This window comes from Lithobates pipiens, unplaced genomic scaffold (assembly GCF_037356315.1).
Source record: "Lithobates pipiens isolate NorthernLeopardFrog02 unplaced genomic scaffold, aLitPip1_a1.2 Scaffold_8, whole genome shotgun sequence".
In the NCBI taxonomy this organism is placed as follows: domain Eukaryota; kingdom Metazoa; phylum Chordata; class Amphibia; order Anura; family Ranidae; genus Lithobates; species Lithobates pipiens.
The window spans coordinates 642,200,549-642,344,727 of record NW_027507903.1 but is presented as its reverse complement, the minus strand read 5'-3'; the positions used below and the strand labels follow the sequence as shown (position 1 = coordinate 642,344,727).

At 45.5% G+C, this 144,179-nt stretch overlaps 1 protein-coding gene across 1 annotated transcript; it reads left to right on the top strand.

Moving 5' to 3' along the window:
- Nucleotides 1-29,979: 29,979 nt before the first annotated feature.
- Nucleotides 29,980-118,917, top strand: LOC143961617 (chloride channel protein ClC-Kb-like). The gene is given in 23 exon segments (XM_077470938.1): nucleotides 29,980-30,024; nucleotides 30,027-30,357; nucleotides 39,607-39,735; nucleotides 46,812-46,940; nucleotides 48,237-48,376; nucleotides 52,933-53,010; nucleotides 53,144-53,222; nucleotides 68,341-68,466; nucleotides 70,073-70,157; nucleotides 83,681-83,782; nucleotides 87,937-88,024; nucleotides 89,723-89,905; nucleotides 90,293-90,362; nucleotides 93,292-93,402; nucleotides 93,906-94,119; nucleotides 96,622-96,755; nucleotides 100,141-100,277; nucleotides 106,602-106,647; nucleotides 107,018-107,079; nucleotides 109,129-109,197; nucleotides 111,393-111,497; nucleotides 112,492-112,578; nucleotides 114,229-118,917. Coding segments are annotated over 23 exon segments (2,718 nt in total). The 3' UTR covers nucleotides 114,397-118,917.
- Nucleotides 118,918-144,179: the final 25,262 nt, after the last annotated feature.

Here is a 144,179-nt window from a genome sequence, read left to right as displayed (position 1 = left end):
GAATTTGCTCCTAGGTATTCCTGCACCATGTAAATCAGACGCTGGCGATGGTTGCTGGAACCAATCAGACCTTGGAGCTGCGGACTAAAAAATTGTCTGAATGCATCGGTCAGGCGACTACCTTCTCCACCGCTCCATCTGTGACTGACCGAAACCTCAGCAACACATTGTCCAGGAGGACCAGGAAATTGTGACCTCCCAGGCTCTGGAAACACATTGCACAAACCTTTCTGCAAGGCCTCCCGAAGATGTTTCATCCTCTGCTCCCTCTGCGAAGGCTGGATAAGTTCTGCAACCTTGCCCTTGTAACGTGGATCAAGAAGGGTTGCCAGCCAGTAATGATCCCTCGTCTTGATACCACGAATCCAAGGGTCTTTTTGCAGGCTTTACAGAATCAGTGAGGCCATGCAGCGAAGGTTTGCTGAGGCATTCGATCCAGAGTCCTCTGGGTCACTAAGGATGACATGCTCCACAGCCACCTCCTCCCAGCCACGTACAAGTCCATGGGTTTCTGGGGACTGAAAACAATCCCTTGAAGACTGCTGCTGATGCTGAGTGCTAGGCTCCACCTCCATGCTGACACAATCCTCATCCTCTTCCTGTGTGATAGGCAGGCCCGCAGGAATACTGTCTGGATAAAGGGGGCCTTGAGAGGTAAGGAAGTCCTCTTCTTCCTCTCTCTGTTCTGCCTCAAGTGCCCTGTCCATTATTCCACAAAGCGTGTGCTCCAACAGGAAGACAAGAGGGACAGTATCACTGATACATGCACTGTCACTGCTTACCATCCTTGTGGCCTCCTCAAATAGTGACAGGACAGTGCATGCTCCTCTGACCTTGTCCTGGTGCCATACTCACACAAGTACTCATTGATGGCACTCTGCTGCATGTGCAGCCACTGCAGCACTGCCAACATTGATTTCCATCTAGTGGGCACAAATGAGGCGGTTCTTGGGCAGGTTGCATTCCTTTTGAAGGTCAGCCAGTCGAGCACTGGCATTATATGACCGGCGGAAATGCCCACAGACTTTCCTGGCCTGCCTCAGGTTGATCCTGTAAGCCTTGGTACTTGCACAAGAACCGCTGCACCACTAATTAAGGACGTGAGCCAAACAGGGAACATGGGTCAAGTGTCCCTGTCGGAGGGCAGAGAGGAGGTTGGTGCCATTGTTGTAAACCACCATTCCTGGCTGAAGCTGGCATGGTGTCAACCACCTCTGAGTCTGCCCCTGCAGAGCTGACAGAATCTTTGCCACAGTGTGGCTCCTGTCCCCTAAGCAGACCAATTCAAGCACCGTATGGCATCTTTTTGCCTGAGTGCTTGCGTAGCCCCTTGAAAGCCTACGGTGCACCGCTGGTTCAGAGGAGAAATCTGCAGAGGAAGAGGCCATAGAGGAAGAAGAGGAGGGGGTGGAGGAGAGAGGTGTGGCAGAATCACCACTACTAGCATTTTGGAGGTGTGGTGGCGGAACAAGCTCCAATAATACTGCACCCTTTCCTGCATCCTTCCCAGCTGCCAGCAGAGTTACCCAGTGTGCCGTGAAAGAAAGGTAACATCCCTGTCCATGCCTGCTGGACCATGAGTCAGTGGTAATATGCACCTTACCACTGACCGCCCTGTCCAACGAGGCCAAGACATTGCCTTCCACGTGCCGGTAGAGAGCCGGAATGGCCTTCCATGAAAAAGAATGGCGTTTGGGAACCTGCCACCGAGGTACCACACATTCCACGAATTCACGAAAGGGGCAGAGTCTACCAGTTGAAAAGGCAGCAGTTGGAGTGCTAGCAATTTAGCCAAGCTAGCATTCAGTCGCTGAGCATGTGGATGGCTGGGACTGAATTTCTTTTGATGGTTTAGCAACTGGGGTAGGGAAATTTGTCTGCTACAATCGGATGTTGGTGTAGCAATAGCAGATTGCCCGCAAGTACTCGACACACCTAATTCTACACCTTCATTCCTCTCAGTGCAGGTTTCTGAGAGGACTGAAGGTATAATGGGGTTGGAGATCCCAGCTGATGAGGAGCAAGGAGAGGTCCACCTTGTTCTTTGGTGTGGGTCTTTTAAGTACTGTTGCCAACGGACTGCATGGGAGGTCGACATATGTCTGGTCAAGCACGTGGTGCCCAAGCGACTGCTGTTTTGGCCACGTTTGATACGCTTCAGACATATGTTGCAAACAGCACCGGTGCGATCTGCTGCACATGTATCAAAAAAGGCCCACACTAAAGAACTTTTCAAAATAAAACGGGGAGTCAGCAGCGCCCTGCACATACAGAGCTCTGCGGTGTGATGCAGTCGGGTGGCTGCCCTTAAGCTGTCCCCTGGGGGGCATCCTGCCTTGTTGGAGATGTGCCCCCTCCTCCTCCTCCTCTCTTCTATCAGGCACCCATGTAGAGTCCGTGACCTCATCATCCCCTCCCTCCACATCACTGGAGAAAACCTGGCAGTATGCTGCAGCTGGGGGAACATGACTGCCAGTTTCTTTTCCTTCTTGGGCACCGACTATCTCCGGGCAAACATTACTACCTTCCTCAACCTGGGTACCATCATCGGAGCCTTCAAAACGATGTGCATCCTCCTGCAGCATGTACCCGACACTGTGGTTGAACAATTCAGGGGGCTCCTCCGTGCGTGATGGTGGGGCTAGGGAAGGAGTAACATTGAGCCGATGGAATAGGCCGATTTGGTAGCTGCGTTGGCATGCTAACTACTCTGAGCCTGGGTGACAGAGGATGAGGTGGATCAGGACGGCTTAGTTATCTACTCTACCAACTCTTCTGCATGTTGTGGATCAACATGGCCAGCTGCTGAAAAAAAGGACAAGCGTGCCCCACGGCCACGTGCTGAGGATGCACCATGTCCACGACCAGCACTGTTGGCTGAAGACACAGAGCCTGCTTGCCCTCTTTTAGTGGCCTGTGAGCGTCTGCCTCTCCTTGGTGGCCTTCCAGAAATGCTGTAAAATTTTATTAGCAAAACACTGCCTGAAGTTTACTTGAAAAAGTACACCAGGAATGGCCTGTAGTCAGATATAGTTACATAGTTAATCAGGTTGAAAAAAGACATCCATCCAGTTCAACCTTCAAAACAATAAATAAATAAAATAAAAAATATCGTACAATCCAATATACCCAATTATATACCCAAACTAACGTTTGTGCAAACCAATCAATATATGCTTATTGTGATTTTGTTTGTTTGTTTTTAACAAAAATATGTAGCTGATTACATATTGGCCTAAATTGAAATTTTACTTTTAACTTTTTTTTATTGGATGTTTTATAGCAGAAAGTAAAAAAAAATGTTATTTTTTTCAAAAGGTGCTAAAATACCACCAAAAAAAGCTCTATTTGTGGGGAAAAAAAAGGACATCAATTCTATTTGGGTACAGTGTCGCACACCTGCACAACTGTCAGTTAAAATAATACAGTGCTGTATCGCAAAATATTGCCTGGTCATTAAGGGGGTGAAACCTTCCGGGCTGAAGAGGTTAAAGTGTTAAATGACTTGGTTCTTTCTTTGATGGCCACTCAGCATCCAAACCAGGGACAAAGAAATAGGAATAAAGTTGTAGTTGCTTTCCATGTCAACCAATCAGAATTTCTTTTTAATTTTCCTAAAATAAAAGCTGAAACTTGGTTGGCACACATAGCACCTAAATTTAGTTTTTGCCCCCTTTCTTTTGTAATCAAGGGACCAGTGATTGTTTGTCCCGGTCTGTTCAGAATTTCATAGGCTGAGAGCTTGATTGCTTCCCACTGCCTCTGGAAGAATCTTCCAGAGCTTAGGGTGGGAGATTCAAATAGCCAGTTTGAATATTTATCATGCTCCAGCCCATACCTGGAGGGGAGTGTCCAGTAGGGGCCTGGAAAGGTGATAAATAGTCTGAAGCACTGGCGAGCTGGGTTTCTTCTCCCCAGGAGAGCTCCAGATCCTGCTTCCCTTAGGCAGCCTATGGACTGTGTAGCTGTTCTGGAGGCCTCAGAGGCTGAGGGCCTGGATTTGATCTTCTGAGAAACTGATCATAGACCCTCACCACAAGGGATCTGGTCTGGAAAAGGACTGTCTCACTAACCGAACCATGTCCAGAGGAAGCTGGAAGGTGGCAGCTCTCCTGGGACTTGTGAGAAAAGTTCCTAAATTGATTCCCGTGACTGTGCAGTGTTCTGGAAATCGCATTGGCTACCAGTAGTTGTGCAGTGGCACAATGTAGTCAGATGCCAAAGAGATTTGCCTCATAATCCCCAGCTGTAAGGCCTTCAATATTCATAGTATCTTAAGGAGCAGACTGTCCTCTCGTTGATGTTGCTGAGCATTTTGGAGTATGCCATACCCCAACCCCTGTCCTGTTCAAAGTTTTTTCAAGCAATAAATCTTAAAAATATATCCCACAGACTGTGTTATTGAAGCCAATGTGAATGGGGTGGTGCTTGTGGTGGTGGGCAACCTCTGCTACCCTAGGGGGGTAGCGCTACACACAAGTGACATGCCACTTTTTTTTGCCCTTGTTTAGGTGAACCGGATCCGTACCCCGTATTCTAATTCAGCCTGTGCAGGCTGTGTTTGTTATCGTAATTTGGTTAGATTGGGGTCAAACTGTTATATTTGTCCACATTATGTAGATAATGTGCAGATAAGGTTAGGTCAGTCTTTCTCAACTGGTTTTCCATAGAGAAACCCATTAAATAATTTTCAGGTCTCAGGGATCCTGTGTTAAAAATGATTCTACCTCCAGCTCATGGTACATTTGCGTGATCAGTACTTTGTAAAAAGTTTAAATTCGAGAATAAAGAATATGATTTGCCTAGAAGCAGGGTTTCTCAATCAGGTTTCCTCCAAAGGTTGCTGGGGGTTTCTTGAGCAATGAAGAGTTTCTAATTCCCAGTAACCACTGATATCAAAGGAGGGCGGTTTTCCCACTGGGAGTGTCTTCCCACTGACCATTAATATAAGCCCTTGTACACACGGTAGGACATTCCGATGGACAATGTCTGATAGGACCGTGTTGTTGGATAATCCGACAGTGTGTGGGCTCCATCGGACTGTTTCCGTCGAAGTATCCAACGGACCAAGTTTTCCAGCTGGGCAAAATCCGTTGGACAAAATCCCACGGATTTGGTTATTGGAATGTCCGACTGTGTGTACAAGGGCTAAGGGGTCCTTCTCCCATTGGCTTTCAATGCATGGGACCACTACAACGAGTACCAATATAAGAAATCCCACTGAACACCGATGTAAAGGGCACTACTATTTTCACCATTGGTGTTTCTTGACCAACCATTTATTATTATTATTATTATTATTTGTTCCATTTGACAATTGTTACTGAAACAATATTTGTTTTAGTAACAAAGTGTTGAAAATCGATCTGCTCCAGGGAGCACAGGGAAGTTCATTCACTATTGGGCTTTATTCAAGAACCCCCCCCCCCCCCCCCCGCCAGCAAACTCAAGACGGACCTGGTTGAGTAAAAGCTGGGCTTGATAATGGCTGTTAAAAATACCAAAGTTAATTACATTCCTCCCACGATTTTTTATAACTTAGGATTTTATTGACTCAAATGTGCAATTACGTGAGGCTTTACAACAGTATAACTGCAAAATGTAGCAACTTATGATCCTTATGAAGTACTATAAACTTTAGTTCTGGGAACACGGTCACAAATAAAATATAACACCTTTAATAACAATGCGAGAGAAAAAAAACGAACAAAAAAAAAAAAAAAAGGCATACAATAAAAAGCTCTGAAGCCACACGGATATATTAATTATTAGCAAAATAACAAATAACAATATATAATAAAAAGTTATTTGTATTACACTACATGGCACATAGGACATTTAAGATGAGACGTACTATACTACGAAAGCATAAGATCTTGTTAAACGAAGATAGTCCATCATGCCTGAGCTGGCACACTGGGCATTTGACTGTGTCTTCTTTCTCGGCTCTCTCGCCCTGCCAACTATGTCATCTTATCAGCAGGGCAGGGAGCGGGAGGAGCTGGAGATTTGCACAGAGAGCGCAGAGTCGTTTCCAGATCTGCAGCTCCTGCCGCCCCCTGCCCTGCTGATAGGAGGACATCGTCCTGATAGGATGACATCCAGACCCTGGAGAGGACACACAAGCTGAATCCTTCCTCTGCCCTGCTGACTGTGCAGGGGAGGCAGAAAGTAAAAGGGGGGCATTGTGATTTTCAAGAAAAGGCGGGGCATGACTACAAGGGGCACTGTGATGGGGGGGTGATTGCTAGGGGGCACTGTAATGTAAAGGGGCACTGTGATATAAAGGGGACTGCAGTGTACAGGGGCATTGTAATCATTACAGGGCCCCTTTACAGTGCAGTCCCCTTTATGTCACAGTGCCCCTTTACATTACAGTGCGGAGGACTGACTCCGCAAAAATATACCATCACCAACCGCCCCCGTGAATGCCCGATCCCCCCCCCCCCCCCCCCCGGTCCCTTGTCTATCAGTCTAAAATGCTCGGCCCAATTTTTTTTGCAGTCCATGAACCAAAACCACTTTTTTCTTTTTTGAAGCTCTGTGGTGCGTCCATCATAAACAAAAGCCTTATCAACAAAAAAGTGATTTCTTGAAATGACAGCACAAGAGTGCTTTGGTCTTTCTCCAAAAAGAAAGGGCCTCCATGTTGACAGACAAAGGCACTTTGGTCCACCTAGCAGAAGCCAAAAAGACTCCGATCCTTGGAGATCAGTCCACCAAGATGGTTCACCAAGTACCTGGTAAGTTATGGAGACTTAAAGTGGTTGTAAACCCTTACAAACCACTTTGACCTACAGGTAAGCCTAGATTAAGGCTTACCTGTAGGTCCAAGAAATATCTCCTCAACCTATATGGTTTAGGAGATATTTGCCCGAAAACAGGCACCGCTGTCTATGGCGCATGCGCCGTAGACAGCGGCGCGCAGGCGCACTGAGCGCGGCATTCTCAACGACGGAGCTGCCGCGCGTGACGGCTCCCATGCGCATGCGCGGGAGTGACGTCATCGCGGCTTCGCTGAATGACAGTGGCGGAGCTGCGAGACCCCACCAAGAAGATGGATGCGGAGGACTACAGGGGACAGCGGTGACTTCGCTGGCTCCTGTGTCAGGTAAGTGACACATAATGGACTACTATGCCTTTGCAGGGAATGAAAGAGGAAGTAAACTCATCAGGGTTTACTTCCTCTTTAAGAACACAGATCCTAACCCAGGATATCAGGGCAAGCCCCCCCCCCCCCAAAAAAAACTTGCACCCTCCTGTCATCTGTGGAGTGAAAAATTAAAACGGTGCAGTGCCAGTATAAAAGGTGCTCCAGGTCAGCCAGGAGGTCTGCCTTGGAAGTACGTAGTTGTTTGGTTGTTTCTTTGGGATTTCCCCACCAAGGGGGCACATAAAATGGAGCTCCTTGTATTCCCAACCCCTGAGTCGCATCCCCTGGCATCTCTACAGTGGTGGCCCATGCATTGTGGGTGCATGGGTGCCGCCCCCCCAACACCTCCACCGTCCTTCCTATCCATGAGCTTGGCCCCTTTTAGGACGTCGGGGGAATGAATTACTATGGTGGGGATAGGCAGGGGGAGGTGTATCTTGAAGCACCTGATGCTCTAATAGGCTTCCAAATAGGGGGGGTCCCGGGCGCAGAGCACTGTGTCCCGATCCCACCCTGTTGTGTGACCATAGAAAATACATTTTTACTATGCTCATACTACAGTACAGTTCATATTACAGTTTGCCAATCAGGAGGCAGATATATATAAATTAGTGCTGCGCTTAAAGGCACCTATTTAAATGGGTGAAAAAAAAATTGTGCATAACTAACGAACAAACAAGTGAATGGAAAGTCCATGAAATATTTAAGAACAGTCCCAAAATTAATCACTCTGGTGCATCTAGAGCTTGGTTAAAAGTCCACAGATGGCATTCAAGGTAAATTATCTTGCCACGTTCTCAGACCTCAAAAACTCTTGAAAATGGGTTATAGGCAAGTAGAGAAAGTAGATACCCTTACCAGATGGGTTGGACACATCCACCATATAGTAGTGTGTCTTGCAAGCTTATGGGGGGGCTCCAGCCACTCACCCCAGTACACCGACCAGATGTTGTTTTCCTCTCAGGGTTCCTTACGGTATCCGGATGGGGAAGGTGAGTAGGGTTTCCATACCATAAACTGCTGTAGGGCTTGGTGCCAGAAGTCTCGTAAGGGTTCACCATAAAAGGAACAAAGCATAAAAAACGCCTCGCATGGTGAAATACAACCAATGATGGTTTATTGAAAAGCAATTCTGATAGACAGAACTAAAATTATAAAATCACGTGATACATAAAAACAATAGCAATGTGGGGAGCAAACAACTGCTGTCCCTACGCGTTTCGACCTAAAAGTCTTCAACAGGGGCAGATAGGTAGGTATCTATCTAATAGGTAAGACCTATTTCCCAATTAGCAAAAGCACCAGGCGATCCTATTGGATGCCTAGTGCTTTGCAAGAGGAGACACGCTGGAGCCAGAGCCGGCGCTGACACCACACCACAGCAGCCCACACTGAACCGAGGAGAAGGAGAGCACACTGCCACTGCCAGTAAGTGCCGGGCCTCCCGCGGGAGGGAGGGGGGTAAGTGCTGTGAGCCCCGTGCCGAGGGTGGGGGGGTAGTTGTCATGAGACTCACGCTGGGGGGTGTTGTCAGCGCTGCGAGCCCATCAGCAGGGGGGTGCTCTATATACCCTATCTGTGATTCTGGGCTGTATACCCTATCTGAGATGCTGACCTATATACCCTATCTGTGATGCTGGGCTGTATACACTGATCTGTGATGCTGACCTATATGCCCCCCAGGTTCGGGAGAGAAAGAAACCTAAGGGCCACACATCCTCCTCCTAGACTTAAGGGCAAGCCCCAGGACTCACACCCTCAACCAGTGAGAAAAACACACACACACACACACACACACACACAAGTGAAAGGTGACAAACGTGAAGGAGAAAATAAATAAAATAAATAAGTGGCTGTGCAATGTGCACTGGCTATGCCCTGAGGCCTGGTAACCAAAATTGCCCCGAACTTAGCCAAAATGACTAGCCCTAAAAGGCTCAGCAGAGACAAAGTTTTTAGTGCTGTCACCGTGTGGCTTTTCACACCATGGGGTACCACACCCAAGTGTCACTAAGAGCACCCCTAGAACGACCACTCCCAGGGGGCACAGACACCACAGACTCCTTGCCTTCCCAGCTCATGGCCAGACAAGGTAGATTCATTCAAACCAGGAGGAACTGGGCCCATCCAGTTTTCCTGGGAGTATTACCCCCATGCCCCAACTGCCTGTGGGCACCCCGGTTTCTGTTCCAGCTGATACTAGCCTTCAGAGCCCCCATCATACCAGCAGAGATACTATATAGCTAGCCATTTCAGCCATGGGTCAGGCCAGAACTACAACACAGCACCCCTATTGGACCCTATTGGACACTGATAAGAACAGATACTACACTTGATCTTAGATAAATTGTAGCATTGTAGGGTCTTCAAAGTAACCCCATTGAAGACCCTGCAACTACATCTTTTATTGGCTCTTGACTATCTGCCTCTCCTTGTTGGCCTTCCTAGTAATGGCCTGAAGGGAGATGGGAAAACCAACAATTGGGTAGTGTATATTGTGCTGGAGGCACACAACACCAACTAACTCCTGCAGAGTGCAGATGCCTGTATGAGAGAACACCAGCAATAAAGGGTAGATACAAGTGTATACCGTGCTGTGCTGGAGGCACATAACAACCACTAACCCACATCCCGTTTATATAAGAGGAAAAGGAAAAAAGGGGCAGGCGGGACTTTTTAGGTACCAAGGAAAACAAACAATTTGAAAAAATATAAATTTTATTTAAAAGAATTCTTTAAAATTCTTTAAACATTTACAAGAATTACGTAATATTTCTTAGGACATATACCACCACTTCTTACTCTACATGTTTCGCTCACAAGAGCTTCTTCAGGAGTTTTTTTGAGAAGTGACGCATAAAGCATTATATACTATAAGAAAAACAACAATTGTAAATGAATATGCTTAAAGTTGCCATGGATAAAATCACATTGCATGTCAAATAAGACATACCTATATATATATATATATATATATATATATATATATATTTATATATATTTTTAGAGAGCTTTTATAGAGAAAATATTCATGTATTTTATAAAGTAAATTTTGTACAAAATAGCGATGAACTAAAAAGGAATGCCTACCGGATGCTTGAATTCATAAAACATTGATTTAGGATGCAAAAATTGAAGCCAGGATTTACAAAGATGGATAGGTCTTTTGTAGCCAAAGAGAGAGGATAAAATAAAACTTACTCATATAATTTAATATAAAATTTTGAATTGAACAATCCTATAGAATGTGTAATAGTAAATAAGGCAAAGCATTTACCTCAATTCTCAATAAAGAGTATATATTAGTAGAACCAATACAATCATTCATCCCAAAAAAGGGGGGAGAGAGATGGTCTAATAGACCTGGACAAACCACAGAAGGGCTGAAGAATGGAAAATGCCAACCCTTGCTTTTACCCTTTGCTAATATCTCTATAGGAGGACTATATATATATTTTCAAGCTTTCTTCTAGTTGGTTACCAGGTTTGCACACATCTCAGGAAGGATTTTGGTCCTCTCTTCTTTACAGATCTTCTCTAAATCCTTAAAGTTTCTTAGCTGTCGCTTATCAACTCAAAGTTTCAGCTCCCTCTATAATTTTTTTTTTTTATATAGGATTAAGGTCTGGAGTAGGTCACTGCATAAGCTTAATGTGCTTCCTCCTTGCCTTGGTGGTATGTTTTGGGTCATTGTCATGCTGGAAGACCCTTCTACCACCCATCTTCAGTGTTCTAGCTGAGGCAAGAAGGTTCTCATCCAAGCTTTTACAATGCATGGCCCCGTCCTTTGGCCCCTCAATGCGGCAAAGTCGGCCTGTACCTTCAGCAGAGAAACAGCCTCAAAGCATCGTGTTTCCACCTCCGTGCTTGCTTGTAGTGATGGTGTTCTTAGGATCATAGTCAGCATTTGTCTTCCTCCAAACATGGTGAGTCAAGTTATTGCCAAATAGCTAAATTTTGGTCCTATCTGACCACAGCACTTTCTCCCAATCCTTGTCTGAATCATTTAGATGTTCATTCGCAAACTTCAAATGGGCCTCTACATGTGCCTTCTTGAGGAAGGAACCTTACGGGTGGTGCAGGATTTCAATCCATGGTGGCGTATTGTGCTACCAATGGTTTGTTTGGTTGACTGTGGTCCCAACTGCCTTGAGATCATTTAAAAGCTCCTCCCGTGTAGTTCTGGGCTGATCCTCTCACATTTCTCATGATCACCCTTGCCCCATGAGGTGAAATCATGCATGGAGCTCCAGACCGAGGGCAATTGATGGTTATTTTGTATTTCTTCCAGTTGGGAATAATCGCTTCAACTGTTGTCTCCTTCTCACCAAGCTTCTTGCTGATGGTCTAGTAGCCCATTCCAGCATCGGGAAGGTCTACAATTTTGTCCCTGACGTTCTTTTGACAGATCTTTGGTCTTGCCCATGATGGTGAGGTTTGAACGGAAGGAAGAGATTCTGTGGACAGGTGTCTTTTATACACGTAATGAGTTGTCGTTAGGAGGACCTTCTTACATTGACAGGACTAATCTGTGTACCACATGAGCGCCTACTGTAGCCAGTCTGTGGGGGGGCAGAATTGTAGTTGGTTGGTAGGGGATCCAAATATTTTACTCACTAACCTGCAACTCAACTTTTAACATTTGTATCGTGTGTTTTTTCTGGATTTTTGGTTGATATTCTGTCTCTATCATTTAAAATACACCTATGATACAAATCATAGACCCTTCATTTCTTTGTAAGTGGGCAAAACTTACACAATCTGCAGGGGATCAAACCATTATTTTCCCCCACTGTATACCTCGCCCTATGAAAGCTGAGAGATATTGAGATACAGTGAGTTTTGGTTTCGGACGTTCTGTAGGTTCCTATGGTCTGTACAGTTAACCGGTACTGGAAAAATACTGGTTGGGTGTGCTCGTGCGAGCCTATGCTGTTTTTTTTTTTGTAGTGTTTATGCTCACATCTGTTGTGTATTGTTATGCTGAAACTGCCTGCTCTAAGTGCATAATGTTTAACCACATGCCTACAGGGCACTTACACCCCCCTTCCTGCCCAGGCCATTTTTCAGCTTTCGGCGCTGTCGCACTTTGAATGAATTGCGTGGTCGTGCTACACTGTACCCAGATTACATTTTTATAATTTTCTTCACAAAAACAGAGCTTTCTTTTGGTGGTATTTAATCACTTCTAGGTTTTTTATTTTTTACAAAAAAAAAAAAAAAAAGACCCAAAAATTTGAAAAAAACATTTTTTTACTTAGTTTCTGTGAGTACATTTTGTAATTAGGTAATTTTTCTCCTTCACAGATGTGAGCTGATGAGGCGGCACTGATTGGCACTGATAGGCAGAACTGGTGGGCATGGATGAGGTGGCACTTATGGGCACTGATTAGGTGGCACTGATGAGGAGGCACTAATATGCCGCACTTATGGGCACTGATAGGTGGCAATGATGAGCACTGATAGATGGCACTGATGGGCACTAATAGGTGGCACTGATTGTCACTGATAGGCGGCACTGGTGGGCACTGATAGGCGGCACGGATAGGCGGTACTAATGGGCATTGATTGGCATAGATGGGTGGCACTGATGGGCGACACTGTTGGGCACTGATGGACAGCAGTGATGGGCAACACTGATAGGCGTGACTGATAGCCAGCATGGACTGGCATCACTAATGGGCACTGATTGGTGCCACTTATGGGCTGTGGTGGGCACTGATTGCTGGCACTGGTGGGCACTCATCGCTAGCACTGATTTGTGGCACCGGTGTCGTTATTGAAATTAGTACACTGATTACATCTATAGATGTCTCCTGTGAGGAGATGCCGCTGATCGGCTCTCCTCGCCACACACTCTGTCGGTGTGAGGCGAGGAGCGCCAATTAGCGGCATCTCCGTGTTTACATGTGACCGGCTGTGATTGGGCACAGCCTATCACATGGTTAAAGAGCCGCAGCTCTTTACAGAGATCGGCGTTGCACCGTGTCCTAGCAACATGGCATGGCCGCGATCGTCGCGCTGCGTGCCTCCGCGGGCGTTCTGGGACGCCGTCATATGACATCATCCCAGAAGGAGAGCCGCACCGCCTCCGCCGTCATTTGACGGGGGGCGGGCAGCAACTACTTAAATAAAGAATTAGAAAAAAATATATAAAAATGTCATAGTTGAGGTGTGTTGTGTTAAAGGACAAGTGTACAGTTTTTCTTTACTAGGTCCCTTCCCCCAACCCCCCTGAATGTTACCCTCTGGGGTCAATTTACTAAAGGCATGTACAATGTGTGTAGGCATGTGCAGTCTACTACAGATCCTGGTGTTTTGAATACTTTTAAGTGCAGAGGAAGGATTAGGGGTCTTATAGACCCCAGATCTCTCCGTAAGGAGTACCTGTCACATCCCTATTGCTGTCACAAGGATGTTTGCGCTCCTTCTGACGGCAATAAAAGTGATTTTTTTTAAAAATTGCCTAGGGCAACACAAAACCAAAGTATGCCACTGCTCATCAGTGCAGCCTCATCAGTGCCCATTAATGCAGCTTCATCAGTGCCCATCAGTGCAGCCTCATCAGCACCTATCAGTGCCCATCAATGCAGCTTTATTAGTGCCCATCAGCGCAGGCTCATAGGTGTACATCAGTGCAGCCTCATCAGCATCCGTAAGGGCAGGTGCAGCCTCATTAGTGCCAATCAGTGCAGCTTTATCAGTGCCCATATCAGTGCAGCCTCATCAGTGCCCATCAGTGCAGCTTCATCTGTGCTCGCACTGGATCACGTGGTACAGAAGTACCATGCGATCCAGTTGCAGTGAGTTTTCAAAAGTAAAACCTGCACAACTGCATGTGAATCGCACATGAATGCAAAGCCCGTGTAAACTGTCTCTAAAGACCTCAGCGCCATGCTCGCCACCCTGGCAAAGAAACCAGCAACATGGCAGGAGACTGTCCTCGTGGCCAGCTTCAAATTTGGGTTCCTGACGGAAGCAGGGAGGCCGGCATGTCTCCTGTCCTATGAGCCCTGGGACACCAAGGGGTCCTAATACATGAAGCAATCATGGCGCGATGGCAGTGCAGGAAGATTTCCCCATATTAGAGCACTACTCAGGGAAAACTAAAAATCCTCCCTTGCAGTGGGGCGCTTCCGGTACTGCAAGGGTTAACTGCTCCTTTTCTGTCTAGGCCAGGGGTCTCAAGATCTTCTAAACAAAGGGCCAGCTTAATGTCCTTCAGAATTTAAGGGTGCCGGACTGTGGTCATTGGAAGTAGAAATTGTCCTGGTGTCAGTGGGAGAAATAGTTCCCCATCATTGGTGTTAGTGGGAGGAATAGTGCCCCATCATTGGTATCAGTGGGAGGAATAGTTCCCCATCATTGGTGTCAGTGGGAGGAATAGTGCCCCATCATTGGTATCAGTGGGAGGAATAGTTCCCCATCATTGGTGTCAGTGGGAGGAATAGTTCCCCATCATTGGTGTCAGTGGGAGGAATAGTGTCCCCATCATTGGTGTCAGTGGGAGGAATAGTGCCCCATCATTGGTGTCAGTGGGAGGAATAGTGGCCCATCATTGGTATCGGTGGGAGGAATAGTGCCCCATCATTGGTGTCAGTGGGAAGAATAGTGCCCCATCATTGGTATCAGTGGGAGGAATAGTACCCCATCATTGGTGTCAGTGGGAAGAATAGTGCCCCATCATTGGTATCAGTGGGAGGAATAGTGCCCCATCATTGGTGTCAGTGGGAGCCTGGGAGGAATAGTGCCCCATCATTGGTATCAGTGGGAGGAATATTGCCCCATCACTAGTATCAGTGGGAGGAATAGTGCCCCATCACTGTATCAGTGGGAGGAATAGTGCCCCATCATTGGTATCAGTGGGAGGAATAGTGCCCCATCATTGGTATCAGTGGGAGGAATAGTGTCCCATTATTGATGTCAGTGGGAGCCTGGGAGGAATAGTGCCCCATCATTGGTGTCAGTGGGAGGAATAGTGCCCCATCACCAGTATCAGTGGGAGGGATAGTGCCCCATCACTGTATCAGTGGGGGGAATAGTGCCCCATCATTGGTATCAGTGGGAGGAATAGTGCCCCATCATTGGTATCAGTGGGAGGAATAGTGCCCCATCATTGGTATCAGTGGGAGGAATAGTGCCCCATTATTGGTGTCAGCGGGAGGAATGGTGCCCCATCATTGGTGTCAGTGGGAGGAATAGTGCCCCATCATTGGTATCAGTGGGAGGAATAGTGCCCCATCATTGGTGTCTGTGGGAAGAATAGTGCCCCATCATTGGTGTCAGTGGGAATAATAGTGCCCCATCTTTCAGTGGGGGGAATAGTGCCCCATCTTTGGAATCGGGGGGGAATAGTGTCCCATCATTGATGTCAGTGGGAGGAAAAGTGCCCCATCATTGGTATCAGTGGGAGGAATAGTGCCCCATCATTGGTATCAGTGGGAGGAATAGTGCCCCATCATTGGTATCAGTGGGAGGAATAGTGCCCCATCATTGGTGTCTGTGGGAAGAATAGTGCCCCATCATTGGTGTCAGTGGGAATAATAGTGCCCCATCTTTCAGTGGGGGAAATCGTGCCCCATCTTTGGAATCGGGGGGGGGGGGATAGTGCCCCATCATTGATGTCAGTGGGAGGAAAAGTGCCCCATCATTGGTATCAGTGGGAGGAATAGTGCCCATCGTTGGTATCAGTGGGAGAAATAGTGCCCCATCATTGGTGTCTGTGGGAAGAATAGTGCCCCATCATTGGTGTCAGTGGGAATAATAGTGCCCCATCTTTCAGTGGGGGAAATCGTGCCCCATCTTTGGAATCGGGGGGGGGGGGATAGTGCCCCATCATTGATGTCAGTGGGAGGAAAAGTGCCCCATCATTGGTATCAGTGGGAGGAATAGTGCCCATCGTTGGTATCAGTGGGAGGAATAGTGCCCCATCATTGGTGTCAGTGGGAGGAAAAGTGCCCCATGATTAGTGGCAGTGGGCAGAATAGTACACCGTTCAGTAGCAGGAATTATGCACCATTGTAGGTGTCAGTGGGAGGGATAGGGTCCCATCAGTTGGTGTCATGAAACATAAAATGAAAAATGTATTTCCCCCTATAGGGTGCTTATGCTGCCTTTTAGAGACCCCTGGAACCCAAGCATAGCCACCCTTGCCGTCCCGTTCTCGGCCCGACCTACATTCCTATGCCGCTCTATGTGTTGATACAAACAGGCATCTCAGAGCTCAGAAGGGGACGGGACATGCATAGGGTTTGTGAGCAAGGTGCAAGGCATGATGGGACATGTAGTTCCGATGTGCAAGGACATGTGACTTTTTATTACCTTATGGGAAGTTTGGGGCGGAGCCACTGAGAGATATGAAGCCATGGGCTACATACACATGGAAGTAATTGGAGAATGGAATTGTGGAACTGTCTTTGTCCAAAAATGTCTTGGTATGCTCCCTTCACTGGAACTAAGGGGCCAAGCCCAACCCCTGAAAAACAACCCCACACCATGATCCCCCTCCACCAGATGATTTGGACCAGTGCACAAAGCAAGGTCCATAAAGACTCGAGTCCCTCAGAACTAAGTGGCTTGTGGACTTCCCTGAATTAGACGAGGAAACTTGGAAGGAGATGTGGGAATGCTGTTTTTCACATTTAGTGTCCACCAGGGATAGACTCATCCAGTTTAAGATCCTGCATAGAATCTACCTTAACCCCCCATGGGTCCGCATAGGATATACCCGTCTGTCCCCACCAACTCCTGGAAGTGTGGGTCAGCCTCAGCGGATTTCATCCATGTGTCTTCCGGCAGTGTCCCCAAATCCAGATCTTCTGGACGGTGGTGACTTCATTCTCTTGGTCATCACCATTCAAGTGCCCCTTAAGATTGAGGTGTCTCTGCAGAGACTTGTAGACCATCTAGCTCCTCGTAGGGCCTCCAGAACTCTTTTTTTAGGTTTATTACTTGTTTATGCCCCTAAAGCTATCCCACAAGCCCGGGTATGCCCAATAGTCTCTGATTTAAACTTTTCAAACTTACAATAAAAAGTCTGAAGTCTAAAAGCAATAATATTTGAAAGCAGGGGCCATTATCATATGATAAAGAGTAGATACATTTATGTAATCCTACAGATACAACCGGCCCTTAGAGGGGATCCATGATTCTGATGCGTTTAGTTGAAGATATGTTAAAGGCGCCTTGTTTTACGAGCTGGAGAGACATGATACTACAAAAGCCAACCATGCTGAAAATGTGTTACAGATTAATGGACTAAGTGCCATGATAAGATCAGCTCAGAACCACCCATTGTCTATGTTTGCAGCCTCCCATTGTACGGAACACAATACCCCGAGAGGGATCATTCCTCCTTACAACCCATTCTTCATCTGGAAACTCAAACACCCATCCTGTCCACGTCTTGAGAGGGTCATAGAAAGTGTCATTAACACGGAAAAAGCCCATGTCATACAACCTGGGAATGGAGGACCAATCCACCAACAACAAATAGAACAGCGAAAGTGCCATGAATGGGAACGTAAAAGGTTATTGATGGAGCTGTCGTATCAAGGACTTTACAAGAGAACCTCCCTGATCAGTCATCCGATAGAGGCAGACAAACATATCCTCAAAGTGACACCTCTTACTGGACAGCTTCTAATAGGAAATTCATGACAATAAAAATATCACCTTTATACCAACGAATCCCAAAACTGACCCCCAGGATGGTCAATTGTGGGGATAATAGAGTGTAATGATTCAGTGTTCTCTGTACAGCACTGCGGTATATGTCACAGCTATCTAAATGTATAATAATAGTGTGTGACTGTGGGGGGGGGGGGCATTAGAGTGTAAGCTCCTCTGGTACAGAGACTGATGTGTGAGTGTAAGCTCCTCAATGCCTACCCAACATGAAATATATGAACCCCCAACAGTTCTATTTAAGAGGCATTGCCTCCCCAACATGAAACGAGTGCACCCCCCTGACAATTCTACTTTAAGAAGCATTGCTCCCCAACATTAAATATGTGAACCCCCGGAAGTTCTACTTTAAGAGGCATTGCCTCCCCAACATGAAATATGTCCACCCCCCCACGACAGTTCAACTTTAAGAGACATTGCCCCTCCAACATAAAATATGTGCACCTCCCCTAACAGTGCTACCTTAAAATGCATTGTTCCCCCCCCCCCCCAAACATGAAATATGTGTACCCCCGACAAATCTACTTTAAAAGGCATAGTCCCCCAATATTAAATATGTGCATCCCCCCAAAATTTCTACTTTCAGAGGCACTGTCCCCACAACATGAAACATGTACACCCCCTAAAAGTTCTACTTTAAGAGGCATGTCCCCCCCAACATGAAATATGTGCACGCCCAATCACAGTTCTACTTCAACAGGCATTGCTCCCTAACATGAAATGTGTGCACCCCAAGAGGTCTATTCAAGAGGCAACGCCTCCCCAACATGAAATAAATCCCCCCCCCCGACAGTTTTACTTTAAGAGGCAAAGACTCACCAACATGAAACATGTGCACCCCCCTAACAGTTCTACTTTAAGAGGCATGTCCCCCCAACATGAAATATGTGCACGCCCCATCAGAGTTCTACTTCAAGAGGCATTGCTCCCTAACATGAAATGTGTGCACCCCAAGAGGTCTATTTAAGAGGCAACGTCTCCCCAACATGAAATAAAACCCCACCCCACACCTCCCTCCCCCGACAGTTTTACTTTATAGGAGGCAAAGACTCACCAACATGAAACATGTGCACCCCCCTAACAGTTCTACTTTAAGAGGCATGTCCCCTCAACATGAAATATGTGCACGCCCCATCAGAGTTCTACTTCAAGGGGCATTGCTCCCTAACATGAAATGTGTGCACCCGAAGAGGTCTATTTAAGAGGCAACGCCTCCCCAACATGAAATAAGACCCCACCCCACACCTCCCTCCCCCGACAGTTTTACTTTATAGGAGGCAAAGACTCACCAACATGAAACATTTGCATCACCAACAGCTCTACTTTAGGAGACATTGCCCCCAACATCAAAGTTCTACTTTAGGAGGCAATGCCACCTCAACAAAAAATATGTGCCCCTCCCAACAGTTCTTTTTAAGAGGTAATGCCTCCACAACATGTAAGCTGGAAGTTTGACGTCTTCCCCCCCCCCCCCTGACATTTTTATTTTAAGAGGCAAAGTCTCCCCAACATGAAACATGTGCATCCACCAACAGTTCTTCTTTAGGAGGCTTCGCCCCCCCCCCCCCCAACGTGAAATATGTGCACCTCCTACATATCCTTCAAGTAGAATTTCCTAATATTTCTTTCATGGGTAAGAATGCAACGATCCCCATCTGGTATGTGTCCAGTCCCAAGTCTGGGAACCGGATGAGAAAGGCTATAGGGGGGGTTAGCGTCTTTCCATTTATCTTGGGAGGAGATAGGGTCCTCCTTATAACAAATGTCTACAACCTTACATAACTGAACATGTGAACAGGCAAAAAATGTGTTCGAACACGGTTAAAGTCTATGGGACACGAACATGAAGAATCAAAAGTGCTCATTTTAAAGGCTTATATGCAGGGTATTGTCATAAAAAGTGTTTGGGGACCTGGGTCCTGCCCCAGGGGACATGTATCAATGCAAATTTTTTTTTTTAAAACGTCTGTTTTTTCAGGAGCAGTGATTTTAATAATGCTTAAAGTGAAACAATAAAAGTGAAATATTCCTTTAAATTTTGTACCTGGGGGGTGTCTATAGTATGCCTGTAAATTGGCGCATGTTTCCCATTTTTAGAACAGTCTGACAGCAAAATTACATTTCTAAAGGAAAAAAAGTCATTTAAAACTACTCGCGGCTACAATGACTTGTCGGTCCGCAATACACATAAAAGTTCATTGATAAAAATGGTATGGGGATTTCCCCACAGGGGAACCCTGAACCAATATTTTAAAAAAAAAATGCGTGGGGGTCCCCCTAAATTCCATACCAGGCCCTGGTAACCAGAGCCCATAGGGGCAGGGGGGCTGGCATCCTTTCATTTATTTTGGAAGGAGAGGATAAAGTCATATAGCAAATGTCTACAGCTTTACGTAACCAGAGTGAGACTATAGGGGGATTGGCATCTTTTCATTTATTTTAAGGGGAGAGGATAAGATCCTTTATATAGTAAATGTCTACAACTTTACATAACCAGAGTGAGAGCATGGGTGGGTTGGCGTCTTTCCATTCATTATGGAAGGAAAGGATTAGGTCCTCCATATAGTAAATATCTACAACTTTATATAATCAGAGTGAGACCATAGGGGCAGGGGGGTTGGCATCTTTCCATTTATTTTGCAAGGAGAGGATTAGGTCCTCCATTGTCAGAAACCATGAATCAGACCGAGACAGAAGTACAATTAAATCACACTTGTTTATTAAATAAAAATAAAAAGGTAAATAGAAAAAACATAGTCAAAGCATAACCAGAGTCCATTAACCGGATTGAGTAGTCAGCCAGGCCAGAGTTCAAAAACCAGATCGGGTAATCAGCCAGGCCAGAAGTCAGGGATCCAAGTAGAGCAACAGCAAGCAGGATAAGGAGTCAGAAGGGATGTCAGCAAGCCAGTCTTTAAACAGAACCGCAGGAGATGGTTTCTTGTGATGTGACCAAGGCGAAGGCAAAGGTGAAGTGAGCTGGAAGGCTTTAAGTAGACAGGTCAGGCGAGCATCATCAGGAACAGCTGGTAACGGTGGAGAGAGATGAGAGCTGGCAAATAGCCAACAGCTGAACAGCCAGCCCAGAGAAGGAAAGGCTAAGCCAGCCCTGACATCCATATAGTAAATGTCCACTACTTTACATAACCAGAGTGAGACCGTAGAGAGGAAGGGGGTTGATTTCTTTCCATTTTGGGGGAATGCAAGATTTAGTGGCGTTTAAGAGATGGTAGAGAATAGATTTCACCTTCCTTTTTGGTGGTACTCGTGGAGTGGTGTAGTAGAAAGAAAGCCGGGTCATCTGGTATAATGAAATCAGTGAATTTCTGGGAGATCCCGTGTTTCCATCCTTTAACAGATTGTTTTTTTGTGGGAGTGATCTAGGCATGTGGAAACCCGATCACATCTAAGGTACTGTGAAGGTGAGACTTGACATATTTGGTCTATATTTAGTCAACAAAATCTCATCTTTTACATTTCCCAGGAAATGTGCTGATTGTATCATGTTTATACTCAAATATCATGTGACAAAAAACTGTTGCTGCCATCATTTTATGATTGTTTTGAGGGTTTTAATGTCTTGCCGGCTATGTAACGTCTATGTACATTGAAAGAGTGGGTGGGCCTTAATGCCCATTTGCTATATGCACTGTGCAACATGCATTAATGGAGGTCCAAGGTTTTCTGAGCTGAGTGTGCGCAGCCAGCACAGTGACTGAGTTTCTGCAGACAGCTCTTGGTCTCTATGGGAGGACTGTTACTAAGACAGACTTCTGTCCAGTCTCCCGGTGTAAAGACCTACATAAAGGGTTGCCAGGAGGGGTGGGAAGGGGTTGGGTATTGCATTGCATTTTAACAAGTGTGTGAAAAGTAAAAAATACATGGTTCGGCAGGGTTGGTGTTTTGTTTCCGGTAGTAGAGCGTTGATTGGCTTACAGTAATGGCTCCTCCATTCCACGGTTCTGCTGTGCATGGGCTTTTAGGATATTCATGATTGGATAGTGTAGGGGGTTTCTCTTCTTTTTCTTATATCTTCCTGAATTTATAATAATATTTAATAATTTATAGTAAAAATCTATTTCCACACCTGAACATCAAGTAGGTCCTTTGCTAAGCAGATTGACAAAAATTGTTACCTTCTTCTGTCCCATAGGCACCCGAAGCAAGACATTCCAGTGCAACGTTCCAGTCCTTCCTGGAGGTTTCCCTCTTTTACAGCCATTCCATCGTTCACATGGTTGTAATGAAGGACATTGCTTAAGGAAGATCTGAGTACATTTACAAAGTCCGCTGGAAGTTACAGCTCCGATTCGCTGGCTCTGCCAATATTTTTTATTAGCCATTTTTTTCCCCTGTGAAACACTAACACGTGACCCTCTTGTACTGGAGTGTGAAAATTCTTCTACAATACATAAAACCTTTGCTGATAAAAGAACAAGATATGACAGCATTAACTAGAAAAGGGGTTTGTAGGTCACATGGCATGTGAAATGCAGAAACGGGCAATTAAAATCTGACCTCCGGTCTTCCCTTCAGTCCTACACAGCTGTACAGTTGTCCTGTCCCCATTTTCCAGTCTCCGGTGAGTTTCGAGATAGTCAGAGCTCTGCTAACACATTTTCAGTTGCAAATGAAACAGAGCATTTATGGATTTGTATAGGTCATTTCCTGAGGTTACGTAAAGTTGTTGCCATTTACTGCAATTGGGACAAAATCCCTCCTGAGATGTGTGCAAAGCTGGTGGCCAACTACAAGAAATGTCTGACCTCTGTGATCGCCAACAAGGGTTTTGCCACCAGGTACTAAGTCATGTACTCAAATACTTATTTCACCCATTAAAATGCAAATCAATTTATAACTTTTTTGAAATGCGTTGTTCTGGATTTTTTTATTTTTTTTGTTATTCTGTCTCTCGCTTTTAAAATAAACCTACCATTAAAATTATAGGCTGATCATTTCTATGTCGGGTGCACCAACCTACAAAATCAGCAGGGGATCAAATACTCTTTTCCCCTCACTTATCATCTCCTCCAAAAAGGTCTAACTCTGGTTAAGTAAAGTTGTAGATATTTGTTATAGGGAGGACCTTATCCTCTCCTCCAAAAAAAATGGAAAGACCCCAACCCCCCTAGGGTCTCACTCTGGGTACATACATTTGTAGACATTTTATATATGGAGGACCTTCTCCTCTCCTCCCAAGATGAATGGAAAGACGCCAAGCCCATTATGGTCTCACTCTGGTAAAGTTGTAGACATGTGCTTTATGAAGGACCTTATCCTCTCCTCCCAATATACATGGAAAGATTTCAAACCCCCCTATGGTCTCACTCTAATTACATGCCTTTGTAGACATTTAGTATATGGAGGACCTTATCCTCTCCTCCCAAAATGAATGGAAAGAGGCCAAACCCCCTTTGATCTAATTCTGGATGTGTAAAGTTGTAGACGTTTGCAATATGGAGGACCTTATCCTCTCCTTCCAAAATAAATGGAAAGATTTCAACCCCCCTACAATCTTTTTCTGGTTATGTAAAGTTGTAGAAATTTTTTATATGGAGGACCTTATCCTCTCCTCCAAAAAAAATGGAAAGACGCCAACCCCCCTAGGGTCTCACTCTGGGTACATACATTTGTAGACATTTACTATATGGAGGACCTTCTCCTCTCCTCCCAAAATGAATGAAAAGACGCCAAGCCCATTATGGTCTCACTCTGGTAAAGTTGTAGACATGTGCTTTATGAAGGACCTTATCCTCTCCTCCCAATATACATGGAAAGATTTCAACCCCCCCTACGGTCTCACTCTAATTACATGCCTTTGTAAACATTTAGTATATGGAGGACCTTATCCTCTCCTCCCAAAATGAATGGAAAGAGGCCAACCCCCAACGATCTAATTCTGGATGTGTAAAGTTGTAGACATTTGCAATATAGAGGACCTTATCCTCTCCTTCCAAAATAAATGGAAAGATTTCAACCCCCCTACAATCTTTTTCTGGTTATGTAAAGTTGTAGACATTTTTTATATGGAGGACCTTATCCTCTCCTCCAAAAAAAATGGAAAGACGCCAACCCCCCTAGGGTCTCACTCTGGGTACATACATTTGTAGACATTTACTATATGGAGGACCTTCTCCTCTCCTCCCAAAATGAATGGAAAGACGCCAAGCCCATTATGGTCTCACTCTGGTAAAGTTGTAGACATGTGCTTTATGAAGGACCGTATACTCTCCTTCCAAAATACATGGAAAGATTTCAACCCCCCTTACGGTCTCACTCTAATTACATGCCTTTGTAGACATTTAGTATATGGAGGACCTTATCCTCTCCTCCCAAAATTTATGAAAAGAGGCCAAACCCCCTACAATCTAATTCTGGATGTGTAAAGTTGTAGACATTTGTTATAGGGAGGACCTTATCCTCTCCTCCAAAAAAAATGGAAAGACCCCAACCCCCCTAGGGTCTCACTCTGGGTACATACATTTGTAGACATTTACTATATGGAGGACCTTCTCCTCTCCTCCCAAAATGAATGGAAAGACGTCAACCCCATTATGGTCTCACTCTGGTAAAGTAGTAGACATGTGCTTTATGAAGGACCTTATCCTCTCCTCCCAATATACATGGAAAGATTTCAAACCCCCCTATGGTCTCACTCTAATTACATGCCTTTGTAGACATTTAGTATATGGAGGACCTTATCCTCTCCTCCCAAAATGAATGGAAAGAGGCCAAACCCCCTTTGATCTAATTCTGGATGTGTAAAGTTGTAGACGTTTGCAATATGGAGGACCTTATCCTCTCCTTCCAAAATAAATGGAAAGATTTCAACCCCCCTACAATCTTTTTCTGGTTATGTAAAGTTGTAGAAATTTTTTATATGGAGGACCTTATCCTCTCCTCCAAAAAAAATGGAAAGACGCCAACCCCCCTAGGGTCTCACTCTGGGTACATACATTTGTAGACATTTACTATATGGAGGACCTTCTCCTCTCCTCCCAAAATGAATGGAAAGACGCCAAGCCCATTATGGTCTCACTCTGGTAAAGTTGTAGACATGTGCTTTATGAAGGACCGTATACTCTCCTTCCAAAATACATGGAAAGATTTCAACCCCCCTTACGGTCTCACTCTAATTACATGCCTTTGTAGACATTTAGTATATGGAGGACCTTATCCTCTCCTCCCAAAATTTATGAAAAGAGGCCAAACCCCCTACAATCTAATTCTGGATGTGTAAAGTTGTAGACGTTTGCAATATGGAGGACCTTATCCTCTCCTTCCAAAATAAATGGAAAGATGTCAATCCCCCCTACAATCTTTTTCTGGTTATGTAAATTTGTAGACATTTTTTATATGGAGGACCTTATCCTCTCCTCCAAAAAAAATTTGAAAAACGCCAACCCCCTAAAGTCTAACTCTGGTTAAGTAAAGTTGTAGACATTTGTTATAGGGAGGACCTTATCCTCTCCTCCAAAAAAAATGGAAAGATGCCAACCCCCCTAGGGTCTCACTCTGGGTACATACATTTGTAGACATTTACTATATGGAGGACCTTCTCCTCTCCTCCCAAAATGAATGAAAAGACGCCAAGCCCATTATGGTCTCACTCTGGTAAAGTTGTAGACATGTGCTTTATGAAGGACCTTATCCTCTCCTCCCAATATACATGGAAAGATTTCAAACCCCCCTACGGTCTCACTCTAATTACATGCCTTTGTAGACATGTAGTATATGGAGGACCTTATCCTCTCCTCCCAAAATGAATGGAAAGAGGCCAAACCCCCTACGATCTAATTCTGGATGTGTAAAGTTGTAGACGTTTGCAATATGGAGGACCTTATCCTCTCCTTCCAAAATAAAGGGAAAGATTTCAACCCCCCTACAATCTTTTTCTGGTTATGTAAAGTTGTAGACATTTTTTATATGGAGGACCTTATCCTCTCCTCCAAAAAAAATGGAAAGACCCCAACCCCCCTAGGGTCTCACTCTGGGTACATACATTTGTAGACATTTACTATATGGAGGACCTTCTCCTCTCCTCCCAAAATGAATGGAAAGACGCCAACCCTATTATGGTCTCACTCTGGTAAAGTTGTAGACATGTGCTTTATGAAGGACCGTATCCTCTCCTCCCAAAATACAGGGAAAGATTTCAACCCCCCCTACAGTCTCACTCTAATTACATGCCTTTGTAGACATTTAGTATATGGAAGACCTTATCCTCTCCTCCCAAAATTTATGAAAAGAGGCCAAACCCCCTACAATCTAATTCTGGATGTGTAAAGTTGTAGACGTTTGCAATATGGAGGGCCTTATCCTCTCCTTCCAAAATAAATGGAAAGATGTCAACCCCCCCTACAATCTTTTTCTGGTTATGTAAATTTGTAGACATTTTTTATATGGAGGACCTTATCCTCTCCTCCAAAAAAAATGGAAAGACGCCAACCCCCTAGAGTCTCACTCTGGGTACATACATTTGTAGACATTTACTATATGGAGGACCTTCTCCTCTCTTCCCAAAATGAATGGAAAGACGCCAACCCCATTATGGTCTCACTCAGGTAAAGTTGTAGACATGTGCTTTATGAAGGACTTTATCCTCTCCTTCCAAAATACATGGAAAGATTTCACCCCCCCCTATGGTCTCACTCTAATTACATGCATTTGTAGACATTTACTCTATGCAGGACCTTAGCCTCTCCTCCCAAAATTAATGGAAAGAGACCAACCCCCTTACGATCTAATTCTGGTTACGTAAAGTTGTAGACATTTACTATATGGAGAACCTTCTCCTCTCCTCCCAAAATAAATGGAAAGATGCAACCCCCCCCCACGGTCTCACTTTGGTTACGTAAAGTTGTAGACATTTATTATATGGAGGTCCTTATCCTCTCCTCCCAAAATAAATGGAAAGATGCCAACCCCCCTACGGTCTCATTCTGGTTTCATAAAGTTATAGAATTTTACTATATGGAGGACCTTATCATCTCTTCCCAAAATAAATGGAAAGGCAGCAACCCCTCCCCCAATGGTCTCACTCTGGTTACGTAAAGTTGAAGACATTTTGCTGTATGGTTGACCTTTATCCTCTCCCCCCCCCCCAAAAAAAAACAATGCCTTCAAGAAGACCTGGTTCTACTGACTGGACTTCATATTCTTGGCGGAGGGTAAGGCTTACTTGATCCTGCTGCCCATGTGATTCACCACCCCAGGTCTTTTCTCACCACCGTCAAACAAGCCCCCCCTTCCCTTTTTTTTTCCTCTCCCATTTCCCGCAACACCCTCAGCTTCCCCCCTCCCACTTCACTTAAATAGTTTGTTCCATCCCCGTATGGCCAATCTCTCTCCAGTTTTCACACGTACTGGTCATTTTTAATCCCCCTCCACTTGGGACATTTATTTATTATTTTACTCTTAAAACATTTGAGTTATCTTTGATTTTATCTATAATTCATGGACTCGTTCTGTACATTTTAGTTTTGTATACTTCTGAAGAGGATGTGTTGCCCTTTTCGGTTGCATTTGTAACCCTTATTTTTCTAAAATTAAAGTTGCCTAAACTGCATTTTGGTTTGGGTGTAATTATCTAAATTGGGCTTCAGCATCAGTCTGACTGGATTGTGAGATGTTCAGCTTGGCCACAGGGGGCACTGTCTCTTCTGGCAGGCATGGAACTATGGTCTGGTCAGGTGCTTAAGATACTCTCTCTCGGAGCCTGCCCAGTGGGAGGGGCATTTCGCTGTGCTTTCTGGGAGAGGGTACTTAAGGTGCGGAGGTCACGTGGTTCGGGGTTCCGGTCCAGTATGATGTGCTGATTACATGGTCCTGGTCCTCCTGACCAGCCCTCAGGAAGGCTTTGGCCTGGGGTGTGAATCCGACCGACTTTAATGTCTTGGGGCTGGGTAGCCCAAGGCAAGGAAACTAAAGGAGGATTCTGAGGTGGATGGGTGCCGTCTCCGGTTTGGGAGCGACCCAGTGTACTTCGAGCATTCCAGGGGAGGACTCTTCAGAAGAACACCACGTATGGGTTTGTTTTCTTAGCAAGAGCCTGGAAGGGCTGAAGTAACTGAGAGAATCTGGTCTTGTGGATATCGCCAGGCGGGCGGAAAGATCTAGGTATCCTACAAGTGTTCTCAAGCTTAGTTTTCCTACGGATTTTACAACAATGTCTGTGGCAGAGACATTATCTTGTACATTTCTACAACAACATCTGTGGCAGAGACTTGTTCCTAAGTAAGCACCAAGTTGGCTGCTAGGCCTTGTGAGAGAGGGACTGTCCAACCTGAGTGACCATCCAGTTGTGAATGGCTATTCTCTGGAGGCAGTCAAAGTAAGCAAGTTCTTCAATATGTTTTTGACTTTGACACTAGGAGTACCTGAATTTCCCTTCCAACCCTCTGATCCCAAGTTGAAAGACTGTTCAATTGTCTGAGTTTTGCAAATAAGATCCATTCAAGTGGATCTATTGTCAGTCTCAAGTTACTGGGCCATCTACCACGGGACATCCCCTAGACATGCAACAAGGAGAACGGAGGGTAACGGTAAGCCCACAAATAACCAGCAGCTTCTTCGGGGGTTAGTGCTACACTTACATTGGGGGTCAGTTGGAAGAAGATTCCTTACATTGATGGTCAGTTGGAAGAATGTCCCTTACATTGGTGGTCAGTGGGAAGAATGTTCCTTACATTGGCGTTCGGTGGGAAGAATGTTCCTTACATTGGGGATCGGTGGGAAGAATGTTCCTTACATTGGTGATCAGTGGGAAGAATTTTCCTTACATTGGTAATCAGTGGGAAGAATGTCCCTTACATTGGTGATCAGTGGGAAGAATGTCCCTTACATTGGTGGTCAGTGGGAAGAATGTTCCTTACATTAGTGATCAGTGGGAAGAATGTCCCTTACATTGGTGGTCAGTGGGAAGAATGTTCCTTACATTGGGGATCGGTGGGAAGAATGTTCCTTACATTGGTGATCAGTGGGAAGAATGTTCCTTACATTGGGGATCAGTGGGAAGAATGTTCCTTACATTGGGGATCAGTGAGAAGAATGTTCCTTACATTGGTGATCAGTGGGAAGAATGTTCCTTACATTGGGGATCGGTGGGAAGAATGTTCCTTACATTGGTGATCAGTGGGAAGAATGTTCCTTACATTGGTGGTCAGTGGGAAGAATGTCCCTTACATTGGCGTTCGGTGGGAAGAATGTCCCTTACATTGGTGGTCAGTGGGAAGAATGTCCCTTACATTGGTGATCAGTGAGAAGAATGTTCCTTACATTGGTGATCAGTGGGAAGAATGTTCCTTACATTGGTGATCAGTGGGAAGAATGTTCCTTACATTGGTGATCAGTGGGAAGAATGTTCCTTACATTGGTGATCAGTGAGAAGAATGTTCCTTACATTGGTGATCAGTGAGAAGAATGTTCCTTACATTGGTGATCAGTGGGAAGAATGTCCCTTATATTGGTGATCAGTGGGAAGAATCTCCCTTAAATTGGTGATCAGTGGGAAGAATGTCCCTTAAATTGGTGATCAGTGGGAAGAATGTCCCTTACATTGGGGATCGGTGGGAAGAATGTTCCTTACATTGATGATCAGTGAGAAGAATGTCCCTTATATTGGTGATCGGTGGGAAGAATGTTTCTTACATTGGTGGTCAGTGGGAAGAATGTTTCTTACATTGTTGGTCAGTGGGAAGAATGTTTCTTAACATTGGCCTTCAGTGGTTACTTATCTGAGAGGCAAAAATTGCTTCATGCTCATGGAACCCCAGCAAACTCTGGAGGAACCCTGGGAAAGGTTGCTCCAATGGTTCTCTGTAAAGCAGCAATCGTGGTGGTGGACAGATGCTTCACTAAAGAGGTACACCGACAGTCTACCACTGACATAGGGAGCACTAGGCAGCACTAATAAGCACTTTATACGTCATGGACAATTCTAATCTAAACACAGAGATGAGTTTTATAAAATGCTAACCCACAATAACAAGAACTTACATTGAGCCAATTTTGAAAAACCTGAGCTGACCTGAGAGGACATGCGGCTTTGGCACCTGTACAGAGTTTGCTGGAATTCTCACTTTCAGTTGAGTTCTTATCTTCAAGGAACATTTCTCCCCCCCCCCTCCATGTAGACAAGGATGACAAACAATCAGTGTTGTGATTGCACACACACACACACACACACACACACACACTCGGTGTCTCTCATTCCTGGACTGTGCTGGGCAGGGCTGGCAGGTGTGGCTGCAATCTAGATATCTCGGTATATAAGGATGAGCAGAGCCACATTCCAGATTTCTGTATGGCCACCATGACTCAAGTCAAGTTGGAGGAGCAAAATGGGATGGAGCAGAAGACGGAGATGGTGGAGTTGCCGGAGAGGAAGGAGAAGAGGGGGGAGAGCAACGCCGAGAGCGAGATGACCGAGAGCGAGGCCTATTCCTACAACCCCAAGGAGAAGGAGAACCAGAGCACGGTCCTCCTGATCTGGTCCCGCTTCCTCACCTGTATGAGGCGTAAGTACAGCTCCACTATTTTTATTTTATACATTTTTTTTGTTTATAATTATTTACATTAATTTTTTTTATTTAGATTTCTTTTCATTTCTATTTATATGTATTTATTTATTTAGATTTCTTTTCATTTCTATTTATATGCATTTATTTATTTAGATTTATTTTCATTTCTATTTAGATGTATTTATTTATTTAGATTTATTTTCATTTCTGTTTATATGTATTTATTTATTTCGATTTATTTTCATTTCTATTTATATGTATTTATTTATTTCGATTTATTGTCATTTCTATTTATACGTATTTTTTTAATTTAGATTTATTTTTAAGTATTGTTGTTATTTAGATTTTTATTTCTATTTATGTTTTTGGTTTTTTAACTTAGGTTTATTTTTATATTTTCATTTCAATTTATTTTCCTTTTTATTAGACGGTAGAGCCATTGTGGGGTGGGGGGGTTTACAAGCATAGCATGCCTATCATACTAAATATACTCTATAGCAGGGCTCTTTAAAACTGCAGCCCGAGGGCCGGATGTAGCCCTTTGCTATTCCTAATCTGGCCCTTGGGGCACTATTGCTCCTAATGATATGGGGCACTATTTCTCCCTCTAATGCCAATGATGGAGCATTATTCCTCTTCAAACTGACCACTAACACTAAGGCCATGTTTAGTTTCACTGATGCCCTGCCCCAAGGCATTTTCTACCCCCAATGGCCAGAATTCGGCCCCCCTGAAGCCTGAAGGGCAGTAAATTGGCCCTTTGCTTGAAAAGTTTGGCGACCCCCTGCTCTATAGGATAAGTATGAGGATTGTCCCTTTTGAGAAACTCCCGATCAAATTGATAACAATGTATATGGGGGGTTGCAAAGTAGCAACACATAATACTGATGTGATGGGCCCCCGCCTGTTGTACAGATGTCATGTTTTATGGAGGGAGCAGAGATAAAAGAAATCCACAAAATTGAAAAGATCGGCAGGTGCAACTATAAGGGGCTCCTTCACACTTGCTTTTATCTCTGAAGAGCGATCCACGTTTTGGATCGCTGTTCAAAGAGGATGTGACAGGCAGTGGGGAGGCATTCTATCACCTCCACACTGCCTACTTTAACCAAATGAACCCCACACTATTGCGTGCAGAGCAGCCACGTGCACCTCAGTGGGTTTTTCCGCCCACCATGCCCACCCAAAGCAACAAGGGGTATAATTCCTACAGCAGCTGAGAAGCAAGCAGTGTGGCATATGCAACCCCCCCCCCCCCCCCCAATAAAAGAGGAGTCAGAGGGCCCTGCTCATTAGAGCTAACAATCTAAAAGGTGGGGTCAAGTGATACTGTGGGGGACGAGAAAATAAAAGTACAGTAGTTGGGTGGAGGCAGGATAGGTTTCTCTGAAGAAGAAGGGATTCCAGGGATTGCCTAAAAATTGACAGATTGGGGTAGGGAGCTCCATAGGATGGGAGAGGCTTGGGAAAAGTCCTGGAGGCGAGCAAATGATGGCGCTTGATACAAGTCATTATGATTGTAAATTTGTATATCTGCAAATACGCTTTAATGGTGGGCACACGGGTATCAATATGACATTAAAACTGATTATTTAATGTGACTAAACTGATTGACTTGAAGGAAAGAAAAATATTGCAAAGCAAAGACTTTCTGTTTTAATCAATTTTGTGATTTGCCATGGTGGAATTGTGACTATCGCTTCTGATCTGCTGAACAAATATCTGAGCATGTGTGGGAGAACTGATCTTGATTTGGAACCATTTAATTATGACTTTTAATAGGCCCTTTGCATTTATAAATGATAGGTTTTATTACCGATCAATATTTTAAGCTGATTATAAATGTCTGGAGCAATGTCGTAAAAAATTGCATCAATTGTTTTATTTAATTTACGATGAATCGCTGGTATCTAAAATGAGCACAGGTCGCTTTGTGTATGGTCATCTTTACCCCTGCAGACATCCCCTAGCCATAGATGGTTCGAATCTCGACTGGTTCGGCAAGGAGCGGCAAGGAGCTAATTGTACCAACGTCCTTCCATGAATTGACTTGGGTACAACCAACATGTCGGATTTTTGGCAGTAATCACTGTGTTCTCACAGCAAAGACGGCTCCCAAGTGAGCATACAAAAAAGTGCACAGAGTACAAACATCGTCCTCTCCCAAACAGAAAGGACCCTGGCCTTGCGTCCAAAACTCCTGGCGGAGACAAGGTACTATCAGCTGAAACCAGGCAGATGCCATTTTTCAGCAGACCTGCCTAGGCAAGGTCCCCCCAAGTACTAGGTGTGCCTCCCCCAAAGGGAAGGCGAAGTCTTCCCAAGTACTAGGTGGGGCTCCCCCAAAGGGAAAGCAAGGTTCGCCCAAGTACTAGGTGGGGCTCCCCCAAAGGGAAAGCAAGGTCTGCTCAAGTACTAAGTGGGGGTCCCACCACGTACTAGGTGGGTTCACCCAAAGGGAAAGCAAGGTCCACCAAAGTACTAGGTAGGGCTCCCCCAAAGGGAAAGCAAAGTCTGCCCAAATACTAGGTGGGGCTCCCCCAAAGGGAAAGCAAGGTCAGCCCAAGCACTAAGTGGGCCTCCCCCAAAGGGAAAGCAAGGTCCCCCCAAGTACTAGGTGGGGATCCCCCCAATTACTATATGTGTTCACCCAAAGGGAAAGCAAGGTCCCCCCAAGTGCTAGGTGGGTTCACCCAAAGAGAAAGAAAGGTCCGCCCAAGTACTAAGTGGAGCTCCCCCAAAGAGAAAGCAAGGTCCGCCCAAGTACTAGGTGGAGCTCCCACAAAGAGAAAGCAAGGTCCACCCAAGTACTAGGTGGGGCTCCACCAAAGGGAAAGCAAGGTCAGCCCAAGTACTAGGTGGGGCTCCTCCAAAGGGAAAGCAAGGTCCCCCCAAGTACTAGGTGGGTTCACGCAAAGGGAAAGCATAGTCCACCCAAGTACTAGGTGGGGCTCCCCCAGAGGGAAAGCAAGGTCCCCCAAGTACTAGGTGGGGCTCCACCAAAAGGAAAGCAAGGTCAGCCCAAGTATTAGGTGGGGCTTCCCCAAAGGAAAAGAAAGGTCCCCCCAAGTACTAGGTGGGGCTCCCCCAAAGGAAAAGAAAGGTCCCCCCAAGTACTAGGTGGGGCTCCCCAAAGGGAAAGCAAGGTCCCCCAAGTACTAGGTGGGGCTCCCCAAAGGGAAAGCAAGGTCCCCCAAGTACTAGGCGGGGCTCCCCCAAAGGGAAAGCAAGGTTAGCCCAAGTGCTAGGTGGGGCTCCCCCAGAGGGAAACCAAGGTCCCCCCAAGTACTATGTGGGGCTTCCACAAAAGGAAAGCAAGATCCACCCAAGTACTAGATAGGGATCCTCAAAAGAACTACCCATAGGAGGGGGAGAATCTGACCATAAGGTTGTGTGTCCTCCTCCCCAAGACTTTCAGGGAAAGTCCAGGGACTTACACCCTTCTAATCCTGAGAGAGTAATGTGCTATGTGCATGTGCAAAAATAAATAATGCTTAAGTGCCAAAGTGCAGGACAATGACCAGCCTTCAGGCTGGCATTAAAGACCCAACCCTGGAGGCCAGTGTAGAAAAAAGCATGCAAGGGCACTGTGACCTACCTGCCTTACTAAATACACTGCGTTATCCCAAAGTGAGTTTTTCTGGCACCCCTGGACTGCCACTGCCAGGGGCACAAGCACTGCAGTCTGTTCCTAAGCAGGCCATAGAAAATCGCTAATTTCCCCCATTAACGTAGTCGGTGTCAATGGGGTCTGCATCCCGTGAAGCTATTGGGTTCTTCTGGCGGGGGGGAGGGGGTTGCACAGGAAGCTGGGAGAACACACACTATAGCCATTTGACAATAATCACATGCTAGAATTGCTGGTTGTGCCCAAGTCGATCCAATCGGCCTGCCCATAGATAAATCGAATCTCAGCTGGTCCCTGCTGAACCAGCTGAGATTTGATCCATCTATGGCCGGCTTTACACATTGTCAGGGACTAACAGGCGACCATTGATGTAACAATAGCCATAGCAGCCCACGTGACTCCTATGGGGCCTTGGGTGGGAAGGGGGCCCCATTAGAGAGGCTGTAAAGGTAAAGTGTTATGTTTCCAGTATAGAAGGGGCTGAAGTTAGACCTCAGGACCTCACCAGTCACAGATCCCATTCTGTGCAATAAGAAGCTTTTACTTATCGGTCTTAGAAGTGTGGATTTACTGACCTCTGAACTTCGCTACAGATTGAAATGAATGCGCTGTGCTAATGTGTTCTGATAGGGGAACTGCCCCCCAGCAGAACACAATGACCAGCGCTCACAGCCATTGACTGCCAGCGCTGATTGGATGCTGGTTTTCCAGCACGCCCTTTTGACAGAAACCGGTTGCTCAACCGGCTTCTGCCGGACAGGCTGCTGTACACACACTGGCTGAACGTTGTCCAGTTTCTGTTGAACCGGGTGATACCGGCTGATATCACGAGTGTACCAGCCTTCACTCTGTAGGTCTAAGTCTCGCATACATTATGCGATTTTCTTTCCTTCAACCACAGCCTTCAATCAGATAACTTCCCAAATCCAGAGGAACCATGCGCCTCCTAACTCCCTCTCCCCCTGCATTGCCGCTACGATGGAGCGCCACCTACAGTGGAGAGAACAAACTGCACCTGCCTACAGAGGGACAGCTTTAGTATATGTAGCCTCGTATGTTCTCCAATACTGTGGATAAAAGAAAACCATGAACTAGGGAGTGTGACAGCTCCGCTGCCCGTCAGGGTTAAGCCAGGCTATCCAGAGTGGTGGAGCAAAGCCTGGTGGTCAGCTAGGCCTACAAGATATTCAGAATGGTTCTGAATATGATTCTTTCTTCTCACCAGAACTGAAAATGAGATAAAACCCCAAATTTTATTGGAACAGTAGAAGGGAAGTCTTCCGGTGGGCATATTCTAGTCTAATAAGGAATTTCCCATTGTATCAAAAAAAAAGGAAATCACTTCCCGTTGTGTCCTGTGAAAAGAGGTGGTTCTCATTTCTCAAACAGATGGTTGTCCAGGTCCAACCTCATTCTCAGATTGGTGGATTTCCAATCAGCCGTGTACAGGGTCAGTCCATGAAGCCCATTACAGTGACAGTCATTTACATACCTACTGGATTTTGTTACCTCATGACCAATAATACAGCCTATGACTATCATAGGCTCATCGTCTTATAATCTGACCAACAGAGGTGGTTATCTGATTGTCTTAAGATCTTGATGAACAAATCTAGAACAATTGATTGACCATGACCTACTAAGGATGTCTATTTCCTTTAGAACATCAAAAATACACCAAAGAATGAGGAACTAACAAGGAGCCCACACCACTATTGTTGCAGTGACCATTCATAATGTTGGGTTTTCCCTCATATCCAAAGTGAAGACATAGACAGCTAACCCTTCTCGTTCTAATATATATATTGTTGCTTTAGATGAATTTGGACTTTAAAGAAAGAATTCAGAACCACTCTTAATATCCTGCAGACCACAATGTCCACCAGGCTTCGCTCCATCCCTCTGCATATCCTGGCTGAGCCCTGGTGGGCAGCTAAGTTGTCACACTCCTTAGCTTGTGCTGTACTTCCTCTCTGACCATCTCCAGTATTATGTCTGCTGTCTCTGACCATCTCTTGTCTCATGTCTGCAGTCTTTGACCATCTCTAGTATTATGTCTGCAGTCTCTGACCATCTCTAGTATTATGTCTGCAGTCTCTGACCATCTTTTTTATCATGTGTGCAGTCTCTGACCATGTCTTGTATCATGTCTGCAGTCTCTGACCATCTCCTGTGTCTAAGGTCCCTGACCTTCTCTTGTCTCATGTCTGCCGTCTCAGACCTTCTCTTGTATCATCTTTGCAGTCTCTGACCTTCTCTTGTATCATGTCTGCAGTCTCTGATCATCTCTTGTATCACATCTGCAGTCTCTGACAATCTCTTGTAGCACATCTGTTGTCTCTGACCATCTCCTGTATCATGTCTGCTGTCTCTGGCCATCTCTTGTATCATGTCTGCAGTCTCTGGCCATCTCTTTTATCATGTCTGCAGTCTCTGACCATCTCCAGTATTATGTCTGCAGTCTCTGACCATCTCCAATATTATGTCTGCAGTCTCTGACCATCTCCAGTATTATGTCTGCAGTCTCTGACCATCTTTTTATCATGTCTGCAGTCTCTGACCATCTCTTGCATCATGTTTGTTGTCTCTGACCATCTCTTGTATCCTGTCTGCAGTCTCTGACCATCTCTTGCATCATGTTTGTTGTCTCTGACCATCTCTTGTATCATGTCTACAGTCTCTGACCATCTCTTGTATCATGTCTGCAGTCTCCGACCATCTCCAGTATTATGTCTGCAGTCTCTGACCATCTTTTTTATCATGTGTGCAGTCTCTGACCATGTCTTGTATCATGTCTGCCGTCTCTGACCATCTCCTGTGTCTAAGGTCCCTGACCTTCTCTTGTCTCATGTCTGCCGTCTCAGACCTTCTCTTGTATCATATTTGCAGTCTCTGACCTTCTCTTGTATCATGTCTGCAGTCTCTGATCATCTCTTGTATCACATCTGCAGTCTCTGACAATCTCTTATAGCACATCTGTTGTCTCTGACCATCTCCTGTATCATGTCTGCTGTCTCTGACCATCTCTTCTATCATGTCTGCAGTCTCTGGCCATCTCTTTTATCATGTCTGCAGTCTCTGACCATCTCCAGTATTATGTCTGCAGTCTCTGACCATCTCCAATATTATGTCTGCAGTCTCTGACCATCTCCAGTATTATGTCTGCAGTCTCTGACCTTCTCTTGTATCATGTCTGCAGTCTCGGACCTTCTCTTGTATCATGTCTGCAGTCTCTGACCATTTCTTGTCTCATGTCTGCAGTCTCTGACCATCTCCGGTATCATGTCTGCAGTCTGCAGTCTCTGACCATCTCCAGTATCATGTCTGCAGTCTCTAACCATCTTTTGCATCATGTTTGTTGTCTCTGACCATCTCTTATATCATGTCTGCAGTTTCTGAAAATCTTTTGTATCACATCTGTTGTCTCGGACCACCTCCTGTATCATGTTTGTTGTCTCTGACCATCTCTTGTATCCTGTCTGCAGTCTCTGACCATCTCTTGTATCATGTCTACAGTCTTTGACCATCTCTTGTATCATGTCTGCTGTCTGACCATCTCTTGTATCATGTCTACAGTCTCTGACCATCTCTTGTATCATGTCTACAGTCTCTGACCATCTCTTGTATCATGTCTGCTGTCTCTGACCATCTCTTGTATCATGTCTGCTGTCTCTGACCATCTCTTGTATCCTGTCTGCTGTCTCTGACCTTCTCTTGTATCATGTCTGCTGTCTCTGACCTTCTCTTGTATCATGTCTGCAGTCTCTGACCATTTCTTGTCTCATGTCTGCAGTCTCTGACCATCTCCGGTATCATGTCTGCAGTCTCTCACCATCTCCAGTATCATGTCTGCAGTCTCTAACCATCTTTTGCATCATGTTTGTTGTCTCTGACCATCTCTTATATCATGTCTGCAGTTTCTGAAAATCTTTTGTATCACATCTGTTGTCTCTGACCACCTCCTGTATCATGTCTGCTGTCTCTGACCATCTCTTGTCTCATGTCTGCAGTCTCTGACCATCTCCAGTATTATGTCTGCAGTCTCTGACCATCTTTTTTATCATGTGTGCAGTCTCTGACCATGTCTTGTATCATGTCTGCAGTCTCTGACCATCTCCTGTGTCTAAGGTCCCTGACCTTCTCTTGTCTCGTGTCTGCCGTCTCAGACCTTCTCTTGTGTCATCTTTGCAGTCTCTGACCTTCTCTTGTATCATGTCTGCAGTCTCTGATCATCTCTTGTATCACATCTGCAGTCTCTGACAATCTCTTGTAGCACATCTGTTGTCTCTGACCATCTCCTGTATCATGTCTGCTGTCTCTGACCATCTCTTGTATCATGTCTGCAGTCTCCGGCCATCTCTTTTATCATGTCTGCAGTCTCTGACCATCTCCAGTATTATGTCTGCAGTCTCTGACCATCTCCAATATTATGTCTGCAGTCTCTGACCATCTCCAGTATTATGTCTGCAGTCTCTGACCATCTTTTTATCATGTCTGTAGTCTCTGACCATCTCTTGCATCATGTTTGTTGTCTCTAATCATCTCTTGTATCCTGTCTGCAGTCTCTGACCATCTCTTGTATCCTGTCTGCAGTCTCTGACCATCTCTTGTATCATGTCTACAGTCTCTGACCATCTCTTGTATCATGTCTGCAGTCTCTGACAATCTTTTGTATCACATCTGTTGTCTCTGACCACCTCCTGTATCATGTCTGTTGTCTCTGACCACCTCCTGTATCATGTCTGCTGTCTCTGACCATCTCTTGTATCATGTCTGCTGTCTCTGACCATCTCTTGTATCATACCTGCAGTCTCTGACCATCTCTTGTATCATATCTGCAGTATCTGACCATGTCTTGTCTCATGTCTGCAGTCTCTGACCCTCTCCATTATTATGTCTGCAGTCTCTGACCATCTTTTTTATCATGTGTGCAGTCTCTGACCATCTTTTTTATCATGTGTGCAGTCTCTGACCATCTCTTGCATCATGTTTGTTGTCTCTGACCATCTCTTGTATCATCTCTGCAGTCTCTGACCATCTCCTGTATCATTTCTGAGGTCCCTGACCTTCTCTGGTCTCATGTCTGCCATCTCTGACCTTCTCTTGTATCATGTCTGCCATCTCTGACCTTTTCTTGTATCATGTCTGCAGTCTTTGACCATCTCCAGTATTATGTCTGCAGTCTCTGACCATCTTTTTTATCTTGTCTGCTGTCTCTGACCATTTCTTGTATCATGTCTGCAGTCTCTGACCATCTCTTGTATCATGTCTGCAGTCTATGACCATCTCTTGTATCATGTCTGCTGTCTCTGACCATGTCTTGCATTACGTCTGCAGTCTATGTACTGATTTAAAAAATGTGTTTTTTATTGAGCACTGTGAACAATGATTGCTATGTCCGGAGACTGCACTGTCGGATATGGGTGAGCAAGGAGGCCCTAGAATTCCGGGAGCACAGACAAGGCAAAAATTTCCTTCAGAGAATTGATAGGTAGCACTTTGTAGGTCGGCTAAACATGTACAATATAATACTATCTTACCATTATTAGAACGTATTGATTGTGATTGTCTATTTCATTTATTAGAATGTATTGATTGTGATTGTCTATTAATCACAGCTGTGGGCAGGGCCATACGTTACGCTCTGAAGCGATTCGGCGAAGACTGGATCTTCCTATTCTTATTGGGGATTAGTATGGCTACAATCAGCTTTGGCCTGGATGTCACCATTGCCAAACTACAACGACGTGAGTATCCATGTAGAAGAGATCACTGTGGCAAAATCCCCCGGGCCTCCGATCATTGTCATAGGAGCACTTTTTATACGCCATCATATTAACCACTTCAATACCGGGCATTTTAACCCCCTTCCTGCCCAGGCCAATTTCCCGCTTTCATCGCTGTCGCATTTTGAATGACAATTGTGCGGTCATGCTACACTGGACCCAAATGAACTGGTGACAGTATGTACAAAAAAAAAATATATATATATATATATATATATATATATATTTTTTTTTTTTTTTTTTGTACATGCTGTACATCCAGTTCATTTGGGTCCAGTGTAACATGACCGCACAATTGTCATTCAAAATGCGACAGCATATATATATATATATATAATGTACATATAATGTACTATATATATATATATATATATATATATATATAGTACATTTCCTCATTTTCAAAAAAAATGTGACAAAAAATTACTACCTCTTACTAAATACCCTGGACTGTCTACTTTCCAAAAAGGGGGTCATTTGGGGGGTATTTGTACTGTCCTGATATTTTTGGCACTCAAAAAATTAGATCAGTACATGGAGATTGATAAATTTTCATATATATATATATATATATATATATATATATATATATATATATATCATAGTTTGTGCACTCTATAACTTTCCTACAGACTAAATAAATAACATCGATTTGTTTTTGTTTTTTCACAAAAGAAATGTAGCAGAATATATTTTGGCCTAAATTTATGAAGAAAGATTATTTGTTATTGTTATTGTTAATGTGTTATATTTTTTTAAAAATTTTCTTTCTTTTTTTCGTTTATATAGCAAAATATAGGGTATATATATATTTAATTTATTTTAAATTAAAAATATATTTAAATATATATAATAATATATATTATATATATATATTTTTATTGAATTATTTTTATTTAGCGCTTTTTTTTTTAATGTTAAATGTATAAATATATGTTTAAGGTGTAAAATATTCACAAACAAAGCAAACAAAAGAAATGTAGCAGAATACATTATTTGTTATTGTTATTATAGTTTATTTTTTCTCTGTATTTTTTTTGTCGTTTATATAGCAAAAAAAAAATATATATATATATATATATATGTATATGTATGTATGTATGTATGTATGTATGTATGTATGTATGTATGTATGTGTATATATATATATATATATATATATCATAGTTTGTGCACTCTATAACTTTCCTACAGACTAAATAAATAACATCGATTTGGTTTTTTTTTTCACAAAAGAAATGTAGCAGAATACATTTTGGCCTAAATTTATGAAGAAAGATTATTTGTTATTGTTATTGTTAATGTGTTATATTTTTTTACAAATTTTCTTTCTTTTTTTTTTTTTTCGTTTATATAGCAAAATATAGGGTATATATATTTAATTTATTTTAAATTAAAAATATATTTAAATATATATAATAATATATATTATATATATATTTTTATTGAATTATTTTTATTTAGCGCTTTTTTTTTTAAATGTTAAATGTATAAATATATGTTTAAGGTGTAAAATATTCACAAACAAAGCAAACAAAAGAAATGTAGCAGAATACATTATTTGTTATTGTTATAGTTTATTTTTTCTCTGTATTTTTTTTGTCGTTTATATAGCAAAAAAAAAAAAATTATATATATATATATATATATATATATATGTGTGTGTGTGTATATATATATATAAAAACAGAGGTGATTAAATGTCACCAAAAGAAAGCTCCATATGTGTGAAAAAAAAAAAAAAAAAAAACGTAATTTGGGTACAGCGTTGCGTGACCGCACAATTGTCATTTAAAATAGCGCAGTACTGGAGAGAAAGAAAAGGGCCTGGTCATGAAGGGGGGGGTAATACCTACCACAACTGTTCTATTTACACTTCAGCTGTCAGCAATGGTACAAAGCACTGAAAAGTTATTTACAAATGGAATTTTTTTTTATTTATTTATTTTTATTTTTGTGCTTTTTTTTTTTTAGAAATGTATAAATATATGTTTAAGGTGTAAAATATTCACAAACAAAGCAAACAAAAGCTTTAATTATTAATAGTTTGTAAAATAGAAATGAACAAAAAAAAATAAAAAATCATTAGGAAAATATAATTAAATGGAGGAGAAGAATAAGGAGTTAATTAAAGTGGATGTAAAACCTAACTGTTTTTTTTTTTTTTACCTTAATGCATTCTTTGCAATAAGGTAAAAAATGTTTAGGTGTCAGCCGTAGCTGTATGGCAGATGCTTTGAGGGCTAGAGGGGGCCCGCGCCACGACGCCGGAGCCGATGCACATGGCCGGCGACCTGCGATCGCTCCTCAGAGACCCAGAATGGGGATCTGTCAATGTAAACAGACAGATCCCCGTTCTGTCAGGGAAGTAGAGAGGGAGATCTGCTGTTTCTAGTGATCAGGAACAGCGATCTCTCTCTACTCCCCGTCAGTCCCCTCCCCCCACAGTTAGAAACACCTCCCTAGGACACATTAAGGCTGGATTCACACCTATGCATTTTTAGTGAACAGAAAGTGTTCCATAGGAAACCATGGTAGATGGACTGTAGGGCAAATCTGCAAAATGCAAAAAGCACTAAAAACGCATAGGTGTAAATCCAGCCTTAACCCCTTGATCGCCCCCTAGTGTTTAACCCCTTCCCTGCCAGTGACATTTATACAGTAATCAGTGGCTATTTTTAGCTCTGATCGCTGTATAAATGACAATGGTCCCCAAAAAAAGTGGCAAAAGTGGCGGATCTGTCCGCCGCAATGTCGCAATCCCGCTAAAAATCACTAATCACCGCCATTACTAGTAAAAACAATAATTAATAATAAAAATTCTATAAATATATCCCATAGTTTGTAGATGTAATAACTTTAGTGCAAACCAATCAATATACACGTATGGCAATTTTTATTTTTATTTTTATTTTTTTTACCAAAAATATGTAAAAAGAATACATATTGACCTAAAATGATTAAGAAATTTGTGGGGTTTTTTTGGGATATTTATTATAGCAAAAAGTAAAAAATAGTTTTCGTTTTCAAAATTGTCGCTTTTTTTTTGTTTTATAGTGCAAAAAATAAAAAATTAAAAACGCAGGTGAGGTGATCAAATACCATCTTTGTTTTCAAAATTGTCGCTCTTTTTTTGTTTATAGCGCAAAAAATAAAAAACGCAGAGGTGATCAAATACCACCAAAAGAAAGCTCTATTTGTGGGGGCGGAGAACCGTGCAATTGTCAGTTAAAGCAGGACCGTGCAATTGTCAGTTAAAGCGACGCAGCGCCGTATCACAAAAAACGGCCTGGTCTTCCTGGTCCTTAACCACTTCAGCTCCGGACCAATAAACACCTTAAGGACCAGAGGTCTTTTTACAATTTGGCACTGCGCTGCTTTAACTGGTAATTGCGCGGTCATGCAATATTGCACCCAAACGAAATTTGCGTCCTTTTCTTCCCACAAATAGAGCTTTCTTTTGATGGTATTTGATTGCCTCTGCGATTTTTTTTTTTTGCGATATAAATGGAAAAAGAGCGAAAATTTTGAAAAAAAAAGATATTTTCTTCTTTTTGTTATAAGAAAAATCGAATAAACTAAATTTTAGTCATACATTTAGGGCAAAATTTATTCAGCCACATGTCTTTAGTAAAAAAAAATGTCAATAAGCGTATATTTTTTGGTTTGCGCAAAAGTTATAGCGTCTACAAACTAGAGTACATTTTCTGGAATTTACACAGCTTTTAATTTATGACTGCCGATCTCATTTCTTGAGGTGCTAAAATGGCAGGGCAGTACAAACCCCCCCCAAATGACCCCATTTTGGAAAGTAGACATCCCAAGGAAATTGCTGATGGGTATGTTGAGCCCATTGAATATTTATTTTTTTTGTCCTAAGGGATTGAATAATGACAAAAAAAAAAAAAAAAGCATGCCATGGTTATATGTGGAATTGCACCCCAAAATATATTCCGCTACTTCTCCCGAGTATGGGGATACCACGTGTGTGGGACTTTTTGGGAGTCTAGTCGCGCACGGCACCCCGAAAACCAATCACCACCTTCAGGATTTCTAAGGGTGCAAATTTTTGATTTAACTCCTCACTACCTATCACAGTTTCGAAGGCCATAAAATGCCAAAATAGCACAAAACCCCCCAAAATGACCCCATTTTGGAAAGAAGACACCCCAAGCTATTTACTGAGAGGCATGTTGAGTCCATGGAATATTTTATATTTTGCCACAAGTTGCGGGAATATTACAAACTTTTTTTTTTTTGCACCAAGTTGTCACTAAATGATATATTGCTCACACATGCTATGGGCATATGTGAAATGACACCCCAAAATACATTCTGCTGCTTCTCCCGAGTACGGGGATACCACATGTGTGGGACTTTTTGGGAGTCTAGTCGCGCACGGCACCCCGAAAACCAATCACCACCTTCAGGATTTCTAAGGGTGCAAATTTTTGATTTAACTCCTCACTACCTATCACAGTTTCGAAGGCCATAAAATGCCAAAATAGCACAAAACCCCCCCAAATGACCCCATTTTGGAAAGTAGACACCCCAAGCTATTTACTGAGAGGCATGTTGAGTCCATGGAATATTTTATATTTTGCCAAAAGTTGCGGGAATATTACAAACTTTTTTTTTTTTTGCACAAAGTTGTCACTAAATGATATATTGCTCACACATGCTATGGGCAGAAGTCAAATTACACCCCAAAATAAATTCTGCTGCTTCTCCCGAGTACGGGGATACCACATGTGGGGGACTTTTTGGGAGCCTAGCCACGTACGGGACCCCGAAAACCAAGCACTGCCTTCCGGATTTGAATATAAAATGCTATAAAAAACAAACTAACCAGAGTCACCCGTAACACTTATACGGTGATCAGTGGTGAAAGGGTTAACTAGGGGCAATCAGGGGGTTCAAATTTTTATTAGGTAGTATATGGGGGTCCCTGGTGCTATATAAAAACCTGACGGGGAACCTAAATAACTAACTGGCTAACCAGCGTCACCAGTGACACTTATACTGTGATCGCTGGTGAAAGGGGGTGAAAGGGTTAACTAGCAGCAATCAGGGGGTTAAAACCATTATTCGGTAGTATATCGGGGTACCTAGCGCTATAAAAACCTGGCGGTGAACCTAAAAAAATAACTAGCTACCTAGCGACACTAGCGACACTGATGCAGCGTTCAGAAAAATTATCACTTAGTGACACTGGCAAAAGGGGGTGAAAGGGTTAACTAGCGGAAATCAGGGGGTTAAAACCATTATTGGGTAGTATATCGGGGTACCTAGCGCTATAAAAACCTGGCGGTGAACCTAAAAAAATAACTAGCTACCTAGCGACTGTAGCGACACTAATGCAGCGATCAGAAAAACGATCGCTTAGTGACACTGGCAAAAGGGGGTGAAAGGGTTAACTAGCGGCAATCAGGGGGTTAAAACCATTGTTGGGTAGTATATCGGGGTACCTAACGATATAAAAACCTGGCGGTGAACCTAAAAAAATAACTAGCTACCTAGCGACACATGCAGCGATCAGAAAAATGATCGCTTAGTGACACTGGCAAAAGGGGGTGAAAGGGTTAACTAGCGGCAATCAGGGGGTTAAAACCATTATTGGGTAGTATATCGGGGTACCTAGCGCTATAAAAACCTGGCGGTGAACCTAAAAAAATAACTAGCTACCTAGCGACTGTAGCGACACTAATGCAGCGATCAGAAAAACGATCGCTTAGTGACACTGGCAAAAGGGGGTGAAAGGGTTAACTAGCGGCAATCTGGGGGTTAAAACCATTATTGGGTAGTATATCGGGGTACCTAGCGATATAAAAACCTGGCGGTGAACCTAAAAAAATAACTAGCTACCTAGCGACACATGCAGCGATCAGAAAAATGATCGCTTAGTGACACTGGCAAAAGGGGGTGAAAGGGTTAACTCTAGGGGCAATCAGGGGGTTAAATCTTTATTGGGGGGTGATAGGGGGCTACCCTGGACCTAACACTAACTGTCCTGACAGTTTTTACTGTCACAACTGACACTGAATGCATTGATCAGTAAAGAAATGATCAATGCAATCAGTGACACTGTGACTGGGGGGGCGGGGGGGGGGATCGGGGGGGGTTTGTGTGCCTGTGTGTACCTACATGTCAGTGTAGTGTTGGTGCACACTTACTTTTACTCTTCTCCTCGTAGTCCGGTCAAAAAGACCGCCCTGAGGAGAATGACATCACTTCCTCCTTCCTGTGTAAACAATACACAGGGGAGGAAGCTTCTCATTGGCCAGGAGCGATCCAGAGGGGGTGGCCGAAAACCAACGGCCATCCCCTCATCACGGAGCGCTCCTGGACCGAATCGGACCGCCGTAAACAGCGGGAGGGGGTCCGATCGGACCCCCCACCCGCTGGAAGGCAATCACGTAGATGTACGTGATTGTGCCTGCCTGTGCCATTGTGCTGACGTACAATGGCAATACGGCGGTCCTTAAGTGGTTAAGTGGTTAAACTGACTTCATCTGCAGATCGAAGTCCCTTTCATCTGTAGATGAATAAAACAGAAAGATACAAAAAGAAACAATGTTTCTTTTTATCTTTCTGGCTGAGCAATGTTGTTGATAAACATTGCCCGGCTGCTTCTTCTACTTTTTTTTTTTTTTTTGACGCCTCCAATTTGCCGGGACTTTGTTTACACTTCAGCTGTCAACAGGGGAACCCTGCGGACAGCTGAATGAGTCATCGGTTGTTGAGGACGCGGCAGCCCCGCTCCTGAACAATCGGTATTGAGGGCTTTTTTTTTTCTCCTTTACAATTCAGCTGTCAGTTGAAAGAGCAGAGCCTGAAAGTATCAGTTTCAGGTATCGGAGCATTTGCACGGAGCGAATGTTTAGTATCGCGCGCTGAGACCTCTATCAGTATTGGTGCAACCCTAATTCTGACCTGCATTATTTTAAGTATTTGGATTCTTAATCCTAATCTTAAGATTTAAATGTAATTAAATTAAAATCGTCTCATTCTACCTTTTTTTCTTTTCTCTTGCACAGTTAACCTGTGGGTGTACGACGCCCTCGACCAATACCTGTATCTGCAGTACTTCTCCTGGGTCCTTTATCATGTTGTACTCATGTGTATATCAGCGGCAGTGGCCAAGTATATCTCACCTCAAGCTGCAGGTATGGTGTCCGGTCTTTATAAATTTTGCATTAAGAAAGAATCTTTGAGCATATCCCTACTATGAGTCTGTTCTCCTCCAGCAGGGTGACACATATAGAAGGGGATAGGAGTCTGTTCTCCTCCTGCAGGGTGACACATATAGAAGGGGATCGGAGTCTGTTCTCCTCCTGCAGGGTGACACATATAGAAGGGGATCGGAGTCTGTTCTCCTCCTGCACGTTGACACATATAGAAGGGGATCGGAGTCTGTTCTCCTCCTGCACGTTGACACATATAGAAGGGGATAGGAGTCTGTTCTCCTCCTGCAGGCTGACACATATAGAAGGGGATAGGAGTCTGTTCTCCTCCTGCAGGGTGACACATATAGAAGGGGATATGAGTCTCTTCTCCTCCTGCAAGGGAACACGTATAGAAGGAGATATGAGTCTGTTTTCCTCTTGCAGGGTGACACATATAGAAGTGGATAGGAGTCTGTTCTCCTCCTGCAAGGGAACACGTATAGAAGGAGATACAAGTCTGTTCCCCTCCTGCAGGGTGACACATGTAGAAGGGAATAGGAGTCTGTTCTCCTCCTGCAGGGTGACACATATAGAAGGGGATATGAGGCTGTTCTCCTCCTGCAGGGTGACACATATAGAAGGGGATAGGAGTCTGTTCTCCTCCTGCACGTTGACACATATAGAAGGGGATAGGAGTCTGTTCTCCTCCTGCAGGGTGACACATATAGAAGGGGATAGGAGTCTGTTCTCCTCCTGCAGCATGACACATATAGAAGGGGATAGGAGTCTGTTCTCCTCCTGCAGGGTGACACATATAGAAGGGGATAGGAGTCTGTTCTCCTCCAGCAGGGTGACACATATAGAAGGGGATAGGAGTCTGTTCTCCTCCTGCAGGGTGACACATATAGAAGGGGATAGAAGTCTGTTCTCCTCCAGCAGGATGACACATATAGAAGGGAATAGGAGTCTGTTCTCCTCCTGCAGCGTGACACATATAGAAGGGGATAGGAGTCTGTTCTCCTCCTGCAGGCTGACACATATAGAAGGGCATAGGAGTCTGTTCTCCTCCTGCAGGCTGACACATATAGAAGGGGATAGGAGTCTGTTCTCCTCCAGCAGGGTGACACATATAGAAGGGGATAGGAGTCTGTTCTCCTCCAGCAGGGTGACACATATAGAAGGGGATAGGAGTCTGTTCTCCTCCTGCAGGGTGACACAAACTAAAAGAAAAAAATTGTCTCTCCTTTTCCAGAGGTGTTTTTAAAAAAAGCTAATGGTCTTTTTAAACTTTTGCAGGTTCTGGTATTCCAGAGATCAAAGTTACGTTGAGAGGGGTAGTCCTTGCCGAATTTTTCACTTTCCGCACATTTATTGCCAAATTAATCGGTGTCACCTGCACCCTTGCTGCTGGAAGTACAATATTCCTTGGGAAAGTGGTAAGTATCACTGCACAGGTCATAACATAAGAGATACGGGACAGGAAGGAGGTGTAGCGACAGAGCTGTATGATGTGTCAGTTGTTGCAGTGCTAGGTCTTCAAGGATTCCTCGTAGGATTCCTGCCAGAATTTCCTGGATTCATATGGTCACCATTACCAAGAATTCTTGAGTTCTCGAGCATATCCTCTGACCAAAAGGGTATTTAAGTTCCAGCCTTTGAAGTAACTAGTGCTGTTTGTTTTCACCAGCTATCTGAGAGACAAAAAGCTATAATGACTAGTCTTTTTTTGTGCTGCCTACCACAACCCCTGCCTAGACCTGAATCTTTTCTTGCCTGCTGCCTGCCAAGACCCCTACCTGGACCAGACTACTCTTTCGTGTGCCAACTGCCATGACCCCTACCTGGACCAGACTTCCCCACTTGTGTGCCACCTGCCATGACCTTACCTGGACAGGACCATCCTCTTGTGTGCCGCCTACCATCACCCCTACCTGAACCAGACTACTCTCTTGTGTGCCACCTGCCATGTCCCTTACCTGGACCTGGACTACACTCTTGTGTGCTGCCTGCTATGACCCCTACCTGGACCAGACTACTCTCTTGTGCGCCACCTGCCATGACCCCTACCTGGACCCAACTACTCTATTGTCTAATGCATCGTGAACAGCCTCCACACCATTGCCCTTCTGTCCCAGCAAGTTGGTATTTCCAGCTACAGAGCCACTTTTAATCGCTGTCCACTTCTGCGTCATCCTCTGCCAGTTCTCTGCTGGTCCCTCAGTCACTCACGCCTCATCTTCGCCTATCACACCTGAGCTCAAAGTCTCCCTTCGGGAGCGTTTCTCTGGAGTGGGCACCATAGTCTTTCTATTTGAAGAAAAGCATGAAGTTTGGACTTTTTATCTCTTGGAACATAGAAGCGAGTTATTGACCAAAGTCTTATCCTTATCTGAGGCAGTGGCTGAAGTATATGATGACCCTCACTGAGCTGCCAAAGCAGAATCCGCTCTTGTTGGTAGAGTGTGGACACTCAAAGATACGATGCCGCCCTCAGGCATAAGTTCCACCTCAACCTTTCCAGACCTCTGAAGAACAGTGGTGTCATCCTCAGACTAACCTCTCTCTCTATTGTGGGATCTTGGGTCCAGGGGCGGACTGACCATTGGGCCACTCAGGCAATGCCCATGGGCCCCGAGCCACTAGGGGGCCCCATCAGGATTGCCAGCCTCAGTAAAACCAGAGACAGTATGTAAAAATCTGTGTTTTTTTTACATCTGTCTCTGAAATGTCCCTTACCGACATCCTTTTGGTCCTACAATCCCAAGATTATAGCTGCCCCACCTCTCCGGTACCTTCTCAGCCAATAGAAACATGTCTGTGTATACTGTGTGTACATGTATGTGTATACTGTGTGTGTGTGTATACTGTGTGGCCCCATAATCTCCTATTGCCCGGGGGCCCCATGAGTTGTCAGTCAACCCCTGCTTGGGTCACTTCGTTCATAATTTTTCATGTGAGGCCTTCTAGATTGGAAGCCATCCTCTCCTCTCCCTCCCTCCCATTCCCCCTTCTTCATCATTTATAATTTTCATCCTCTTGCTCTTCCTAATTGCTTCTCAGAATACCTTGTCCTCAATGTGTAAAAGCACTTTGCTTTCTTCATTTCAAACTTGAAGTTGCAAGAGTCCCTTTCTTGCACTTAGTCATAGGCAAAGAAAATGCTGAGTGGCCTGTTTGCCATCCCCAAAATCATCAACCCAGTAGCAATCAAGGTCAGGCTTCCGCACTTGTTACAGGCCCATCTGGTGTTCTACATTTCTTGTTTGAAGCCAGTAGCTCTCTCCACTTTTCCCACCGATCAACATCACCGCCACCTCCTATTCCCTTGACTGGCTCAGAAGAATTCAAAGCTGAAACAACTGTGAAATCTACGCGGACATTGGACAACTTCAGTGTCACGTACATGGTGGAAGAGCCTGATACAACGACTCAGGGTTCCGAGCCTGATACAACGAGGAACTGACTCGGGGTTCCTAATGGAGTAGAAAGGTAGCGCAGGAATCCAGAGTGGCACGAGTACCTGATGTTCTTGCTAGCTACAGGGCTGGAAAGGATCTTCTGGTCAAGCAGTGGATGGTCATCAGTTAATTACAGCAAGCAGAGATGCCAGGTAGCAGTCAATGAACTGTAGGCAGGAACAGGCTGGCACTGGAGGCAGCAAGAAGGTGAACCGCAGGCAGCTTGCAGACAGATGGAGAACAGGCACCAGTGGATAACAGGCAGATGCTTACAGCTTGAAAATCCAGCAATGACTGGAACATAGACAGGTTCAAACAAGCTGGGTCATACACAGGCAGACAGATCAGGTACAGATGTGGAAGCAAGAGCAAAGTCACGGTTCAGGCCAGGTCAGTAACAAATCAGCAGAGTAGCAGTAATGGACACAGGCAGATCAAGGTCAGGAACAAGCTGGGGTTGATGCAGACAGAGTTCAGGACCATTCAAGGCAAGCCAGGTCAATAACTGGAGACAGGTGCAGAGTAAAAGGATGCAGGTTAACACGGGGATTATGTAGACAAGACAGCTCCCAACATTCAGTATCTGATTATATTGAAAAGGGTTTGGCACAGAGAAAAACTCTATGGATCTTGCAAGCCATGTCTATGCCCCCAGGATGATCAGAGCTTTTCCTCATACACTGTGCACATCCTGAAAAAACTAGCTCTATGGGCATCCGGAGGCTAACCGTGGGGTGGTTTGATGTTAGCAGTACTTGCATGATCCCTTCCAGATCTTTCAGGATTCCTCACAGCATACTTGCAGGGATGCCAAGAATCTCCACTACCTTCAGGACCTTCTGTGTTCCCACTAAAGATGATGGGGCATGTCCTCTGGCCAGAAGGGTATTTAGGCTCCAGCCTTTGAAGGGGCTGGTACTGTGTTTCATCGCAAGCTGCCTGCGAGCTTAATGGCAGGTACACACGATCGGAAATTTCCGACAACAAATTTTCGATGTGAGCTTGGTGTCGGAAATTCCGACCATGTGTAGGCTCCATCGGACATTTGCTGTCGGAATTTCCTGAGAGCTGAATCTCAAATTTTAGGACAACAAAATCCATTGTCGTAAATTCCGTGCCTGTGTAGACAATTCCGACGCACAAAATTCCATGCATGCTCTGAATCAAGCAGAAGAGCCGCACTGGCTATTGAACTTAATTTTCTCAGCTTGTCGTACGCGTTGTACGTCACCGCGTTCTTGACGTTCGGAATTTTCGACAACATTTGTGTGACCGTGTGTATGCAAGACAAGTTTGAGCCAACATCCGTCGAAAATAAATCCACGGTTTGGTTGTCAGAAATTCCGATCGTCTGTATGCGGCATATGAGATATAATACTTATCTGCCAGTTGCCCGTTTGCTGCCGACCCTCCTCCTTTCCTGGCCGGACTTCTGCTCGAACTTGACTACTGTCTTGGCTGCCACCTTCCAGGACCCCTGCCTGGACTTTTATAAAGTCCAAAATGGAAACTAGTGCACTCCTCGCAGTACTCGACCTCAAAATAATGGGTTCTCGAAGTGAATGCCAGCGCTCCAAATGAATGCCTTTCATGTGTTCATTTTGAAGCTAGTGTCATATAAGGCGTAAGAAATCAACGTTTTGGGACCTTGCGGGGTTCCTTTCTCAAGGCAACATAGTGGCTCATTATGTCACTATGTTACCTTAAGAAAGGAACCCTGCGGGAACCCCAAAACCTTGGTTTGTTATGCTGGTGACTTTGCATCTTTGACCTGCCTGCATCTGACTACCCTCTTGCCTGCCACCTGCCATGACTTCTGCCTGGACCCAACTACTCTCTTGTCTACTGCATCCAGGGCAGGACTTAGGGTGGTGGGGGCCCCTGGGCTTGAGTCACTTTCGGGCCCTACCTTCTATACATTACCGTATTTATTGGCGTATAACACGCGCCGGCGTATAACACGCACCCCGATTTTCGACTCTCGGGTCCTCTCGTCGGCGGCTAAGGGTCCTCTTGCAGTCCAGAGTGGAGCCGAGAGTAGCCGAGTGTACTCGGCTTGGCTCACAGTCACGCCCAGTCCCTGTGTTATGTCCATCATAGGGCGTGACTGTGAGCAGAGCTGATCCGAGTACACTTGGCTATGTATCTCGGTGGGGCCTCCTATTGGGTGGGGCCCATGGGCTTGAGCCCAGTCAAGCCCAATGGTAAGTCCAGCCCTGACTGCATCGTAAAGTCTCTGCACCACAGCCCCTCTGTCACCTGATGGGGGCACTATACTATCAATACATAATTAGTAGATATATAGGACAGGATGGAGATGTTGTGTTATAACAGTATGAGGGAACAGTATAAGAATAGTAGAGATATCCAAGGCAGGATGGAGGTGTAGTGACAGTGCTGTGTGAGAGGTCAGTACAGAAATAGTATATATACTGGTTGGATATACAGAACTGTGTGAGGGGTCAGTATAGGAATTTTGGGGAGGTGCAGCCTGGGATGATGGTACAGTAATTGTAATTTTCATGTTTTAATAGGGACCTTTTGTCCATATGGCCACCATACTCGCAACTCTGCTGGGAAAGGTCATGCTTAAACTTGTCGGCACCAAAGAGGTAAGACTGTGCTTCACTGATCCACTTATAACTGAAGCCTTGCAACATGTGATCTACTTTCTCCAGTTCGCGTGGAGCTGTACCTGTAGAATGATTGGTTCACCTTGATTTTTCTCTTGTTGGCGCCATCTAGAATCCAAGCCGCAAGTATGAACTGTTGATTGCCGGAGCTGCGGTGGGTGTGGCTTGTTGCTTTGTTGCCCCCGTAGGAGGTAGGTGGTCTACATTATTATGTTTTTTATTATGCCATGCTTTGGATTTGTAACCATATATTACACATTGACAGCCATGCAGCAAGTGTTTAGAGTAGAATTCCAGTTAGTAAATGTCACCAGTTATCAGATTATGCGTGCAGTTTCCTTTCTTGTTCAGTGAACTTTGTCTTCTTTGCTGCTCGGTACAAGATATTGTTATAATACGAAGGGGCTGGTAAAGATTCAGAACTGGAGCAAGCCGCTTTTAATCTCATTCACCAATTTAGTTAATCAGTTCCCAGCAAAAACATTTTTTTTGCATGGGATTGCTTTTTAACAAGCCTTTACTTGCTTAGCAGAGGTCATTAAAAATGTCAAGGGTTGTATGTCAAAGACCTCGTTCACACAAGTATACTACAGGGTACACCCGTGCAAGGGCTGTGTTTTCCCCCACGGGGATACACAGGTGTTCCCTGCATCCCTCTGTAGGCAGGTCCGTTCATGTCAGTTGGGCACGGACACAACTGTTGCTCCCAATTTGAGGTGGGTGGCTTTTAACACACATTGGGGGCCGTGCAGATGTACAAATTCTACCAACTAATTAAAAAGGACCTGGACTCTGGAAGCTGTGTCCAAATAAAGGTAGGCAAAGGGCAAAGGTACATTTGATTAGTCACTAGTATTTCCTGTGGTTTTCATGCAGTTGACCTCTTCTCATTACTGGCTTACTATACCTTGTTTCTGTCTCTGTGTGGAGGTGGCCATCTTGGGGGCAGGGATCTGCTTCCTTATGTCAGAGCCTCAAGCAAGTTAGCTGTCATGGTAAATAGTCAGGCTCAGAGTCTGGTAACTGTAGCAGTAGAGAGGCTCTCACCAACCAGCAGGATAGGTATACAAGCAGCTCACCCTGGGGCTCACCCGAGGCATGAAGTCTAAGCACTTATCAGTGTTCACTAGATGGTGGACATCGGTTTTGTTGCATGTTAGTAACAGGTGACGGGCCTCGGGATCGCCCCACCAGGAGGTGAGCAAACTGTGGTCAAGTAGCAGATATAGCAGGTAGGGGTCAAGCAGAAGCGTAGTCAGTATCTCACCAACCAGCAGGATAGGTATACAAGCAGATCACCCTGGGGCTCACCCGAGGCATGAAGTCTAAGCACTTATCAGTGTTCACTAGATGGTGGACGTCGGTTTTGTTGCATGTTAGTAACAGGTGACGGGCCTCGGGATCGCCCCACCAGAAGGTGAGCAAACTGTGGTCAAGTAGCAGATATAGCAGGTAGGGGTCAAGCAGAAGCGTAGTCAGTATCTCACCAACCAGCAGGATAGGTATACAAGCAGATCACCCTGGGGCTCACCCGAGGCATGAAGTCTAAGCACTTATCAATGTTCACTAGATGGTGGACATCGGTTTTGTTGCATGTTAGTAACGGGTGACGGGCCTCGGGATCGCCCCACCAGGAGGTGAGCAAACTGTGGTCAAGTAGCAGATATAGCAGGTAGGGGTCAAGCAGAAGCGTAGTCAGTAAACAAGCCAATTAAACAGAAGCATAGTAGAGGAACAAGCCAAAGTTTGGTGACAAGTGGTCGCAGGTTGGGATCAAGCAGAAGCATAGTTGCGGAATAAGCCAAAGGTCGGTAACAAGTGGTCGCAGGTTGGGATCAAGCAGAAGCGTAGTTGAGGAAAAAGCCAATGGTCAGTAACGAAAGAAGAGTTAGATGGGGGCAAATAGTAGAAGCAGAGGAGTGAGGTGTAGAAGAGACTAAATTAGTGTGCGATAGAAATATAACTTGATGCTGTATAGAGGAAACTGCCATGGTTTAAAGTTTGAAATTAGCGGTGAACAACTTGTTGAGTAAAATGTATCTACGTCTCTATAATGTTTTGTTTAGTATACGCTAAGTTACTTTAGTCCGAGAGGTGCCAGGTTTATTTGTTTTATGTGTTTTCCTATTTTTTGATATTTCGTGGATTAAAGCGGGATTCCACCCTAAAGTGGAACCTCCGCTGATCGGAACCCCCCTCCGGTGTCACAATTGACACCTTTCAGGGGGGAGGGGGGTGGAGATACCTGTCAAAGACAGGTATTTTCACCCACTTCCGGGCATAGACTCCCACGGGAGTCTACGCCATTTCCTGCCCTGCCGCGCTGTCTGCTGGGACACACACGGGTCCCAGTGACAGCGCGGAGATTTCCTATTGCGCGGCGCAGCTCGCGCATGCGCAGTAGGGAACCGGGAAGTGAAGCCGATTCGCTTTACTTCCTGATTCCCTCACCTCGAATGGCGGCGGCAGCTGCCGAGGCCCGAGCGGTCGATCGGCCTCGGCTGCCGGCATCGCTGGAACCCGGGACAGGTGAGTGTCCATTTTTTAAAAGTCAGCAGCTGTAGTATTTATAGCTGCTGGCTTTTAATATTTTTTTTGGGCGGAATCCCTCTTTAATGTCACAAATCTGTATGTATGTTTAAAAAAAAAAAAAAAAAATTAAGTGGTCGCAGGTTGGGCTTAAATAAAAGCTGGGGGGGGTCAGTTGTTGTTGCTTGAAGGGACCTACTGTTGAGGGAGGGGTCTATTGTTTCTAGCTGCTGGAGGGTCTACTGATGCTGGTTGCTGGGAGATCTATTGTTACATAGTTACATAGTTAGGTTGAAAAAAGACACAAGTCCATCCAGTTCAACCACAAAAAAAAAAAAAAAAAAAATGAATTTCATACAATCCCATATACTCAATTCTATCCCCACAGTTGATCCAGAGGAAGGCAAAAAAAAAAAAAAAACCAACAGAGCATGATCCAATTTGCAGGAGAAAAAATTCCTCCCTGATTTTCCCCCGGATCAACTTTACCTATAAATGTCAGTACCCCGTTATATTCTGTACATTTAGGAAAGTATCCAGGCCTTTCTTAAAGTAATCTACTGAGTTGGCCAGAACTACCTTTGCAGGGAGTCTATTCCACATTTTCACAGCTCTTAGCCCACGTACACACGGTCAGAGATTTTGCCAACCAAATCCATCGGATTTTGCCCGTCGGATTTAGTCTGACGGATTGTGTCCGAAACTGTTGCATACACACGGTCGGGCCAAATTGGCGAAAAAGCCGATCTTTCAGAACGTGATGACGTAATTTAGTTACGATGGGACTACATTCAGGCTAGTAGCCAATAGTTTTGATGTAGGAATTTGATCTGAGCATGCGTGGCACTTGGTCCGATGAAAATGCTCTACACATGATTGGATTAGGTCCGTCCGGCCCAGTTGGTCGGGAAATATTTCCAACATGCCAGACCCAATTTTCCGACGGAGATTCGGACGGAATCAGTCCGATGCATACCACACACAGTCGGATAATCTGACGACACGGTCCGATAAGACTCATTCTGACAGATTCTCCGACCGTGTGTACAAGGGTTTACTGTGACGAAACCTTTCCGTATTTGGAGATGAAATCTCTCTTCCTCTAGACGTAAAGAGTGCCCCCTTGTCCTCTTTGTTGAATGTAAAGTGAATAACTCAACACCAAGTTCACTATATGGACCCCTTATATATTTGTACATGTTGATCATATCCCCCCTTAACCTTCTCTTCTCAAGAGTGAATAAATTCAGTTCCTCCAATTTTTCCTCATAGCTGAGCTCCTCCATGCCTCTTATCAGTTTGGTTGCCCCTCTCTGCACTTTCTCCAGTTCCCCGATATCCTTTTTGAGAACTGGTGCCCAAAACTGAACTGCATATTCCAGACGAGATCTTACTAATGATTTTAACAGGGGAAAAATGATATCCCTCTCTCTGGAGTCCATACCTCTCTTAATACAAGAAAGGACTTTGCTTGGTTTGGAAACCGCAGCTTGGCATTGCATGCTATTATTGAGTTTATGATCTACCAAAACCCCCAGATCCTTCTCCACTATGGATCCCCCCAGTTGTACTCCCCCCTAGCATGTATGATGCATGCATATTCTTAGCCCCCAAGTGCAGAACTTTACATTTATCAACATTAAACCTCATCTGCCACATAGTCGCCCAATTAGACAGAGCATTGAGGTCGGCTTGTAAATTGGAGACATCCTGTAAGGAGGTTATTCCACTGCATAGCTTGGCGTCATCTGCAAAGATGGAAATGTTACTTTTGATCCCAGACCCAATATCATTTATAAACATATTAAAAAGTAAGGGTCCCAGCACTGAACCTTGGGGTGCACCACTGATAACCTTAGACCATTCAGAGTAAGAATCATTAACCACTACTCTCTGAATTCTGTCTTTTAGCCAGTTTTCTATCCATTTACAAACTGATCTTTCCAAACCTGTAGACTTTACCTTACACATGAGCCGTGTGTGCGGAACTGTGTCAAACGCTTTTGCAAAATCCAAGTATCCCATGTCCACAACCACCCCTCTGTCCAAGTATTCCACGTCCACCGCCACCCCTCTGTCCAAGTATACCACGTCCACCGCCACCCCTCTGTCCAAATATACCACGTCCACCGCCACCCCTCTGTCCAAGTATACCACGTGCACCGCCACTCCCCTGTCCAAGTATACCACGTCCACCGCCACCCCCCTGTCCAAGTATACCACGTCCACCGCCACCCCCCTGTCCAAGTATACCACGTCCACCGCCACCCCTCTGTCCAAGTATATCACATCCACCGCCACCCCTCTGTCCAAGTATACCACATCCACAGCCACCCCTCTGTCCAAGTATACCACAGTTCACAGCCACCCCTCTGTCCAAGTATAGCACATCCACAGCCACCCCTCTGTCCAAGTATACCACATCCACCGCCACCCTTCTGTCCAAGTATACCACATCCACCGCCACCCCTCTGTCCAAGTATATCACATCCACAGCCATCCCTCTGTCCAAGTATACCACGTCCACAGCCACCCCTCTGTCCAAGTATACCACGTCCACAGCCATCCCTCTGTCCAAGTATACCACGTCCACAGCCACCCCTCTGTCCAAGTATACCACGTCCACAGCCACCCCTCTGTCCAAATATACCACGTCCACAGCCACCCCTCTGTCCAAGTATACCACGTCCACAGCCACCCCTCTGTCCAAGTATACCACGTCCACAGCCACCCCTCTGTCCAAGTATACCACGTCCACCGCCACCCCTCTGTCCAAGTATACCACGTCCACCGCCACCCCTCTGTCCAAATATACCATGTCCACCACCACCCCTCTGTCCAAGTATACCACGTGCACCGCCACCCCCCTGTCCAAGTATACCACGCCCACCGCCACCCTCTGTCCAAGTATACCACGTCCACCGCCACCCCCCTGTGCAATTATACTATATCCACCGCCACCCCTCTGTCCAAGTATACCACAGTTCACAGCCACCCCTCTGTCCAAGTATATCACATCCACAGCCACCCCTCTGTCCAAGTATACCACATTCACCGCCACCCTTCTGTCCAAGTATACCACGTCCACCGCCACCCCCCTGTCCAAGTATACCACGTCCACCGCCACCCCCCTGTCCAAGTATACCACGTCCACTGCCACCCCTCTGTCCAAGTATATCACATCCACCGCCACCCCTCTGTCCAAGTATACCACAGTTCACAGCCACCCCTCTGTCCAAGTATACCACATCCACCGCCACCCCCCTGTCCAAGTATACCACGCCCACCGCCACCCCCTGTCCAAGTATACCACGTCCACCGCCACCCCCCTGTCCAATTATACCACATCCACTGCCACCCCTCTGTCCAAGTATACCACAGTTCACAGCCACCCCTCTGTCCAAGTATATCACATCCACAGCCACCCCTCTGTCCAAGTATACCACATTCACCGCCACCCTTCTGTCCAAGTATACCACATCCACAGCCACCCCTCTGTCCAAGTATATCACATCCACCGCCACCCCTCTGTCCAAGTATACCACAGTTCACAGCCACCCCTCTGTCCAAGTATACCACATCCACCGCCACCCCCCTGTCCAAGTATACCACGCCCACCGCCACCCCTCTGTCCAAGTATACCACGTCCACCGCCACCCCCCTGTCCAAGTATACCACGCCTACCGCCACCCCTCTGTCCAAGTATATCACATCCACCGCCACCCCTCTGTCCAAGGTTTTACTTACCTCTTCATAAAAAGAAATCAGGTTTGCCTGACAATTTCTGTCTTTCATGAATCCATGCTGTCTGTTGCTTAAAATATTTTTTTCCTGCAAGAACTCGTCTATGTGGTCTTTTATTAATCACTCCAGTATCTTCCCGAATATAGAAGTTAAACTAACAGGTCTATAGTTACTTGGTAAAGACTTTGTTCCCTTTTTAAATATAAGCACCACATTGGCCCTGCACCAATCCAGTGGTATTATTCCTGTCATTAATGAGTCCCTAAAAATTAGATACAATGGCTTTGAATTCACAGAGCTCAATTCTTTTAGGATCCGTGGGTGGATGCCATCTGGCCCAGGTGCTTTATCCTGTCCAAATATTTCTGGACCATAACACTTTTGAGCCATTGTGGATCATTTGGGGCTGTGTCACTACCACCCCCATTATGGACATGAGCTCCCCCATGCTCCTTTGTGTACACAGAGCTGAAGAAAGTATTTAATTAATTAGCCTTCTCTTTGTCCCCAGTCACCCACTCCAGATTATTTTGTAAAGGGCTTACATGCTCAGACCTGACCTTTTTACTATTAATATATTTGAAGAATTTTTGGGGGTTTGTCCTACTATCTTTTGCAATCTGTCTTTCATTTTGATTTTTTTTATCCTTGATTTCCTTTTTACATATTCAGTTATATTCTTTGTAACATCTAAATGGCACTAGTGTTCCTTCATTTTTATATTTCCTGTTGCTGGGAGATCTATTGCTGCTGGGAGGAATTTTGTTGCTGGGGATTATATTGTTGCTGGCTGCAGAGGATCTACACTGACTGCCCATTTTATTAGGTACACCTGTTCAATTGCTTGGTAACACAAATTGCTAATCAGCCAATCACATGGCAGCAACTCAATGCATTTAGATATCTAGATGTGGTGAAGATGACTAGCTGAAGTTCAAACTGAGCAATGGGGAAGAAAGCGGATTTAAGTGACTTTGAACGTGGCATGGTTGTTGGTGTCAGACGAGCTGGTCCGAGTATTTTTAAAAAACTGCTGATCTACTGCACACACAACCATCTCTTGGGTTTACAGAGAATGGCGGGTAAAGGAGAAAATATCCAGTGAGTGGTGTTTGTTTGGAGGAAAATGCTTTGTTGATGTCAGAGGAGAATGGGCAGACTGGTTCCAGATGATAGAAAGGCGACAGTAACTCCAATAACCACTTGTTACACCAAAGGTATGCAGAATACGATCTCTGATCGCACAACATTAGAACCTTGAAGCAGATGGCAGCAGAAGACCACACCGGGTGCCACTCCTGAACAGGAATCTGAGGCTACAATTCACACAGAATCACCAAAATTGGACAATAGAAGATTGGAGAAACGTTGCCTGATCTGAAGGGTCTCGATTTCAGCAGCGACATTAAGATGGGGGGGTCAGAATTTGGCGCATGGATCCATCCTGCCTTGTATCAATGGTTCAGGCTGGTGGTGGTGGGGGTGAAATGGTGTGGTGGGGGATATTTTCTAGGCACACTTTGAGCCCCTTAGTACCAATTGAGCATTGTTTACATGCCATGGCCTACCTGAGTATTGTTGCTGACTGTGTCCATCCCTTTATGACTACAGTGTCCCCATCTTTTGATGGCTCCCTCAAGCAGGATAATGCACCATGTCACAAAGCTCCAATCATCTCACCACTGGACAATGAGGTCCCTGTACTCCAATGGCCTCCACAGTCACCACATCTCATCCAATAGAGCACCTTTGGGATGTGGTGGAAGAGGGAGATTGGCATCATGGATGTGCAGCCAACAAATCTGCAGCAATTGCGTGATGCCATCATGTCACTGAGGACCAAAATCTCGGAGGAACGTTTCCAACACCTTGTTGAATCCATGCCACCAAGAATGAAGGCAGTTCTGAAGGCAAAGGGGGGTCCAACCTGGTAATAGCAAGGTGGACCTGATAAAGTGGCCGGTGAGGGTATTTTACTGCTTTTCTTGCTATCATTAAATTCCATACAACTTTCTTAGCACCACAAAATGATACTTGGTTCTGTATTCTCTAAAAGGGGCAGTACAGGGGGTTGGAACCAAGAGACAGTACTCCGAGGTGGGTAGGGGGTGGAGATAAGGTTGCCACCTTTTCTTCAAGCCAAACCCCGCACACAGCAAATTTTTATTTTTAATTTACTTTTCTGATCACCAAACCTCCCACTTACATCAGAGTTCCCAGCACCTCCACTAAATTAAGGTTCCCAAAGCCCCCCTTACATCAGAGTCTACAGGGCCCCCCATACATCTGAGTCCCCCTTACTTTAGTGTATTTACTTACTTGGAGGCAGGAGAGAGAAGGGAGGTAGGGGGGAGACTTCAAACGCAGACATTTGATGGTGAGCCCACTCACCCGAGGATGGAGGCTCAGGCATCAACGCCTTTCATCCACTGTGTATCTGCCGAGCTGAGCTTCAAATTTCCAGCCCACACATCCCTTTCCTGAGGCATAGAACACCAGGGATTGGAGTGTAGGAGGGCAGACAGAGGGGCGGGAGGAGGAGAAGCAGATCAAGACCTTTCCTGTCCGTGTATGGGCCCATGTACACACCTATGCACTCTGCGGTTGTGGTACTTAGTTACTTGGGGAGCCACAGTCTATTCTGAATATTGTGTCCGGGTTTCAGACCACCAGAAACCCGGACACATGATTCAAAACCCGGACTGTCCGGGTGAATCCCGGACAGGTGGCAACCCTAGGTGGAGTCAAGGGTTGACTCTGAAGGTAAAAGTACCTGCACCTGTTCTCTGAGAAAAAAAGCCCTGTGTAAAAATATTACTTTCCTTTTTTACATTTTAGAATGGGGTGCTTGAGAATTTTAAAGGGTGCCTTGTCCGTGCGATCAGATTTTCAAAACTGTGCTCTTTGGCGCCACCCTTTGGGCTCCTTCTGCTAATTTCGTGTTAGTAGAAGTTTGGTGAGTGTTGATTCGCGCTTTTCATTTTGCGCTTTTCATTTCGTCCGCTTTTCAGTTCGCGCTTTTCAGTTCGTGCTTTTCAATTCGCGCTTTTCAGTTTTGTTTCTGAACGGCCGTTCGTCAACCAACCATATTGCGGAATCGGAGGAGATAACGTGTTATTTATTATTGGGCTTGGAGTTATTGCTTCGACCAAAGTCCAGTCCAGGAACAAGAGGAGGAGGAGTTCTTGAACCAAAACTTGGTTGCTTTATTAATCGTGACCAATTATGTCATATGCCTTTGCTGCGGGAGCTCCAGAAGAATAATCCGGATGATTTTCGGGATTATCTCCGGATGACGGACCCGTGCTTTCACACACTCTTGGCATTGCTGACCCCCTATATTAAGAAGCAGGACACATGCATGAGGCTTTTATTTTATTTATTTATATTTTTTGAATAAGAATGATTTGATTTGTTAAATTTTTTATATTTTTTTTATATTTTTGGATGCATAGAATGCACTTTTTGGTTAAGTTCTATGGGCAGATAGCATGTCCAATTTTAGAATAATACTTGGCTGTTTTACTTCAAATGACAGTTTGGGAGTAGGCAGTTACATTTAACAAAATACAATGTAAAATTAACAAGGGACACCAACATAGTTGTATCTTTGATCGTAAAAACTACGGGATAATGGTGTTGTGGTAACTTGCCCACAAAACTAAAATAATAATAAAAAAAAAAGCCTTTGAAAATTAATTTGCAATAGCTCCATCAGTATCACCAGCAAAGCAGCTTCATTATTATCCCATTATAGAAGAAGAGAATCTTTCTGTTAAAAAAAAAAAGAAGAGAATTGTGCGCTGCATTTCCAGATTTCATAATTTGCCGCGTCACGAATGTTAATTCTCCATTACGAACACTAGTTTACTTCCGGCGCATCCTTGCTTCCGAGCATGCATGTTTGTACTTTGGACTTTTGTCCGACGGACTTGTGTACACACGCTACGAAAATCTGACAACACACATTTGTCCACGGAAAATTTTAAAAGCCTGCCATCCAACATTTATCCACGGAAAATCTGACAACAATTGTCCAATGGAGCGTACACACGGTCAGATTTTCTGCCAACAGCCTGTCATCACAAAATTACCATCAGAAAATCCGCTCGTGTGTACGAGGCTTTAGACTGTAAGCTGTAAAATAATGAATGATGACCATTCATAAATTAAACTCACTGCATTATAAATACTGTGAGGCCTTGATCAATCCTGACTTTTGTGCGTTGGGCCTTGTTATAAAAGAATAAAAGGAAGAGAAGAAGGGAGGGGAGGAGAAGATTTTTTTATTTTTTTTCTCCCTCTTTCATATATTCTGAAGAAGGGAAAAAAATAAAATAAAGTCTACCTTGAGATCTTGGTTACAAACCAGGGATTACAACTGCACGAAGGAAGACATTGTTTTTGAAGGCCATAATGCCCAATCATTGGCTACTGGGGTATGGGCATGAAGGTTGGTCTTCGGGTCTACATTGCGCTATGTAGATATCAGGTGTCCAGTTTAGAGATAGTCGTCTTTTTGTTAGGTCCCTTTTTTTATTTTATTTTTTTATTACTATAAATCATGCTAGTATGACCTGCTTTCCTTCTGCATCTTTCTTTCTTTTACCTCATTTTTTATTCTTTCTTTTACTTTTTATTTTCTTTTTATTATGTAGCGGTGTAGTTGCCACGTGTAACAAACATCCACCACATCAACCCGCTGTCAGACTCCCATACATCACTTGCAGAGACAATGAACAGTCCTTTGCTTTGTTTTGTTTATTTGGGGGGGGCAACTTGGTTGGGGGAAAGGGGTATATGGGATGCCCATAGAATAGATCACTTCGCCATCATATTTAGAAATCTTATAGATTAGCAGAGGGCTCAAAATTTCAAGTCCTGAGCTCCTAGCCAGGCCTCCAAGGTTACTCGCCACCAGTGCCCCACTAGATCCCTACCCTGGCCAACCCTGCCCCGCCCCTAATTTCGCCCCTAGACACGCTCTCATAAATTATCTCATGAAATGACACTTTTTGACACTGTTTTATACAAAAATATATATATTATATTATAAATATTAACAACTTTATCAGTGCAGCCTCACCTGTGCCCCTCAATGCAGCCTCACCTGTGCCTACCATTGCAGCCACACTGTGCCCACCATTTCAGCCTCACTGTGCCCACCATTGCAGCCACACTGTTCCCACCATTGCAGCCACACTGTGCCCACCATTTCACCCTCACTGTGCCCACTGCAGCTACACTGTCCCTGTTGCAGCCACACTGTGTCTGTTGCAGCCACACTGTGTCTGTTGCAGCCACACTGTGCCCGTTGCAGCCTCACTGTGCCTTTGCAGCCTCACTGTGCCCATTTCAGCCTTACTGTGCCCACTGCAGCTACACTGTCCCCGTTGTAGCTACACTGTGCCCGTTGCAGCCTCACTGTGCCCATTGCAGCCTCACTGTGCCCATTGCAGCCTCACTGTGCCCATTTCAGTCTTACTGTGCCCATTGCAGCCACACTGTGCCCATTGCAGCCACACTGTGCCTATTGCAGCCACACTGTGCCCATTGAAGCCACACTGTGCCCATTGAAGCCACACTGTGCCCATTGCAGCCTCACTGTGCCCATTTCAGCCATACTGTTCCCTTTGCAACCATAATGTATACATTTCAGTCCCACTGTGCCCATTTCAGCCTTACTGTGCCAATTTCAGCCATACTGTGCCCATTGTAGCCATTCTGTGCCCATTGCAGCCCCACTGTGCCCATTGCAGCCATACTGTGCCCTTTGCAGCCATACTGTGCCTAATGCCCCATACACATAGTCGGATTTTCTGACGGAAAATGTGCAATTGGATCATGTTATCGGAAAATCCGACCGTGTGTGGGCTCCATCTGACTTTTTCCATCGGATTTTCCGACGCACAAAGTTTGAGAGCAGGATCTAAAATTTTCCGACAACAAAATCCGATCGTGTAAATTCTGATCGTGTGTAGACCATTCCGACGGACAAAGTGCCATGCATGCTCAGAATAATCTAAGAGACAAAAGCTATTGGCTACTGGCCTGTTTATAGCCCCGACGTACGTGTTTGACGTCACCTCCTTCAGAACGATCGTAAATTCCGACAACTTTGTCCGACCGTGTGTATGCAAGACAAGTTTGAGCCAAAATCCGTCGGAAAAAATCAGATGGATTTTGTGGTCGGAATGTCCGACCGTGTGTATGGGGCATTACTGTGCCCATTTCAGCCTTTCTGTGCCCATTGCATTGTAGTCTCACTGTGCCCATTTCAGCCTCACCTGGGCAGGGGAATACACGGCTGGAGGAAGAGGAGAGCCGCAGGAATCGGGATAGCACTCTGTTACCGGCGCTTACATTATAATTGTCTCCGCTCTGCTCGACACAGCCCCGCCTCCTCCTGACCCGTGCCTGTGATAGACAGAACGCATCGCAGCATTGGCCCGGCGTTCTGTCTATCACAGGCACGGGGCAGAGCGGAGACCATTATAATGTAAGCGCCGGTAACAGTGTGCTATCCCGCGGCTCTCCTCTTCCTCCCCGGGGCGATCGCTGGGAGAACGGCTCCCAATCAACCCCGCCGACGGTGCTCCCCTCCCCCTCACCCAGGCAGGCAGCCCAGCTCGCAAGCCCTCATTTTCCACTCGCGAGTAGGCAAGTGAAAAATTTGAGGGCTGGATTAGCACATAATTTGAGCCAGAAGGAATGATGTGCAGGTTTAACAGCTACAGTCTTTTTCCTGCATCACCATGTGCTGACTATTGCTCCTCCTCTGCTTCCAGAACTTCCTCATCAATGACCGTGTAATGATGAGGACATCTCCCTTGACCGTGTAAGGGTGATGTTCCCAGAAATCCTCTCCTCCTGCACAAAACTTATACTGTAGCCTATTCATTTCTTGTCACATCTTCTTCTGTAAGCAAAAGGACCTACTCTGAATAGTTTCTCCTGCTGACTCTGGTTGCTCGCTGCTACTAGGCCAGAGGCCTGCAGAACCTCTCCCCGGAGTCCTAGTAGTTTAAAAGCATGTTCTGAACGGTGGACTAGTGTTCCCAGCCAGCCCAGCTTACAAATCGATTTGACACAACTTCCCACAGTCTCTCCTCTGATGCAGGACTCCTCATCAATGACTGTGTAATGATGAGGACTTCATTAATGACCGTGTGGAAGTGAAGTTCCCTCACAGACCTCCTGGCACATCCAACCCTCCACTGTGGTACACTCACCGACCTTTCTCTGCCCCGAGTCCTTGATGGAGAACTTAACCGGACCGTAAGTTCCAACAGCTTTCCTGCCCCTGTGCTCCAGGAGTTCCTCATCAATGACTGTGTAATGATGAGGACATCACCAATGACCGTGTAAAGGTGATGTTCCCTCACAGTTCTCCCGGGCCTCCTCCTGTGTTCGGCGCACCCCCCCCCCCCAGATGGGGGGTGCCCTCCTGCTGCTGTCTAGTACTCCATTCTCCACTTCACCCGGCCGACAACTCCCCCCCCCCCCCCAGTGGCCAGCTTATATAGGATGCCCAGCTGCCCGCCCCCTGCCATTTCCAGTTGGGGATTGGTCAGGGCTCCCATGTGAGTTGCCTGCCACTCCAGTTCTAGGCCCTGCCCCTCTTCCAGAACATTCTCCGTGGAATAGGGTGACCACATTTGCAAACTGCCATTCAGGGAGGGACACCCCCCCCCCCCCCCCCGCGCAGCACCCGCGCCGCCCAAAAAAAATCAATGGGGCAGCACTGCTATACCGCCAGCAAAATACCGCTGCGGCTGCGTTTTGCGGGCAGATTTAACCCCACTTCAGCCGCTAGCGGTGGGTTAAAACCGCCCTGATAGTGGCTGAATAGCGTCGCTAAAACGATAGTAAAGCGGGGTGCCACAGTGTAAAAGGGGTCTAATACCAAGGTGTTCACCCTATTTGGAATAGATAGCCAGACTTTCTGCCACACAGAAATAAATATGTAAAAACAAAAAAAGACATTTTATTGTTACAAACGTACAGTATCAGATTCTAAAAGGAATTGCAACCATGCATGTTCTAATAGTAGAAGTAGAATAGTATTAGTGAGTGAGTAGTGTACAAACCTGGAAGTTTGGCTTGCGGCTCGGGTCGTGGCCCTCGTGGGCGGGAGGAGTCTCAGCAGTAGAGAAGTCGGGCTGCTGGCTGCTGGCCTGGCAATGAGCTGCAGGCAGCGGGAGTAGTCGGTCCCGGGACTGGCACTGGGCACAGGCTGCCATGGTGAATCCTGGCTTACCAGCAGTAAGCAGCTCTGGCTCAGGCTGCTCTCTCTCTCTCTGCTGCTGCGGCCAGAGGCGGAGAAGGAGGAGAGGAGGTGGGTGGACTCGGAGGCGCGCTGCTCAGCGCAGGGCAGCACTGGGTAAGCGTTGCTCAGCCGATGTCACTGGTTGCTAGACTTGAGGCGGGGCGGCCCTAGCAACCAGTTAGTTTGGCTGCTTCGGCAATGTTTATCAGGGTAAAGGACAGCTGCGGACTAGCGGTATTTTTTATTTCACTCCGGGACACTGTATTGTCTCGGAATGAAGGTGCCCGGGACCTGGGACACAAATATGTATTAAGGGACAATCCTGGGCAATCCGGGACATGTGGGCACCCTACCCTGGAAGCAGGGGAGGCGCCTCAGAACTGGAGCACAGGTGGCCACACCCACTGCTACACTAACCACTCCCTGCCCCCAGATCAAAACAAACAGGCCTAGCTTGCAGCATAAGCCTGCCTAAATTTACCTGTACTGACAGACTATCTAGCAAAAAATCCTATGCTAGCACCTACCTATTGGTAGAGGGTGCTACAATTATATATGTTTTATATATTCTAGAAATTATTTGAGGTTTTTATGCATAGTAACTGTTATGTGTATGTCGATAATGGTTAAAGGTTATTGTATCTAATTCTCTCCTTGTTTTGTGATATTTTATTATTGTACCTCGATTCAATAAAAATGTAATAAAAAAGAAAAAAAAAAAAATAGGTGTGCTATGTGGCTGACCTCCTGGTTGTTCTCCTCCCCAGGTGTCCTCTTCAGCATAGAGGCCACAGCCACACACTTTGCCGTACGCAACTACTGGCGAGGATTCTTCGCAGCCACATGTGCAGCTTTAATGTTCCGTCTGTTGGCCGTGATTAACCAAGAAAGAGGTAAGTCCTCGGAGATCAGGGAAATCCAGCGGATACAGGAGAAATATGAAGCCTCATAGATATTAGAATCACAGCTGATCACAGTGTAAACAGGATTTGCCAGTTGTTGGCAATGCTCTCCTTACGCTGACAGTGAAAGGGGACATCTACACTGACAATCGGGCCACTAATCAGTATCCTGATGATCAGTGCCCCCAAATACTGCCCATCTGTATCCATTAGTGCTGCCAATCAGTGGCCATCAGTGCTGCCAATCAGTGTCCATCAGTAATGCCTGTCGGTGCCCATCAGTGATGCCTATGAGTGCCTATCACTGCCCATCAGTGCCACCTGTCAGTGCCCATTAGTGCAGCCTCATCATTGCACATCAGTGCCACCTGTCAGTACCCATCAGTGCCACCTGTCAGTGCCCGTCAGTGCAGCCTCATCAGTGCCACCTGTCTGTTCCGCCGCATCAGCGCACATCAGTGCCCATCAGTGCAGCCTCATCAGCGTACATCAGTGCAGCCTCATCTGCGCACATCAGTGCCACATATCAGTACCCATCAGTGCAGCCTCATCAGTGCCCATCAGTGCAGCCTCATCAGTGCCACCTATCAGTGCCCATTCGTGCAGCCCCAACAGTGCCCTCAAATGCTGCCCATCTTTACCCATCAATGCTGCCAAACAGTGGCCATCAGTGCTACCAATCAGTGTCCATCTGTGATGCCTATGAGTGCCCATCAGTGCCACCTCATTAGTGCCACCTGTCAGTGCCCATCAGTGCAGCCTCATCATTGCACGTCAGTGCCCATCAGTGCCACCTGTCAGTGCCACCTCATCAGTACCACCTGTCAGTGCCCATCAGTGCAGCCTCATCATTGCACGTTAGTGCCCATCAGTGCCACCTGTCAGTGACACCTCATCAGTACCACCTGTCAGTGCCCATCAGTGCTGCCTCATCAGCGCCCATCAGTACCACCAGTCAGTTCCACCTCATCAGCGCACATCAGTGCAGCCTCATTAGTACACATCAGTGCCATCTATCAGTGTCCATCAGTGCAGCCTCATCAGCGCACATCAGTGCCACATATCAGTGGCCATCAGTGCAGCCTCATCAGTGGACATCAGTGAAGGAGAAAAATTACTTATTTTGAACTGAAACTAAGAAAAATTGGTGTTTTTTTTCACAATTTTCGTTTTTCTTTTTTGTTTGTTTAGCAAAAAGAAAAAAACCCCCAGTGGTGATTAAATACCACCAAAAGAAAGCTCTATTTGTCTCGAAAAAAATGATAGAAATGTCATATGTGTACAGTGACAATATATTCAAAGGAGCATCTTGCCGCGATTGCATAGCGATTCTGTCGCGGGAAGGTCGCGCCGTGTTTGGGGTGCCATTTAGAATGAATGGCGGCCAAATGCATGACAGGCTTTGCAGCGATTGTCATGCAATTTGGAATGGCGGTGATTCCGCCCGCGCTACTTTAGATGGAAGTGTGAATGGGGCCTCAAAGACAAGAGAACAGATACAAATCAACATAAAAGGAAACAAAAACTGTCTAAAGTTGATTGTCGGCAGTCTGGCTCCTCTAATGATCTCCTCTCGATTTCTCGCCATTCTTTTCAGAGACCGTCGCCGTCCTTTTTAATACCGGCTGGAAAGTGGAATTCCCGTTTGACCTCCCGGAATTTTTCTCCTACGCCATTCTGGGGTGAGTGATCCTGCGGCTCAGCGTTTCTGGTTTAGAATAGTCAAGTACGGTATATATATATATATATATATATATATATATATATATATATATATATATAATGATGGTGGTGAGAAGACTTCATCATTTTATAATTTGTACTATTAGTAGGGTTGCACCGATACCGTTTTTTTTACCGTCGGGTACGAGTACTAGTACTTTCAGTCAAGTACTCGCCTATACCGAGCACCAATATCTTTGAGGTGCAATTTGAGGCCATTAAAAAATGTTATCACAACTCACATGTTAAAAGTATTTAACCATTTGCCGGCCGCAATACACTATATTGTCAAAAGTATTGGGACACCTACCTTTACACGCACATGAACTTTAATGGCATCCCAGTCTTAGTCCGTAGGGCTCAGTGTTGAGTTGGTTCACCCTTTGCAGCTATAACAGCTTCAACTCTTCTGGACAGGCCGTCCATAAGGTTTAGGAGCGTGTCTATGGGAATGTAGCACAGCACAGTGGTGTAGTGGTTAGCACTTTCACCTAGCAGCAATAGGGTCGCTGGTTCAAAATCCTGACCACGACATCATCTGCCTGGAGTTTACATGTTCTCCCTGTGCCTGCGTGGTTTTCCTCCGGGTACTCTGGTTTCCTCCCACACTCCAAAGACATGCTGATAGGTTAATTAGACCTTGGCAAAAAACAATTGGCCTTAATATGTGTATTTGTATGTGTTTGTAAGCGTGTCGGGACCCTACGGGGTAAAGGACCGCGCAATGCCGCAGATGGACTCCAGTAGCAAGAAAGCACCCTGAGGCGATTCAGTTCGCATAGGTAGCACTATACAAGTCACTCGCTCAATGTTTGACCATTCTTCCAGAAGTACATTTGTGAGGTCAGGCACTGATGCTGAATGAGAAAGCCCTGGCTCACAGTCTCCGCTCGAATTCATCCCAAAGTTTTTCTATCGGGTTGAGGTCAGGACTCTGTGCAGGCCAGTCAAGTTCTCCCACCCCAAAATTCGCTCATCCATGTCTTTTTATTTCTCTAGGGTCTCTGCTAAAAATATATATATATATATATATATATATATATATATATATATATATGTATGTATGTATATGTATGTATGTATGTATGTATGTATATGTATATATATATATATATATATATATATATATATATATATATATATAATGATGTTTGGGTGTTTTACGTAATTTTCGAGCAAACAAAACCTGATTTTTACTTGTAAACAAAAAGTGCCAGAAAAGGCCTGGTCTTAAAGTGGTTAAAGATAGATAGACATAAGCACACAACTGAATACTGTAATGGGGTGTAAGGTCCTTCAAGTTGGGGTTCTGCCTTAGGAGGAATTGGCAACCTCCTCCTGCCTCTCACTCGGGGTATGTAAGGAGTGGGGGGTGAAGCGAATGGGTTTTGGCAGTCAACAAAGGAGCAGAGGGACCTTCTTACCATAAGACTTGACATTCCTCTCTCCCTGTTGGGAAGAGTATGTATGAGGAAGTTTTTGTAATGTGTGGACATGAGTCTGTCCAATGGAACTTAGTTGTTTAAACTTTTCAAAGAGTATGTGCTACGCAGAAGTGCCTGTGAAGCAGCAGATGCCCAGTGGCGGACACTCTATTAGGGGCGTAGGGGCGCCACCCCCCTAATCCATCCCCATGGCCCCTAATCTCGATGCAGGGCGCCGGACGCATGGATTTCAATGTTCTTTGTTGTTTTTTAAGCACATGTTTAGAGCCTGAGGTTCTAATTGGCTTCAAAAAGGGTGGGCTCAGGGGCACAGAGCACTGCGCCCTGAGCCCACCCAGTTGTGTGACAAAAGCAAATTAATATTTGCTATTGTCTTCCTGCTTCTCCTCCTGGCCAATCAGGAAGCGGGTGTTAAGACCCGATTTAGCGAGAGGAAGAGCAACCATATTGGCCGGGAGCAGAAGCAGGGGGAAGGCATCGAAGAGGAGATGCAGGGGGAAGCCGCCGAAGCTGCCCACGACCTGTATGGGGTAAGTGCAGGGCTGGTGGGCAGATGGGTGAGCCACAGGGGGGTTTGTTTCCCGATCAACCAAGCGACAGGGGGTGGGGGGGGGTTTAACCGACCAAACGGGGGGGGCCGGGGGTTTGTTTTCCGCCCCCCCACACAAAAAAAAATAGAGCACCAGCCGCCACTGCAGATGCCTCTGTAGATGTTGTTGATGTTGGGAAGTTACGTTAATGGAAGTGTAGCGTAAAACATTTATCTTGCCCAGTCTGTCATTATTTCTTTAAGAGGGGGGTTCTCTTGATCACAAAAGTAAGTACGGTGACAAAGAAACAGATGCCGGAGAAGAGTAGAAGAGTGGGGCTGTAATGGGGTTAGGCCAGGCTAGGCCTTGGCTAGAGTTTCACAAGAGGTCTGTGTTGTCTCTCTGCTCCACCCAGTGCCAGGACAAGGGATGGGCAGGAGAGTCGGCTGGGCACTGTGGTTCCATGTGAGATATGGGCGGGGGGGGGGGGGTGCTGTGAGGAGATTGAGGGGGAGGGGATTTTGTTGGGAGGGGCAAACCAACGCCAATACCCCCCCCTCCCCGGAGACAGAAGGGGCCTCCCTACCTTTGGAAGGGGGCAGATCAGGCAGACATGAATCCAGGCTGCAACTCCTCGATCCAGGGCCATTGCTTCTCCTCCAGGCTGAACAGGAAGTGGGTCTTGACAGAGGTGGGATAGGTCCTAAGACTCCTGGCCCCATCGGGCCTCAGGAACTGCTTCCTGTTTGGTTGGGAGGAGAATCAGGAGGGCAATTTGCTATTGTCACACAAGGGCGTGGGCTCAGGGCGTAGTGCCCACTCTTTTTTGAAGCCAATTAGAGCCTCAGGCTCTAGCCACATGCTTTAAAAAAAATAAAAAAAAACATTGGAATCCATGCGTCCGGCGCCCCCCATGTAGATTAGGGGGCCAGACACATGAATAGAGGGGGAGGCGCCTGTGTGTCCCCTATGGACGGGCTGCCACTGCACATAATGCTCATACATCTTGAGGGGGGGGTGCAGTTTGGCATGTTCACCCTGGGCTGTAGATGACCTTGTCCTGGCACTGGTTTCACCCTTGGAGTAGAAGGAACTTTGGGAAGCCCCTTGCCTCTGGGGAGCCTCCAAAGATTACAGTGACACCATGCTTTTTTCTGTGTCCCCATGCGACCTGTATTTCCCCATGTGTCCCCTTATGTTACAATACTTCTCACCACCCAAAGCTGTTTGGTATGACTTGCTAGTACATATTGATGAATTGCATCCCCAGGACCCCCCTGAAAACCAGTTCTCTGCAATATACACATGTGTTAGCCCTTGTACACACGGTCGGAGATTTCGACAACCAAATCTGTCGGATTTTGTCCGTCGGATTTTGTCCGAAACTGTTGCATACACACGGTCGGACGAAGTTGTCGAAAAATCCGATCATTCAGAACGTGATGACATAATTTCATTACGATGGGACTACGTTCAGGCTAGTAGCCAATAGTTTTGATGTAGGAATTTGATCTGAGCATACGTGGCACTTGGTCCGATCAAAATTCTCTACACATGATCGGAGCATGTCCGACCGGCCCAGTTGGTCAGAAAATATTTCCAACAAGTTGGAAAATTTGGTCCGACGGATATTCCGACGGAATCAGTCTGATGCATACCACACACAGTCGGATTATCCGACGACACGGTCCGATAGGACACATTCCGACGGATTCTCCGACCGTGTGTACAAGGGCTAACTTTTCTGAAAGTCAGAGATGAAGATCGCACCTGGAGCACCTCTCCATGCAATGTGGAGCCAGAACAGTCTACAAAAAAGTTCCCCACAATGCATTGTGGGATGCATTCCCCTCTGAAACCAGGAAGTGGCATAATGCAGGGTCTTGGGTTTTGTAGGGCACCATAATGCTCCCTAGATTTGGTAAATCATATGAAATGGTCCCCGGCAGTACATGAATGAAATGATGGTAGAGAGTTTCTGTCCACATTCAGTATAAAAGTAGACCATCAGTAGGTGCTGTATATGTAGCACCCCCTTACCCCTGATAGGCAGATGAGGACATTCCTTGGTGGGCTAGCATTTCTAACCTCACAATCCTTGACTCTTTGTGGGTTTGAAGAAATTGGGCACCAATCAGTTTAGAACATTTCAGAGAGGATACCCAAAAAAGGATAAAATGCATCTCCAGGCTACTATGCACAGTCAGTACAGAGCTAGGAGCCTTCAAGCTGAAACCAGCAATCTGTACTCTTCAAATTGTGGAACGCCACTGAAACATCAAGAGTATCTTTAGAACGAGCGTCGCTGGCATCCTGCAATGTCCAGCAGCTCTCAATGTTCAAGATTCCATCTTCCTGCTCCATTCCTCCTTGATGCACTCTCAAGGTGGTGTAAAACCCGTCCAGCCCCTACAGAAAAATGGCAACCGATCACACACAGGACGCCAAAACGAAACCAGGGGATGTAGGATGGCTTTAGCCCTGTTTTCCACCCGCAGGAAAGGTCCCTCAGACACGTTTCAGCTCCTGGTGGGACTAATCGTTCATTAACGATTAAATACACTAAGGGCTGAAACGCATCTGAGGGACCTCTTCTGCGGGTGGAGAGCAGAACTGAAGCCATATTATGTTACTTGGTTTAGTTTTGGTAACAGTGAGTCGGCGTCCTGTGTGGGATCAGTTGTCAGTTTTTTGCAGCACATTGTAGCCTTATAAGCTATTTTAAATGATCTGCGCCAGTTCACCCAGACAAGCATATCATGTTGGCCAATATCAGTAACAGGAGACGTAGAGCCGTACTTTTTATGTTTGACTTTCCAGCCCCTAAACACAGGCCAACTCTTAGCTTCCCCCTCCCCAGGCAGCAGACTTGGGAGGCAGAGACTTCAAATAGAGGCCTCCTCTCCTGGCAACAGCCTAGGGGACAAGGATCTCCTCTCCTGACCATAGTCCAAAAGACAAGGATTTCCTCTACTGACCACAGCCTAGGAGGCAAGAAACTCTTCTCCTGACCACAGCCTAGGAGACCAGAATCTCCACTCCTGACCACAACTTAGCATGCAAGGATCTTCTCTACTGACCACAGCGTAGGAAACAAGGATCTCATCTCCTGAACACATCCTAGGAGGTAAGGATCTCCTCTCCTGACTACAGCTTAGGAGGCAAGGATTTCCTCTACTGACCATAGCCTAGGAGGCAAGAAACTCTTCTCCTGACCACAGCCTAGGAGACCAGAATCTCCACTCCTGACCACAACTTAGCATGCAAGGATCTTCTCTACTGACCACAGTGTAGGAAACAAGGATCTCCTTTCCTGACCACATCCTAGGAGGTAAGGATCTCCTCTCCTGACTACAGCTTAGGAGGCAAGGATCTCCTCTCCTGACCACAGCCTAGGAGACCAGGATCTCCTTTCATAACCACAGCCTGGGAGACCAGGATCTCCTCTCCTGCCCACATCACCTAGGAGACAAGGATCTCCTCTCCTGACCACAGCTTAGGAGACAAGAATCTCCTCTCCTGACCACAGCCCAAGAGACAAGGATCTCCTCTCCTGACCACAGCTTAAGAGGCAAGGATTTCCTCTACTGACCACAGCCTAGGAGGCAAGAAACTCCTCCCCTGACCACAGCCTAGGAGACCAGAATCTCCACTCCTGACGACAACTTAGCATGCAAGGATCTTCTCTACTGACCACAGCGTTGGAAACAAGGATCTCCTCTGCTGACCACATCCTAGGAGGTAAGGATCTCCTCTCCTGACTACAGCTTAGGAGGCAAGGATCTCCTCTCCTGGCCACAGCCTAGGAGGCAAGGATTTCCTCTCCTGACCACAGACTAGGAGACCAGGATCTCCTTTCATAACCACAGCCTGGGAGACAAGGATCTCCTATCTTGACCACAGCCTAGAGTACATGGATCTCCTCTCCTGCCCACAGCACCTAGGAGATATGGATCTCCTCTCCTGACCACAGCTTAGGAGACAAGAATCTCCTCTCTTAATCACAGCTAGGAGACCAGGATCTCCTCTGCTGACCACAGTTTAAAAGACAAGGATCTCCTCTACTGGCAGGAGCCCAGGAGACAATGATCCTTCTGGAAGGACACCCCAAATATTTAAATCTTTCCCCAGCACTGGGGAAACCCCAAAAAAGCAGAGCTATAACCATCCAAGCTCAGGCTTACTACAGCCAAGCTTCAACCCTAAATTTAAGCTGCAGGGAACTCCTGCTTAGGGCAGGTCCCTACATATATGAGAGTTTACATGTACAAAGCTAATTCAAAGGATACCCAGCAATCATCGTGTGAGATACATTTCACCTCATTCCTTATCAACAAAAAACATCTGCATAAACCTGAGCACAAAGGTCCTCGGGTTGATGGTAATAAATATAGTGACTTTCCATGAAGGAGCCACACATAAAATATGAACTTCCTTCTTACCAGTCATACAGTTTGGCTGAGTACATGTAGATATTGAAGTCAAGCCCCTGTGAGTACAGAGAGTAATGTAAGCCAATGTCGCATTGTTTATATATTAAAAACATCTGAGTATCATCTCAGTAATTGTATATCAGTTTTGGTTGGTTGTGAGATCCATAGCAGAGCACAAGTACATTATATTTAATGTTAAATGGATGCCAAATGCAGAGTCACCCTCAGAATGCCAACTGTCCCTCAGTGTACCCAGGCACCCGCTGCATACATCAACGCTTTGGACCGTGCATGGTCCAAACATGGAGTATAGAGGAGCAATTACACACGGGACCTTCTGATCATATAAAAAAAAATGTATTTGTTATAATGACCTGTAAAATTGTATGACTTTATTGCTGAGGGTTTAGTTAGACTTTGAAGGATGACTACCTGTATACCTTGACTGTTGAGACGCAATGGGCTTAGGTCCCAATTAATGTAACACCAAGAGGTCAAATCCCCCCACCATCCTTGCCCTTTTCCCCATTAAAGGGGAGGTCCACCCTAAAGTGGACCTCCGCTCATCGTAACCCTCCCCCCCTCCGGCGCCACAATTGGCACCTTTCAGGGGGGAGGGGGGTGCAGATACCTGTACAGTACAGGTATTCTGCACCCACTTCCGGGATAGCTCTCTGCGGAAAGGGGCGTAGATTACGCCCCTTTCCGCAAGTGCCCGCCCCTTTCCGCAAGTGCCCCGCTGCCTGCTGGGAAACACACAGATCCCAGAGGCAGCGGGGACCGTCCTTATTGCGCAGCGCGATTCGCGCATGCGCAGTAGGGAACCGGGAAATGAAGCCGAAAGGCTCCATTTCCTGATTCCCATACCCAAGATGGCGGTGGCAGCACCCGACAGACGATCGGCTTCGGGTGCCGACATCGCGGGCGCGCTGGACAGGTAAGTGTCACTATTTTAAAAGTCAGCAGCTGCAGTATTTGTAGCTGCTGGCTTTTAAAAAAAAAAAAAAACGCGGAGTCCCGGCGGACTCCCGCTTTAAATAAAACACTTACAACCATTAGGTTGGAAAGGGCAAGGCCACAGCTTTATTAAATTCCAACACGTAACATGTGAACATGTTTAACCAGTGCCAGTCACAGTCGTACTGTGAGCACTCAACCAAAAGAGGGAAGTGGGGCCTGTCCTTACCATAAGTGCTGGACAGACAGCCTACTTCCAATTTTCCATTAAGGGCATAGTCAATTACCGCAACTTTAACTGCTGGCAAGGTCAAGAAAACCGCAGCAAGCTGTGACATACCATAACATAGGAAAAAATGGGGCGGGAGGGTGGGCAGCTCTTCCAAACGACTCTACCGAAAGACCCAGAATTCCCTGGGGTACACGATTTTCTGAGCTCAGGCCCAACCCATCTCACCTGTCCCACCCAATTGTTCCCCTTTTCTTGTACCTAATCATGCCCCCATCAGTCAAGGCTCTTTCCCTAGGAGGGGCTCAAGAGGCCTTCATTAGTCTCTCTTCTCTCGCTCTCTTCTTTATCTCTGTATCGCTTCTTTTTTTTTTTTTCTCTTTTCTCTCTTCCCTTTTCTTTTTTTCTATTTCTCTCTTATTTCTCTTCTTTTTTTCTCTTTTCTTTTTCTTGCTCTCTCATTTTCTTTTTCTCCTCTTTCTCTTATTATGTTCCACTTGTCACTTTTCTTTCTCTCTCTTCTTTTTCTCATTTTTCTCTTTTCTTTCTCTCTTATTTTTCTTTCTCTTCTCTTTCTTCTTATTCACTCTTCCCTTTTTCTATTTTCTTTCTCTCTCTTTCTATTTTTTCAATCCTTTTCCTCTTTTCTTTCTCTCTCCCTTATTATTCTTTATCTCTCTTATTTTTCTTTCTTACTTTTTTTCTCTTTTCTTTCTCTCTTTCTTACTTCTTTCTCTTTTCGTTTTATACCTCTCTTCTTTCTCTTTCTCTCTCTTCCTTTTTCTCTCTTTTCTGTCTCTCTCTCTCCTATTTTTTTTTTACTTCTCTTCTTTTTCTTCTCTCTCTTTGTATTCTCTCCCCCTTTTCTCTTTTCTTTCTCTCTCTCAATTTTCAATCTCTCTCTTCTTTCTCTCCTTTTCTCTCTTGTCTCTCTCTCTTCTCTTTCTTAATTTCTATTCCCCTTTTGTCTTTTCATTCTCTCCTTTTCTCTCTTATTTTTCTTTCTCTCTCCTTTTTATTTCTCCTCTCCCTCTTCTTATTTTCTTCCATTTTTCTCTTTTCTTTTTCTAGCTCTCTTCTTTCTCCCTTCTCTCGCTCTCTTTCATTTTCTTTCTCTCTCTTATGTGTCTTTTTCATCTCTCGCTTCTTATTCTCTCTTTCCCGTTTCTCTTCTCTCTCTCTCCCTCTCTCCTTCCTCTCTTTTCTTTTTCTATCTCTCTCTACTTTCTCTCCCGTTTCCCTCTTTTCTTTTTCTATCTCTCTAGCTTCTCTCAATTTTCTCTCTTTTCTTTCTCCCTCTCATTTTTCCTTCTCTCTTCTTCTTCTCTCTTCCCCTTTTCTCTCTCTCTTTCCCCCCTTTTTTCTTTCTCTCTATTTTCTCTCTTTTCTTTCTCTCTCTCACTCGTATTTTTCTTTCTCATTTCACTCTCTCTTCTTATTCCCTCTTCCCATTTTCTCTTTTCTCCCTCTCATTCTCTCATTCCTTTCTTTTTTTTATCTCTCTTTTTTTCTCTTCTCTCTCCTTTCTCTCTCCCATCCACCCCTCATCTCCCCTTTATTTTCTCTCTCTCTCTCAATTTTTTTCCTAAGCAAAAATATTTGATAAAACCCTCTATGGGATTTTGAGGGCAACCCAACAAAGTCAAAAGATTTTTTGTAATCTCTATAAAGTTGCATCTTTAATATCTGAATCATTTTAAAATCTCACATAGTGAAACCTGGTGTACAAAAACAGCCATTACACAAAAAGATTTGGCAACAAATTGTGTACACATGCTGGGTGGTATTCCCAAAACCATTTACATTCCACAGCTATGATTCCTAGTTGTGGCTTGCTTAATGGAATGGGGTAATCCAACATGTTTCGAACCTCCAGAATCAATTTCTTCCTCAGGAGTACAATTCCAACAACCACAACATTGCTGTTGCTTTTCAGTGTGTCTCACTCTATACCTTCTCCCATGCAAGGACCACATATGCCCATGAATCAATGGGGCACCATTGAGAGGACAATTCCCCATATAGACAATGCCCCATATAGAGGTTTCCTCTTCTGGCTTTTTCTGTTGTCTGTTTCTGGAAAAAAAATTCTCTTTTTTTTAATCTTTGTCTATTTTCTTTTTTTTTATTCCCTTTTCCTATTCGTTCTCTGTCTCTTTTCTCTTGCACACTCTCTATTCTTTTTGTCTCTCTTCTTTGAATATATGAATACTACCACCCTTGTAGTACAGCACACCCGATCAAATAATAACCTTCCTCCCCATCCCTGTGATCTTCACTGTGTGACCCCGCAGTACTGCACAGCCTTTCCTGTAAGAAAGCCCCCTTCTTACTCTGCATACGCACCATGACCCCCATTTATTCTTATGGGTGAGCCAAACTCCATTAGACAGTTGGAGGCCATAGTGACTGAGGCCCACCTATAGGTATGAGTGAGGCTGTAGTGAGTAAGGGTCACCTATGGGTATGAATGAGGCCACAGTGAGTAATTGCACATGAAAACAAACGCGAGCGGTCCGCTCGTGTGAACTACATCACTTCCAGTGTCCTGCGCGTTACGTCACGTGCCTCGTGACTTCAACTGGGATCCCAGTTGAAGTCCCGAGGCACGTGACGTAACGCGTAGGACACCGGAAGTGACGTAGTACGCACGAGCGGACGGCTCGGCGCTTGTTTTCATGTGCAATTACTTCTTTTAACTTGTGAGTAGCCTGTGTTTTTTAATAAACTATTCTGGTTTTAAAAAATACTACACTATGGTCGGCTCCCTGTCTGTCTTCTGAGTACTCTCCTTTAGCCACCACGGACATTGTGTGTCATGATTAGAGGAACTGGACGTTGGTTTGTGTGTTCCGTTCTCTCCATCCATTCCAGGAGTTATTATTTACGCTGTTTAACCTTACAGCTGTAAGGTAATTGTTGAATTCATACACTGGTTGGTGAACACTCTGGATGTTTCTGGCACTAGTCACTTGGTTTGACACAGATGAATAACTTCTAGCAATAATTAGAGGACTTTTCATTGATTGCTATATAATTTTTTTGCACTTTATGTGACACTGTGTTTCCTTTGCACTGATTGGGATATATACCACGATATATATTCACATTTTATTAATTGTACAGTTTTTTTTTGTCTATTTATTCACTATTGCACTTTATATATATATATTTTTTTTATATTGATTCCTGGTATTTCTAGTGTTATATATTTTATTTATTTATCACCGTGTGTTTATTTCTATTATAGATATTGTGTAATTTTGGTATTCTGATATTTTTTATTCAATTGAATTTATGCCACAGATGATCTTGGGATCCCTCTGAGCTTTCACCTTCACGGCAGAAGCGCAGCACCATTTCTATTCATAATGTATGCACTTTCTATGAGATTTGGTTTGGCTCATACGGTGTGTGCAGCCCCACCTATAGATATGAATGAGACCACAGTGAGTAAGGCGCACCTATAGATATGAATGAGACCACAGTGAGTAAGGCGCACCTATAGGTATGAATGAGGCCACAGTGAGTAAGGCCCACCTATAGGTATGAATGAGGCCATAGTGAGTAAGGCCCACCTATAGGTATGAATGAGGCCATAGTGAGTAAGGCCCACCTATAGGTATGAATGAGGCCATAGTGAGAAGGCCCACCTATAGGTATGAATGAGGCCATAGTGAGTAAGGCCCACCTATAGGTATGAATGAGGCCACAGGGAGTAAGGCACACCTCTTGATATGAATGAGACCATAGTGAGTAAGGCCCACCTATAGGTATGAATGAGGCTGTAGTGAGTAAGGCCCACCTATAGGTATGAATGAGGCCATAGTGAGTAAGGCCCACCTATAGGTATGAATGAGGCCACAGGGAGTAAGGCACACCTCTTGATATGAATGAGACCATAGTGAGTAAGGCCCACCTATAGGTATGAATAAGGCTGTAGTGAGTAAGGCCCACCTATAGGTATGAATGAGGCCATAGTGAGTAAGGCCCACCTATAGGTATGAATGAGGCCATAGTGAGTAAGGCCCACCTATAGGTATGAATGAGACCATAGTGAGTAAGGCCCACCTATAGGTATGAATGAGGCCATAGTGAGTAAGGCCCACCTATAGGTATGAATGAGGCCATAGTGAGTAAGGCCCACCTATAGGTATGAATGAGGCCATAGTGAGAAGGCCCACCTATAGGTATGAATGAGGCCATAGTGAGTAAGGCCCACCTATAGGTATGAATGAGGCCACAGGGAGTAAGGCACACCTCTTGATATGAATGAGACCATAGTGAGTAAGGCCCACCTATAGGTATGAATGAGGCTGTAGTGAGTAAGGCCCACCTATAGGTATGAATGAGGCCATAGTGAGTAAGGCCCACCTATAGGTATGAATGAGGCCACAGGGAGTAAGGCACACCTCTTGATATGAATGAGACCATAGTGAGTAAGGCCCACCTATAGGTATGAATGAGGCTGTAGTGAGTAAGGCCCACCTATAGGTATGAATGAGGCCATAGTGAGTAAGGCCCACCTATAGGTATGAATGAGGCCATAGTGAGTAAGGCCCACCTATAGGTATGAATGAGACCATAGTGAGTAAGGCCCACCTATAGGTATGAATGAGTCTGTAGTGAGTAAGGCCCACCTATAGGTATGAATGAGACCATAGTGAGTAAGGCCCACCTATAGGTATGAATGAGGCCACAGGGAGTAAGGCACACCTCTTGATATGAATGAGACCATAGTGAGTAAGGCCCACCTATAGGTATGAATAAGGCTGTAGTGAGTAAGGCCCACCTATAGGTATGAATGAGGCCATAGTGAGTAAGGCCCACCTATAGGTATGAATGAGGCCATAGTGAGTAAGGCCCACCTATAGGTATGAATGAGACCATAGTGAGTAAGGCCCACCTATAGGTATGAATGAGGCCATAGTGAGTAAGGCCCACCTATAGGTATGAATGAGGCCATAGTGAGTAAGGCCCACCTATAGGTATGAATGAGGCCATAGTGAGAAGGCCCACCTATAGGTATGAATGAGGCCATAGTGAGTAAGGCCCACCTATAGGTATGAATGAGGCCACAGGGAGTAAGGCACACCTCTTGATATGAATGAGACCATAGTGAGTAAGGCCCACCTATAGGTATGAATGAGGCTGTAGTGAGTAAGGCCCACCTATAGGTATGAATGAGGCCATAGTGAGTAAGGCCCACCTATAGGTATGAATGAGGCCACAGGGAGTAAGGCACACCTCTTGATATGAATGAGACCATAGTGAGTAAGGCCCACCTATAGGTATGAATGAGGCTGTAGTGAGTAAGGCCCACCTATAGGTATGAATGAGGCCATAGTGAGTAAGGCCCACCTATAGGTATGAATGAGGCCATAGTGAGTAAGGCCCACCTATAGGTATGAATGAGACCATAGTGAGTAAGGCCCACCTATAGGTATGAATGAGTCTGTAGTGAGTAAGGCCCACCTATAGGTATGAATGAGGCCATAATGAGTAAGGACCACCTATAGGTATGAATGAGGCCACAGGGAGTAAGGCGCACCTCTTGATATGAATGAGGCCATAGTGAGTAAGGCCCACCTATAGGTATGAATGAGGCCGTAGTGAGTAAGGCCCACCTATAGGTATGAATGAGGCCGCAGTGAGCATGCCCAGTAAGATGTCTTTGTTGAAAAGACTGTATTGCTCAGGACATTTTAACCCAATATGTTAACAAAAAATGGTGGACTTGATGGACCATCTGCCGTCTCTCTTCTATGTTTCCAACTATGGCAGGAATATTTAAACCCCAGAATGACCACCTGATGGAGTGTAATGAGCGCACTTTATTGTAGACTTGCAGACCCCCTTTTTACATTGTGTGCTCTCTTGTCTTTCCAGCGTTGTGTGCGGCTGTGTGTGCTGCGTCTACCTGTTTCTACACCGCGTCACCTTACTCTTCATCAATAACAACGAGCGCGTCGGCAAATTCCTCCGCAACAAGTAAGTGTCCTTCTCAACGTTGGCTAATCGGTCTGCTCAGCCGGAATGAATAGAATGCCATCTCTAAGTGGCTTATCCTGATATCTACGATATTGTATTGTTTTATTTATTTATTTTTTCTGTAACACTGTGTCTGTTTTTTTCTGAGACTGAGAAATGTGAAAAGAAGTACAACTAGTGCAAAATGATAGGGAACCATCAGCTCACTGTTGTATATGTGCTGCACCATCAAGTTGATGTGCATAACAGGTGCAGCATCCCTTAAGATGCAGGCTCACCAGCTATGGTGCCATCTCCGGGGGCTTAAAATTCTAACAAAAACAGAGAAAGGAAGTCACGGGCGGACCAAGCTGCTTATCAAGGGAACTTTATTATTGCCCAATTAAGGAAAACAAGAATACAAAAACCAGGTACCCACCACCAACACCTAAACCAATATTAAAATAAGACAACATTGTCTATACAAAAGCAGCTGCGTCACATATACATCAGGCACACACACTCCATATGCACCCAAGTGAATAGGCAGTTAGATAGGTATGTAAGTCCTGGTGATTAGCACCATCACTAAATGTGCATATCCCATCACCATGAACCATCAAGTACCCATCTGGGGGATAAGGTGGTAATTTATTGGGAATTCACACACTTGGAAAGTAGACCCTATAAAGAGTGATGCCACTGGGTTTACTTAGTTGACTCTTATTCCACTGGTGATAAACACTGTATAGAGGGTGACATATAGCCACAAGTAGTCAGTAATTCGTTCAGGTTTTCAGCTTCAAACCAAGCTGTATAAGCAAAGGTAACCCAGTGTAAAGTTTATTTAGCTAGGATAGTGGGTAAAGCTCATCTGCAGATCAGGAATGCAGTATTGTGCAATGATATAGACAATAACAGGACCACTGGTCCCTTCACCTGACCATTGTGGACAAGAGTCTCTCATAGCTGGCAGGTGTCCCAGGTATCTCCATAGAATGCCGTCTTCAAGGGGATCTAGCAGGTCCCCTCACCTGACCGTTGTGGACAAGAGTCTCTAATAGCTGGCAGGTGTCCCAAGTATCTCAATAGGATGCTGTCTCCAAGGGGATCTCGCTGGTCCCCTCACCCGACCGTTGTGGACAAGAGTCTCTAATAGCTGGCAGGTGTCCCAGGTATCTCCATAGGATGCTGTCTCTAAGGGGATCTTGCTGGTCTCCTCACCCAACCATTGTGGACAAGAGTCTCTAATAGCTGGCAGGTGTCCCAGGTATCTCCATAGGATATCGTCTCTAAGGGGATCTCGCTGGTCCCCTCACCCGACCATTGTGGACAAGAATCTCTAATAGCTGTCAGGTGTCCCAAGTATCTCAATAGGATGCCGTCTCCAAGGGGATCTCGCTGGTCCCCTCACCCGACCATTGTGGACAAGAGTCTCTAATAGCTGGCAGGTGTCCCAGGTATCTCCATAGGATGCTGTCTCTAAGGGGATCTTGCTGGTCTCCTCACCCAACCATTGTGGACAAGAGTCTCTAATAGCTGGCAGGTGTCCCAGGTATCTCCATAGGATGCTGTCTCTAAGGGGATCTCGCTGGTCTCCTCACCCAACCATTGTGGACAAGAGTCTCTAATAGCTGGCAGGTGTCCCAAGTATCTCCATAGGATGTTGTCTCTAAAGGGATCTCGCTGGTCCTCTCACCCGACCGTTGTGCACAAGAGTCTCTAATAGCTGGCAGGTGTCCCAGGTATCTCCATAGGATGCTGTCTCTAAGGGGATCTTGCTGGTCTCCTCACCCAACAATTGTGGACAAGAGTCTCTAATAGCTGGCAGGTGTCCCAGGTATCTCCATAGGATGTCGTCTCTAAGGGGATCTTGCTGGTCCCCTCACCCGACCGTTGTGGACAAGAGTCTCTAATAGCTGGCAGGTGTCCCAGGTATCTCCATAGGATGCCGTCTCTAAGGGGATCTTGCTGGTCTCCTCACCCAACCATTATGCACAAGAGTCTCTAATAGCTGGCAGGTGTCCCATCTCTCACGAGATCCCCTTAGAGACGGCATCCTATGGAGATATCTGGGACACCTGCCAGCTATTAGAGACTCTTGTCCACAACTGTCGGGTGAGCAGACCAGTGGTCTTGTGATTGCCTATATCATTGCACAATACTTCTTTCCTGACCTGCAGATGTGCTTTACCCACTATCCTAGGTAAATAAACATTACACTGGGTTACCCTTGCTTATACGGCTTGGCCTGATGCTGAAAACCTGAACGAATTACTGACTACTTGTGGCCATATGCCACCCTCTATACAGTGTTTATCACCAGTGGAATAAGAGTCAACGAAGTAAACCCAGTGGCATCACTCTTTATAGGGTCTACTTTTCAAGTGTGTAAATTCCCAATAAATTACCCCCCTTATCCCCCAGCTGAGGGCTTGATGGTAATTGGTGATGGGATATGCACGTTTAGTGATGGTGCTAGTCACCAGAGCTTATGTGCCTATCTAACCGCCTATTCACTTGGGTGCATATGGGGTGTATGTGCCTGATGTATATGTGACGCAGTTGTTTTTATATAGACAACGTTGTCTTATTTTAATATTGGTCTAGGTGTTTGTGGTGGGTACCTGGTTTTTGTGCCTATCTAACTGCCTATTTACTTGGGTACATATGGGGTGTGTGTGCCTGATGTATACGTGACGCAGCTGCTTTTATATGGACAAGGTTGTCTTATTTTAATATTAGTGTAGGTGTTGGTGGTGGGTACCTAGTTTCTGTGCAACAATTAAGTTCTGTTGATAAGTAGCTTGGTCCGCCCGTGACTTCCTTTCTCGGGGGGGTCGTCCTTCCCCCTGCTCTATTTTTGAAAGATGTACAACTACTTATTTTCTTTAAAATTTTTCACAATTTTTTTTTGCAATACAATAACAGTACTACAAAAAAAAAAAAAAATGTAATAAAATAAAAAAAAAAAATATATATATATATATATATATATATATAATGTCAGCCTATAAAAAAAGGGGGGGTTATATAATTAAAATAGAATAAAATCCTCATATCCAGGGCTGCTGTTAGAAATCACGGGGCCCCATACAGTCTACCCTAGAGGGCCCCCCCCAGCCGAAAGAGACTGAGGACATACATTTATCAGTCCCTTTGTTCTGTAGGCTCAGCTGCACAGATGAATGAATAGCAAGCGCTCCAAGGCTTCCTGCTCATTCACAAACTGAAGCATAATAAATGCAGTTTACTATGCTTCAGTGGTGAATGGGCACAGGAGTGATTGGTACCGATCGTTCACTGTGTTCATTCAGGAAAGGAAGGGGCCAGTAAATGGCTTCCCTTGCTCTCTATCCTGAAACATCCCCAGCAGCTGCCAGCGGGAGAGGAGAGGAGGGAAGATCACAGGGGGGCCCGGACAGCAGATGGAAGGGGCACATGTGCTAGAACCCATTCCCCTGCAGTGCAGGGGGATGGGAGAAGCTGGAGGAGGAAAGAGGAGAAACTGGCAGCGCTGCAGTGGGGAGGCAGAAGAGGATCTGCAATAAGACAGTACAGCTGGACCTTGGGCTCAGCGGGTGCCTGGACCCCCCTTTTGAACCGACGGAGCCCGGGCCCAGTACAGGATAGCTTGTTGTACTGCCTTATCAGCAGCCCTGCTCATATCTTTTTTTAAATCTCAATTACAGTATTATATATTTATATATAATATATATATATATATGTATAAAATGTCTTAAGGATATATATTATTATTATTATTATTATTATTTTTATAATAAAAAAAATCTCTTGTTTTTTTTATGAGCTGACAAATGTGCAAAGATGTTTATATATTTTTTAATTATTTATTAATTTCTTTATTTTTGCAATATTGTAATTGTATCTGACAATTACAGTGGTAAACAAATCAACGCTGCCAGCGTTGTGCTTCAGCAGCATCTGCACTGCCATCTGCAGGCTGATACTTATTTTGTCAATGAATGCTTCATCATAGCGGGCAATAGAGATCACATGATCGGGAAACGCCCTGATTGGCTCCTGATAGTTAGTGGGGGGTCCTGAGCTGGCAGTGACAACTGAGGACAGTTAGCATACTGATTTATTTGTAAATCTTTTTTGTAGAGAGCTGACAGTCCCGCTGACGCTCATGTGATACTTTTATTTTACAGTCGCATTGTCTACGCTGCATTTGTTTCCCTGGTATTGGCCAGCATCACCTTTCCTCATGGGTTTGGACAGTACATGGGGGGGACTCGGGTAAGTACAGTGACTGAGGCCGCTTAACGGGGGGGGGGGGGGGGGGGACTGTGAAAGTCTCAGTTGTAAGAACAAATGCAATAAACAAAATATTAAAGTGTAAGTTCACCTTTTCACCTACCCCAGCCAGTACCGGGACAGGGTCGTCCAGTGCCCAGGGCAAGGATCATGCCATAGAATGGGTGTACAACCCTGCTCCTATTCCCTGCCCCCTTGCTTCACTGCGCCCGGGGCAGCTTTCCCTCTTGCCCACCCCCTGACCCAGGCACCTGCTGTACTTACCTTTGTGGCTGAGCAGCTAATGGTGCCCACGCAGTGGGTGTAGCGTTCTGGGGATCTCTGTCCTCTGTTCTTCTTCCCCTTCTTTCTGTAGGGCTTCTGGGGCAGATCACACCAATTCTGATTGGTCAAAGCATTCACTCCACGGCGCCGAACCAATCAGAATCCCTTTGATCCGCCCCAGAAGCCACACAGAATGAAGGTAAGGGAGAACAGGGATTTCAAATACCCAGGGCACTGACAGCTTATCACCTACAGAGGTCAGTACAGTAGGGACGGGGAGGGTGTTGGGCGTTAGTTCACCTATTCATTTTTTTTATTTAACTATCCATTCAATTCTTAACTTAAACTGTATTCCTGGGGATGGTGTTCTGTGGTCCAGGACTGGAGACCTATACAGAAATAAAAATACTGGTATTGAGGTGTCAGCCCTGCCTAGTTCTTTTCTACTGGGCTACCCATATCCTCATCTCCATACCATTGCTGGGAGATGTCCTGTAGCCCCGTCAAAGGAGGAATTAGGCAAAGAGGACAACGCTGGTCTCCTTATCTGCATACCATAGCAGGAAGAAGTTCTGTAGTCCAGCAAAGGGGAACTCGGGCAGGGCTGACACCACTGCTGAAGAATTCAGGGCAGCGGAGGCAGTGTTGTCACCTCAAACAGGAAGCAGTGGGCACACTGTATTTCTAGCAGATCAGCAGGTGTATTTACCTCTGTGTGAGATATATATATATATATATATATATATATATATATATATATATATATAATTTTTATTTATATCCTATTATATTATATTTATGTATTTATTATATTTATTATATTATACAGTATGTATTATATTCATGATATATTCTATATAATTTGTATTATATTATATATTATATATATATAATATACATTTCTTTTTAGCAAAGATTTTTTTCCTTTTTGAGGTTTGCTTCGTTGTATGAACTGTTTTTTTTTTTTTTTACCTGTAGCACTTTGAGATCTTTTGATGAAAAGGGCGTTATAAATAAAATGTATTATTTTATATATATGTGTGTGTGTGTGTGTGTGTGTGTGTGTGTGTGTGTGTGTGTGTATATTATATGTTATATGTATGTGTATTATATTATATTAATTGTATTTAATTGTAACCTATTATATTATACAGTTTATATTATATATATATATATATATATATATATATATATATATATATATATATATATATATATATATAATAATTATTATTTTCATAATTATATTATACAGTATATATTATATTTATTATATAAAAAGATATTATATATATATATATATATATATATATATATATATATATATATAATATTCATTGAATTCTATTATATTAAATTATATTACAATTTATATAATATATATCTATATATCATATTGTATATTTTTTTATGCAGCTGACAATGAAAGAACATATAGAGACTTTCATCAACAACATCACATGGGGAGAGCAAGAATTATCCTTGACTTTAAATGCCTCACGACAGCCGCCAAATCCCACATATGATGACAATTGGCTGCAGTGGACACACCCACAACTGTCCTCTGTAGAGAAGCTCGCCATCTTCATAGTTCTCAAGGTAGGTAGCACTCCTGTCAGTTGTCACCAGTCCATGCCTCTACTGTAACCTCAGCTTTACCATTAAAGGGGGCCTATAGATGTAAGGTGGTGATGGAAACTTTAGGGTGGAATAGATGAGGAAAATTATCTCTAATTACAGATATAATATATGCTTTATCCCTGCACCAGAGGAGCTTGCACTCTAATGTCCCCCCACAGTCACACTCTATTATTATACATTTATATAGCTCTGACATATACCGCAGTGCTGTACAGAGAACACTGAGCCAGTCACATCAGTCTCTGCACCAGAGGAGCTTACACTCTAATGTCCCCCCCCAGTACAATGACTGCGAGTATTGTTTTATCATCTGAGACACTGACAGCACTCTTCTCCTCTCCATAGTTCTTCATGCTGCTGTTTGCAAACACCATGATCATCCCCGCCGGGTATTTCCTGCCCGTGTTTGTCTACGGTGAGTTACCTCTACATTACGGGACTCCTCCTCCATCTGTCAACGTAAAGTTACTCCGACGCGTAAAGCAATATATTGGTTGGGGGTCAGTCAATAGAAAAAGAATAATTCTAGCCAATCAGAAAAGGAAAGGTGACGTTACTATATCCAGGCAGGCCCAGCACAGAGATTGCAAATCAGAATTTTTACACCGAGTTATCACAGCTGCTATCTATGGATTGTTAGAGAGTTAAAGAGGGACTGTAATGGCCTGTTAGCTAAGAGATAGGAGAAAGAAGTTCCATCCTTGGATATTTGTAATGACAGTGAAACTCCTCCTTAACCGCCTGACCTCCGGAAGATTTATCCCCTACATGACCATTTTTTTTGCTATTCGGCACTGCACTATTTTAACTGGTAAAAGCGTGGTCATGCAACACTGTACCCAAATGACATTTGCTATAATTTTGTTCACACAAATAGAACTTTCTTTTGGTGGGATTTCATCACCATTGGGTTTTTTTTTTTTTTTTTTTTTTTTTTTTTTAGCAGATAAATGAAAAAATATTAAAAAGTAATAATAATAATTGTTTTATTCAATTTTTTAACTTTTATTTTTTATTTTTTACATCATGTCATCAAAGTAGTTCAATGTCACCATAGTGACACTGTACTACTCTGGGGGGGTTGATCAGGGATTATTATTATTTTATTTTTTTACATTATTATTGCTTATAACAGTGATGATCACTGTTATAAGCAATAGTTTTAGATGTCATGAATGGCTTTCTTTTTTTTTTTAATCACTTTGTTTTTTATTGTTATTTTTTTCATACAGACACTAACTAAAACAACAAGGAACATACAATCCCGGCACCTAATAAAAACACAAAAAAATAAAAAATACATAAGAATAAAAGATTTACTGCTATAGAGCGGCCCTCCTGTGTAAGATCATGTATATATACATGAATATGCACTTCCACCTACAGGGGATGTGCACGTGAATAATCACAGCAGAAAGCCGATCTGCGAGTTTCGGGGACTAGATGTCCACCAGCACCCACCTATCGTTTGTAAAACACACAGAGCAGAGACCTGCCTATGTAAACAAGTCAGATCTTTGTTCTGACAGGGGAGAAGGGATGAATTTGGGGCCCTGCAAAGCTAAAATCAAAATCCATCTCTTCCCGGAGTAAAAACAGCACACAAAGTACACATAAACACTGGCTAGGTGCACACATTTAACCCGTTCATCACTCTAGATGTTTAACCCCTTCCCAGCCAGTGTCATTAGTACAGTGACAGTGTATATTGTTAGCGCTGATCACTGTATTAGTGTCAAAATAGTCAGTTAGTGTCCGATTGTTCACCACAATATCGCAGTCCCGCTGTAGGTCGCTGATCCCCCGCCTTTACTAGTATAAAAAAAATGTCCTTAAAAATATCCCCGCTATAACGTTTGCATAAAGCAATCAATATACGCTTATTGGTATTTTTTTTTACCAAAAAAAATATGTAGCAGAATACATATTTACCTACATTTATGAAGACATTTTATTTATTTTTTTTTGTTTTTATTGGATATGTTTTATAGCAGAAATTTTTAAATATTGTTTTGTGTTTTTTTTTTTTGTTTGTTTTTAATTGTCGATATTTTTTTGTTTATAGCACAAAAAATAAAAACCGCAGAGGTGATCAGATACCACCAAACGAAAGCTCTATTTGTGGGGGAAAAAAATTACATAAATTTTATTTGGGTACAGTTTCGCACAACCGCGCAATTGTCAGTTAATAGATTAAAAAAATGCACTCACATGTCATGCTGACATCTCCTCTCTACCACATGTGAGTGCATTATTTTCATCTATTTATATGATTTGCTGGTTTTCATACTCTACACTCATGTAAAATTTATGAGTATTGTTTCACATATACCACTAACTAGCAATAATTAGTAAGGTACCATCATCCAAATTAATATAGAGAAACAGGACAGGAAGGGTTTATCGGGAAAGTTGCTGTGGATGACCATGGATATATACCCATCAAGTAGGTTGTACTGGACTATCTCAGTACTGAGATACCGAGATAGTCCAGTACAACCTACTTGATGGGTATATATCCATAGTCATCCACAGCAACTGTCCCAATAGACCCTTCTTGTCCTGTTTCTCTACACTCTACACTCAGATGGAGGCGCCCTTTGCTCTTTTCATGTTTACTAGATTGACTCAGGACCTATACAGGGGAGCTGCCTCTTCCCTTTAGAAGGTCGATTCAATTTTCCCTCACATCTACCCTAGTGCATCTCTGGGAGGCTACATCAGCACTGTAGTCTTTTCCTATATAGGTTTTCTGTAGTCCTGTCCTAAGGTGACAATGCTCACTCACTGCACTGTATCTATAGAGGAGAAGCTTGACTACAGAACGCCTGCCCGTCTCCTCATCTTCATAACATTGGGAGAGATGTTCTGTAGTTAGAAACAATGTTAACTGTGAAAAGTGCAGCACAGACAGAGAGAGCAATCAGTCATCAGCTCGCTGGATTTCTGGCAGGATCATCTGGTATTTTTTGCACTTCTTGAACGCATATGCAGAAACAAAGTCTGCAAAATAATTATCATGTCAGCTGGGAAGATTTGCATTGGATGCAAGGAGCAGTAAAGTGCAATCCGTGAACAGGAGGCAGTGGCTGCAGAAATAAAGGTCAAATATGGCTACCACCCTACACAGACACAATAAAAGGGTTATAGACCATTACTACACTTTAATCATTCATATTAATTACAAGCAGATGGCATTCCTAGGTAAAAAGATCAGTGATTCCATGTTGGGTACTTGGAAGCCCTCCTGTAGATATTGGATGGTTTTCCCGGCTGGGGTGGTCACTTAAGACGTCTCGGTGTGGACCGTTCATTCACATCCTTGTATTTCATGTCCATTACAGGTGCCGGCCTCGGACGACTGTACGGAGAAATTATGGCAAAGATCTTCCCAAATGGTTTCATCTCAGAAGGCATCCCCATCAAGATCACTCCGGCAGGATACGCACTCGCAGGTTACAAAATAATGTTCTTAAATCTGACCTCCGGCCTTTCCTTCAGTATTGCACAGTTGTACCCAGGGCCTTCTTAAATATTTATTTGGACCCTGGGCAAACATTTTCTTGGGCCCTCCCGAATCCACTTATCAACTATTTGCTGGCAATGCGGACTCAAGGGGCAGCTGCTTTGGGCCCCACGACAATGACTAGGCCCAGGGCAGCTTCCCCTTTTGCCCTGCGTTAAAGACTGCCCTGGTTATACCGGCTCCTCTCCTGGAATGAAATTGCTTCCTCTGATTTCACTGCACTCTGTAAGCTTCTCACAATGTGCATTAGAAGCTGCAGCAAGTCTTACAGAGTCTTCCTCATTTCCTGGTTGGTGGACATCCAGCATCAACTCCAGCTTGACTATCCTTGCCCTTTCATTCACTGGATTTCAGTTCCTTCAATCCTTTCATACTCTGTGATGTTCTGCCATCTTGCCCCTCTCCTCATGCCATCTTTTCTCCTTCCCGTAGGTGCGGCGGCGTATTCCGGAGCGGTCACCCACACCCTCTCTACAGCTCTGCTGGTGTTTGAGCTGACGGGACAAATGTCCCACATTCTGCCGGTCCTCATCGCTGTTCTCATAGCCAACGCCATCAGCCAGAGCTGCCAGAACTCCTTCTTCGACCTCATCATCATCATCAAGAAACTGCCGTACCTCCCCAAGCTGAAAATTGGGAAGAACTGGTAATGCACAAATCATTTAATTATGGGATTGGTTCTGCTGGGTGAAAGTAGGATTAACCCTTTTCGCTCCTGGTGGCCTTTTTTATTTTTATTTTTCACGCAAACACTCCAGCATCAGTGGCGGCTGCCCATGCAGGGAGCAAGGGCACCGCCCCCCTAATCCATGCACCTGACTCATAATCTGCATGCAGGGCACCGGACACATGGATTCTAATGGTGTTTTTTTTTTTCGAAGCACGTGATTAGAGCCTGAGGCTCTAATTGCCTTCAAAAAGGGTGGGCCCTGGACACAGAGCACTGCGCCCAGAGCCCACCCAGTTGTGTGACAATGGTGAATTATTATTCGCTAATGTCTTCATGTTTCTCCTCCCGACAAATCAGGAAGCGGGCCTTGAGGCTTCACAGCCGCTTTCCTACTGAGCATGCACGAAGCGCGCTGAGCTTTGTGAATGGGCCACAGTCTTCTCGGACTTGTGAAGTTTCCTTAAATGCTGTGGGGGAAGGAGTGGGGCCGCGGTGAACTGAGCTGGAAGTGGTAGTGGGTACCTGTCAAACCCAGGTACCCGCTCCCCCCCAAAAGGTTCCAAATGTGGCAGGGGGGAGGAGGCAGACAGACAAAGCTTCCCCTTTTGGGTGGAGCTCCACTCTAAGTAGCTACAGCAACAGGTTTCTTTTTTTTTTTCTCTTTTGGGTTTGAACCATAGGAAAAAGCAGCTATGGACAGCTTGGTCTGCATGTAAATGTGAAGAAAATTATTAGTAAAGGCATGTAAAACAACATAAAAGAATAAGGCCTCGTTCATACGGGCCATACCATTGCATACGCTCATGCAGGCCCATGTTTACCCACATGGGGATGCATAGGTGTTCCATGCAGTCAGTCCCATTGATGCCTGGTGATTAGAGTGCAGCAGCTTCACGGACAATATGACATACAGACGTGTGCATGTCCCCAAATTCGCACTGTTTGCATTTGGGGACACGCACCAGCACAGAGGTCGTACCTAGAGCAGTGTCTATGTCTGTGAAGCCGCTGCATCTGAATTGACACCAATGGGACTCCCTGCATGGAAATGCACAGAACACCTGTGAGGGTAAACATGGCCCTGCATGGGTGTACGCTATGGTATGGCCCATGTGAACGAGGCCTAGGTATTCCCAATACAATGATTAGAGCTTTTAACCACTTGCTTACTGGGCACTTAAACCCCCCTCAGTCCCAGACCAATTTTCAGCTTTCAGCGCTGATGCACTTTGAATGACAATGACAATTGTGCGGTCATACAACACTGTACCCAAATGAAATTTTTATAATTTTTTTCCCACAAATAGAGCTTTCTTTTGGTGGTATTTAGTTACAGCTCGGAGTTTTATTTTTTGCTAAACAAACAAAAAAAGATGCAAAAAAAAAAAAATCATGTTTTAATAGTTTGTTATAAAATTTTGCAAACGGGTCATTTTTCTCCTTCATTGAAGTGCGCTGATTAGGCGGCACTGATAGGCTGCATTGGTGGGCACTGATGGGCTGTATTGGTGGGCACTGATAGGCTGCACCGGTGGGCACTGATAGGCATAGTTAAGGCGGCACTAATAGGCACAGATAAGGCGGCACCGATGGGCACAGATAAGGCGGCACTGATGGGCAAAGATGGGCACAGATAAGATGGCACGGATGGGTGGCACGGATAAGTGGCACGGATGGGCACTGATAGGTACCACAGATAGATGGGACTGATGGGCACTGATAGGTGGCACTGATAGGTGGCTCTGATAGGTGGCACTGCTGGGCACTGATGGGCGGCACTGCTGGGCACAGATGGGCGGCACTGCTGGGCACTGATGGGCGGCACTGGGGTGCAGCACCTTTGAGGCAGATTGGGTGGCACTGTGGGTGGCACTGTGGGTGGCACTGTGGGGTGGCACTGTGGGTGGCACTGTGGGTGGCACTGTGGGCACTATGGGCACTGACGGGGGGCACTGACGGGGGGCACTTACTTTTGCTTTTATTTTACTTCAGGATGGCACTGCGGGAGGCAGGTGGGCACAGGCGGGTGGCAGGTGGTCCCTTGTATTGATGGCCGTGATCGGGACTGATGTCCCGATCACGGCCGCCGGTGATCGGCTTTTTTTTTTCTCTCCTCGCGCTGTCAGCGTGAGGAGGAATAATAGCCGATTACCGGCTCCGTTCTATCACATGATCAGCTGTCATTGGCTGACAGCTGATCACGTGATAAGGGGTCGGGATCGACCCCTTACACGGATCGGTGATCAGGCGAGTCTCACGGACTCGCCGATCACAGAGCGCGCCGCGCGCGCCCCTCAGGGGGCGCGCAGGCCGCTCGTAACCGGGACGACGTCAATAGACATAGTCCCGGAAATGTAGGTCCGCGCTAATGCCGTCATTTGGCAATAGCGCGGATCTGTAGTGGTTAAACACGTACAGTAACCAGAATATATTATTTTTCACTATAGCAGACCTAATTATGTGCTCTTACCCTCCCAGTGCCCATGACGTATGTGCCGAGGACTTCATGGTGACAGAGTTGAGATATCTGGTGAAAGGGTTTAAGTACAAGGACATCCGACACCTGCTGAAAACCTCTGATCTAAAGCAGTACCCCATCGTGGATTCCGAAGGTTAGTGCTTTCCCCTTTTCTATATCTGTAGTCTTAAAGGCTAAGGTCACCATTGTAATAACATGTACTGTGCTGTCCAGGGACCCCCATATGTTGTAAAACAATGCAAAGCTTTAAAATGTGGAGTTTCATTTAAGTGCCGTACTTATAGGCCAATCGCAGCTTCCCCACAGCCTGGCTAAAAAAACAACTAAATTCTGCACCATCCTGCCTGTGATCTGGGATGCCCCGAACTTTGGCCGTGTTCCCGACATCTCTGAAATGAGCGATCTCCAGCTTTCAAGACCTGCGCTCTCCTTTCCTATTCAAAAAGAGAAATCATCGCTGCATAAAATGTGTTGATATGGTTTAAAAAATATATTACTTTACAAGAAGAAACTCTCAGCTCTGTACTAGTTGTACAGTGGTGTGAAAAAGTGTTTGCCCCCTTCCTCATTTCCTGTTCCTTTGCATGTTTGTCACACTTAAGTGTTTCGGAACATCAAACCAATTTAAACAATAGTCAAGGACAACACAAGTAAACACAAAATGCAATTTGTAAATGAAGGTGTTTATTATTAAAGGTGAAAAAAAATCCAAACCATCATGGCCCTGTGTGAAAAAGTGATTGCCCCTAAACCTAATAACTGGTTGGGCCACCCTTAGCAGCAACAACTGCAACCAAGCGTTTGCGATAACGTGCAATGAGGCTTTTACAGCGTCCTGGAGGAATTTTGGCCCACTCATCTTTGCAGAATTGTCCTAATTCAGTTACATTAGAGGGTTTTCGAGCATGAACGGCCTTTTTAAGGTCATACCACAACATCTCAATAGGATTCAGGTCAGGACTTTGGCTAGGCCACTCCAAAGTCTTCATTTTGTTTTTCTTCAGCCATTCGGTGGTGGACTTGCTGGTGTGTTTAGGATCATTGTCCTGCTGCAGAACCCAAGTTCGTTTCAGCTTGAGTACACGAACAGATGGTCGGACATTCTCCTTCAGGATCTCTTGGTAGACAGCAGAATTCATAGTTCCTTTTATCACGGCAAGTCTTCCAGGTCCTGAAGCAGCAAAACAGCCCCAGACCATCACACTACCACCACCATATTTTACTGTTGGTATAATGTTCTTTTTATGAAATGCAGTGTTCCTTCTACGCCAGATATACTTGGACACACACCTTCCAAAGAGTTCCACTTTTGTCTCATCGGTCCACAGAATGTTGTCCCAAAAGTCTTGGGGATCATCAAGATGTGTTGTGGAGAAATTGAGACGAGCTTGATGTTCTTTTTGCTCAGCAGTGGTTTTCTCCTTGGAACTCTGCCATGCAGGCCATTTTTGCCCAGTCTTTTCTTGGAGGCATGAACGCTGACCTTAACTGAGGCAAGTGAGGCCTGCAGTTCCTTGGACGTTGTTGTGGGGTCTTTTGTGACCTCTTGGATGAGTCGTCGCTGCGCTCTTGGGGTAATTTTGGGCGGCCGGCCACTCCTGGGAAAGTTCACCACTGTTCCATGTCTTCGCCATTTGTGGATAATGGCTCTCACTGTGGTTCGCTGGATTCCCAAAGCTTTGGAAATGGCTTTATAACCCTTTCCAGACTGATAGATCTCAATTACTTTCTTTCTCAATTGTTCCTGAATTTCTTTGGGTCTCGGCATGATGTGTAGCTTTTAACCCCCCTGACGGTATTCCCGAGTCTGACTCGGGGTGGATTTTTTATACCAAGAGCGGTATCCCCGAGTCAGACTCGGGACTGCATCGCTGGATCCAGGAGGAGGATTACTTACCTTCTCCCTCGGATCCAGCGTTGTCTCCCCGCTGTACGAGCGAGCCGTGTCTCGCTCGATGCATTACATCGCCGATCTCCGTGCCCTGCGAGCGTTGCGACGCACGGGCACGGAGATCGGCGCCAAATTCAAAAAGTGAAACAAACAGTAAACATACAGTATAATGTAATCTTACAGATTACATTGCTGTATGTAAATATTTCACATCCCCGTTGTCCCTAGTGGTCTGCCCAGTGTCCTGCATGCAGTTTTATATAATAAAAACTGTTCTTTATGCCTGGAAACTGGAGATTGCCCATAGCAACCAAAACTGTCACTGTACATCAAAAATGATTTTAGACCAGCTAGAAAACAGCGATAATAAATTAGAATCACTCGCAGAATTGAGCGATAGCAATTTGTGGGGAGATCCGTCATCAAATACTGAAAAGTAATGACAGTGACAATTCTGCAACTGAGCAAATTTCAGTGTTTTTGATTTGATTACATTATTGAATAATTTTTATTATTGTTATATTATTATTTGGTACAATTATTTATAATTATTTATTATATTATAATTTATGATTTAATTTTTCAAACTTTATCATACCCGGGATGTCTGCTAGACTCTGGTTTGGACAGATTTAAGAGAGTTATTCCTAAGAATTGCAGGACTACAATATAAAACGCCAAATTTTCATGCAAAATAATGGTACCGCTTTTAGCACCTAAAATCCGAAATAATCGTACCGCCAGGGAGGTTAAGGATCTTCTGGTGGACCTTACTGTGTCAAGCAGCTCCTATTTAAGTGATGCCTTGATTGTAAACAGGTGTGGCAATAATCAGGCCTGGGTGTGGCTAGAGAAATTGAACTCAGGTGTGGACAACCGCAGTTATAGTATGTTTTAACAAGGGGGGCAATCACTTTTTCACACAGGGCCATGATGGTTTGGATTTTTTTTCACCTTTAATAATAAACACCTTCATTTACAAATTGCATTTTGTGTTTACTTGTGTTGTCCTTGACTATTGTTTAAATTGGTTTGACGTTCCGAAACACTTAAGTGTGACAAACATGCAAAGGAACAGGAAATAAGGAAGGGGGCAAACACTTTTTCACACCACTGTATATCACATCTACTCATCCAATGACGCTGCACTACAGGGCACTTACTGCTTCTGAGTGGTTGCCACTGTGTATGATGACATCACAATGCTTAGTCTTGCCCCTAATGCATTTTGCCTTAGAAGACTTTCCCAGGAGAAGTCAATGTTCCTGAAGAAGCCTTCTAAGAAGAAACATGTTGGGATAGGCATTGACCCATTGACCAGTAAGTGCAAACTTAATTTGCGCTAATGAACACCATGAGCAGGCAGAGTAGCTAGGAAGAACCCTTAAAACATGTAAAAATGAGCCAAGTGCTCCCTCTGCTGGCTGGATAGAAAACTACATACAATAATATTTATATACAGAATATATCTACAAAAAACACTCTACAGTCTTTATTTTTAGATGAAGGTATCCAAATGCAGCTGAACAAAATTAAGTAATTGTTCTACTATAAGCACAGTCTACTGTTGTGTTTCTCTCTCTCTCCCAATATGCCATTGAACCCTCTTTTCTTATTTCTCACCCAGACTCTAAGATCCTCCTCGGCTCGGTCAGCAAAAAAACACTCAGCAAAATCTTGGCAGATCAGCTCAGCACAGAACGCAGGATCCAATACATGATAAACCAAACTGGCACCAACCTTGACAGCAACCTGACTGTTACTGTAAGACAACTTTTGGGGACTTGACTGGGGTGAAGGGTACAAAATCCTATACTTATCACAGAAAAACCCAGGAAGTGAGAGGGATAGGTAGCGTCACTCCCCCTCTCGCCTCCTGGTCAGTGCCAGACAGCACTGCAGGTCTTTTACAGCGGCCATCAGACACAGGTTTCTGAAGCAATGGCAGCAAGCAACACTACGTATAGATGCATGCAGTATCTGGAAGAGGGGTGAGGCTCACATGCAGACCCATTTACCTTGGGACTCTGAACCCAACCACAATGACCCTAAGGTTGGGTTGAGGTTTAGAAGATCCCAGCTAGGGGAGTAGAAAAGTTGAATATCCCTTCTGCGCCTGGTTGGGTTGAGGTTTGGTACATTCCAGCTAGGGGAGTAGAGGAAACGAACCTCCATTCTATCCCTGGATCCTTTGCAAGTTTCCAAAGTGAACGTATGCTGACACAACTCCCAATGACTTGGGACCATGAACCCAACCACAATGGCCCTATGGTTGGATTGAGGTCTAATAGATCCCAGATAGGAGAGTAGAAGAGCTGGGAAGGATTAAAAGCATCATGTGCTTGGTGCTGAGGATTTTGGTGGGCCTTTTACGGGGCACCCTTCTGTGTTTCTAAGAGCCTGTGTTGGCATGAGCCCAAACTCTAAAAGGCACATGTAAACAAGGGAAGCCTGGCATTTGATTTGCCAGGTTGCCGTAAGGGCCATGCATTGGCCTGCACTCTGAGCTGAAAGAGTGCAGCCGAGCAGGCCTAACACTATGGAAGCCCCAGATTTCTGCAAGAGCCCTGCATTGGCGTGCACCAGGCTTCCGTTAGGACTGCTCATGAGGTGCCCATTATCAATCCAACCACCCTGCCCAGGCGGTGCATGCATAATGCAGGGCCCATCAGGGGAGAACTCTGTTGGCCCATTGCTTTTCTTGAGCAGTGTGTTCTTTTTGGGTGGCTGGGCCTATATTAAGGTAGGGGCCTGGAGCTGCAGCTCCAATAGCCCTTAGGTTAATCCAGCCCTGCTTAACATTCATTATAAACCAAACCAAAATGACCCTAAGGTTAGGTTGAGGTTTAGTAGATCCCATCTAGGGGAGAGGAAGAACTGACCATCCATTCTACCCCTGGATCCTTTGCAGGTTTCCACAGTAAATGTATGCTGACATCATTCCCAATGCCTTGGGAAACTGAATACAACCACAATGGCCCTAAGGTTGGGTTGAGGTTTAGGAGATTCCAGTTAGGTTGGGGTGAGGTTTACTAGATTTCAAATAGGAAAGTAGAAGAGCTGAACATTCACTCTAACCCAAACCACAATGGCCCTAAGGTTGGTTTAAGGTTTAGTAGATCCCAACTAGGGGAGTAGAAGAGCCGAGCATCCATTCTGCAACTAAATCCTTTGCAAATTTCCAAAGTGAACATATGCTGACATAAATCCCAATGCCTTGGGACTCTGAACCAAACCACAGTGGCCCTAAAGTTGGGTTGAGGTTTAAAAGATCCCAGCTGGGGAGTATAAAAGTTGAACATCCATTCTACCTTTGGATTCTTTGCAGGTTTTCCAAAGTGAATGTATACTGACATAATTCCCAATGTTGGGACTCCGAATCAAACCACAATGGCCCTAGGGTTGGGTTGAGGTTTAGAAGATCCCAGCTTGAACATCTATTCTGCACTTAGACCCTTTTTCCGCTTAAATCGCTTTTCCTCTAATTTTAGTGATTGGCTGCGAGTCTTATTAACCACTTGCCGACCGCCTCACACACATATACCTCGGCAGAATGGCACAGGCAGGCAAATGGGTGTACCACTCCATAGATGCACACTTCTGTACTCACCACCACTCCATAGATGAAGACTTGTGTACTCACCACCACTCCATAGATGAACACTTCTGTACTCACCACCACTCCATAGATGAACACTTCTGTACTCACCACCACTCCATAGATGCACACTTCTGTACTCACCACCACTCCATAGATGCACACTTCTGTACTCACCACCACTCCATAGATGAAGACTTGTGTACTCACCACCACTCCATAGATGAACACTTCTGTACTCACCACCACTCCATAGATGCACACTTCTGTACTCACCACCACTCCATAGATGAACACTTCTGTACTCACCACCACTCCATAGATGAACACTTCTGTACTCACCACCACTCCATAGATGCACACTTCTGTACTCACCACCACTCCATAGATGCACACTTCTGTACTCACCACCACTCCATAGATGAACACTCCTGTACTCACCACCACTCCATAGATGCACACTTCTGAACTCACCACCACTCCATAGATGAACACTTCTGTACTCACCACCACTCCATAGATGAACACTTCTGTACTCACCACCACTCCATAGATGAACACTTCTGTACTCACCACCACTCCATAGATGCACACTTCTGTACTCACCACCACTCCATAGATGCACACTTCTGTACTCACCACCACTCCATAGATGAACACTTCTGTACTCACCACCACTCCATAGATGAACACTTCTGTACTCATCACCACTCCATAGATGAACACTTCTGTACTCACCACCACTCCATAGATGAACACTTCTGTACTCACCACCACTCCATAGATGAACACTTCTGTACTCACCACCACTCCATAGATGAACACTTCTGTACTCATCACCACTCCATAGATGAACACTTCTGTACTCACCACCACTCCATAGATGAACACTTCTGTACTCACCACCACTCCATAGATGAACACTTCTGTACTCATCACCACTCCATAGATGAACACTTCTGTACTCATCACCACTCCATAGATGCACACTTCTGTACTCACCACCACTCCATAGATGAACACTTCTGTACTCACCACCACTCCATAGATGAACACTTCTGTACTCATCACCACTCCATAGATGAACACTTCTGTACTCACCACCACTCCATAGATGCACACTTCTGAACTCACCACCACTCCATAGATGCACACTTCTGTACTCACCACCACTCCATAGATGCACACTTCTGTACTCACCACCACTCATAGATGCGCACTTCTGTACTCACCACCACTCCATAGATGCACACTTCTGTACTCACCACCACTCCATAGATGCACACTTCTGTACTCACCACCACTCCATAGATGCACACTTCTGTACTCACCACCACTCCACAGATGCACACTTCTGAACTCACCACCACTCCATAGATGCACACTTCTGAACTCACCACCACTCCATAGATGCACACTTCTGTACTCACCACCACTCCATAGATGCACACTTCTGTACTCACCACCACTCCATAGATGTGCACTTCTGTACTCACCACCACTCCATAGATGCACACTTCTGTACTCAACACCACTCCATAGATGCACACTTCTGTACTCACCACCACTCCATAGATGCACACTTCTGTACTCACCACCACTCCACAGATGCACACTTCTGAACTCACCACCACTCCATAGATGCACACTTCTGTACTCACCACCACTCCACAGATGAACACTTCTGTACTCACCACCACTCCATAGATGCACACTTCTGAACTCACCGCCACTCCATAGATGCACACTTCTGTACTCACCGCCACTCCATAGATGCACACTTCTGTACTCACCACCACTCCATAGATGCGCACTTCTGTACTCACCACCACTCCATAGATGCACACTTCTGTACTCACCACCACTCCACAGATGCACACTTCTGAACTCACCACCACTCCATAGATGCACACTTCTGAACTCACCACCACTCCATAGATGCACACTTCTTTACTCACCACCACTCCACAGATGAACACTTCTGTACTCACCACCACTCCATAGATGCGCAGTTCTGTACTCACCACCACTCCATAGATGCACACTTCTGTACTCACCACCACTCCACAGATGAACACTTCTGTACTCACCACCACTCCATAGATACACACTTCTGTACTCATCACCACTCCACAGATGCACACTTCTGAACTCACCACCACTCCATAGATGCACACTTCTGAACTCACCACCACTCCATAGATGCACACTTCTGTACTCACCACCACTGCACAGATGAACACTTCTGTACTCACCACCACTCCATAGATGAACACTTCTGTACTCATCACCACTCCATAGATGCACACTTCTGTACTCACCACCACTCCATAGATGAACACTTCTGTACTCACCACCACTCCATAGATGAACACTTCTGTACTCATCACCACTCCATAGATGAACACTTCTGTACTCACCACCACTCCATAGATGCACACTTCTGAACTCACCACCACTCCATAGATGCACACTTCTGTACTCACCACCACTCCATAGATGCACACTTCTGTACTCACCACCACTCATAGATGCGCACTTCTGTACTCACCACCACTCCATAGATGCACACTTCTGTACTCACCACCACTCCATAGATGCACACTTCTGTACTCACCACCACTCCATAGATGCACACTTCTGTACTCACCACCACTCCACAGATGCACACTTCTGAACTCACCACCACTCCATAGATGCACACTTCTGAACTCACCACCACTCCATAGATGCACACTTCTGTACTCACCACCACTCCATAGATGCACACTTCTGTACTCACCACCACTCCATAGATGTGCACTTCTGTACTCACCACCACTCCATAGATGCACACTTCTGTACTCACCACCACTCCATAGATGCACACTTCTGTACTCACCACCACTCCATAGATGCACACTTCTGTACTCACCACCACTCCACAGATGCACACTTCTGAACTCACCACCACTCCATAGATGCACACTTCTGTACTCACCACCACTCCACAGATGAACACTTCTGTACTCACCACCACTCCATAGATGCACACTTCTGAACTCACCGCCACTCCATAGATGCACACTTCTGTACTCACCGCCACTCCATAGATGCACACTTCTGTACTCACCACCACTCCATAGATGCGCACTTCTGTACTCACCACCACTCCATAGATGCACACTTCTGTACTCACCACCACTCCACAGATGAACACTTCTGTACTCACCACCACTCCATAGATACACACTTCTGTACTCATCACCACTCCACAGATGCACACTTCTGAACTCACCACCACTCCATAGATGCACACTTCTGAACTCACCACCACTCCATAGATGCACACTTCTGTACTCACCACCACTGCACAGATGAACACTTCTGTACTCACCACCACTCCATAGATGCACACTTCTGTACTCACCACCACTCCACAGATGAACACTTCTGTACTCACCACCACTCCATAGATACACACTTCTGTACTCACCACCACTCCACAGATGCACACTTCTGAACTCACCACCACTCCATAGATGCACAGTTCTGTACTCACCACCACTCCATAGATGAACACTCCTGTACTCACCACCACTCCATAGATGCACACTTCTGAACTCACCGCCACTCCATAGATGCACACTTCTGTACTCACCGCCACTCCATAGATGCACACTTCTGTACTCACCACCACTCCATAGATGCGCACTTCTGTACTCACCACCACTCCATAGATGCACACTTCTGCACTCACCGCCACTCCATAGATGCACACTTCTGCACTCACCGCCACTCCATAGATGCGCACTTCTGTACTCACCACCACTCCATAGATGCACACTTCTGTACTCACCACCACTCCACAGATGAACACTTCTGTACTCACCACCACTCCACAGATGAACACTTCTGTACTCACCACCCCTCCACAGATGAACACTTCTGTACTCACCGCCACTCATAGATGCACTGACATGCACTTACGGCCTATAGAACCCTTTAAGCCCCGTACACACGAGCGGACTTATGTCCGACAGACTTCCAAAGGAGTTCCGTCGGAGTTCTGCTGGAATTCCGACGGAGTTCTGACAGACTTTTCGGCCGAACGGACTTGGCCACACACAATCACACTAAACTCCGACGGATTCGAACGTGATGACGTACGACCCGACTCGAATAAGGAAGTTCATAGCCAGTAGCCAATAGCTGCCCTAGCGTCGGTTTTAGTCCGTCGGAGTAGCATACACACGAGCAGAGTTTTCGAAGGGGACCGGGTCCGGCGGAGTACCTTCGGGAAAATTTGAAGCATGTTCCATATTCTAAAGTCCTTCGGACTTTGGCGAGTCAAAAGTCCGTTGCAGCCCACACACGATCGGATAGTCTGACGGACTCAGTCCTTCGGACTTTGGATGTTGAAAAGTCCACTCGTGTGTACGCGGCATTAGAATGAATATCTGTGTATCAATTATAGAACACAAGTTAAAAGTAATTTTTCTTTATTTCAGTCTATGGGAGAATTGTACACATCCAGACCCCGTCTCAACAGAACAGGTACGATTTTACTTCAAATTATATATATAACATGATATACAATTAGAATGATCTAAAAAAAATAGACAGTGCTATATGACTGCATCAAGATTGCAATACCAGCAGCAGGTCTCCATTCTGCACACCAAACTACAAATAGTTCCCACCACCTCCACCCTACCCACCCCCTCCTGGAAGGTCACCATGGTACCTCCCACACCCATCCAAAAGGCACACCCACTGCAAGGCTGATTTCAGTTTTAGCTTCAGTTTTTCGTTTTTAGAAGCCACTTCAAGCTGTTTGAGGAAATACGTAGGTGAAGGAAAGGGTTTAGGCTGGAGTTATTTCCTTAAACCCTTTGTATGATTTTATTTTTTCTCACTTTACCAGAGTCAGAAGCTACAGAAATCACATACAGCAACCAGGACACCGTCACATTTGAAAGCGAAGAGGTAAGTTATAGGACTCGCCCCCCAGGAATACTTCCTCATGCACCGTTCATGCTGGCTTGCGGTGCAAGATTTTAAAAAATGCTGCTTGCTACATGTTTGTGCAATTTCCAGACATTGCACCTCCCACAGGTAGACCACTTAAAAAGAATAATGCACCACGCAAAACAAAAAATACAGAGGTGTGAATGAGCCACTATATACCGTATGCAAGTCAGTCAATAAATGTAAGGGAGTGGCAGTTGCTGGCTTCTCCTGGAGGGTTCTTTCACATGCCAAACATGACCCATTAAAATGAATGGGGTCACGCTGCAACCACAACCGCGCACAACGCACATGTGTGGGTAGGTGCAGCCATAGGTGTGTGCAGAGTATTGCATTAGGGCAGGGGTCCCAAACTGGCGACCCTCCAGCTGTTTGCAGAACTACAAGTCCCATCATGCCTCTGCCTGTGGGAGTCATGCTTGTAAATGTCAGCCTTGCAATGCCTCATGGGGCTTATAGTTTTGCAACAGCTGGAGGGCCGCCAGTTTGAGACCCCTGCATTAGGGTGTGCACCCCAGAGCAAAAACATACATGCGTGTATATCAGCAGAGCAGTGGACGGTGTCAGTAAAGCAAAGATTGGTGTCAGTAGAGCGCTGGACGGACGGTGTCAGTCGTTTTTTACTTTTATTTCTTTTTTTATAATTTTTTACAATTTTATTTTTTTACAATATTATTTTTTATTATTTTGTTTTACAATTTCTTTTTTTTTTCTTTTTTTTAGAAGCTTTGGTGAAATATCAAGGGTCTAAACAGACTCCTGAGATCTCACTTTTGAGACAGAAGAAGGAACTGAGGGCAGAGATTCCCCAGTCCCAGCTTCATTGGACAGTGAAGGAATGGGAAGTGTTCTGTGCTGAGCGGCACATTTACTATGCTTCAGTTAGTAATGAACACAGGAGCGATCGGTACTGATCACTTACTGTGTTTTTTCAGAAAAGGAAGGGGCCGGGAAATAAAATCCGGCCATTTTTCCCACTCTCAATCCTGAAATAAGCCCCGTCGTAGACCGTGGGGGGCTGGGGGAGGAAGCTGGCAGCACTGCAGGGGGGAGACAGGGGGTGCCAGAAGCAGGAGGAATCAGTACCACACAGAGCAGGCACATCTGGCACATCCTATGTGCACACCTAATGGTGCAGCTTTGTGCGACGGGCAGTGAACAAGGTTTGATAGTAACAATATATTAAGAAATAGAAAGTTCAGTGTAGAAAAGTTCAGTAAATACAACAAGCACAGCTGGGGAGCGCACCCTACTGGAGCCACTTACAACAGAGACAACGGTGAGCCAGTGAGATGCAAAATGGAAGGTGCCAACAGCGCCTGCCATGTGGACCAATCCACATCCAAAAGCGAAAGGATTCCTTGAAGGTAGACGTTAAAACCCTACACTGTTCATACCCCTCCAGAACATTTCCCTATCTAGTACTGTCCCTGGCAGACTGGGATCCTTTCCCCACACCAGTCGCTCACATCCAGTGCTCCAAGCCTGGGAGTCTTCAATAGACTCTGCCTGACCCAAGATGGCAGCCAGAGTCACATGGGGAGTCCACATCCAATCAGATATCCGCCCCCTTGTGACCAAGGAAGTCATAGAAGAAACATGTTTGAGCATCACCTGCGGGGAAGAATACAGACTGCACCTGCCTACTCGCGGTTGTGGCAAAGTAGTGTAGCATTTAGGAGGTTAAAGCAGGCAGTGAGGAGGCTGCATGGCATTTCTCGTGATGTTGCCAACAGTGAACATTGCCTGATTGTTGAAATGACCCATTGTAGTCTCCATCAGAAGCCCATTAGATGGGGTGACAGCCCAGCACAACAACTCGGAGACAAGGGAATGTGTTGTCACCCCATAATAGGAAGTTTCCATCACCGGAAATTATTTTCATTAAAGTAGAATTTCAGGGTTAACCCTAGCTACCCTTAAAACTGCACCTACTAGCTTGTGTTATTTGGGCTTTGGCTTCATTTAGTAAACTAAAAAATCTTCTGTGTTATCTCTTTGTTACAGACGCCTAAGCCGAGGAGTGAAAGCCGCAGGAGGCGCTCGAGCAGATTCCGCAGCCAGTACCTGAAAATGGTGAGAGCTTATACTACAATACAATAATACAAGTCACACCGGGGCTGTGCACAGATCACTCACATTTACTTGGAGGATTTATAATACTAAAGCCAGTCTCAGTAATCGTACTGGAGGAGGGTCTGTGTGCCGGAAGGAGGTCAAATCAGACATGTGTGAAGATACACCAACGTGCTGTATTGGCCAGATCCATATACCATGAGCGACGGGTCTTTATACCATGGGTGACGGCTCTTTATACCATGGGTGACGGCTCTTTATACCGTGGGTGACGGGTCTTTATACCGTGGGTGACGGCTCTTTATACCGTGGGTGACGGCTCTTTATACCGTGGGTGACGGCTCTTTATACCGTGGGTGACGGCTCTTTACACCGTAGGTGACGGGTCTTTATACCGTAGGTGACGGCTCTTTATACCGTGGGTGACGGCTCTTTATACCGTGGGTGACGGCTCTTTATACCGTACGTGACGGGTCTATATACCGTAGGTGACGGGTCTTTATACCGTGGGTGACAGGCCTTTATACCATGAGTGACATATCTATATATCATGGTTGATGGGTCTTTATACCATGGGTGACAAGTCTATATACTATGGGTGTCAGGTCTATATACCATGGGTGACAGGCATTTATACTGTAGGTGACAAGTCTATATATAATGGGTAACATGTCTTTATATTATGTGTGACAGGACTTTATATCATGAATGATGGGTCTTTATACCATGGGTGACAGGTCTTTACACAATGGGTGACAGGCCTTTATACCATGGGTGACAGGTCTATATATCATGGGTGACAGGTCTATATATCATGGGTGACAGGTCTATATACCATGGGTGACAGGTCTATATATATCGTGGCTGGTACGTCTTTACGCCTTGGTTGACGGGCCTTTATGTCATTGCTGAGAGGTCTTTATACCATGGCTGACGGGTTTTTATACAATGGTTGGCGGGTCTTTATGTCATAGCTGACAGGTCTTTATACCGTGGGTGACAGGTCTTTATACCGTGGGTGACAGGTCTTTATACCGTGGGTGACAGGTCTTTATACCATGGGTGACAGGCCATTATACCATATACATTTAAACCGTTATATTTATATTTATACCATGAGTGATGGACCTTTATACCATGGGTGACAGGCCTTTATACAGTAGGTGACGGGCCTTTATAACCCATGAGCCTTCAGCCCTGGTCGAAACATTGGGCTGGTTCTTTGGGAAGAGTTATGCGAATATCAAAATGTCTTGATGGGTGGATGTCAGTCTGGAGGAGTGGGTATTCCTAGACAGACTGTGTTTGCATGCAGACCACCATAGGTACAGTAGTGCCCACATGTGATGCTGAGCCTCCATGATTGAAAGAACAAAATTTCATTAAATGAAGGGGAGGTGGACGATGAGTATACCTCTAGGTGGGCTGTACTCTACAGGATAGCTATATTCATTAAAGGACATCTTGTAGGAAGAGTACAGATGTCTTTTAAACAATCCAGTCAGGTATGCCAGCAAATGACACATTTGATGGTAACAGGGCCGTCTTAAATATTTATTGGACCCTGGGCAAAACTTTTCTTGGGGCCCCCCCATGCAGTTTCGCTCTCTGTCTGCTCTGAGACACACAAAATAGCAGCTGGACTCAAAATCAGTTTACTAAATCATATCAGGCAGCTATTGCGATTGGTTGCCAGAGGTTACAGTGTATCATTACTGCTCATTGACTGGTTGCTAGAGGGTACAGCACACATTGCGGCTCACTGATTAGTTGCTAAAGCTTACAGCACATGATTTCTGCTTGTTGATTGGCTGCTAGAGATTACTGTGGATATGACCTCAGGGGGGCAAGATATACATATCAATGCCGCCACTATTTACATATGAATGCCGGTAATTTACATGTAAACACAGGGTCTGCAGGTGAGTCCTCTGTACACAACAAAAGGGTAGAGCTGGGCAGCATTAGTAGCAGCACAACTGAGATATTGGGACACAGCCTGGGACTAAAACCTCAAGGGACGATGGAATTTAAACCAGGATAGTTAGCAAGTATGAGGCAGTTGCTTTGGGCCCCACAACAATGACAGGGCCCAGCTGCCCCTTTTGCCCTGCCTTAAAATGGCCTTGGATGGTAAATATTGCTGACCTACCAGGTTAAGATTCATTGTATCCTAACAGAACTTTATTTTATAGGTGGAGGAATGGGAGTGCCGTCAGCTTAATGAATTGGTGCCTATAGAGGACCTGATGATCGATCCAGCTCCGTATAGGCTTCTGGAGAAGCAGACTCTTTACCAGGTAAGGAAGAATCTGAGGTTGATCAGATCATCTGAGTTTGATCTTGACCTCTACGGCTCAGTTCCCTCATCTTTAGATTCGATTTTAAGACCTTTCTTTTACCTAATACTTCAGCTAGGGCAGGGGTCTCCAAACTTTCCAAAAAGCCATTTAATTGTCCTTCAGACTTTAGGGTGGCCAGACTGTGGCAATTGAAAGTAGAAAATGCACAATGCCCTGGTGTCAGTGAGAGGAATTGTGCACCATCGTTAGTGTCCTTCGATGGGAGGAATCATGCCCCATCATTGGTGTCATTGGTGTCACTGGGAAGAACTGTGCCCCATTGATGGTATAACTGGATGGGGGGAATAATGCCCTATCGTTGGTGTCATTGGGAGAAACTACACTCCATCATTGGTGTCAGTGGGGAAAATGATGACTCATTGTTGGTGTCAGGGGACGAAATAATGACCCAAGCACCGAATAGAACCAAGCAAAGGGCCAAATCCGGCCTCCAGGCCACAATTTGGAGACCGCTGAATTAGAGTATGGGGTGTCAGACTTTGGAGGAGTGGAAAGTCTAAATAACAAAAGCTTACAGCCAGAGGAGGACTGAGTTGAGGGTCTCAGAGTCAGTAACAAATGGTGGTCATTATAAAGCTACCTCATTCAGATATGTGGTCACAGCAACTAGCAGAGGCAAGTCTTCCAGCACCAAATTCCTGTACGGCTCTGAGATGGCCTGTGACCGAATGCCGAAAGGTGCAAAGGAAGCTGGATGGTGCAACAAGGTTTGTCACCATAAGCCACATCCTTTAGGAAGACCCACCTTTCATTATGCCCACCAGTCACAGTGGCACCATTTTGCATGATACACTTTATTCTGTCCCTTTCATTAAAGGGGAAATTTTTGTGGTCAGCCCCCAGGACAAAAAGGTTCAGAATAATGCCACAGCGACACACTTTCATGTTCAGTAAGAAGTTCTTATGTGGAAATGTTCTCCTTTCTCTTTAGGTTTATGACTTGTTCAACCTCCTCGGCCTGCGCAGAGCCTATGTCACCAACACAGGACGGCTGGTAGGAGTCGTCTCCCTGACTGAGGTATGACATCATAGGTCACTTTGCACAGCTTGTGGCCCTTACTCACTCCCTACTAGTAGGGCATAGATCCTTGGACTTTCTGTGAAAGTCTTGGAGGGGAGGGCATGTGGCCTTATGGTCAGGGTCACCCTTCAAAGGAGCTCCACCTAGTACTTGGGTGGACCTTGCCTCCACAGGTCACCTGAACTATGAGCTCCACCTGGTTTAAGCCAGCTGAACCTTGAGCACCCCAGTCCCAGTTAGGGGTCTTGTGAGAAATGAGTGCTAGGGTCCTTTCTCTTTAGGGAGGAACCATGTGTACACCCTATGCACTTTTTTTGTGCATTCTTGCACCTAGTGTTAGTTTTGAGTATGCACACTAAAATGACGTAATAGGTCTGCTAGACACAGATTAACTTTACAACTGATTGCAATGCAACCTGTCTGAATGGATGGGTCTGAACAGGCTAAAAGAATCACTGCTTAAGATTCAGAAACTTGCGGTTCGTGTAAACTCATAATAACTCCTCCATAGACAACAGTAGAGAGTTTGGCAAACACTGCCTCACAATATTCAAAGGTTTCAGGTAGAGTTCTATAGCCTTGTACACACGGTCGGAGAATCCGTCGGAATGTGTCCTATCGGACCGCGTCGTCGGATAATCCGACTGTGTGTGGTATGCATCAGACTGATTCCATCCGAATCTCCGTCGGACCCAATCTTCCAACATGTTGGAAATATTTCCCGACCAACTGGCCCGGTCGGACATAGTCCGATCATGTGTGGAGCATTTTGATCGGACCAAGTGCCACGCATGCTCAGATCAAATTCCTACATCAAAGCTATTGGCTACTAGCCTGAATGTAGTCCCATCGTAACGAAATTACGTCATCACGTTCTGAAAGATCGGATTTTTCGCCAACCCTTGTCCGACCGTGTGTATGCAACAGTTTCGGACAAGATCCGACGGACAAAATCCGACGGGCAGAATCCGACGGATTTGGTTGTGGAAATCTCCGACCGTGTGTACAGGGGCTAACACCTTCCAACTTAGGATGAGCAACTCAAAAGCCAAGCAAGCGCAGAGTTCACTACTAATAAACTATAAATAACTGCCAGGTCCTGCCACCCATGAGGCCATTTAGGGCAACCACACTTTGATAGGACTTATGGAAGCACAGTGGGGGGCAGCACTGAGGCCAGACTGAATATTCATCCCCGGGGGGACACAGCATTAGTGGTTGTTATGGTGCTGTGTGCCCTAGCAACCAGTATTAGGAGGGATCCAGCAAAAATGGCCACCTTAGTCAGCATCCATCCCTGGCAAGGCCCTAACAATGGCCCTGTATTTATTTAAAGCTATTGGTAAATATGTTTGAGCAACATTTTAGTAGGATGACTTAAAGTGGAAGTGAATTCTAAAACTGCAAGCAGATGGGGAGGGTTAAGTAAAGTACTGGCAACTTACTTCGTAAAAAAAAAAATGGCCAAGAAAAGTTTATGGAAAAGACGCTCAATCATTTCAAAGAGCTGGCCTATGGAATTGCCAAGAGTTGCATACAACTGAACAGATATCACATGTACTGTATATTTACTTAAAAAAAAAGCCTATGTGTAAGGATTGTTCATAACATCAAACATTCATCCATTTAATCTCTGACTTTCCACAGCTGCAAGACGCTGTACATGGAACGGTAAAAGGAACCTTCACCTCACGTGCAATCCCCAAGACAGAGGAAAAGGGCCAAGAGGACTATACTCTGGAGCCCCTGGTCCATCTACCTTCAGAATACCACGAAGAAGAAACCATCACTGCTCCAAAAACATCAACCACGTGACACCACACTTCCTTGTGGAGGCCGAATACACAACGACTGGGCACATGTCTCCAAATGTGACCATATAAATCATCTCAGACTGAAAGTGTTATTGTATATTGGTTTTATTTTATAATGCCCGGTTACAACCTGGTTGCGACAGACTTGATCATTTTTAACTAATGTCCAACCGGAATCTGGTGATGTTGAGACTTGAACATTTTTCACTAACCTCCAACTAGAACCTGGTCTCTTTAGGAGACCTGAACATTTATAACTAATGTCCAACCAGAACCCGGTCATGTTAGGGGGACTTGAACATTTATAACTAATGTCCAACCAGAACCCCGTCATGTTAGGGGGACTTGAACATTTATAACTAATGTCCAACCAGAACTCGGTCATGTTAGGGGGACTTGAACATTTTTAACTAATGCCCTACTAGAATCTGGTCGTGTTAGGAGACCTGAAAATTTATAACAAATGTCCAACCAGAAAGCAGTTGAGTTAGGAGACATAAATATTTTCAACCAGAACCTTATCATGTCTGAAGATCTATAAAGTTTTAAATAATATGCAACCAGAATGTAGTTGTGTTAGGAGACTTCAACGTTTTACCTGATGTCCAAGCAGAATCTGCTCATGTTAGGAGACCTAAATATTTTTACCTAACATCCAACTAGAACCTGGTCATGTCAGAAGACTTGAACATTTTTACCTAATGTCCACCCAGAATCTGGTCATGTTAGGAGACCTGAGCATTTATAACAAAATGTGCAACCAGAACATAGTTGTGATAGGAGACTTCAATATTTCCCAATGTCCATGCAGTATCTGGTCATGTTAGGGAACCTGAACATTCCTAACGAATCCCTAGCCAGAACCTGGTCGTGTTAGGAGACCTAAATATTTTTACCTAGCATCCAACTAGAACCTGGTCATGTTAGAAGACTGGTACTTTTTTATCTAGCGTCCAACAAGAACCTGGACATGTTAGGAGACTTGAACATATCCAACCAGAACGTGGTTGAGTTAGGAGACTTGAAATTTTCAACCAGAACCTGATTTTGTCAGAAGACCTGAACATTTTTTATTATTGTGCCACCAGAACCTGGTTGTATTAGGAGACTTCAACATTTTACCCGATATCCAAGTAGAATCTGGTCATATTAGGGAATCTGAGCATTTTTCCCTAACGTCCAAGCAGAACCTTGTCATATTAGGAGACTTGAACATTTTTAACTAATTCTAAGCCAGAATCTGAATATTTATAACTAACTTCCAGCCAGAACCCAGTCCTGTTAAGGGGGCTGAATATTTTTACCTAACATCCAACTAGAACCTGGTGATGTTAGAATACTTGCACATTTGTACCTAACGTCCAACCAGAACCTGGTCATGTTAGGAGACGTAAACATTTTTAACTAATACCTATTAAGAACCTGGTCCTAATGGGAGAATTAAAGATTTGCAAACAGAATCTAGTTGTTTGGAGACATGACCATTTTTAATTAATGCCCATCCAGAACCTGGTCCTATACATATTTTCAACCAGAACCTGGTTGTGTTTGGAGACTTGAAAATGTTTACCCAATCTCAACAGAATTTCCAAAAAGGTCACTATATAAGTTATATATTTTAAACTGTTTTTAGAATTCAGGAGTAAATCAGCTCCTTTTAAATGCAGAATTACAGTGCCTTGAAAAAAAATTCACACCCCTTTAAATTTTCCACATTTTGTCATGTTACGACCAAAAACATAAATGTATTTTATTGGGATTTCTATGTGATGGACCAACACAAAGTGGCACATAATTGTGAAGTGGAAGGAAAATGATAAATGGCTTTCCAATTTTTTTACAAATAAATATGTGAAAAGTGTAGCGGGGGGGGGGGGGCATTTGTATTCAGACCCCTTTACTCTGATACCCCTAACTAAAATCTAGTGCCTTCAGAAGTCACCTAATTAGTAGAGTCCACCTGTGTGTAATCTAATCTCAGTATAAATACAGCTGTTCTGTGAAGCTTTCAGAGGTTTACTAGAGAACCTTAATGAACAAACAGCATCATGAAGGCCAAGGACCACACCAGACAGGTCAGGCATAAAGTTGTGGAGACGTTTAAAGCAGGGTTACGTTATAAAAAAATATCCTAAGCTTTGAACATCTCACAGAGCTCTGTTCAATCCATCATTCTAAAATGGAAAGAGTATGGCACAACTGCAAACCAACTAGGACATGGCCGTCCACCTAAACTGACAGGCTGGGCAAGGAGAACATTAATTAGAGAAGCAGCCAAGAGGCCCATGGGAACTCTGGAGGAGCTGCAGAGATCCACAGCTCAGGTGGGAGAATCTGTCCACAGGACAACTATTAGTCATGTTCTCCACAAATCTGCCCTTTATGGAAGAGTGACAGTAAGAAAGTCATTGTTGAAAGAAACCCATAAGAAGTCTTGTTTGCAGTTTTCGAGAAGCCATGTGGGGGACACAGCAAACATGTGGAAGAAGGTGCTTTGGTCAGATGAGACAAAAATTTAACTTTTTAGCCTAAAAGCAAAACGCTATGTGTGGCGGAAAACTAACACTGCACATCACCCTGAACACACCATCCATGAAATATGGTGGTGGAAGCATCATGTTGTGGGGATGCTTTTCTTCGACAAAGACAGGGAGGCTGGTCAGAGTTGATGGGGAAGATGGATGGAGCCAAATAACAGGACAATCTTAGAAGAAAACCTTCTGTGAGACTGGGGTGGAGGTTCACCTTCCAGCAGGATAAGGACCCAAAATATACAGCCAGAGCTACAATGGAATGGTTTAGGTCAAAACATCTTCATGTGTTAGAATGGCCCAGTCAAAGTCTAGACCTAAATCCAATTGAGAATCTTTGTCAAGACTTGAAAATTGCCGTTCACAGACGCTCTCCATCCAATCTGACATAGCTTGAGCTATTTTGCAAAGAAGAATGGGCAGAAATGTCCCTCTCTAGATGTGCAAAGCTGGTAGAGACATCCCCAAAAAGACTTGCAGCTGTAATTGCAGAGAAAGGTTCTACAAAGTATTGACTCCGGGGGGCGCCATACAAATGTACCCCCCACACTATTCACATATTTGTATGTAAAAAAAATGAAAACCATTTATGATTTTCCTTCCACTTCACATTTATGTGCCGCTTTGTGTTGGTCTATCACATAAAATCCCAATTAAATACATTTACATTTTTGGTCGTAGCATGACAAAATTTGTAACATTTCAAGGGGTATGAATACTTTTTCAAGGCTCTGTATATTCAAATGTTAGCTTAAAGCTGTGTTAACAGTCTTGCTAGAATAGATAAATTATGAGTAATAGAAGGACTGAAACACCATTCCCGGACAAAAGGTTAGTTCAAGCTAGCTGCAGCGCTGGCTATGCTTTGGCAGGCATAGCATTTGATCCCGTGAGCTCTGTTGATGTTGAGGATCAGAGTTTAGATTGGCTAATCTTCCCCTTCAGTAAAAAAATAAATCACATGAACAAGAACTTAAAGCGGAGGTCCACCCTAAAGTGGACCTCCGCTCATCGGAACCCTCCCCCCCTCCGGCGCCACAATTGGCACCTTTCAGGGGGGAGGGGGGTGCAGGTACCTGTACAGTACAGGTATCTGCACCCACTTCCGGGATAGCTCTCTGCGGAAAGGGGCGTACATTACGCCCCTTTCCGCAAGTGCCCGCCCCTTTCCGCAAGTGCCCCGCTGCCTGCTGGGAAACACACAGATCCCAAAAGCAGCAGGGACCATCCTTATTGCGCAGCGCGATTCGCGCATGCGCAGTAGGGAACCGGGAAATGAAGCCGAAAGGCTCCATTTCCTGATTCCCATACCCAAGATGGCGGCGGCAGCACCCGACAAGACGATCTAGAGATCGGCTTCGGGTGCCGACATCGCGGGCACGCTGGACAGGTAAGTGTCACTATTTTAAAAGTCAGCAGCTGCAGTATTTGTAGCTGCTGGCTTTTAAAAAAAAAAAAAACGCGGAGTCCTGGCGGACTCCCACTTTAAGTCTTCAGACAACTGGACAGCATTGAGGGGAGTCCACAGCAGCATTCCAGGAAAGGTACTTCAGCCCTTTCATTACTCTAATCTGTACTGTACTCTTTTCTACCCCACTACTACTGCCCTACGAGGCTGCTAACATAGCTTACTATCTTAGTATAGGTCCACTTTAAAAGGAAATTATAGTGTTTTTATGTTTTGTTTTGTTTTAGTCATGGAATATGTTTTTGTTTTAAAGATATCAAGATGTAAAATTTGCACACAGAATTCAATGATTCCTCATAGTGACTCATCCTCTCCCAGAGGTTTCAATGAGAGTTAATCTGCCCGAAAGAAGACAATGAATGATGTGTCTCTTTAGGTAGCTCGTTGTGCTCTGGGGATCCTTTGTAATGTATGAAATGTTATTTGTAAAGCAAAGATTGTATACAAAATGTAAATAAACTGATTTAAAAACATTTTTTTTTTTAACTGTATAAACTAAAATAAAACTGGTTCACAAACTTTATAGTTTCCTGGTAATGGTGAACTTGACTTCATCATTGTGTGGTAATATCTTTATAAATGTTGCTCTATGTATAGTTTGATCACTACATATGTAAGTTGTGTTCTCTCTTCAGTTGTCTTATACTCTGGGTATACCCAAGGTCAGGGCTACCGCCAGGCGAACTAGGCAGCCGCCCAGGGCTGGTATACTGATCACATTATACAGGATCTCACAATTGCTGTCTCGGGTCCCCCCCTCCAGAGGAAGCGGACCATGTCCGGTCTCAGTGGTTCTCCTCCACACCAGCTTCTGGAGCAGAGGATCTGACTCCATCTCAGTACAGAGACACCAACTTCTCTCCCAGCCAATCCCTGCTTAATGCAGAACACTGGGCCATGCACTTCACTCTGGGAAATGTAGTCCTCCATGGCCCGCAACCTCCTTTGTGTTGGGGCAACTGACACAGTTCAGAACTAAATTTCCCAGAATGAAAGGGTATGTACGGAGAAAACTTTATTCAAACATCAGAAAACTTTCCAAAATGTTGAATGAGTCGCTCAGCAGAAGGGCGGATGTGTCAGGTGGGTCACATGTTGGGGTGAATCTACTACATCCCAGATAGTATAGAGGATGAGGTACAGAAGGATATATGTGGCTGAGACATGGAGAGACCCTGGAAAAACGAGGAGAACGGAGGACTGCTGAATGCATGTAGTGTGCTGTGAGTATAGGGGTGTATGGGGGATACATGGAGTGTGCTGTAAGTATAGGGCAGGGATATGCAATTAGCGGACCTCCAGCTGTTGCAGAACTACAATTCCCATGAGGCATTGCAAGACTCTGAGAGCCACAAGCATGACACCCAGAGGCAGAGGCATGATGGGATTCGTAGTTTTGCAACAGCTGGAGGTCCGCTAATTGCATATCCCTGGTATAGGGGGTGTTTTTTTGGGGGGGGGGAATGCAAGTAGCTGGTCTTGCCTAGGGGCAGAATAGTCTAGCACCAGCCCTGTGTATACCTTATTCTTTTCTCTTGCTTAGTGCAAGTCTACCAGGTAAGGCTGGCTATACGTTATATAATATACACTATATTATCAAAAGTATTGTGACGCCTGTTTTTACACGCACATGAACTTTAATGGCATCCCAGTCTTAGTCCGTAGGGTTCAATATTGAGTTGGCCCACCCTTTGCAGCTATAACAGCTTCAACTCTTCTGGGAAGGCCGGCCACAAGGTTTAGGAGTGTATCTATGGGAATGTTTGACCTCCAGAAGGGTATTTGTAAGGTCAGGTACTGATGTTGGATGGAGAAATAAAGAATGACGTAATTCTGTTACGAAATGCGTAGGGCGGAGCGACGCGCTGACGTCACCTCATGTTGGAGTAGTCTGTATCCAGGAAGGACGGGTTTGTCCGTGTGCGTCCGGCCTTAAGGCTAACGTTTTTCTTACACACTGCAAGTGCAATTTATTTTTATTTGGTTTTAAGTAATAAAAGGTATAACACTATTGGAGCTTCACTTTCCTTTTATGCAAACGATGTGTATCCTCGAACCCTGACTATATGGGAAATATATATTGAAGAGGGGTACCCATTAATCCATCTGACCAAAGAGGCGGTTTAAGGAGAGCAGCTAAAGATCTATCTCGAAGTGGGGGAGAGTTTTATACCTATGTGCGCTCTGTGACCCTTTGTAGTGGGGGGTCATGAACTTCTGGTAAGAAGTAGATCTGTATATTGTGATGGTGAATTGGGCACTATCCACGAGTGGAGGATTTTTTTCCCTACATTCAAGTTGATTTGAAAGACTCTTTTTTTCTCACGGCTACATTTTATATATGTTTATATGTGTTACATTTTGTATTGTAACTCACGATCACTGATATTTTCTATATTATCCATATGGTAAGGGTAAGTTGAATGTTTATGTGATAACTTCACTTGATATTTTCACTAGATCATGTTATACATGTATATTAGTTTTTACGGCACATTTTTGGTTTAGCGCGGCTTATTTATTTTCTTATACTGATGTTGGATGAGAAAGCCTGACTCACAGTCTCCACACAGAACACCTTTGGGATGCATTAATGGGGTTGAGGTCTGGACTCTGTGCAGGCCAGTCAAGTTCCTCCACCCCAAACTCGCTCATCCATGTCTTTATGGACCTTGTTTTTGCACTGGTGTGCAGTCATGTTGGAACAGGAAGGGGCCACCCTCAAACTCTATCAATCAACCAAATTTGTCAGGAGCTCCCTGCCTAAACTACAGGGTGCTACTCATACAATATTAACCTGCTGGATAAAGCTCCCACCTTCAGGTAAGGATGCTGGTAAACAAAGTAAGGATAGCCCATATAGCCCCTTCTGCTCCAAGCAATCTTAATTCTTTTTTTTTCCGCGGAATCAGAGGAAAACATATGGACAGAGGAGAGGGTGGCCTGTGTACTGTACACCAAAAAAAAAAAAGATTTTCTAGGTAAGTTATATACTCTGTCACAAAGCAATACAAATGAGGGGTGGGCAACACAGCAAATAATGCCAACGTACCTAAAACAAGAATCTGGCTCCCAACTTAAAGAGAAACTTGTAGCACCTTTCAGCCGAGGCCATCATCAGCTGAGGCCTGAGCATCCACCCCATAAAACTCGACACAAGAATGAGGGGAGGACCAGGTGGTGGCCTTGCAAATCTGAAGAAAAAAACAGATGCTGCCAACTTGCCAAGACATACGGTACCCACTGAACAGGTCAAACAGGCCTTAACAGGGAAGGGAAGAATCCTATCCTTCAAAAAACAAAAGTGAAAACTTGCCCAACCCACCTAGAAATGGTGGAAGCAAATGCAGGACACTCTTTCAAAGAGCCCATAGTCAGGTCAGAGAGAGAATCCAAGACTTGGTTGGAAGCCGTGGCCGAGCGATAAACTCGCACTTGTGTAGCAAGTGCGAGTTTAGGATGCACTACAGTGTAGGATGATCTCTTCGTTGGTCCTATGGAGCAAACAAAGACAAAGAAAGAACTAAGAGAGAATTAAGGTGGAAGGGAGAGACCACCTTGTCTATAACAAGGAAAGGTTCTTTACAAGATAAGGCTTCCAGTTCTGAGGCCTGACTCGCTGATGTGATAATCAAGGAAAAAACGACCTTACGGGGAAGGGCAGGCAGGGGAATATGTCAAATAGGCTCAAAGGTTCTGTAGAGCCAAAAGGCCCAAATTAGGATCCTAGAGCAAGACAGGTGCATGAACGCTGGGAGCCCCCCCGCCAAACATAAGCATCAGCCTAGACTGGAGACAGGACAGCAAATGTCCCACGGAGTATCCCCCAGGGGGAAATTTCCGTGCCTCGCACCATGTGAAGTATGTCTTCAAATTGTGATGAGATAACTACCAAGAGGTCGATTTCGCATGTTGAGTTGTAGATGTAGCTTTTCCCCCTTCCACATGGCCCAAGGAACACTGATTCTATGTAGTCAATTGAAACAATCGATCTGAATGTAATAACTTGCCGATTGCCCAAACCAATACACTGGGAGAACCACCTGGAGATTGTGTGACCGATTTAGGGACTAACTTTAATTTATAAATAATAAAAATGGTTCTAATGTGGCTAGCCATTTTGTTCGAGTTAATAATATGCAACCTGGACTCACTGAAACTATAGAACATGTTGATAGTCCTATTAGAGGACCAGTTTTCCATTATGAACAGAAGAAACGTTTTTTGGATTATCTTATTCATTTTACTGAATTCTAAGGGAACATAACACGCAAGATAGAGCATTTCGAAAACATTATGGGGCGGCTTGAGGCTTTCCTCATATAACATGTACAATTGAAGCTGATACAAGTTTTGGTTATACAACATCACCAGTAGGGTTGGGCTGAACACCCCCCTGTTCTGTTCACACCAGAACTCCCAAACGTGTAAAAAGTTCAGAGCCGAGCCGCAAACTCTATTAAAGTCTATGGAACCCAAGTTTGAAAAATCAAATGTCCCTATGTTGAAGGCTTATATGTAAGTAATTGGCCATAAAAATGGGGCAGTGGTGGCCAAGCCCACACCATGTGCACCTCAAACCTGCCCACCCTATGATACCAGCGAATCAACACTTGCCATCAGTTTTCGGTTTCCCGCCCCAGCCAATCAGGACAGGAGGCCAAAGACCCATAAAGAGGACAGGGTCAACACAGAAACCATGGCGCCAGGCAGCAGGGGAACCGTGACCACTGGAGGGCTCCACCCGTAGGGTGAGTGCGGACCTGGAGCACCCTCCCCCATAATCCTCCAGCATAATCCTCCAACACCAGCCGCCACTGGTATGGGGGCCCAGGAACTGCCCAAGGTAACATGTATCAATGCAAAAAAAATGTTTTTAAAAAAGATCATTTTTAAAGGAGCAGTGATTTTAATAATGCTTAAAAGTGAAACAATACAAATGAAAAATTCCTGAGGGGTCTCCTTAGTCTGCCTGTAATGTGGTGCATCTGTACTGTGTATAGAACCTGCTGCAGCAAAACTGATTTTTATAAAGGAAAAAAGACATTTATTTTGCCATTGCCAGCAATAGAAATATGTTTAAAAAACGGTGTGAGGGTCCCCCCCCCCCCATCCATACCAGGCCCTTTGGGTCATGCACATACCAAATTTCTTTTTTAAAACGGTGTGGGGTCCTCCCCAAAATCCATACCAGACCCTTACCTGAGCATGCAGCCTGGCAGGCCAGGAGCGAGCGCCCCCCCCCCCAAACCATGCAAGGCTCAGCCCCCCCTACCCCAAAGCACCTTGCCCCCATGTTGATGGGGACAGGGGCCTCTTCCTGACAACCCTGGGCTGTGGTTGTGGGGGTCTGCAGGCAGGGGGCTTATCATGATCTGGAAGCCCCCTTTTAACAAGGTGGCCCTTAGATCCCAGCCCCACCCCCCCCATGTTATTGTGTCAAGTGTTAAAAATATATAAAAACACACAGAGTTTTTGACACTTCCTTTATTAAAAAGTCCCAACCCATGCTTGTCATAGTGATTTCAGCCTGGGTTCACACAGGAGTGGAGAGGGGAAATCACATGTGATTCGGACAGGAATCCCACCACATTCCTGTTCAAATCATATGCGATTCTTTGCAGTGCGATTTGAGCCCATTCATTTTTGGATGGGCACAAATCGCACCGCAAAGGTATCAGTATTCGGTATCGGTGAGTACTTGACCGAAAGCATCCGTACTCATTGGTAAAAAAACGCTAATGGTGCAACCCTATATTTATATATATATATATATATATATATATATATATATATATATATAAAGTACTGTGCAAATGTTTTAGGCAGATGTGTTACTAATGCTGTAAATGAAGAATGTTTTTCAGAAACAGAAGTGTTAATAGTTTATGTAGCAAGGCCTGAGACCTCCAAAGGCCTAGTGATGACCTCTAGAGTCAAGGACAGCTGACATCCTTCTGTGTAGAGTGGGTTGCAAGGCATGGTGGGTGTAATGCAAGAGGAAATGGTGGGTGCCAGACACTTTTTGAATGCAAAGAGATTTATTGTCTCTTGAACAAGAACTGTGGGAGAGAGGGTTAGGGCCAGGACACCCTTAAGGATATGCAATGATAATTAGCAGACTCCGAGACTTCTGTAGGAAGACAGCTATACAGATGAAGGCCTCCAGCAGGACACCACTTCTGTATCGCTAGGACCGCTGTCTCCTATGGCAACAATCTTATAGGAGTTACGAATGTCAACTATTGACAATACAAGCAGTTCTCTGTTTACTCCACAATCACTCACTGTGCATCTTCGCTCAATGAACTCCCTGTCTTTCACTAGACTTCAGAGCCACTAGCCACTGGATCCCCGGAGCTCTTTCCCTGTTAGCACTCAGTATCTTCCTCAAACGTCAGCACCGCTTCCCTGCTGGGTCCCTGGCTTGGCATTCACAGATACTCTTCAAGCGTCACCCCCACTGACCCGCTAGGTCCCTGGCTTGGCACCGACTAATGCTCCTCAAGAGTCACCTCTCCGGTCCCGCTGGGACCCTGGCTTGGCACTCACTGAAGCTTTCCCACTTTTACTCGGTCCCCGGCTGATGAAAAGACTGCTCAGGTACTGACTTCAGATTATTCAGTGGTCTCCACGACAGCTTCCCCTTCTACCTCCGACCGCAGTTGGTTCCCTGTCCGGCTGAACCGATACTTCTGGTTGGACTGCAAGCTGCAATCCCAACCCTACACTGCTCTCTTACTTCTGGGTAGGCCCTCACACAGCCTAGCAGCCAGATGCCCCCGGGATAGGCCCAATCTCTGGCCTAGCAGCCTGGGGCACACAACACACATCCACCCAGACAGCTGTCCGGGTGGCACAGAAAAATAGATCACCTGACTCCACCTGTTTATTCAGTTTCTCCCAGCAGGCTGTGGAATTCAAGAAAACCCCTGCCCATTGGCTGAGATACCCCATATACCCATAACTTGACCTTGGGTTGCACTTCTCCTGTCTCCTGCTTCTGGATAGGCCTCAGACAGCCTAGCAGCCAGATGTCCCCGGGATAGACCTCCGGCTTCCGGCCTAGTAGCGCTGGGCAGTACAACACACGTCCACCCAGACAGCCGTCCAGGTGGCACAGAACCCCCGATCGCCTGACTCCACGCAAATAAATAGTCTCTCCCAGCAGGCAAGAAACCAAAGTAAATCCCTGCCCATTGCCTGAGACACCCCATACATTCATGTCTGAGCTTGCAAGCCCCTGTCACTAACACAGTGCCACCCAGTGACAGAAAAGAAAGGTTGCAACAAGTCCAGATTTAGAGGGGAATCAATTGACCTCCTAACAATTGGCCAAGGCAACTATTGCCTGGCAACTAAATTTAATAGCGACCCTGCCTAAACATCAGGGTGCTACAATCATTTATTTTTATCAATTAACAACATGGAAAGTAAATAAAGAGAAGAGAAATCCAAATCAAATCAATATTTGATGTGACCACCATTTGAATTCAAACCAGCATCAGTTCTTCAGTTCTTCTAGGTAGACTTGCACACAGTTTTTGAAGGAACTCGGCAGGTAGGTTGTTCTATGTACATCTTGGAGTACTAAGCACAGATTTTCTTTGGATGTTGGCTGCCTCCAATCCTTCTGTCTCTTTATGTCATCCCAGATAGACTCCATAATGGTGAGATCAGGGCTCTGTGGGGACCAAACCATCACTTCCAGTACTCTTTGTTCTTATTTACACTGAAGATAGTTCTTACAGCGGAGCTCCACCCACTCCACTCCTCCACTGCCACATTTGGAACTTTTTGTGGGGGAGCGGGTACCTGGTTTTGACAGGTACCCGCTCTGACTTCTGGCTCTGATCGCCGTGGCGAACTGAGGCGGAAGTTCGACCCAACTTCCTCCTGCCACAGTCTTCTTGGACACATCACAGGTCCCAGAAGACTACTGGACCATTCACAAGGCGCAGCGCGACACATGTGCAGTATGAAACCGGCTATGAAGCTGCAAGGCTTCACTTACTGTTTCCCTTATTTCAGATGCTGGTGCCTCTACCAGAAGCCGATTGAAGAATCGGGTGAGGACATCACTGGATCCAGGGGCAGGTAAGTGTCCTTATACTAAAAGTCAGCAGCGACAGACTTTTCATTTTTTGGGGGGGGGGGGGGACCTGGAGCTTCGCTTTAATGGCATTAGCTGTATTTTTGGGGGTGTTGTCCTGCTGCAGAATAAATTTGGGGCCGATCACACGCCTCCCTGATGGTAATGCATGATGGAGAAGTATCTGCCTGTATTTAACAGCATTTAGAACGCCAATGATCCTGACCAAATTTCCAACTCCATTTGCAGAAATGGAGCCCCACACTTGCAAGGAACCTCCACCATGCTTCACAGTTGGCTGCAGACACTCATCATTGCACCGCTCTCTAGTCCTTTACCAACAAAGTGCCTTCTGCTACAGCCAAAAAATTAAAATTTTCACTCATCAGTCCAGAGCACCTGCTGCCATTTTTCGACACCCTTGTTCCTACATGGGATATCATTTTTGCTGTGAAGCAAAGCGCTGCAGGCATAGAATATGTACAGCCCCCTCCAGCTGCAGTACACATTGGTGCAAAAAAATCTACCAAAGAATAATGTATTTCTGTTTCTAACTATGTTCAAATTTTTTTTGCATCAAATAAAAAGAGTAAGGAATGGAAAGCCAACATACTGAGAAAACGGCCCGGATAAAACAGCTCTGGAGTCACCAGAATTACCTAGAACAGCGAAGGCAATTGTTTCACGAATCCCGGTTTCTTGGTACTGTCATCATGTACACACCGGTATACAGACAATACTGCAATTCAGTGAGTAAGGGGGTGACACAAATGTGCATTCACTAAATGCCAAGATCACATTCTGTACAGGACAAGTTTCCAAAAAAAGGTTATAGTTATATAACTGAAGTGAATGTGAAACCCTAAACATGATAATAAGAGCCGGTTCACACAGCGGGCGATGCGAGGCGACACGACTCGCCTCGCTCTCGCAAGTCGCCCCCGTTCTGTACAACGGAACCGTTCTGAGAGGAGCGACTCGAGTCGCTCCGACTCAGAAAAAAGGTTCCTGTACTACTTTTGGGCGACCTCGGGGCGACTTGCATTGACTTCTATACAGAAGTCATTTGCAAGTCACCGCTGAGGCCGCGGCAGGTCGCGGCGAGGCAAGTCGGAGTCGCCTCGCCTCGCCTGCTGTGTGAACCGGCCCTAAGGCTATACAACAATATGAAAGCAAAACAAGAGATGACGCTTACTTTGAGCATTGATGCTGCTATTTCTGAATAATCGCTGGCATTGATCTTCTTTTCTTTCAAAGTCTGTGCCCAGACTATGGGCATGTAGAGCTTACCCCCTAAGGGGCCACTGAGAATATACCCGGGTCTCTTACGTAGTACCCACCGACAAATCAGGCTCAGCCTAAACCAGCCTTTATTAAATGGCGGACCGTGGTCTGGACCCAGACCGAGCAACGCTCCCGTCTGGCAGTCAGCCTGCCAGTCCGCGGAGCTAGACTATCCTTGGGTGCTAGGACTGTCAGCCTCCTAGCAACCAATGAAGTATATTGTGCGCCCTGCCCTCTTCAGCAAGTTTCTCCACTAAGCTCAGCCCCCCTGCAGCGTGCCTCTTCTTCAAGCTCCGGCTCTACCCGCCCCCACCGCCTGGCTACAAGGGACTTATCCAAATACCAATCTACAGTTGTACTCTGATGGTTCACAATGGAAATTTATTGATGGGCACTCTAATGGGGACAACTGTTCTATGGGTACACTCTGATGGGGAAACCTACTCTATGGGTAGACTCTGATAGGGACCCCTGCTCTCTGATGGGGACACCTGCTCTATAGAGGCACTCTGATAGGGAAACCTTCTCTCTGGTGGGGACACCTGCTGTCTGATGTAATAGGGACACTTGCTCCATGGGTACACTCTGAAGGGGGCACCTGCTCTCTGATGGGGACACCTGATGGGAGGGGGAACTCTCATCAGCACACCTGCTCTATGAGTACATGCTGATCGGGACATCTTCTCTATGGGTACACTCTTATGGGGACATCTGTTCTCTGATGGAGACATTCTAATGGGGACATCTGCCCTATGGGGGGAGTTCTGATGGGTACACCTGCTCTATGGGGGCATTCTGATGTGAACACCTGATCTATGGGATCCCCCTGATGGGGACACATACTCTACTGATAAGGGTGCATTTGATGAACACTGATAAAGCTGAATTTGATGGGCACTGATAAGGCTGCATTGATGGACACTGATGAGGCTGAATTTGATGGGCACTATTAAGGTTGCGTTTGATGGGCACTGATAAGGCTGCATTTGATGGGCGCTGATAATGCTGCATTTTATGGCCACTGATAAGGTTGCATCATCTGTCATTGATGAAGCTGTGCTTGATGGGCACTGATAAGGCTGCATTTGATGGGCACTGGTAGGCTGCATTTGATGGGCACGGATGAGGCTTCATTTGATGGGCACTGATAAGGCTGCATTCAATGGGCACTGGTAGGCTGCATTGATGGCGCACTGATGAGGCTGCATTTGATGGGCACTGATGAAGCTGTCTTTGATGGGCACTGATAGGGCTGCATTTGATAGGGACTGGTGAAGCTGCATTTCATGGGCACTGCTGAAGCTGCATTTGATGGGCACTGATAAAGGCTGCATTTAATGGGCACTGGTAGGCTGCATCGATGGGCACTGATGAGGCTGCATTTGATGGGCACTAATAAGGCTGCATTTGATGGGCACTGGTAGGCTGCATTTGATGGGCACTGATAAGGCTGCATTTGATGGGCACTGATAAGGCTGCATTTGATGGGCACTGGTAGGCTGCATTGGATCAGCACTGTTGAGGCTGTATTGATGCATTGATCTCTTGTATCATGTCCGCAGTCTCTGACCATCTCTTGTATCATGTCTGCAATCTCTGACCATCTCTTGTATAACGTCTGCAGTCTCTGGCCATCTCTTGTATCATGTCTGCAGTCTCTGACCATCTCTTATATCGTGCCTGCAGTCTCTGACCATCTCCTGTAGTATGTCTGCAGTCTCTGACCATCTTCTGTATCATGTCTGCAGTCTCTGACCATCTTTTCTATCATGTCTGCACTCTTTGACTATCTTTTGTATCAAGTCTGCAGTCTCTGACCATCTCTTGTATCAAGTCTGCAGTCTCTGACCATCTCTTATATTATGTCTGCAGACTCTGACCATCTTCTTTATCGTGTTTACAGTTTCTGACCATCTCCCCTAGTATGTCTGCACTCTCTGACCATCTTCTGTATCATGTCTGCAGTCTCTGACCATCTTCTGTATCATGTCTGCAGTCTCTGACCATCTCCTGTAGTATGTCTGCAGTATGTCTGGTAGCTCTTTCTAACAGACTCTTTAACAGAGGCCCTCTCTGTGTCCATTAGAGAGACCCCTCTCCAGGTCCCATTAGAGTACTCTGCTTCTCTGCCTGTATTTTGTTTTTTGTTAAATAGATCGTGGGTGGATCCCTGGGTAACGAAGACTCCTGTTTGAGTCGTTGCCATTTGTAAAGCAGAGGACTTATGAAGATGACCATGCCCATGTGGGGGTGCCAGAAATATTTCTTCACCCAGGCGTCTGTTAACCCTAGGATTGGCCCTGGCTGTTACTGACCTTGGCCCGCTTCCTGGACTTGCTCTGCCTGCTGACGTGGTTTCTTGTTGTCCGGGTACCACTGGTCGCCACCTGCACTCCGGCTCTGCTAGACCTCCTGCTCTCCTGCCCTGTGGACTTCAACCTCAAGCTTCATCCATCTAAAGAGCGGCCAGGAGGCCTCCACAGCATTCCAGTCGTCACCAGGTACATGATACAGAGAGAGAGAGAGAGATATCATTTTGGCCCCCTGTACAAATCATTAGTAAGACCTCATCTGAAATATGACGTTCAGTTTTGAGCTCCAGTTCCCAAAAGGAATATCGGGGAACTGGAGAAAGTGCAGAGAAGGGCAACCAAACTGATAAGAGGCATGGAGGAGCTCAGCTATGAGGAAAGATTAGAGGAACTGAATTTATTCTCTCTTGAGAAGAGGAGATTAAGGGGGGGATATTATGTCCATGTATAAATACATAAGTGGTCCATATAATGAACTTGGTTTGAGTTATTAATTTTCAGGTCTTTACAGAGGACAAGGGGACACTCTTTATGTCTGATGGAAATAAGATTCAGTCTCCAAATACGGAAAGGTTTCTTCACAGTAAGAACTGTGAAAATGTGGAATAGACTCCCTGCAAAGGTGGTTCTGGCCAACTCAGTAGATTGCTTTAAGAAAGGCCTGGATACTTTCGTAAATGCACACATTATAACTGGGTACTAACATTTATAGGTAAAGTTCATCCAGGGAACATCAGATTGCCTCTCGGGGATCAGGAATTATTTTTTTCCCCCGCTGGAGCAAATTGGATCATACGTTAATGTTTTTTTTTTTTTTATTGCCTTCCTCTGGATCAACTGTAGGTATGGGATTGTATCTATAGACGTTTTCTGTGGTTTTTTTTTCTTTTTTTTCTGTAAATTGAACTGGATTGTCTTTTTTCAACCAGATTAACTATGTAACTTTGTAACTACTTAACTACACAAATGTATGTAAACTGTTTGAGCTGTCACCATTGATAAATAAAGGATTACATTTTAATGGGAATTCCATCAAATCCTCCATCACAGACCGGGTGGCACAGCCAAGCATCTCTCTGGCGCCCATCACTGTCAGACATAAAGGGAAGAATGGGTGCCATCCGGCTACCCTAGACGAGAGCCAGCCTGTGAGCTGCGTTATGATTTGTATCTGTGGGGGGACGAGGAATTTTATCATCAGATGTGAATATATCAAATGTTCTTCCTGGCCAGCTAATCTTGTTCTAGTGTAAAAGTCCTTGTGGCCTAGACAGATAGCGGAGAAGACAATCGGCCTGGGAAATGGCCTGTTTACATCTTGCAGGATGTTTGTCCGTAGGCCGAGCTGTCTGGCTAGATCGGGGCCCCTCGGACCGGGGCTGAGTCACATCGAAATGTCCGGGCCTTCAGTCGGAGACAGGGAGCTCCTCATCCTGACTAGTGATTTATGATTCTTGCCATTTAAAAACAGAAATTGTGCACAGAAAAATGTCCACGTGGGTTACTTTACGTTACGCTGAATTTAGACAGAATTTCCCCGTGCTTGGCAAGTTTTGCACCAACACAATAACCCATGTATTGTCCAACTAACATGTTAAAGGGAAAAAAAAGTAATTAAAGCTTCAAATTGATCATGCAACTGCAATCTCTTTCCAAGCTATTTTGTAAGTTAATAATGGTAAAATGTCCACTCTGCAGCCAGCCATAAAATTCTAAAGCTGACAAAAGAACTTTGCAAAAAAACAAAAAACAAAAAAACAACATGACTGAACAGAGGCCAAATGAAAGGTAATCTGATATTTTCCTGAACCTGGAAACTGGAGAGTTACCACTTTGCTTGGACCATAAGACAGGGGTCTATTTACTTACCTGAAGCCATGGTTATGTGATGTTGGGGTACTGAGCACCCTCTCCTCTTTTCTTTAGATCCAGCAAGTCCTTCTACTGGCTGTGTGACATGGACACTTCCTACTGGTGGAGATGGAAGCCCCCGAGGCATAGACTTTTTCACAGAGGCTTTGAAGGCAGCGGAACTATAGGGGGAGGAGAGGGAACCAGTCTGTAAGGGGATGTTGGTGCCATTTTCTGTTTGGCCACTAAGTAGCACCCTTCCAATAGATAAATAGTGGGTTACATGAGAGAGTGAGAGTAGGTGGAATTTAGATAGAGAGTCCAGAGAACAGGATTTATATGAAGGAGCCAGCCCCCATGGGTCTTGGTGGGACCTATTCTACAGAGATGTAGTGCTTCTAGTGATTGGCATTCCCTATCTAGGGAACACCTGGAGAGATCCTGCAGCCCCATACAGGAGGGGTTTTGGGACAGGACATAGGTGACCCGATCTAGCAAAGTACCAACAGCCATTACCAGAACTGGTGAGGAAGCTGAATGCCCTGAAGTTGCCTACCTTGAGTTGCTCCTTCTTGCTACCAATGGCCTCTCTGAAACTGGTACTTGGTTCAGCCAGGAAGGTTGCTGAGTGAAGTTTCAGGCACCAAAATGTACATGTGCTGGTGAATGTAAGCTTAACTGGCTCCCTCTGGGAGTGGGAACTCTCACTAAAGTGAAATTAGGGAAAAAGGTCTGTTAATGGAATGAAACATTGAGCCCTTGGTCATAATGGCCCTACCTATAAGTCCCAGGAAATAAACGAGTGGCCATAATGATCCAGTCTCCAGATTTCCAGAGCAAGGGAGGCATGAGTAATGAAGACTCCAGCTCATTAAAAGCCAGAATGTGGATCTTTCAGAAAAAGGTAAGTCACGTATAGGGATGAGCCAAACACCCCCCGGTTCGGTTCGCACCAGAACTTTCGAACGGACCCCAAATTCGAAAGTGCTAATTTTAACGGCTAATATGCAAGATACTGTCCTAAAAAGGGTTTGGGGACCTGGCTCCTGCCTCAGGGGACATGGGTCAACGCCTAAAATGTTTTTAAAAATGGCCGTTTTGGCGGGAGCACTGATTTTAATGACGATTAAAGTGAAAAAAAAGTGAAATATTCCTTTAAATATGGTGCCTGGGGGGTGTCTGTATTATGCCTGTGAAGTGACACGTGTTTCCCATGTTTAGAACAGTCCCTGCACAAAATGACATTAAACGGAAATAACACCATTTAAAACTGCTTGCGGTTTTAATGTTATATCTGGTTCCTGCAATATGGTTGAAAATCATTGAGAAAAATAGCATGGGTAGCCCTCCCTGCCCATTACCAGCCCCTTTGGGTCTTGTACGCATATTAAGGGGAACCCCGTACCCATATTAAAAAAAGGAAATGCGTGTGGCCCCCAGGCCCTATATACTCAGAACAGAAGTATACAGGCGGTGCAAACAAGACAGGGACTGTTTAGGTTTGTTGTGTTAAGTTGAATCTGTTTGTAATTTTCAACTGGTACATTTTTAAAGTGTAGCTCCAGTCAAAAAAACTATTTTTAAGCTTTTTGGAAAACATAGGGAAGGGTTATCACCCCTGTATAATTTGTTTTCTCGTCCATCTTTTTTCATCTCACTTGCTGTTGTCTCCTTCCGTTTGCAAGTAGGAGATGTTTGTAAGTTGGATGTTTGAAAGTAGGGGCCTGCCCTATATGCTCTGCAGAAATGGTGTTGGTTTTGCCACAACATTGTAAGCCCTCAAAGTGACTCTTGGTGAGCGCTGGAGCGCCCTGCTGTGAACGATTATATCAAGAATTGTAATTACATGCCATTGTTGAACAGTGGTAGAAAAATTGACCTTTGGTGGTTGTGGTGCTGGTGCCACAACACTATAAGTCCTCACCGTTACTCTGGGTGGGCACAGGAAGGGGCACTCCTGTGAAATATTATATCAAGAATTGTAATTACATGTCCCTGTTAAACAGGGGCAGAAAAATTTGGCCTTAGGCACTGGTGCTGGTGCCACCACACTGCAACCTCTGCCATATACTCTAGTTTTATTGCAGGAATTAGCCCTGCTGCAAAGCATTGCATCAAAAATTGTAATTAAATGCCCCTGTTAAACAGGGGCAGAAAAATTGGGCCTTAGGCACTGGTGCTGGTGCCACCACACTGCAACCTCTCCGATATACTCTAGTTTTATTGCAGGAATTAGCCCTGCTGCAAAGCATTGCATCAAAAATTGTAATTAAACGCCCCTGTTAAACAGGGGCAGAAAAATTGGGCCTTGGGCACTGGTGCTGGTGCCACCACACTGCAACCTCTCCCATATACTCTTGTTTGATTGCAGGAATTAGCCCTGCTGCAAAGCATTGCATCAAAAATTGTACTTAAACGCCCCTGTTAAACAGGGGCAGAAAAATTGGGCTGATGGCATCAACCAGAACCAGAAATGTTCTTCCAACATATCAGCGGAGGAGGAAGAGGATAGACAATCAACATAACAGGACAGTCACTCAGCATCAGCATAGGCAGTCTTGAAGGGATGTGATATTTCAAAAAAAATTATTCTGTTACATCAGCTTCAGGTGCTTGGTAGCTGTGGGTGATCCAAGACTGATTCATCTTGATGAAGGTCAGTCGATCAACTGATTCGGTGGACAGGCGCACCCTGTGATCGGTAACAAAGCCACCAGCAGCACTGAAGGTGCGTTCCGAAAGAACGCTGGATGCAGGACAGGCCAGTAGCTCAATTGCATACTGTGTAAGCTCTGGCCAGTGATCCATCCTCAAGGCCCAGTAAGCCAGAGGATTTTCGGTGGGAAAGGTGTCCAAGTCTGACCTTGCCCCTAGGTATTCCTGCACCATGTAAATCAGACGCTGGCGATGGGTGCTGGAACCGATCATACCTTGGGGCTGCGGACTAAAAAATTGTCTGAAAGCATCAGTCAGACGGCCACCTTCTCCACCGCTCCTTCTGACCGATGCCTCAGCAACACGTTGTCCAGGACCAGGAGTTTGTAACCTCCCAGTCTCTGGGAACGCGTTGCACAGACCTTTCTGCAAGGCCTCCCGGAGATGTCTCATCCTCTGCTCCCTCTGCGATGGCAAGATAAGGTCGGCAACCTTAACCTTGTACCGTGGATCAAGGAGAGTGGCCAGCCAGTAATGGTCCCTCTCCTTGATCCGAAGAATACGAGGATCCTTCCGCAGGCTTTGCAGGATCAGGGAGGCCATGCAGCGTAGGTTAGCTGAGGCATTCGGTCCGGAGTCCTCTGGGTCACTAAGGACAACATGATCCACAGCTACCTCCTCCCAGCCACGTACAAGTCCACGTGTTTCTTGGGACTGTAAATCATCCCTATAAGACTGCTGCTGCTGCTGCTGCTGCTGCTGATGCTGATGCTGAGTGCCAGCCTCCACCTCCATGCTGACACAATCATCCTCCTCCTCCTCCTCCTCATCCTCTTCCTGTGTGATGGGTGGCACAGCAGGAACACTGTCTGGATAAAGGGGGCCTTGAGAGGCAAGGAAGTCCTCCTCTTCCTGCCTCTGTTCTGCCTCAAGTGCCCTGTCCATTATTCCATGCAGCGTATGCTCCAAGAGGTGGACAAGAGGTACAGTGTCACTGATGCATGCACTGTCACTGCTCACCATCCTTGTGGCCTCCTCAAACGGTGACAGGACAGTGCATGCATCCCTGATCATGCCCCACTGGCGTGGTGAGAAAAAACCGAGCTCCCCTGACCCTGTCCTGGTGCCGTAGTCGCACAGGTACTCATTGATGGCCCTCTGCTGCGTGTGCAGCCGCTGCAGCATGGCCAATGTTGAGTTCCATCTGGTGGGCATGTCACATATAAGGCGGTTCTTGGGCAGGTTCAACTCCTTTTGGAGCTCAGCCAGCCAAGCACAGGCATTAAATGATCGGCGGAAATGTACACAGACTTTCCTGGCCTGCTTTAGGACATCCTGTAAGCCGGGGTACCTGCCCAAGAACCGCTGCACCACCAGGTTAAGGACGTGAGCTACACAGGGCACATGGGTCAGTTGTCCCTGTCGGAGGGCGGAGAGGAGGTTGGTGCCATTGTCGCAAACCACCATTCCTGGCTTAAGCTGGCATGGCGTCAACCACCTCTCGGCCTGCCCCTGCAGAGCTGACAAAACATCCGCCCCAGTGTGGCTCCTGTCCCCCAAACAAACCAGCGCAAGCACAGCATGGCATCGTTTTGCCTGCGTACTTGCGTAGCCCCTGGAACGCCTACGGAGCACCGCTGGTTCTGAGGACAGAGCACTGGAAGAGGCCATGGAGGAAGAAGAGGAGGAGGGGGTGGAGGAGAGAGGTGTGTCACAACCAATAGTAGCATTTTGGAGGCGTGGTGGCGGAACAACCTCCAACACTACTGCACCTTGTCCTGCATCCTTCCCAGCTGCCAGAAGAGTGACCCAATGGGCCGTGAAAGACAGGTAACGTCCCTGTCCATGCCTGCTGGACCATGACTCAGCGGTAATATGCACCTTACCGCTGACCGCCCTGTCCAGCGAGGCAAGGACATTGCCTTCCACATGCCGGTAGAGAGCCAGAATCGCCTTCCGTGAGAAAAAGTGGCGTTTGGGGACCTGCCACTGAGGAACCGCACATTGTACAAACTCACGGAAGGGGGCCGAGTCTACCAACTGAAAAGGCAGCAGTTGAAGTGCTAGCAATTTAGCCAAGCTAGCATTCAACCGCTGGGCATGTGGATGGCTGGGAGTAAACTTCTTTCGCCGGTCCAGCAGCTGGGGCAGGGACATTTGCCTGCTATAATCGGACGTGGGTGTACCGCTAGCAGAGTTCCCGGAAGCACTTGGCTGTGACACACCTAATTCTACACCTTCATTCCTCTCAAAACAGGTTTCAGAGAGGACTGAAGGTCTAGTGGGGTTGGAGATGCCAGCTGATGAGGAGCAAGGAGAGGTCCGCTTTGTTCTTTGGTGTGGGTCTTTGAGGTACGCTTGCCAACGAGCTGCATGGCAGGTCAACATATGTCTGGTCAAGCATGTGGTGCCCAAGCGGCTGATGTTTTGGCCACGTGAGATACGCTTGAGACATATGTTGCAAATAGCAGCGGTGCGATCTGATGCACTCGTCTCAAAAAAGGCCCACACCAAAGAACTTTTAGAATAACGCGCAGAGGCAGCGCTCTGCACAGGCGGAGCTCTGCGGTGTGATTCAGTCGGTGTACTGCCCCTAAGCTGGCCCCCGGAGGGCATCCTGCCTCGTTGGACATGTGCCTCCTCCTCCTCCTCCTCCTCTCTCCTTCCAGGCACCCACGTGGAGTCAGTGCCCTCATCATCCCCTCCCTCTTCATCGCTGTAGCAAACCTGGCAGTATGCTGCAGCTTGTGGAACATGACTGCCAGATTGCTGTCCTTCTTGAGCATCCCCTCTCTCTGCGCTCACGCTACTGCCTTCCTCTAGCTGAGTGTCATCATCAGAGCCCACAAAACACTGGGCATCCTCCTGGAGCATGTACCCAACACTGTGCTCAAAGAGTTCAGGAGACTCCTCAGGAGGATGTGGTGGGTCTAGGGAAGGAGTCACTGATGATGACATTGAGAGGAGGGAAGACGATGCGTTGGCAGCTGCTTTGCTACTACCCTGAGACTGGGTGAGAGAGGATGAGGAGGATGAAGAGGGCTTGGTCATCCACCCTACCAAGTCGTTGGCATGTTGCGGTTCAACATGTCCAGCTGCCGAAAAGAAGGACAAGCGTGTCCCATGGCCACGTGCTGATGACAATGCACCGCTTCCACGACCAGCACTGTTGTCTCTAGACACAGAGCCTGCTTGCCCTCTTTTATCGGCTCGCGCCTGTCTGCCTCTCCTTGCTGGCCTTCCAGACATGGTAATGGCCTGAAGTGAGTTGGGTAAAAAAGCAGTTGGGTAGTGTATATTGTGCTAGAGGCACAGAGCACCCACTAACTCTTGCAGATGCCTTTATTATAGAACACCAGAGATAAAGGGGTATATACAGATGTATACTGTGCTGTGCTGGAGGCACACACAACTTCCAATAACTCCTGCAGATGGCAAGTGGGCTCAAATAGAGAACAGCTATGTAGGTGGATATAGCGGTATGTACTGGGTACAGAGCACGCAGACAGCACGCACTATCTCCTAACACTACTGACTGCAAGCTCTATTATAAAAGATAGATCACTAGCTATATAGGTGAGGTGAATATAGCGGTGTATACTGAGGTCAGGGCACGCAGACAATAACCACTACACAACAGTAAGATCGAAAATCAGCCGAAAACGATCGGTGTGTACTGTGTTGAAGGTACACAGAACACCCACTGCTTCAGACGCCAACACACTACACAAGGCCGCCGCGCTGGCGGCCTTATATAGTGTGGGGCATGCACTACACAGCCTGAGCTATGATTGGCCACAGGCATCCTGCCTGTGGCCAATCATGGCTCTCCTCGCTGCTGGCGCTGCGATTGGCCAAGCATGCGGGGTCACAGTGCATGCTTGGCCAATCATGAGCCAGCAATGCACTGCGCCATCGCAGTGCATTGTGGGCCGTGAGCGCCACACGAATTTGGCGCGAACGGACCAAAATGTTCGGACTTCGCCGAACGGACGAACAGCCAATGTTCGAGTCGAACGTACGTTCGACTCAAACACGAAGCTCATCCCTAGTCACGTACTATATAAGGTTGAAATTAGATTTTTGGCCCAGAGTTGGGCTTTAAACAGTTCACATATAGTCACTCAATGAGCAATTTATTAGGGACAACTTTAATTCTTCATGAAATGGATTCCACATTCTGCAAACTTTCCTTTGAGATTTTGCTTCATGGTGACGTCACCCAATTTCTGCAGATCACTCAGCGGTATATCCATGATGTGAATCTTCCATTCTACCACAAAGCTTAAAGCGGGAGTCCGCCGTTTTTTTTTTTTTAAAAGCCAGCAGCTACAAATACTGCAGCTGCTGACTTTTAAAATAATGACACTTACCCACCCAGCGCGCCCGCGATGTCGGCACCCGAAGCCGATCTCTCGATCATCTCTCGGGTGCTGACGCCGCCATCTTGGGTATGGGAATCAGGAAGTGGAGCCTTTCGGCTTCATTTCCCGGTTCCCTACTGCGCATGCGTGAGTCACGCTGCGCAATAAGGATGGTCCCCGCTGTCTCAGGGATCCGTGTGTTTCCCAGCAGGCAGCAGGGGACCTTCAGAAAGGGGCGTAGCTTCTGCAGAACCTACGCCGGAAGTGGGTGCAGATACCTGTACTGTACAGGTACCTGCACCCCCCTCCCCCCTGAAAGGTGCCAATTGTGGCGCCGGAGGGGGGGAGGGTTCCAATGAGCGGAAGGTCCACTTTAGGGTGGACCTCCGCTTTAAGCTGTTCTATAGGATTCAGATAGGCCTAGCATCTGTGTATCTCAGAAAAAATGAAAATTCATCAGGATTAGACTTCTGCAATTAATTTTGAATCGGAATTTGGACAAATGTTTACTTAATCGTAAAGTTGCATGTATCCAAATTACAAATCATAATAGTAACGAATGTAATGAATCCCTCAAAATAACTAAGCAAAAGCTGGCATCATTCCTGGTTGCTGGCATTACTCCAAGTATGCTCTATCCATCACTCCTAGCTGCTGGTATCACTACTGTTGCTTGTGGCCACTGGTATCATTCCAGGTTCATTACATGAGTAGCTCCTGGTCACTGGCATCATTCCAGTTCCATTACTTGAGTTGCTGCTGGCCACTGGAATCATTCCAGGTCCATTTTAGAGTTTCTCTTGGCCACTGGCATCATTTCAGTTCCATTACACGAGTCACTCCTGGCCACTGGCATCATTGCAGGTCCATTACACAAGTTTCTCCTGGCCACTGGCATCATTCCAGGTCCATTACACAAGTCACTCTAATCCACTGGTATCATTCCAGGTCCATTACATGAATAGCTCCTGACCACTGGCTTCATTCCAGGTCCATTAGACAAGTCGTTTCTGGCACATGGCATCATTCCAGGTCCATTACACGAGTTGCTCCTGGCCACTGGCATCATTCTAGGTCCATTAGATGAGTCGTTTCTGGCTACTAGCATCATTCCAGGTCCATTACATGAGTTGCTCCTGGCCACTGGCATCATTCCAGGTCCATTAGACGAGCCGTTTCTGGCCACTGGCATCATTCCAGGTCCATTACATGAGTTGCTCCTGGCCACTGGCATCATTCCAGGTCCATTAGACGGGCCGTTTCTGGCCACTGGCATCATTCCAGGTCCATTACATGAGTTGCTCCTGGCCACTGGCATCATTCAAGGTCCATTAGACGAGTCGTTTCTGGCAACTGGCATCATTCCAGGTCCATTACATGAGTCGCTAGTGGCCACTGGCATTTTATGCATTACACAAGTCGCTTTTGGCCACTGGCATCATTGCGGGTTTATTAGACGAGTTGATTCTGGCAACTGGCATCATTCCAGGTCCATTACACAATTCGCTCCTGGCCACTGGCATCATTACAGATGCACTACGCAAGTCGCTTTTGGCCACTGGCATCATTCCAGGTCCATTACTTGAGTCGCTTTTGGCCACTGGCATTATTTCAGGTCCATTACACGATTCGCTCCTGGCCACTGGCATCATTCCAGATGCATTACACAAGTTGCTTTTGGCCACTGGCATCATTCCGGGTTCATTAGACAAGTTGATTCTGGTATCATTCCAGGTCCATTACACAAGTCGCTCCTGGCCACTGGCATCATTACAGGTCCATGACATGAGTTGCTTTTGGCCACTGGCATCTTTACAGGTCCATGACATGAGTTGCTTTTGGCCACTGGCATCTTTACAGGTCCATGACATGAGTTGCTTTTGGCCACTGGCATCATTCCAGATGCATTACCCAAGTTTCAAGGTTATAAGTCCATCTCCAGAGATCTTCACGTTCCCGCGTCCACTGTGCGAAACATTGTGAAGAAGTTTACAGCCCATGGCACTGTAGCTAATCTCCCGGGACGTGGACGAAAGAGAAAAATTGATCAAAGATTACAACAAAGGATTGTTGGAATGGTGGATAAAGAACCTCAATCAACTTCCAAACAACTTCAAGCTGGCCTTCGAGCACAGGGTTCAACTGTATCATCTCGCACTAAATGTCGCCATCTGAATGAAAAGAGAAGCTATGGTAGAAGATTGGAGTTTGCCAAAACTTACCTGAGGAAACCAAAATCCTTTTGGGAGAATGTGCTGTGGACAGACAAAACAAATTACAGCTTTTTTGGTAAAAGTCTATCATTCTACTGGTTTCAGAAAAAGAAATTAGGCCTTTAAAGAAAAGAATATGGTTACAGTTACACATTATGGAGGTTCACAGATGTTTTGGGGTTGCTTTGCTGCTTCAGGCACTGGATGTCTTGGTCATGTGTATGGAATTATAAAATCTGAAGACTACCAAAGAATTCTGGGGTGCCATGTAGGACCCCGTGTCAGAAAGTCAGAAAGGTGGCTCTGCGTCAGAGGTCATGGGTCTTACATTAGGACAGTGACCCAAAGCACACGTCAAATACCGTATTTATCGGCGTATAACACGCGCCGGCGTATAACATGCACCCCAAGTTTAGGAGGGAATTTTAAGGAAAAAAACTTTTAGGAGGGAAGTTTAAGGAAAAAAAACTTACATTTAAATGCCCATCAATGCAGCCTTATCAGTGTCCATCTGAAGCCTTGTCAGTGTCATTTGCAGCCTTGTCATGCAGCCTTGTCCATCATTGCACCCTTGTCAGTATCATATGCAGCTTTGTCATGCAGCCTGTCTATCATTGCAGCCTGTCTATCATTGCAGCCTTGTCCATCATTGCAGCCTGTCTATCATTGCAGCCTTGTCCATCATTGCAGCCTGTCCATCATTGCAGCCTGTCCATCATTGCAGCCTGTCCATCATTGCAGCCTTGTCCATCATTGCAGCCTTGTCCATCACTACAGCCTGTCTATCATTGCAGCCTTGTCCATCATTGCAGCCTGTCTATCATTGCAGCCTTGTCCATCATTGCAGCCTTGTCCATCATTGCAGCCTTGTCCATCATTGCAGCCTGTCTATCATTGCAGCCTTGTCCATCATTGCAGCCTGTCTATCATTGCAGCCTTGTCCATCATTGCAGCCTGTCTATCATTGCAGCTTTGTCCATCATTGCAGCCTGTCCATCATTGCAGCCTGTCTATCATTGCACCCTTGTCAGCATCATATGCAGCTTTGTCATGCAGCCTGTCTATCATTGCAGCCTTGTCCATCATTGCAGCCTGTCTATCATTGCAGCCTTGTCCATCATTGCAGCCTGTCTATCATTGCAGCCTTGTCCATCATTGCAGCCTGTCTATCATTGCAGCCTTGTCCATCATTGCAGCCTGTCTATTATTGCAGCCTTGTCCATCATTGTAGCCTGTCTATTATTGCAGCCTTGTCCATCATTGCAGCATTGTCATGCAGCCTTGTCCATCGTTGTCCCCTTGTCAGTGTAATTTTCAGCCTTGTCTGTTTCATTTTAAGGTTTTATTTTTAAAAATGGTGCCGCCGAGATGTCCTGTGGAGCTCGGTGGAGCTCGGTAGTTCTCGGCCACCTTCGGATTGTTATCGTCGGCTTTTGGCCACCTTCGACCCTCCTCGTCGGCTTTTCGGCCAACTTCGGCCCTTCTCGTCAGCTTTCGGCTGCTCTCGGCCGTTCTCTGCGGTTTTTGGGATGCAGAGAAGGGCCGAAAGCTGCCGAGAAGGGCCGAAGGTGGCCAAAAACCGCCGAGAATGCCCGAAAGCTGCCGAGAAGGGCCGAAGGCGGCTGAAAGCCGCCGAGAAGGGCCGAAGGCAGCTGAAAGCCGCCCAGAGGCTCCAAAATAGTTCAGGATCAGCGTATAACACGCACCCGCGATTTTCCCCTGATTTTAAGGGGTAAAAAGTGCGTGTTATACGCCGATAAATACGGTAACACCCAGAAATGGTTGAAGACCAAGCACTGGAGGGTACTGAACTGGCCAGCAATGAGTCCAGATCTATATCCCATAGAGCACCTGCAGAGAGAGAGTTGGGAAAAGCAACCCTTCCAATCTGAGAGACCTGGAGCAGTTGGCGAGAGTAGAGCGGTCCAAATTTCCAGTAGAGGTGTAAGAAACGCATCGATTGTGTCACGACCACTCGGGCACTCCGATCGTATTCAAGGGACTCACCTGTAGAGATCCGTCGTGGAGAACTCGTCGTTTTCCGTTGACGCGCGCTAAAGCCAACGAGCGCATCCGCGTCAACACGAACGCACGCGCACACGCACGTAGGTCACGAACGGGGGCACGTCTACGTGTGAGGGCGCGCTGACCCGTCGTACGTCCGCTTGGCGCCCTAAGGCCTATTTAAGTCACCAGTTCCCTTCCACCCGTGCTGTGCGGTCTACAGCGTGTCCGTGATCCATACTATTCGTAAACCTGAACCTGTTACCTGATTCCTGACTTCCGGCTTGTTCTCTGATTCTGATTGACTGCTGCCTGCCCACGACTCCTGCTTGTTCGACTACGCTTTTGCCTTATCCCTCTGTACCACGCTGATCGTATCCTGCTGACCCGGCCTGTATCTGACTACCGCAGTTCCTGCTACCTACCTGAGTTCCTGTTCTACGGGACGTCTATTCACCAGCCAGTCTCCGCACAAGTGCTTACCTGCTACTGTCAAGTGTCGTTCTCTGTTCCAGCCTGTTGTCTGTGCCAGCTGACCATCTGGACCTTTACCACCTGCCAGGCACTTGTGCCCCCTGAACTGTTGAAGTACCTGTTCCCATCTCCAGGGGTTCAATAGCCAGGGGATACGAGGGGCCGCTCCCTGCATTCCGGGCTCCATCACCAGGTACGTGACAGTACCGGACAGCCATGTCCGAGCCCGCGCAGGGAGCCTCCCCCATGGACGAGCTCTGCCATCATCTGGCCGGCCTTACGCAAGCAGTTAAGAGTTTGCAGGAGGGCTACGGAAGACTGGAGGAACAAGTCCAGGCACTATCTGCTTCAGCACCGGCCGCTCCAGGGGCCCATGCTTCGCCCTCGGTAATTATGTTACCACCGGAACCCAGGGTGCCAACTCCGGAACGATTTACGGGAGTCCGAAGCAAGTTTAGGGCCTTCCGCAATTCCTGCGAGCTGTATTTTGCTTTGCAACCCCGGACCTTTTCTCTGGAAGCGACAAAGGTGGGATT